This window comes from Drosophila willistoni (genome assembly GCF_018902025.1).
Source record: "Drosophila willistoni isolate 14030-0811.24 chromosome XR unlocalized genomic scaffold, UCI_dwil_1.1 Seg144, whole genome shotgun sequence".
Taxonomy (NCBI): Eukaryota; Metazoa; Arthropoda; class Insecta; order Diptera; family Drosophilidae; genus Drosophila; species Drosophila willistoni.
The window spans coordinates 7,747,300-7,869,334 of NW_025814057.1; the positions used below are offsets into that span (position 1 = coordinate 7,747,300).

Sequence of the window (122,035 nt, forward strand, 5' to 3'; positions counted from 1 at the left end):
TTTTTAACTACTTTTCTATATGTAAAGTGTTATAGACTAATTGGCAAAGCATTAAATTTTTCAGATTTAAATTTTAAAAATAGTTTGAAACCGAAGCTTATGGGTTTTTTTAACATAAACATTTATTTTTGTGTTAATTATATATTATTTTGCATTTCGAACGGCCTACATTTTATTGTTAAACATAAATTACAGCATTTTTTTTTTTTCAATTTACATAAACAAATTGCTTGCTTTTAGAGCGATTCAAGGTAAGGAATCTATTTATATAGCATACCAGTGGGGGCATTATTTAAAAGCGTTTTTAGATTCTTACAGTTCTGTTCGAATTTTCTCTTAAAGGCAATTCTTTGAGATAAAAATGTTAAAAATTTAAAAATTAATAAAACTTTTCATAAAATAAGTTTAGAAAATTTTATAACTTTCCCAAGAAATTTAACCAAATGATGGATGCAAATCTTTCTTGGGTTCCAATACCAAGTTCAAGAGATGAAAATAACACATTTTTCCTAATAAAACCTTGAATATTATGAAAAAATAACAAAGTCTCATCAATTCTCGGATCACATGTATGTAATATTATTATATTTTGAAATAGAATTGGTCAAGAGACAATGGTTTGGTTTTAAGCATGTCATATGAGATCATAATGTTTACCTTTTAGTTATGAACTTTGTACGGCGAATACGCCTGAAGTATTTATATTTCATTCAAGGAAGTCCAAGGTATTCACATTCACACCAAGGTGCCAAAAACTTTTTGGAAAAAAAGCAACACCCAACTACAATACTAGTGCAAAAAAAAAAAAAGAAGTAAAATCCGAAAAAAAAACCCAAAGTCAAAGCCCCCAACCGAAAAGATGTACACACAATAAGTTAAGGTTGTAGATTTTGTAGATCTGACAAGTCAGTCGCATATACATATGTATATATCTGGGGGACATATCAAGACAATGGATTACTACTTAGTAAAAGCTAGATGTGAAATAGATAACAAGTCACATTTCGTTGTCGTTGATTTTTTTTTAGAAGATGTAAAATTGTATGTACATAGAGAGCAACATTGCCGACATGGTGAGGAAGGTTATTTTTTTTTCTGTTTTATTTTTGGGGCGCCACAAATTAATTTGCACCTTTCGCCTCAGCAGATGGCAGAAAGCAGCAGCAGCAGCAGCAGCGGCGACCAGACCAGGTGAAAGTTGCATGCAAATAAACAACAACAAAAACTAAAATGAAACGAAAGAAAGAAAGAAAGAAAAAAAAACTGTTGGCTCTAACTGACTGACTGACTGACGAAAGTGCAACAGCATCCAAAATGCATTTTTGTGCAAAAAAGAGATTCGGTTCGCTCTCTTCTTTTGCAGCCAAATATTAGTGGGACGTATGTAGGTAGGTGGTTTTTGATGGTCGGTGGGTTGGGGGTGGAACAAACCTTAATTTCTTTTCAGTTTTCCCCTCCTTCGTTGCCATCTCTTTGACTATGTCATAATCTCTCTTTGCGGCGGCTTTTCCTCATTGCGGCCCGTTGCGCTTGAGGTAATTTTTTGTAATTGTAATTTGTCATTTATTTGCACTTCTCATTTGAGTGCTCCCTCTCCAAGAGTAGGAAGCGGAAATAATATGTTTAAAAAAAAGCAACAAACACTGGTGTTTGATTTGCTTTAAAACTCATTTTATGTGGCTTTTGTTATGATTTTACATTTCTTTCTTTGTTTTGTAATTAATTTTCAAACATTTTTGCAAATTTTAAATTTAAATTAACAACAGTTTTAAGTTTTCCGTTATGTATTTCACCTGTTAAGTTAGCAGCTGCTGACACTGTTAGTTAACAGCTTAATGTTATTGCACTCTCTTTTAAAATAAGGTCGCTCTCTCTAAAAATTGAGCACAAAACTATGCTACAAATTAGATTCTTGCCTGCATTTCGCTCAAAAGAGGAAAACTATTGAAAATTTATAATTATTTGTTTAAAATGCACATAACTTAAGATAATGTATTGAAATTTGAATTTTGAGATTTTCATTTCAAGATCTATTTAATACCATAGTGCAGAGTCTATACCAAGACATGCAAGAAAAATGTTAACTGGGTTAATTATTTTGGTTAACAAGAGAACGTTATCGATTAATTATTGGTTTATTCGAAATAACATTAAATAAACAACAATTAATAGAATTATTTAATTTTTGTGGTTTTTCATTTGCCATCATTAATTATTAATACAGAAATATTACAAATAATTAATGTTTTGGTGGCTTAATTGTGTGATGGGAAAAAATCGATACATTAAAACTGTTGTCAACATCGATAGATATTATCGATATAACGATGTTGTTTCCAGCACTATTTTGTAGCACAGAATAAAAAAACCAGCTAGCACAGTTTTTTATTCCAAATATACAAATATAGGCTAGCACAGATTGGAGGAAACCCGAATTAAAACAGAGAAGAGAATCGGAAGCAAAAGAGGAGGCGAAAACGTTTAACAACTATGTCAACGCTGGCTGGAGTAGCCGTTGAGGAGCTACAAGATGGTGACACTAGCAGTTTAGAACCGGGCGAAGTTGTTACCCCACCACGCAACACAAGCAGTCCAGCGGGAGCCAAGAAACTCCTTTCCAAGGATTTAATGAGCAGAACATTGCGCAAGCTAACAGCGGCCAGTACACAAATCGATGGCCATGAGAATGGTGATTGTGAGGGTGCAGGTGCAAGTGCGAGTGCGGGTGGGGAGGCAACAAAGGCGCACGATGGGGAGACTGGCAAGAGGGAGTCAGAGGTGACCGCAATTGATGAGGCGAAAGTCAGGAGTAAGCTGGAACTGGAGGTAATTAGACGAAAGGAGGAAAAATTATCTGCCCCAGCTGAAAACGGGATAAAGGATGAGAGTAATAATGATGGTAATGCCAATGATAATGATGTTGCCAAAGCTGAACAGCGCACTGCCCCACCAAATGATGATGACGAAGGTCTATACTCGGACACAGATTCCTCGGGAGATGAGCAGCAACAGCAGATGCTGCAGCAAAACGTCGAAGATGTTCAACAGGCCCGTAAGGAGAAGCAATTAGAGGCTGCTGCTGCCCAGGCACAGGCTCAAGTGCCACCGCAACCGTCGCCACATCCCTTTTTACGCTGCAGTCCAATGAGATTTCACAGTCGTCCGGTTTGTTTTGATTTCCCTCGAATGGGCTTTATGCCCAGAATGGTTATGCTCGGGCATAACCGACTCAGACCGCCCACATTCTTCAATGGGAATAGGTCACAGACTCCACAACGTATGGTCTCGCCCATGAAATCAAATTCCGGAAGCCCAGCCCTACCACCAGGTGCAAGTGGCAATAATGGTGGTGGAGCGGGAGTCGCTGGAGCTGTCGGTGGACCAGTCTACGGCCCGGTTTTGCCACCATCGATCGCTAAGAAACCTCAATCAGAGTTGGTGTAAGTTGAGAATTGCATTTCTAATCAGTTCTTCCATCAATCCATAAGGTTACTTTCTTTCCAGATGGACTTCTTGCCAGCCGCCTGTTTCGTATGTCTTTAATTTGGTTAATGGGTGTGGCAATCAGCAGCACAAGGACTGCAAGCATAAGGATTCTGCGAGCGAATGCAAGGATGACAAACAGCAGAAGCCAGCAAAATCAAGGGATCACAAGCGTGATTCGAAACGGGAGAGATCCAAGGACAGGAAAAGTCCAAGATCTAGCGATAGAAAGCGAGATCTCTTGAAGGAAAGGCAAAACGAACGCTCCAAGGAGAAGATCAAGGAATCCTCTACCAAGGATGATTTGCAAAAAGTGGAAAAGCCCAAAGACAAGTCTCGAGAGCAGCAGCAGCCCAAGGACAAATCCAAAGATGACAAATCTCGAATTGATACAAAAGAAAAGTCATCCCGAGCCCCGTCCAAGGACAAGGGCAGGGATGAACCTAGGGATAAAAGTCAGAGGGATGTGTCCAAAGAAAAGGTCAAGGACAAAATAAAAGATTCCTCATCAACAACAACAATAACATCTAAGCATCACTCCAAGGATAAATTAAAAACTGATACAAAAGAGCCAAGCAGAGATCTTTCCAAGGAATCGCATCGCGAATCCAGAGAACAGCCTAAAACCAAATCAAAGGAAACGCATCGGGAACGATCTCCCGAGCCAGCAAAAGACTCGAAATCTCGAGATCGCTCCAAAGATAAACCAAAAGAGCGTTCAAGGGAAAGAAAGGAACACGCGGATGAGCACAGGGACAAAGCCAGAGAACGTTCCAAAGAGGATAAGCACCGGGAACGGGAACGGGAAGAGACGCATAAAAAACGTTCACGTTCCCGGGAAGATAGAAAGGACAAACTCAAGAGGCGTAGCAGAAGTCGCAGCAAAACGCGACAACAAGCCGAGATTAAGGCTCGAACACCACCACCGCCGCCGGCAGCTACTCCTACACTTAATCCTACAGCTACTCCTCTAGTAACTCTAGCAGCTGAAATGCCACAAGAGTCGCCGGCGTTGGAAACACCAGCAACACCAACAGCGTCGTTTAAACCCTTTGACATATTCGCCGAATCCCCACCAAGACTGAATGCAATACGAAACGAAAGCAAAACTGCTGAATCACTACCACTACTAGCCACCGCCACATCCTCTCCTGCCAATACAACTACAAACCAAATGCAAATGCAACCGCAAACACAAGCTCCTCCCCCGCAGAAACCTCGAATCGTGGATCGTAGCACTACACCGCCATTGAATCGTCTACATACGACGCCCTTGCTCCGGGCCAGTGAGATTCATAGTCGTATCGATGCTCTATTGAATGACAATGATGATTTGCATTTAGAGGCCTTGCTGGCCGCCACCAAGGAGCAATTGCTCAAGAAGGAGAAGAAGTCAACAGATGGAGCGATACCGCCATCCGTCAAATTTCATGTGAATCCCTTCAAAAGGGAAGTAGTATTAAATAATGGTCAAAACGAATGGGATAGAGATACAGAGAAGAAGGAAAGGGATGGCACAACATCACGTTCATCAAGATCACGCATCAAAATCGAAAAGTGTCGCAGTCCATCGCCAGTATCCGCAACATTACCAATGCCAAGTAATATAAAGATTAAAATTGAACGAAATATGACGCCGCCACCCGTACCCATGCCACCAGTGGCCACTGTCGCTCCTGTGGTGGAGGAATCCAGTCCCGATACCGATGACTATATAGACAATTGGGAGAATGATGATTCCCTAATGATGATGCCTTCGGTACTAAATACTAAAACAGAGATTAATCAACCCCCGTCAGGGGCAATAAATTATCTAAACGGTGATTTAGCTGATGATGACTCGAATACCTTATGGAATGCTAAAAGTACTCCACCACCCAAGGCCAAACAAGGAGCAGGAGGAGGAGTAGATGAACCTGCCACACCCAATAATCTAAATATCAATGATATCTATGATAGATTCATGAATTCCATACAAGAGGGCAATAATACAACCACTGAGAGGGATAATGGAGAGAACGCGGATGATGATGATGAGGAAGACGACAATGCGGAAGACTCTTCAAGCGACTCCTCATCGACCTCAACCAGCAGTTCAACAAATAGCAGTAGCGAAAGTACATCTAGCTCTGATTCCGATGATTCTAGCGATGATAGCGAAGATGAGGAGATGGAAGATCATGTCCCAGCGGAGTCAACGGCTGCGACGTCAATATTAGATGAAGAAAAGATGCTGAAACAGGAAATTGAAAGCGATAAACTAACATCCTCGAATAACTCAAATATGCAAAAGAAGAATAATGTTAGCAAAGATTTGCGTAAGCTAAAAAATCTCGAAGATAATCTCGGACGCATACAAATGATGCGTGAGAATTATGATCCGGGAGATGATATATGCGAGGAGCTGCTGAAAATGGAATCTCTTTTTCAAATGCAACGAAATGCCATTATGGATAAATATCGTAAGCATGAGCAGGCATCATCGGCAGCATCTACAACGGCCACCAGTTCCAATCCAATGATCCAAGATGAGCAGCAGCAGCTGCCCGTCATAGAGCCACGACCACCGAGTCCGCCAGTAAATAGTATTTTTGATGCCAATCGTGAGGCCATCAAGTTGACAATTTCTCCATTGAAACTTACACGTAAGTCGGTCATTTTTGATAGAGATGATACGGACCAGCAGCAGCAGCAGCAACAACAACACCAACAGCAGAAAACAAACACGCCCACTAGGCCACCCAAAGAGATAGCTATAGTTAAGCCCACCATCTTGGAGACACGCAGCAAAGCGATGTCAACTGGATCACGAGGTGGATCAAAAAACTTTTCCTCCACCTCCAACTCCTCCTCCTCCGCTCGCCGGCAGCAAACGCCGCGCGATCGTACGCATTCCCGCTCTCGTTCCATATCCCGCCAACGTTCAAATCGCCGACGCGGCGGTACACCAAGTCCCAAACGCTGGCGACCCCCGTCACCGATTAATAGGCGTGGATCGTCACGTAGTCGGTATAGTAAAATACGACAACTGCCACGCAGCAGCCGTAGTCGTACCTTGAGTCGTAGTCGAACTAGGAGCCGGAGTCCTCACCGAAGAGCGAGACGTTCCAAACATCTCAGTGATGAGGGTAGACGTCGGAAACCCCTGTCGCCTTTAAGGCATAAGAATATGGGTCCACGATCACCGCCTCCACCCTCATCGCTATCATCATCATCCTCCCTCACACGACGTCGCTCGTATTCCCGTTCACGATCACCGTTGCCCTTCAAACCGCCGTCGCCGCCCATGCGACGCAGTTGGTCACGTTCACCACCCGGAGGAGTCGGCGGTGTGGGCAAGAGGCGTTTGACTAGATCACGTTCCCGCAGTCATTCCCGTTCCCGTACGCCAATGTCACCGCAACGACAATCGTTTGCCGATTATTTCGAAGAGAATCCCGGCTTGGAAGCAGCCGCTGCCTGCTATTATTATAATATGTATCATCAGGATCAGGATGGCAGCATGGCCACAATGGGTGACAACTATGGAGATGCTGGAGCCTATGCTGCTGCCTACATGGATGCCTCATCGTATACGAATATGGAGCAGGCCTATGCCCAATATACCGAATACAATGCCCAATATGATTATGGAATGGGCATGGGCATGGGCATGGAACCGAATGCTGCCCCCACGCCAGGTGTTTTGCGTGAATTGCCCAAAGCACCGATCAACCCGGTGGCCGTACAAAAGGGCAATGTCTTGGAAATTGTTCCCTCTGCCGGCTTGGATATACCACAAAGTGCTCCGATTGCTGAGATTACACCCAAACCGAGCACAGAGGAGCCCATCGAGGATAAGAGGTAAACTAACCATTAAATCAATTCGATCTCTTATATTTCAACTTTCTCTTCGTCTCTCTCTCTTTCTTTCATTCAGCAAACCGAAACGGAAACGCGTCAATTTTGTGGACAATGTTTTGCCCAATTATGAAAGTGAAAGCGAAGATCGTTCCATTGTGGAAAGGGCAGTGGAACGTGCCCTACATAAATATCGCGAGAAACGTTCAACAATGGCTGCCAAGCTGCAACGCATAAAGGATGAGCTATTGGCTCTACCGCCACCGCCTCCCCCACTGACACCGAAGCCACCGAATGTGGAGAAACCCGTGATGGTGCAAAAGAAACCGAAATTTCTTTATTTCCATTTCGATCCCCACAAGGGGGCCATCATTAAGGGACATACGCGAATGGTGCGACCTCCACCAGGAGTTGGTCATCATCATCTAATGCCACGATTCGATGCCAAGCGTTTTAGCATGCTAATGAAATCGGGCAATCTGCCGCCATTGCCGCCACATTTGCTTAGGCAACGTCCGCCTTGGTTGCCGCCACCGCATGCCGATGCCATGACCAAGGCATCCATCTTCAAGGAGTTCTTTAGCAAACATCCGCCACCACCTTTGCCCCACTATCAGAACATGTTGCGCACGCTACCAGGACGACCCATTGAGACGGTGGATTCGGTGGATACGGCAGCGGTGGCTGCTTCTTCTGTGGCTTCTGCAGCTGCTGCTGTTCCTCCTCCACTTGGTGTCTCTCAGCCCATACCTGTTCTCGGCGGTGGTCACAACAGCTTCATATTACCGATGACAGTTGGACCTGTGCCTGCCCCATTGCCGGTGCTACCAATTGCTATGGACATAGCGCCGCTCGCGTCGTTGTCATCATCATCCTCGTCATTATCATCATCAGCATCAGTTTTGACTCTGCCGTTCTTTACACCGCCGCCGTTGCCGCAGTTTACAGTGCAATCGGTGCCATCCATTAGAGAGATTATGCCAGTAGATATATTACAAAAGTTGGGTCCATTGCCCAAAACCCTTGATTTGGAGGAGCAACCAACAACTCCCATACAAGGCAATGCAGCAGATGAGCTGCCAACATCATCATCATCATCATCATCTTTGATAAACACAGATCTCAGCAAGGAGAAGCAGCTGGAATCAAATCCTACTGCTACTGCTGATCCTTCAGAGCAAGAGACACCACAGCAGACGCAGCCAGTGGTGGAGCAGCCACCGGCCCAACCCATGCTACTAGTGGAGACCCAATAAGTGCCCCACGTATCATCATTAGCCTGATCTACCCCCCGCGTCCCTGCTCAGTCTTTTAGTTGTAGGTTTAGTTTCAGTTTTTTTTTTTTCTTTTTGTTTATAGTTTTTAGAAATGGACTCCGTATTGATCTTAAGATTTCATCCCCTTATTACCATTCAAAGAACAAATTGCATTTATTGTTAACATATAACAAATTAATATGCTTTTTTCTACTTAGATTTTGTTTAAGCTTTACATTTTATATATATTTACTATATAAATTATATATATAAACTGATGCATTGATTTCTATGTTTGTTTCTTTCCCCTTACAAAAATTATAATTTGTTTTTTTTTTATTTTAGTCCCATTGATTTCTATAAGAAAATAAAAATGTATATAGAAAGTAATTTGTTTAAGTGAAACATCCTCTCTCCCTCTCCCTCTCTCTCTCTCTATATATATATATATATATATATATATATATGACACGAAAAAAGTATAGATTTAAATTAAATAAATAATAGTTAAATAAGTTTAAATTGAGAATACAACTAAAAACACACACAAACCCCCCAAAAAAAACACACAAACAAAAAACCTTTACGAATTATAGAAAAGTGAAAAGGGTTTCCGATTTACATTAAATATATATATATATTTATATAATTTTTTTTTTTTTTTTTTTGTAATGAATAATGCACACAATTTCCGCTTAGTCTAAGGTCAAGTGAGAAGACTTTAACTTTCTGTTTTGTTTAGTCAATTTATATGTAACCAAAAAAAAAAAAAAAAAATTAACAGACTTTGTTTAAAGTCGTAAAACTATAAATGAAGAAAATGTGTGAAAATTTGGCCCAAAATAGTTTCAATTTTTGTAACTCTCTCTCTCTCTCTCCCTCTCTCTCTTGTTCTGGGTCTACAGCTTTTTTGGATAGTATTATATTATAATTATTATTTAAATTTTATTTTTTTTTTTTGTTATATTTCTTAAATGTAATGAAGTAATAAAGTAACAAGACTTTTTTATGTTCCAATCACTGTAAATATTTACTGCAATCAATTAATTATTATGATTATTTTAAATTTGTTTATTATTTGTTATTTATTCTTTAAAAACTTCTACGCCTTAAGATCAAGGGAAAACATTTGGCTGGCAATGCCAAAGTGGCTGGATTCATTTGAATCTCTGTGAGATTTTTACCATCAACATCATAACGTCCCATAATATTGGTTAGCAATAGAAAGGCGTAAGCTCTTAACAAATTCTGGCCTATGCAGGTGCGTTTACCAATGCTGAAGGGCAAGAAATGTGGAATATTCTTTTTCAATTGCATTTCCTTAATGGTCTCTATGCCCGAATCGGAGCCGATGGAACACCGCTTGGTATTTGCCTCCTCTAGGAATCTCTTGGGCTCGAAATCCTCTGGTTTTGACCAATTCTCGGAACTTGTGTTCAGTTTATAATTATTGATGAAAACAATTGTGCCCTTGGGTACACCAAAACCAGCTATTAGGGCATCTTCTGTGGCCACATGCGGCACAATGGGTGACGATGAGTAGCGTAGAACCTCAAATATGGTGGCCATAATGTAGGGCATCTGTGACATATCCGATAATTGTATATTCCGCTGACCATTCGATGATATGGCATCGACTTCTTCTTGTATCTGCCTGGCAATAGATGGATTTTTGGCTATATAGCCAAGTGTTATCATCACCAGATTACCCACTGCCGAATGACCACCGAGAAAATCTTCAAGCATAAAGATTATGGTATTCCTAGAGACTTCACTATCTTCCCGTAGACTTCGGAGTAGGGCATCTGTAAAGTCGCCATCGTCATCTGTATCCAGATCTACATTCATCTCACGTCCAAGGATAATGCGTTCCAATATGATTTGTCTGATGGTCGTTGACCAGTTAACAATTTTCCTCAAATGTCCCTGATAGAATGGCTGTAGCCAGGGTAAAAAATCCAATGGATGTCCTTGATTGATTTCCCAAAAGATTTCATCAAAATACTTGACCATCAATTGAAAATCCTGATCATTGTAATCGAAACGCTGCGAGCACATATAAATCGAAAACATATTGGCACAGGCTTTCAATATCAAAGATTTCAAATCGATGGCTTGCTCCAGCCTTTGATCGAGTTCTTTGACCAGTTCATTCATCTCCTGGCAGCCGATATCCGATATTTTAATGAAATTCGAGGAGGATTCCCGTGGCGAACAATAACGGCGAGCCAAATTGCGTCGTTTCTGCTGGAGCTGGGACCAATCGCACAGGGCCAAGGAGTTGGCTCGATCGCCACCGAAAAGTTTATGATAACGCAAAAAATCCGGACGTCCGCTAATAAATCGTCCATTCTGATTCAGAACCTCACGTATCAAGTCCAAATTGTTGACCACCAGGCAACGGGTGTGACCCAATGTCAGGGAGTAAATGTCACCATACTCTCGAGTTAATTTGGTAAAACCTTCGAAGGGATTGTGTTGATAGTGTGACAATATATCCAAATTCCCTATTATTGGCCAGGGTTTGGGTCCTGGTGCCTGGTTATAGTGTTGCTTGCTTTGACGTATGGTAATTGAAACTTTCCTCTTGGCCCTATATAAGATGGTTATATACGAAGAGACGATTACCACGACAACACAGAAGAGTAACGTAGCGAGGAACATCTTTTCCATGGTTTGTCCTATACACAAGGATGTTTACTTAGCAACTGAATGGAATCATATCTTGCCACTTAACAAGTAATCTCGCATTAAGGAAACGCGAGACACAAAGACAAGAAAAATGCAATTACCTGCATATTACTTCATTTCCTACCTGCCATTCGAACGTGAATCATCTTGTATGTTACCAAGGACCTTAAATACACACCCATTCACCCATACAATCAAGGATCTTTTTTGTTGCACTCTTCCATTAAACTCAATGATATAGCTATTTGAGTGTAGATAATATTGGGACAAGAGCTCTTAATCTTATAAGAATATTGCAAATTCCCCTAAAGAAACTAGAAAGGGATAATATTTCGTCTAATTTATGTCCTTAGAGTGAAAGAAAGTGTATAAATAACAAATAATATATCTAAAGAAAAAAGTGAAAAGCAAAAAGAATATAGAAAATGAAAGTCTAAAAAGCAAAATCTAAAATATGGTTTAATGAAGACAAGAAAACCAAATTAAATCAGCAATCTTTTTTAAACTAGGAAAGGTAGCAGCAGCAGGACAAGCAGCAACCTTTGATTCCTCTTGAAAGGCATACCAGCGGCTGGCATGGCAAAAGCAGCAGCAGTCGAATAGCCAACAGCAACATAACCAACAGCAGCAACATCGTTATCATCAACAACATCATGATGTTGCCGAGAACGTACACCAGCAACAGTTGCTGTCACCAGAACACAATCAACATCATCATCAACACCAACAGCAACGGTAGGCCTCATATTCACGCTATAGCCATAACATCGACCAGGTTGCTGTCAGCTCAAGCTAATAAAATATTGCTAGCAACAACATTAGCAACACAAATTTAAAAAAGCAGCAGCAACAACACAAATCCCGGCAATTGCAAAGGTTGCCAAGCCACAGAACTATAGACTATAGCTATTTTTTGCTTATCAAATACGAGTTGCTTAATCATACGAAATTGCCGATGATCAAATGGAATGGAATCACAGCGTTCCAGTTCAAATCAGTGACCATTTCAACTGCTCTAAACGGCAACAATGGTGCATCGACAGCAACAACAGGACGTCCATTAACCCGATTAGGGTTTACACTTGGACTACGAAAGATAGTGAATAAAATATTCCGTCGAATGAGTTATTGTTAATCAAAATCGAATAAAAAATAGATAGACATATCGATTCCAACGAAAGGGATTCCAAAAACAAAACAGGTGATTCTTTTTTTGCAATCTTTTGAAAAGGTTTCGGCTAATTATAAATACACATTTTAAAAACAAAATGTGTCTCTGAAAAAAATCATTCAAAGTACAACAATTTCTATTTCGTTTGAGTTAAGTTTTTAATAGTCTTCAAAAATTGAAACAAAAAAGAATAAAGGGAAAACAAAAATATTTCATATATTAAATTTTTAATTTTTTCTGCATTTTTTTTGTTTGTTTTTTTTTTTTCTTTTTACTTTTTTACAATTCACGTTCTTTTCAGTGTCTTTTTTTTTTTTTGTTTTTGTTTTTTTGCCTTCATATCACATGCTTATTTATATGTATTATCTTTTACAATTCGGATTTTTTCCATTTACTATATACTAAATATAGAGAATAAAATGACAACAAGTTCTTCTAAAGAAGCGTTTAACATTAAAAAATAATTATTTTTGTTTTTTTAAACCTTTTAACTTATGAGAGATACGTATGTATATAATATATATATATATGTGTGTATATGTATGTATATCTTATATATTTGCTTGCCATATGTTTTGAGTTGATAATTCTATATGTTTATGTGAGAATCTTTCAAGTGAATTTTTCCTTTATTCATTTGAAGCGAAATTAAATACTTTTGAGTAACAAAATATGCCAATATTTTTCTCATGTGACTCACTTGGAAGATTCTCACACACATACATATTGTTAAATTCTTTAAGTTAACTGCTGCTGCAGCAATTACTCCTACTCCTCCTCATCGCTGTCCATGACAAAGAGTTTTTTACGAAGAAACGAAGTGTTATTTAATGATTTGGGTAATGATACATTATTCTGATCGACAAGTATATGATTAAAACTCCAAGATCGTAAATTTCGTGATGAATTCAAACTAAAATGATAAGGGAACAACGAAATTGTGTTAAATATTTTAATGATGAAAATATTTGGGGTTATATATTCACCTTTTGTCACGATGCTTGTGATTCAGGGGCGTTGAATTGATGGCAATGCCGGGTGAGCCTTGCGGTGATATATCGAATGCATCCTCTCTCGTTAGAAAATCTGATGTATAATAATCCCGATTTGCTATGGGCGTTGAGCCAACCAATTGCAATTCAATGTCTGGCACAGGCATAATGGGTGTGTTTGATAATTGATTATTGGTATTGGGATGGGGATTGGGATTGGCATTGCCATTACTGGGCGATGACGGGGGATAAGGAGTTGGTTTTAAACTGTCAGTCTGTTTTGAAGCCATTGGCAGCTTCAGGGGCTTATGAATATGTAGAATTTCCAAAAAATAGAATATATAACGATATGCCCAAATTTTCAAATTGCACATTTTTAGCCAGAAATATCGACTAGAACGACGAAAGCTTTTTGACTGCAAATAATAAAGTGGAAATTCCTGGTCAATGTTCTGCGATCTTGATCTCTCGACTTCATTTGCTCACCAAATAATTGAATGTCATTAGAGATTTCTCTCTCTGTTGCATTTGCTGCAGTCTGGGATGATTTAACAGCTCTTCCACTGTCGGCCTCTGCTGAGGATCGGGTGTCATCATGCTCTTAATAACCTGCTGGAGTTCCACAGAGATTTCTGCAAGAATTGAAGAAATTCTGAATGCAATTGCTCTTCTCCGTCCTCGCTTTTATGTATGACTTACTGTCTATAAACTCCTCGGGCAGGATGCCTTGACGTAGCTCATGCCATAGGGGGCCATTTGATGGCAAGTCCATGTAACAAGCCAATTCCAGCATGGCTATACCTAAACTAAATATATCTGCTGCCTTGGAGAATTGTCCCTGCAGTATCTCGGGTGCCATGTAACGTGAATCACCCTCGGTGGCATGATGACTGTTGGCCTTATCCACATCGATAACTAAACCGAAATCAGCCAATTTACATGTCTCCTCATCCTCGCCAATTAGTACATTGTCCAGCTTAATGTCCAAATGTATGAGATTGCGATCATGTAATGATTTGAGGCCACGCAATAAATCCAATAGAATATGCCAAATCCGCTCCTCAGCAATTTGATGCTGACACCGACATAGATACTGCTCCAGGCTCTCGCGGCATAATTCCATTTGCATGAAGAGGCGATCATATTGTTCCCAGGCTCGTATGAATCGTATGCAATTCTCGTGTCCCGAGAATTGTTCATACCGACGCACTTCCTCCAAGCGTTCCGATCGATATTGTTCGCCACGAAACAATTGCTTGGAGATTTTCACCGCATACATTTGGCCATCGGACCGATCTCGCACCTGAAACACTTCGCCAAATGAGCCTTCGCCCAGCTTGGCTAGACGTTCGAAACAGAGTTCGAAATGGCTGCTATTGCCAAAGGATGATGAGGAATTGGCATCGACATCTTCATTATTATTTGCGATTAGAGGCAGAGAGTGAGATGGGCTGGATGAGTTGGTTTCCCGAAACGAGATCGCATGGGCTAATTGTGAAGTGTTGTTAAAATTATATGGAGAGCCACCGCCTCCGCCTGGGCAGCCGCCACCGGTGCCGCTTCCCCCGCCGCCTACACCAGCAGCCGATGTGCCAGCAGTTAAGCTCAAGCCAACCGATGAGCTGCGATTTAAATTATTATTTTCACCCATTACATAGCTGCCACGTGCCTTGTACTTGGGTGGACGAAATCGGTTGCTATTTTCATGGCCATGAAACTGAAAGAAAACAAAGGATAACTATCTTTGTGTGTGCGTGCGTATGTTGGTGTGCCCGTATATGTGTGTGTGTGCGTGCGTGTAAACAGCGGCTTCAAACTTTGGCTGTTTGCATCATTTAAAAAAGCCACACCTACCTGTTTTTCCCGATGCTTTTTGTCATCTCTTAAATCTGGCACTGGTAGGCTGTGCATATCCATTAATTGAATTTCTTTCTTGGTTTTAACCAATTTAATTTTTTTTGCGGGTTTCCAAAGCGTTGCCAGATCGAACGATATGTGGACACTCAGTTTCACACAGTCGATAATATTTGCAAATAATCGATAATTATCAAAGCGTTGAGTTATCGATTGTACTTAATTAAAATAGTGGGTGGTAAATTAATAGGGGCGTATATGGCATATCAACAAACTTCTTAACTTACCTATATATTATTTTTATTAAACAAATGCATCGAAAATGGTTACCAGAAGCATAGACAGGTGAATATACATTTCTTACAATTTCTGGATCCCAAAAATGGTGAAATAATTTGCATATTGGCAATTGGCGGCAAATAAACTGCAAAATGGTTTTGTTATGCAACTTGGAAAAACTGTCGGCTGCGGCTTTTGTTTAAATTGCATTTGAATGAGCTACGGTTACATTGTATTTGTTGTTATTGACATACATACATATGTATATACTTGTCCCACTGCCGAGAAGATATCAAGGCCCATTGCCAGGTCAGAGATTGTGCCAAGGGTTGACCTTAAACTTGAACTTGCCATAGAAAGATAACTGTGATTGATAACTTTTCTCCTTCCCTCTCTCTCTCTCACTCCTTTTCTCTTTCTCTCTCTTTCTCATCTCTTTCAGCACCAACAAAGTGCCCACTTTTCATGTGATTCGTGAGGTTTACGACAGTTCAAATGCCCATGAAAGATTTGAGGCTGAGCTGGATAAGGCATTAGAGGCAAAAGTAGATTTCATAATCATAGAGCCTCCACGTCTAGGGGATGAGACAGGTAAGAAGACAGAGAGAATAATTAAAAGAGCGAGAGGATAAGGAGATAAAGTCGACTTTGATCCAACTCCTTGTTGTTGTTATTGCGATTTTCGTTGACAATTTGTTATCCATTTGTTGTAGGTCGTTGGATTTGGGTTGGCAATTGCCTACATAAGACTGCTGTGGCATCGGGCGCTGTCTCCTTGGTGGCCAGTTTACTGTGGCATGATCGTCCAGTGATTGCGGCCCCCGTGTGTGCCCTATCGCTCTTCTGCACCGGCCTATATACCGTCTCATGGAACTATGATCCCTGCTGTCAATATCAGGTGGAGAACAATGACAGCGTCTTGGAGAAATTACCTCTAACGGATGTCTCATCGCCTGTGATTCTGGGCTATAACCCAAATACAAAAACCAAATACTTACATCGTGGCTTCACCTTTCTATCGGCTGCACTTTGCGCCTGGCAAATTTGGCGTTCCTACAAGTAGTAGGAGCTAACGACCAGAAATATGAGATAGAAGAAGAAATATCCACAGCCCATTGCATTTGCTTTTTTTTTGTTTAATTGTTCAGGAATGTGCCACCCCCCCAATCCCCTTTCCACCTTTCTTTCCCATTCTCAACTCACAATCGTTTTGCGTCTGTTTATGTCTTTGATACATTTTTTTTTTAACTTGTCTCTATGGAATATGTTTAGAAAACGGAGTAAAGCAGACTAAACAAAATTTAGTAATGTGATCAGAAAATTCACTGTAAAAAATAATTAAGCAAGCAACAAAAAAAACTTAAATATTCTGTGTATAAATACAAGGTTAAAAAAAAAGGAAGAAAAGCAACCAACTAAAATAAAACATATAAATTATGATTGTTATTTAGAGATTAGCCAAGCGAAATAAAAAAGATGTGAATATACTGATATATATATATATATATATATAAATATACAAAAACAAAAAAAAACCAAAATAAAGTCCATAATTCTATTATGCAACCCCTAAAACAAACCAGGGCTGCAATTTTAACTTAAGTCCTAATTAGAATTCTCGAAACTCATCTGCCATATCATTAAAACGAGATTATTTTTAATAAATTTGGTATTTCAATAATAGATAAAACAACCAAAAACGAAAAACAAACAGTTAATTCTAAAATTTGACTTTAAAATGCAAATTTAGTCTTTAAAATTTTTACATTTTGAAAGTTTAATTCTATAAATTCAAAAAATAGCATGATTTAATATAATTTTTTTTTGTCTTTCGATATTAAACTCGGATTTCTTTTAACTTTTAGGGCAAAATTCTTTTCATTTCATTCAAAAGTTTTCCGCTAAAAATCATTTTGTAGAAAAACTTTTTGAATTTACATAATATGATATGAAGAAAAGCTTTTAAAAATCATTTTAACCAATTAAAATCTTTTATTATTCCAATAGAGATATTCTTGAACACTTCCGAGTATTTGAGGAAGTTTTCACAATTTGATACTCTTTTATTTTGTTGCTTTGTTTTTGTTTCGATAAGCTCTCGCCTATGATGAAAGCAAATGCCGCCTTGACTTGACTGTGTAATGTGACGCAGTTACTCATTTGGCATTTGCTCCATGCTCCATGGCTGCTCTTACTCTCTCTGGCCGACTCACTCTCACTCTCTAGTCCGAGTCGATCTGAATAATGCATTAATAGTATGCGGGAAGTGCTCAATGTGTTGTTCTCTCGTTAAAATCGGAATCAGAATTCAGTCGTTTCATAGATTTTGCGTGTAAAAGTAAAGAGCTCCGCATATCGATTAAATTGCAGCATTACACGAACACGAAAATGAAGCAGCCTTAACCAGTTAAAAGCTGTTGCCATAGAACTAGGACGCAGAGGGTCAGAAATTCACATGGAAACGGGCCAAAGAGTTATCACAGTGGGTAAGCCTCTGATTGATGCAGATAAGATATATACTAACATACATATATACAACAGATTCAAACTTTGACCACACGATGGTTTTTTTTTTTTGTTTAGCTAAAGCCTAATGCTGGCTTATCGTTCATTTTGTGTATTTGTTTATGGTTTTATCATAAAGTCTTCTAACATGTGACATTGTATTTTGCTCTATATATTCTATAGCTTCATGGCACAGCCACAATGGCAATGAGGAACAACAAATGGTGGAGGAGAAAGAGAAGTCGCAAGAGAAGGAAGAGGAATTGTTTATTGAAATCGGTTTGGCCAGTGAAGCTAATGAATCAACACCCCTATTAAGTAAACAAAGAGGAGCACAACGAACCACACTTCAACCCTCATCATCACCATCATCATCATCGCCAGGGAATTCATCCTCCATCTATATAGAAGAATGCCTGAATTGTCGCATTCTCGTATTCTTAAGCATGATCATAACTAGTCTGGGATTGGCCACATATTTACTTTGGAGACAATGTGAGTTTACTTTTTTCTAAAATCTCATATACGAAAGTCCAATCAATTCAATTGAAATAAAACTAAACAAGGAGAATAAGTGATTTCCTCTGATTACACAGCGAACGTGACTTTTGGTGTGTTTTGAGATATTTGTCATTGGAGTGGGAGGTTCGTTTTGATTTCTGAAAAGTCGATTGAGTCAATTTGATCGTCTATTTATAGGCATCACATTTTAAATAGCATTTAAGAGTTTAAGCTCCATCTCTCTTTCCCTTCTCAAAACAATAACCTTTGTTTGCATATCGTATTCGAAAACCTTATCCTATTTATTCTAATGCCTGATATTTTTATTATTTATATACAATTCAAAATTGAGTTTCCCAAGATTTGTCATCAGCTGACTTTATTGACAAAGATGCCAGTGCTAAAACTAGTTGAGAATTACAACCAAATAAAGCGTTTAGTTTCGTTTTCTAGCCACGCGTAAACCATTATATTTTTATTTTGTTTTCCTATTTGCAAAAAGTTGTAAAAATTTTTCTATAATCAAATGTTTAACAACTTTTAACCCTTTGATTGTTATCAGTTTTTGCTTTTAATTGATGTAAGCTGTGATTTAATATACAGTGAAACCTCGATATAACGAACTTCGTTATAACGAAAAACCCAATATAACGAATTTTTTGTTAAGTCCCTTGAAAGGACTAAGGTTTTACATTTCAGTACTTATAGCGAATCAATAGATATAACGAATAATTTTGCGATCCCCCTCAGATTCGTTATATCGAGGTTTCACTGTATACCTAAACTTATGAACTGATACTTACCTACAAAATTGCAATCTATTTGTATATAATTTGTGTTTTTTTTCGTTTTTTTTTTGGTTTAGCACATTTTCCCGACAAGGGTTATTCCCTTGAACTGATAGAGCATGATATTTGGAGTAATATTCCATTAAAAAGTCCAATTTTGTATGCCGATAATGTTAGAAATGTCTTCATAACCCACACAGCCAGCGAGGAGTGCTACGAGAATTGTATGGAACTACTTCACAGACTTCAAGTAAGTGCTTTTTAAATGAATTTATAATAGAAACAACTTGTGAGAGATATGTCAGACTATCTGAGAAAACACTTTTTGAATCTGAAGTTTTGGCCTACTTAATCAAGTTTAAGGAATCAGTTTTGCTTTTTTCTAATCTTTGATTCATCGATAAAGACTGAAAATTGGCATATGGGCCTTATTTTGAAAGTTTCAATGTTTATTGCCAATTGCAGTGCTGGAGGGCGGTGTGATCTTTAAGAGGCTGTAAATTTTGTGGATTTTTTATTGGTTTAGAGGTCGCTTAATCTGTCCCTGACTAATTCATGACTAATTCCAAACTGTATTCACAGAAGTTTCGTTTGGATGAGTTACCTTACAATTTCCTGATCACCAGCAATGGTCAGGCCTTCGAGGCTCGTGGCTGGCATTACGAAAGCAATTTTGCCCAACAAATACCCGAAGCTATATCTTTGGTGATAGCTTTGGTGGGTAATTTCACATCAATCTTACCCGATCGTTGTCAATTGCAGGCCATGGAGGCTTTGATAAGGGAATCCCATAAGCGTCATCGTCTACAAATGGCTTACAATCTGTTTGCCCTGAGGAACACCACCAGGCATACTCACGATGCGGAGAAATTGAGAGAGCAGATGGAGCTCTGGTCCAACTATAGAGGGGAATGGCTAATGAAATGAATGAAGAATCAAAAAATCAGCCCAAATTGCAAAAAAGTTATTCCTCTCGTTTATTGGTTTTTTTGTTTTTCTTTTGTGTATGATGACGTGAAAAAAAAATTAAGCGCAGGATTATATTTGAAAGCAAAAAAAAACAAAAAAACAAAAAACACTCCAATTAGGATGTGCCCACCGTAGAACAAAAAATGATAAGACAAGCGGAAAAAGCATAAAAGCGGACTAAAATAATTTCATGTAAATAGATAAATGTATGAAGATCGATCCTTCTCTGTCTGTGTCCAGCGCTCTAATCCTTTTGCTTTTTTTTATTTATTTATTTTTTTTTTTTTTTGTTTTGGGATACTCTAATCGAATTCCAATTTCCTAAAGCTGCCCTCAATCGATTCAATTTGTGATACGAAATTTGGTCCCGAACTTGATTTCTCGGAATTGAAACTGCTTCGCCGCTGTATGCCACGATCCGATAGCAATTGACTTTGATCCAGACCCAAGACCAAATCCCGTTTGGAGGCCAGTTCCTGTTTCCACAGTTCGATCATCTCACGCATGGGCATTGTGCCGCCCATTTCCAGAGGCAAACATTTGGCATCGACACTCTTCTGTAATTCCTTTTCGCTGGCATAGATAATGAGACGATTTTTCATTTTTGAACTGACACGATTTTTCACGAAATCAATTAACCACTTCAGTGTCGAGGGGACATTTATCAAATGGATCTCTTTATGTCGCAGCGGCAGACTCTGTTCGCCCCACTTGAAGATACGGGCAAATTCTGTGGGATTCCAATTGGTGACATGAGCGGTCGATACACCCGAAAAATCACCGACATGTGTCAAGCCTGTTATTTGGGTTTCCTGATCCTCCATCAGGCATTCGTAGGTCAAGAAATGTGCTTTGGCCTGATCGCAACTAGTATGCAATTTTGGATTCAATCCTTTGGCATTGATTATAACCACACGACGACCATGACGATCACGCTGTGGGGCAGCAAATATATAGCCCTGCTCAATGACATCGGCCAAACGGGGCTCCAGATAATCCAGTTTGGTGCTCATGTGTGGAAAGGTTCGACGTATGTTTAAATACTTGAGTAGCGTCTGCTCAGCCATCGGTACACTGAACTTCTTGGCGCGCAGAAAGCGCAACAGAAACGTATCATCACAGCGCACATTTTGTAGATCCTCATTCTTGATCACCCAATTTCGTAATTGTTCCAAGCTTTGCTCTCTGGTGCAACGATCCTCGCGTAGCTCGCGTTTGGCTATTTTCAATAGAGATTCGGACAATGGATTGGCTCCGCCTTCTTCGTCAACTACTTTGGTTTCCTTCATCGTGATCGGTTCGCTTGGATCTCTCTGTCTTGGGTTATTTTTTTTCTTCAAGTTTTTTCTTTTTATGGCTTAAATGGTGGCTGTCTATAAGTTGTTTTTTTTGTTTTGTGGTTAATCTGCAAAAGGGAGAGGCAAGAATGTGTGTGGTTAGACATGTAATTAGCTTTAAATTAGTTAAATAATTGAAATTTTTCATTCAAGTTTTGGTTTCTTTGGGATTTTTTGTGGTTTTACACGAACATTAATTACAAGTTTTAAATTGAAAAGAAATATATAATTTTCAAACTACTACAAAATCGACTCTTCTATTGAGAAATATATGCCAAAGAGATTGCTTCCAGTCATTTCATTTAAATTTTTAAGCCAAATTATATTTTAATTACATTAATTATACTTTTATGAATAAATTATTCGCTTAATCAAGTTGTTTTTCTTATTTGAGTTTTCAAAAACTTATTTTCAGTCTAATTTAAAGTGTAATAAATGTTGAATTTGATTCTAATGAGAATTTTAAGCATCACAAAATCAAAAAAGTTAACTTCGGATTACCTAAAGTTCATTAGAGCATTAAGTCTGAGGTACTATGTCAGAATACTATGACTATATACATATAAGTATTTGCACTAAATCGTAGCTTGAAAAGAAAATTTAATCAAAAATAGACGTAAAGTCGAACCCAAAGTAAAGTTCTATCTTATTTAACTGATTTGATGTCAAAAATATATATTTTAACTGAATTTAAAGGTTAAGGGAGTAGCCGTTTCTATTATTTTTTCCAGCATTGTATGCTATAATAGATCAGCACACAAAGAGAAGTCTTGCTGTCTTTTCACAGTGAATCTGTTAATGCTTTATAGCCAATTTCCCTAAGTTTTAGTTGTATTTTGATAAATGTTCTGTGTGCATCTGAAAGAATTTTAAATAGAGAGTTTTGTATTAAAAACTGAAAGACTTTTTAGCATAGAAACAAAAAGACAACATTGATGATATCATATAATTCAACTAAACTAAGAAAAGTGCTATATAAAAGTAACTAAATACTATTTACTGATATTTTGAGTTCAAAAATTGCACAGATCTATACTTTTAGGAAACTATAAAGTTTGTATGAGAGGTTCTAGAGATATTTTTAACGCTTAAGGTCACAATAAGTCTTCAAACTGAGACTTATTGTGACCTTAAGCGTTGAAAGTATCTCTAGAACATCCCATATAAACCACTTGATTTGCTAGAAGTCAAAGTAAAGGAGTCTACTACATGGTCAACATATTAATCACTGCTTAAAAGTTAAATAAAAAGTCATTATTAGTTAATTGGTGAGGCAATTATTTTAAAAATGAACATCTTCTCTGAAATTGAATCAAAGATTCCTTAGCAAAATCAATATGATTTGAGGCTAAAATGGTTTATGATTCTAGAGAATCGAAATTATCTGTTCTAACCTTTGTTTTTGTCTTAGAAAATCTTGCAGCCCATTGGAAGATGTTGACAAAATGTGTCACAATCTTTAGAAATCAACAATAATAATATGACTAATAAAAAACTAAAGGAACAGCACCCTAACATCTATTATTAGATGAGGTAAATTCATGTGACGTCTAAGCCACAAACAAGTGAAGTCTAAAAGTCACCAAAAGATGCAATGTAACAATTGATGGCTAAATATTGTCACACGTCTTAGAGGGGGGAAAATCCCTCAAAAAGCAAAATGCAAAAGTCATCGGAAAACATTTGCCGGATTCTTCTGCCAAAAAAAAAAAAACTTGTTCGATTTAAAAACATAAAGAAACCTTTTGTCACACAAACAAAAACCTAAATTAGTTCAAGGTCCAAGCAAGGTCCATCATAATCATCATCATCGACAGCTTCTTTGTAATTTGCAAATATTTGCTAATTAAAAACGCACAAACTAAAAAAAAAAAACCAAAGCGAAAAAAAATAAAACACACACAAAATGTAAATGAAATCAAAAGAAGAAAAAAAAAAAAAACTATATATCAAACAATGAAAAAAGATGTATAAATTATTTTTTCGCCTATGAACACACACACAACAATAGACAACAAGAGGGAGAGAGAGAGAGAGAGACACAGGGGTAAGCAACTTGGCAAATTAGTTCAAGTTCAAACCAAACCAAAAAAAAAAAGTTAGTTAAAGCGGGTCACAAGTTATAGATACAATAAGAGATAATTGATCGCCCGAAAAGTTTCAATGAATGAATGAAAAGAAAGAAAGAGTTCATTTGTTTGCGTTGACTTCTTCTTCTTGGTGTTTGCATAATCCATGGACAAGCTTAAACAAAGATATGAATTATATTACATATATTATATATATTTCGATCTTTCTTTCTTTTTGGCTTCCTTTTGATATGCCAGTTCCCAGCAGCATATGCAAATATTTTCGGGGTTTTTATTTGTATGTCTGGTGTCGTTTAATTGATTTATATTTATCCAAAAAAGATTTGCATTTTGTAAGTTGTTTTTGTTTTTTTTTTCTTTTTGATTTTCCATCAACTGAAAATGCGATTTCAAAATGTCAAATTAAGTAACTTGTTTCGCTCACTCTCCCTCTCTCTCTCTCTCTCTCTCTGTGTGTGTGTGTCTCTGTCTCTGTCTCTGTCTAAGTCTCCTAGAGGAGATTTCCCAACTTGTCTTGCAGTGACTTGAAGATTTTCTTTTTGATTTTGATTTCATTTGCGGTTTTTCATTAAAAAAAAAAAGAATACCAAAAAAAATTAAAGACACACTTCACTTCATTAATTTGTATTTGTTTTTCTTTTATCATTTTTTTTTGCACTCACTTAATATAGCTATTATTTGGATTTGATCCTTATTTATATATGTGTGTATATATTGTGACTATATATTGGTTTTAGGTTTTATGTCAGACAATCTTTCGTATCGACGTGTACTACGTCCAACTCACGCGAGGTCCGAACAACGAATGACGCTGTGTGGAGGCTTCGAACAATCCAAAACAACCAAAAAAGAGTTAACAAAAAAAAAAAACACAACACAAAAACAACAACAAGAAAATGTTAAAAGAAATTAACTGGATTATATAATGCCCACACACACACATACACACTCACTCAAACACACATATACACACACTCGATATAGTAGAGTCAGAGACGAATGCAATCTGATCGGTTGGTAAATTTTTTTTCTGCTGCTGCTGCTGCTGCATGGAGTGAACAAGTTTTTTTTTTCATTTTCGAAAACTCAAAAACCGAAAGTGCGACGCGCGTCGCAAATAGTACACAAACCTTTGGCAGCTTCAGACTGCCTACAAAAACGCCATCAAAGGTAGCCCCCAGACCACAGGAAACAGTAGGCATTCAGTAAGATGGAGTAGCCATCACTTTAAAGATCTCTGCTCGATAAGCTGGTGAGATCTTGTAACAGATATTGGCAACTTTTTCCTAAACAAATTTTAAAGATTTTAACCCCATTTTGAAAGTTTCTTTCTTTTAATAATCGAAGATCGAAGTAACTTTGATATAAATTTCAAGGGAAAATAACAATTATTATTATTTCTCTTCTATTTTCAAAGATTCTTGAGATGAGTTTATTTTTTGATTAATTTGAAATATTTTTGCTTGAAAAGAAGCTTTTGAAACTTGAAAATCAATTCATGATTCAAATTATTCTCCTTCTTTACTATTTCATTTATCTGAAAAGTTAAGGATGATTTTTGGAACTTCAACATTTTTAAAGATTTGAACGATACAAATTTTTCAAAAGGTTTAATTTACAATTAATCTTCATTATCTTTAAGGTTAAGAAACTAATTTCTAACTAACTAATTTCATGCATACTCTAGACATTACCCAAGACTTATTGCAATATGTTTATAGAAAATGTTATATATTTTTAAAGCCTAACACTAATCGGCGTCACCAAAGCTTAAAACTTTTTGACTTCATGAAACTTTTTCATCCATTACAACTATAGTACATTTTCTCTCAAATAACTAACCAACACTGATTTCACATCGGGGTCACCAAAGCTTAAAACTTGTTGACTTTATGGCATTCTGGAGTTGCCAATGAAACATTTTTCTTAGCAATGTACTGAACACTATACATATATTTCTTTAAATTTCCATTCAATACAAACTTTACATCGGGGTCACCAAATCTGGAATCATCATCAATCCAGCATTTCTTTTAAGTATTGTATTAGATGTAAATATAGATTTTAATGGCTAACCAACACTTTCCGCACATCGGAGTTACCACAAACTTAAAGTTTGGGATCTTCCATTTAATAATTTCTTTTATCCATGTAATTGAGTATTCACTGTACTCGTATTACAGCGGCTGTTGCTGCGGCTGCTGTTGCTGTGGCTGCTGGTTGGTTGGTTAGGCAATTCCTAAAAATTCAGTCAGTTGGCCAGTGGCGTCGGTAAATCAGGTTCGCTAGCGGTTTTATTTTTACTCATTTTCAACTTTTAACTCTTTTTTTTTTCTTTTCTTTGGTTCCCCCCCATTTTTTGTTGTTGTTGTGTGCGTTTTTTTTTTAATTTTTCGTTTTCTTCATCTTTCTCTATCTCACTCTCTTTAACTATTGTCTTTGTTAGTTGTTTTGCCATTTGCCTTTTCATGCCTATTTCACTTTTGAACATTAATGATTAGGCTCATTGAAAACATTGCTCATGGCGAATACTACCATACTACAGGGAGATGAAATTTGCATTTTCATGGCACAGGCATTCCGAGAGATTGAGATATAGCTGAAAACAACCTTGAAAATGCAATACCCACGATGCCAATGATGATGATGATGATGATGCCTATGCCGATGCCGATGCTGATGCTGATGATGGTGTCTAATGATCTTGTTTTTTATTTTGTTTATTTTATTTTTTTTGATGCACGAGCTCAAAACTTTTAAACAAAGTCATCGTTGAAAACATGAATTCGAAATTGAATTTTGATTTGTGAATTTTTTTCTTTTTCTTTTTTTGGGATGTTTAAACAATTGTGGAAACCCTCTGAGCTCATCGTTATGATAAAGGGGGAAATAGCGTTGGTTTTCATTGTTTATCTCATTTCAGGGACATTCGATATGCGATTGCCCAATCCACAGGGCGTAGGTATGCATTTTTCTTGCATTTAATTCAATGATCATTGGATCGATCAGTGGGCGCGATTGCGTTTATTGGGGTCTCTCTCTCTTTTTCTGACTCTGGGTTTGGGAACGGATGTGTTAAAATTTTGATTAGTCCAAAAAGTCATTTTGATTGCAGTCCCGGAGTGTGAGAAATTGATTGTCTTGGGCGTGTGTTTGTGATAATTATGTGGGCTGATCATGTTGTTGATGAGACAGTTTTTCAATGTCAATTGCTGATTAGTCCGAGGAAATGTTAATTGAGCTAACAAAAAAATTAGGCTAATAGAAGGCAGAAAAAAAAGAAGATCAGCTCAAGTTGTGCAAGGGAACGATTAAACTGTTGACTGAATGAAGACCCAAAATGCTAATTGGAAGGGTTATATAAGTTAATAAAGTACATCAATCAAAGTTAATATAACAAATTTTCAATAGTCTAGAAATAATACTTGACATGGTCTAAAAAGAAAGTTTTATTGGAAAACCAAAAGAAAGGATTCAAAAAGAAATAGGAAATTACATTTTAATATTTAAGTTTAGTTGAAACCATTTCTATTTGCTCTCAATTTAGTTAAAACCTTTTTGAAACATTAATGTCAAACTCAACTTGTTTTATCTTCAAATTCCAGTCGCCTTTGCTTTTATATCTGTTTTCCAACACTGTTCAAAGGATAAAATACTTACAAAAGTAAAGTATTTCAACTATAAACTATTGTTTCAGTCTATTGACTCTATGAATCGTTTTTTTTAACTTTAACTATAACTTGACTATGTTTTTATGCTTAAATTCCAAGGAATGCAGAGAATATTCTATATTAGATTTACTTTGCTTTGCAACACTGTGCAAACAATAACATATACAGGTATTTCAATTAGGAAAATATAAAATGAACTCCAAAGAAGATCAGGGAATGTAATCAGCTGCATAAATTTCTCAAATTTAAAAAAAAAAGAATAACCTGCTTAAAAGATTTTATTACAGTTCACTGGTTTTTGGATACTTTTCTAACGGAGATGAGAACATAAAGATGAGAACAATATTTATCAAAGTTAAAGACCTCAAATAAGTGAACTTTTGAAACTATTTCCAAATTATATGTTACTCTAAAATTGATATTCCTTTTTTTTAGGGGGGAGTGGCGGGGTATAATGTGCCTAGCCCAATCCTAAAGTTTAGTACAACCTTCATTTTGTTCAAGTCCCTGACCAGTTAAACTGGCTAACTGGCTGAATGACCTACTCAACAAGACCAAGATCCACATTTATTATTTTCAACATTTTATTTTAAAACATTTTCTTGTTGGTTTTTTGTTTCGTTTTCATTATTATTATATTACCATGTGCTGCTCGGTGTTTCGTTGAGTATGTGTAATAATGCTCACTCATTGTTGGCACGTTTTCTTTAAATATTTTTACACAGTTTGTTTTTTTTGTCTTTTTTCACTGGGGTATAACGAGTTTACATCTTTTTGGTGGTGGCGGTGATCATGATGGTGGAGGTAGTCATCGCAGTCGTCGTGGTCGACGTTGTCCAATTGCTCCACATCAGCTGATGATGGTAAGTTATAAAAAGAGAGATGCCGCTCCACACAATGCGAACAATAATAATTTTTAATAAACACATTACACAGAGCTGAGTTTGGTTTCTTTTTTCCCCCCCTTTTTTTTTTGCGCCAGACAAAACAATTGGCAACAAGTTTCAGTTAGCAGGTGGAGAGTGGAGGTGGAATTGGAGTTGGAGGAGGAGAAGAAGGCGCTGACGAAGCTGGGAATGCAGTTGCCGCTAAAGTTGGTGTTCAAATGGGAGTTGGAGAGGGGAAAAACCTTAATTTTATTTTCGAAATTCCATTACATGCTATCGTAGTTAGACACACTAGATTACTTTGTTGATTTTGTAAATACACTGTCCGACAGTTAGTTAGATCATTATATGTAAGTGTTTTACTTGTCGAAGGTCTGCTCTGGCTCGTAACCAGAAATGAGCTACCGCTACAAGAGCTCAAAGTTGAATAGCCAGTAAACAATTTATCCAAGAAGATCCCTTTAGATTTGTATCTATTCCTTATTTGAATTCATTGACCCAAAGTTACTTTAAGCGTTTTTTGGATTCAAACAGTTTTTAATGTTCCCAAATGATCCTCAATTTTGTTAAGCTATTACCTAATCCTAGATAGTCGATGTTTGTCCTAGATAGTCGATGTTTGACGACATAGGAAGACGCCATTTTCAGAGTTGACGTGTTTTCAACAAATTGATAAATCTAAAAGTCTTATTTCATATAATTTCATAAACGATTAAATCAACAAGTTAAAGGTATTTGAAAATTGAAAAAATTTTAAAGAACTTTCTTAAGTTGATAGAAGTTAGTCGAATACGAACAATGATCTGAACTTTCAAAAAAAAAAATCCATGACTTTCTAGAGTTAAACAAATTTTGTAATTTTTCAAACAGTTTTCTTTAAGAATTTGACAAAAATGAAGTTATAATAGGTACAAGTTTTTCTTTATTAAAGATACTAAATCGAAATAGGAAAGAGAAATCGTTATTCTTTACTTTATAATGACATTAAATAAATTATAATGTACACATAATCAAATTGAGGATACAATATAATAAACTTGATAAGAAAGAAGAAAAATTTTTAGCCTAGGAATATTAGAAAGTTTTGACCAATGAAATTACGTACTTATATGAACAATTGTTACGTATACGCCCCATTGGTAATAGAATATAAAGACATAAACAAGTCCTAGATATGAAGTCTAAATGAAATTTCTTGCAAATAATTAGTAAACAACTAAAAGAATCAACTGAACCATTTTCAAATATGACAAACGTTTTTGGTTTTCAAATTTTCAAGTTTTCCAACTCAAAACAAACCCAAGTGTTTTTTAGTTGAAATTTACAATCAAATTTCATTCTATTTATGCAAAAACTAGAACAAAACTTGTTCAAAATTTTGTGAAATTACAAAGTTCAATATAAAAATATACTAAGAGATATCTGAATGCAATATCTAAAGATTCATATGTTTATTTTTTTTTTTGTTGTACTCTTTTGAAGTAATTGAAGAATATATAGTTACGCTTCCAGAGGGAGAATATAATGAACAAGATGTCTTGATTACTAAAATCATTAAATAAATTAAATCATTATAGAAAATTGCATGTAGAAAGATATTAGATTTTTTTTTGTTTTACGAGTATCTTAACATCAAAGTAACATATGTATTTCCGCAACTAAATGATAATTCATAGAATGCCAATTTAAGGCGTTGGAGTAAACATAAAAGATTATATCATTTAAGGGCATAGAGCCCTAGGGCTTGTTCAATTAATCATGGTCTCCAGTCCCTCGTGTTGGTAACATTTTCTGTTTTAATATACATATACATAGTTGTAGTTGGTTTTTGTGCCATAATTAACAGCATATAGAAATACAGCTTATGGTAGCTTAATTATCATTACGAAAATGGCCAAACAACAAATTGGTATCATCTTTTTTTTTTCTTCTTCTCGTTTAAGCCCTAAAGCAAGAGTCGCACACGCACACCAAAATGTCTATTGACCCCACCGATCCAAAAATGGATAACCCTATGGACAAGTAAGATTTGGTTTCGGTGTTTTGTTTTTTTTTTTTTTTGCATATCATTTTGGGGATCCACATAGATACGAGTCGATAGAATGTAATTTATCATTGGGCAATCTCTTATATATGGTCATCCCTGTCGGTGGGCGTCAATAATAAACAGAAAACTATATATGTATATATATATATGTAATATAAATATGTATGGTAAATATTTACTTAATACGTAGAAAAATGAAAAATCAACGAAATCCGACCAACTAGTACTTACTTAGGTCTCTCTCTCTCTCTCTGTCTGTCTCCTCTTTCTGTCTATCTTTTTTATTTCGTTGTTGATTTTAGCTTTTTGTTTATTTCGCCAACAGTTGATTATAATTACACAAGATACAAGACAACAAAATGCCGTCGAACTGCACTCGAGCGATACCACCAACCAGCCAGCCAGCCAGCGATACACTCTCTTGTCATAAATACCATGGAAAATGTTTAAACTATAATTACACTTAAATTGTTCAGTTGTGTTCTTACCTCAAATTGATTTCGTTTTTTGTCTCTCAATTGGCTTTAAAATTTTGAATTTCCGTTACAAACACACACACACAAGAAAAAAACAAAATAAACAACCAAAACTCGCGTTACAAGCTGTCGAACAAACGTCTGCAATGTCTAAAGGTTTAAAGCAGAATCAAACAAAGCTTACATATTGTTGGCCAAAAACCAACATCATTATATCTATGATAGAGAGCGAGAGCGATAGAGAGAGAGAGACAGAGAGAGAGAGAGATAAACTCTATACTAATTGTTCAAAGAGTAAGCCATAAAGATGAAAAAAAATTTGTTTTTTTCATATATCATTAATATTTTGTTTCTTTCTTTTAAATAACAGAAACCAGTTTTTAAATTTACCGCCAAAGTTGTAACTAAGCTTTACTTATCATAGCTCTGTTAAGCTCGATCAGTGTTGAGTAATATGCTTAAGATTTGGATCAATCTTTAAGGATCACAACTTCTTTGTTTCGTTTCTCTTTCTGCTTATCCTTGCCTTGAATCTCTATCTTTGGATGTTTAGATATGAGAATTAGATTAGTAATATTTCTTGAGTATTTAATTAGAATTTGATCTAATTCGAAGTTAATCAAAACTGGGTGCTAGCTGTCTTGATGGTTAGTTGATGGAGGCGAAGTCTTTGCACTTATTAAGAAGGCGCCTAAGCGTATGCACTTAAAAAACAAATCGGCTGCAATTTGTTGGAATTCCCAACTAGTTATAGCCTTAAAAATATGTTCTCACCCTCACAACTCTGTAGTTTACTGATTTATGAATATGATAATACAATTTGCTTACCTTTTAAAAATCTTATATATTTGCAATAAACCCTCAAATGTCAAATTTAAGGGTAAAGACCAAAATGTTTTCATTAAATTTGATTTTTTCATACGCTCGATGGTTGATTTCTATAATTAAATCATCTTAATAATGTTAATTTTTATTATTTTTTTTAAATGTTTCGCTTTTTTTTTATTACACAAAGATAGTACATATAAACAATTACAAATAGCAAATGCATAATTGATTTATTATATAAACCTAGCTACTTAAACGATTAATATTACACCATCAGACATTTATATATAGGTATATATATTTCCATTTATATATATTTTAATAATCATATTTATGTTTTTCTTTTTCATTTTGCTGCTGTTGCATCAAATGCTTTTTTAATGAACTAACAAAATGCTCGAACCCAAAAAGTATGCTATGAAAATTGTTGCAAACAGCCATTGGTACTGCATACAGAATACATTATGCTATATATCAAATATTTATTTCAACATCAGGAGGGGAAAAAAATTTTTTAAATAAAATTAAAAAAAAAAAAAAAGAAACAGAAACAGAAATTGTAACATCCATTTCCTCCCCCATTACCCTTGCCCCACATACACATATATAATCTGTGTTATCCACCAACCATAGATAGATTTCTGTCTGCAGCTGCTACTCAAAATTGTACAATCCAACCAAAAAAAAAAAACAAAAAAAAATTGTATAATAATAATCACTGAAATGTCTGTTTGCATTCATACAAGTATCCTTTTTTTTTTGTTTGTTGGTGTGTGTGTGTGTGTATGTTTGTTTTTTATGAATTTTCATTAAAAAAAAAAGTTTGTTATATATGTGTATATATATATATTTGCACCTGGACGACAGGTTTGTTTTACTGTTATGTTGGTAGCCACGTCAACCGTCAGCACAGCCAATTACGCAAATTAAACAGATTGTTATCCAGCCCAGACATGGTCCACAGACCCAACCAGGCGAAGCTTAATTCAATCAACATGACATAATTATATAATTAATTAAGTACTCCCAGGTCCAAGCGCGGCCATCACACATTCAAATCGGCCATCATTTTACGAAAATCATTCAACGAGCCATACATTTCGAAATCTCCAGCACCGCCACCATTAGCACCACCACCAGCACCAGCACCACCGCTTGCACCACCACCACCATTACCATGGCCATAGGCTGCTGGTGTCCTTAGATGCGGTGGACGGGGTAAAGTAAGCGGCACTGGCAAAAGTTCTGGCATTACCGAATGATGGGTAATCAGAGCTTTCAATGAACTAAATTCCTTGGTAAAGCCCTGCAAAATGGTAGATTTTTGTTTTAAATTAGTTAGTTAATGAAACAATTTACTTTATTTATATAACCTTTATTTTGTAGCCCCTTTGTGTGCGCAATATCAAGTAATGGGCCACTCTGGGTGATGGTGGCGGCACTCTGAGCGATAGGGCAAAGCATCCTGGTTTCGTACTACTCTGACGTACGAGGAATGCACCCGGACTTTGTCGCGAAAGGACTTCTAGGGATATTTCACGTGGTATTCCCGCCTGGAACCAGGCAGCTCCTTTCAATTCTTGTTGTTCGGCTAAACTCAAGTTATCCAAACGTAAAGGTGAGCCACTGTTCGAGGCAAAGAGCTTGGGACTGGAGTTGGCTAAGGAGTAAAGTAAAGAAGATCAGAGTATTATCCAAAGTAAATCGATGTCCAATTACCACTGCATGTTTCCCTTAAATATTTCTTGCTGGCAGGCATTTCGGTTTGTAATCTCTGTGTGGCCGTTTCCAATGCCGTTAACGATTGACGGCATGAATCACCAAATTTGCTGGCAACATATTTATCCGGCTCACAGATGGCCTCGTTCACATAGCCATCGGAAATGGTTTGCGTGGAGCCGGCCGAATTGAGTGAAGAGGAGCAGGTATTATGCACCAAGGGACGGCTATCTTCGGTGCCCCGTAGCAGGCCAATGCCCATGGTGAGACGTTTTACCTGAGAATTGTGTAGAAAACCAGTTGCAAAATTTGCATGTTCTAGGCCAATTTCGAATTTCAAACCCCTCACCTCCCTCCCACGCCCAAAAATGAAACAAAACTTTTCTCTCAAATGCTATAATTGCAAATTTTCGTTCAGAAAGCATGAGCAGGAGCTGTGGCAGGTGCCGGCAGGGTTTGGGGATTTGTTTTGTGCTCCACCCTCAGGTATCTAACGAAAAACAACCTCAGCCAGACATCAAAAACACTTTAGTCCCCACCATAAACCACAACAAGCAGCCAACAGTACACCAGCCACGCCCATTTATCCATTTTCACCACCCCTCTACCCCCTACCCCCTGCCGCCACACACAAATTCGAGATTGATGTGTAAAATTTTTGGTTACCAATAAAATGTTAACCATGGCCGCCTCTGCCCCGCCCCCCTTTTAGTCTGTCTGCCTTTTGGCTTTTGTGGTGGCAAATTACTTTGAAGGAGAAACGAAAGTTTTTCTTTCTTTCAGTTTTTTTTTGTTTTTTTTGTTGGCTACTTTGTGTGTGTGTGTGTTTTTTTTTTGGCAGCTTTTTAGGCGCTTCCTTAAAGTGTTTTATTTTTTGGCCCGCATCCTTAGACTTATTGGGTTTTCTAATTAGCCAACCGAAGTGAGAGACGAAAGTTAAGTTGAATTTTTAAGTTATTTTTGCTAATTTATAATAATTATGTTGATTTTACCACAAGATGAAAGAGTTAGAGTGAAAGGAAATTGAATTTTTTGATGGGCCATAGACTAGCCTGAAGCTAACGCATTTTGGTTGTCTAATAGCAAAAAGTTAAAAGCAAATCCAGAATACATATTTATCTACAGTCGAAAATGAGTTCAATTACAAAGTAAACTAAATCGAAAACTCGAAAATCCAATTGAAAACTGTTTATGTAACGATAAATTGAAATTTTAAAGGGGTTTTTCAATTTATAAGCCCTGAAAAGCTATTTAAAATGTGTAAATCCTCAAGAATAATTGATTTTTAACTGTCAAAATTGATTGAAAATCAAGTTTTTTTTATATTTAGTAATAAAACTTTTGTTTTAGAATCTAACTAATAAACCAAATAAGACTTAAGCCAAGCTAAAGTGCATTAAAAAGACTATTGATAGAAGTTTCGGTTGTAATCTAATGTTGGAAAATAGTTTTCAAGAGATTCTAAAAGTCAATATTAAAAAAAAAACTGAAACTCAATTATCTATATATAAAACTAAAGAAAAGTTTTTGCTTCTTGAGAGAGAAAACCCACAAGTAAAAAGGAAAATATTGCACCACACTTAAATGGCCAAGACTTTAACAAGTTATGAAACTAACTTGTTTAACTTTTGCCTCAACTGCCAGAATGAAGTAATCGTTAGTTCGTTTACCAATTCGAATTAATTAAATTGGCCTCATTGCATTCATTTGTTCTATTCGATTCGATTCAGATTAAGTTTAAGACTTGTGCCCATTCTCAATCTTGGTCGGTGGATTGTCATTAAGTATGCAGCAATCACAGTTAAGGCAAAAGCAAAACGAGAATCAGAAGCAGAACCTAATGCCCCCATTATGCTAATGACATTGGAAAAGACTTCAAGCGAGGAGAAAAGAAAAAAAAAAAGTGGCACTACTTTGGATGGCACTTGCCAAGATGCTGTTCAACAACAAATTCTCCAACTGTGTACTTTGAAAGCGAAAAGCACAGGCATAAAAGAGGAATGCAACTGGCAAATGGAGGGGGCGGTTGCAGGAATGCACGGTAGAGAGAGGATAAAGGGTGAGAGAATCATAAGGTATAAGAGCACAATAGACGTGTTTAAGTTGAGAAGGGTAGAGCAGGGCAGCGAGGGAGATAGAGAGACAGAGAATCTCATCGTTGCTTTGCATTTATAGCTGGCGTTGTCTCTGGCATTTGATTTAGCAGAGCAAAAACTTTTGCCTACTTTCAGGCGCAGCACAAAACATACGCCTATGTGTGTGTGTGTGTTGTGTGTGTTGGGCGTCGCTGTAGGGCGACATAGGACTTTTGTCATGCGATTTATGTGTCAGTAAAGTCAGTAAGTTAACGGCATTTGCCTGCCAGTTTCACCCAGACATCATACAGCTATCTGCCTCTGTCTCCCTCTCTCACTCTATCTGTGTGTCGCTTTTATTGTGTTTGTGTTCGTGTGTGTGTGTGTGTGTGTATTTGGTGCACAGTCAGTTAGAGCCTGCAATTGGCGCGTGCCGAAGTGCCGTTAGTTTTGGCGCTGCAAAATTTGCATTTTGTGCAAATTAATTTAATGAACACTTTTCGGGTTTTCCTTGTTTTTTTGTGTGTCGTTTTTTGTTCTTTTTGTCAAGTGTTTGGTAAATTGCATTTGATTTTTCAAGTACTGCAATTGTGCAGCCAACTCTGGGCCACTCAACAAAATGTTCTTCAACTAGTCTCCCCTTTAAGTATGCTATGAAATTGACGTTTATTTTCGCTCTTTTTTTTTTTGGTTACCTCTACTTCTTTTGACGTTTATTTTCGCTCTTTTTTTTGTTACCTCTACTTCTTTTGTATCTTTCTGTCAAATTGCAATTTTTCCCAACGTTATTTTTTTCTTCTTTATCTTGCCTAAGCGATTTTTCTTGGCTATTAGCATTTCATTTTCGTCTTTGCTACTTCCCCCGCCATCGTCCGCAACGTTTGGAATATCATCAATGTAAGCAGATTTGTTGCATTGTGCAAAGTAATTTATGTACCAAGCAAAAATATAAAGTAGAAATAGAGAGACGAAGAAAATCCTGGCAACAATACAAAAAATGATTACTCCCCAGGCGGGGATTCTTTCACGGCCACTGTGTACTTCGCCTCGGACTCCTTAAGAATTGCATTTTGTTTTGGCTAATCGTTATTATTGCAGACTGCATGACAAAAGGCGATTCCGGGCAAAGATAAGATGATTTACTCTTTAACTTTCTTAAGAAATAAATATCCACTGTTAATAACTAGATAATTTTTTTCATTTCTAACGGCTAGACAAATTTCCAATTTTTAAATAGCCGCTAGATAATTTTAAACTTTCAACGGCTAGATTCAAACTTTTATCCGCTTTGCCTATGGCGATCGGTTTCCTCCTATTCAGACGGTCTGGCAGCCCTGTCATTTTTCGATAAGAAAAAAAATGCTTATCGAGTGGGAGGCAAAACGAAAAAGTACGCGAATTTCAAGTGCAGAAAAATACGCAAAATGTTGAAAATTTCGAGTGCAAAACAAAACAAAAACCAAGTGCATGATAAACAAGAATTTCAAGTGCAAAACAAAATAAAGTTTTACTGTCAAAGAAGCAAAAAAAATAAGCTTTTTCCAATCGGTATTTTTAACAGTCGCGGTAGTGTGAACGAGGGAGACAGGGAGACAGCCGTTATATCACATTGCTACCAAGAGAACTAAACGAGGCAAAACAAAAAAACCAACAAGTTGGATGCTGCTGCCCCTCTAAACAACAAGAATATGTATGTATGTATGTACCCACTAGCTAACAACAACAAGCCACAGCCTCTGAAAAAACAACAACAATAACAAATGTCTCCACTGCCTGTGCCGACAAATTATGACGCCAGCGTCAGCGTCAGCGTCGCTGTTAACGTAGGCGTTAAAAGAAAAGAAGAAAGTGCGAGTGTATGCGTGATCGCTGCTTGGCGCGTGCCGTTATATGTATGTATTTGCGTGTGTTTATTTGTGACTATGCAGAGAAGAGAGAGAGAGAGAGTAAGGTAAGTGAAATTCGAGTTTTCATTTTTTGAATTAGATGAGGAGTGTTGGTTAACGTTTACTTTTATTACTAAATATGAGCAAAGGGATTGTTGGCCTGGCATTATAATCTATCGAAACCGAATGATTCTCAAACTTATTCAATGTCTTTAAGTCAAATTTTTCCCCATTTTCCTTTTTGTGTACTTACCAATGGAGGTTTATCAACCAAACGACGACAATTATTCATTTCTGTGGGTGAATTATCCTCTTCGGAGCTGGGCGAGCGTGGCAAGTGCAGCTGCTGATTCTGTTGCTGCTGTTGATGATGATTGTGATGGTCGAGGTCCTCCTGTTGCCCGGTCTGGGCATGATGATGACTATGCAAGAGTTGCAGCTGTTCCACGTGATGATGCCGTCTAGTTGCAGTTGGCTGCACTTGCTGCGTCTGCTGCTGCTGCTGCTGGTACTGATGATGATGATGATGGTGATGGAAATAATGTGGAGCACTTGCTGTATTCGCCGAGGAGTCACTATACAACAAAAAGTAATTGCAAGAGAGCTTTGTTAGATGAATGAGTTTGGGCAAACTCACCTGAAATCTATTGCATTTGACTGAGTTGATGACTTTTCACTAGCTGTTTCAATTAGAGTTGTTTCGGCAGTTGGAAGGGTCGAACTGGTTGAGAATGTGGCCGTATTATGTTGCGGTTCAAGACGTAGGCGTATATCCTGCATGGCCATTAAATGCAAAACAAGGATGATCCAATAGTTTTTCTCCGACTTATTGTTGTTGTGGTTCCTGGTTTTGAATGGTGTGTTTTTGTTGAGCTTAAACCCTTTTCAGAGCATCTGGAAATAAAGAAGACAAGTCTTAGAGTCTTGAGTTCTTGAGTTGTTTAGGTGAATAAAGTTGTTGTCGTTGTTGTTGTGGTTCATGTTTTGCTTAGTGAAAAACTTCTGGTCACTTCTGTGCCGCAAGAGAACTTTAGCATTATGCTAATGCTTACTGATGATTTCTTGACTTACATACCATATTTCTTTTGCTCTTTGTGTGTGTGGGAAAACTTTTTGTTTAAAGCGGAAAACTTCTACCGTTCCCTCTTCCTACTCATTCCCTAGACACACTCTATATCGCTTTCTCACTCGCACTCTCTTTACATTTCCTCAAGCCTTGCATTTTCCTTACTTTCTTCTCACACACTTTTGAGTGTTTAAGGCTTTAAGCCTTTCCGTCTGGAGAAAAAGTTTTTTTGGCCCCTTAAGTTTTTTGCTTATTGAATTTCATGAATGACTCTCTATGAGAGAGTCTATATGTATGTGTGTGTGTGTGTGTGTGTGTGTGTGTGGCCTTGCCAGTAGTTTTTGCACTTATGAAAAACTTTTAATGCGATTTTAAGCCTTTTGCTATTAGTTGGCAAATTGTTTCGAAGATTTTCAACATATTAATTTTTAAAGCTTTTTGCCTTTGGTTTTCGAGTATCGTTTTGAGGTTTTTATGGTTTATTTTGTGTGTGAGTGTGTGTGTGTGTGTGTACTCGTTTGTGTTCCTTCCAAAGTGTTTGCTTAATTGAAAGGGAATTGGTTTTTGAAAAAGGAACTCTCAAATAGAAAAACTTGTTTAGCCATTTTCTCAAAACTTTCAATCTTTCGTTAATGATATATGTATATGAACCATATCTGGTCAATGGCCATTATTGAAGATGTTTTTATATTTAGGTTTACCTTTCTGCTCTATGCTTGAATTTGTCTTAACTTTTGAGATAAGTTTTACTGAGATTTAACTGGCAAGAATTTGGGTTAAGGTTGGTCGTTGTGAACTTTTTTTCTTTCTATGGCATCTGTGTGTGTGTGTGTGTGTGTGTGTGAAGGTTTCGTTCGCTGTGCTTCAGTTTGCAAGTTGCCACGTTTTCTTTTCTTTTGCTACCTAAATTCCTGAACAATGCCAGCCAAACAAAAGGATAACAAAACAAAGGAAATCAGCTTCAAGCCCAAAGGCAACTCGTTAGAAAAAGTGAGAGAACAAGAGTGTGTGTGAGAGAGATAGAGTGAGCGCAAAAAAAAAAGTGAAATAAAAGTTGTTGCTGCTACTGCAACTGCAGGCGTTGCCAGGACATGTTTTTGTTTAGCACGAACATTAATTTAAGACTCGGAGAAAACAAGAATGGAAAATAGGAGAATAGTTGTCACAAATGTGCTGACATTTGGCACTTTACATGTAAAATTCAAAACTGAAGGAGCCCAGCTGCCAGCCAGCCAGCCTGCATGCCTGCACTCGGGCGTGTCCTCCACATGTTAATTTAACTTGTCAAACAACAAAATGCAACCAGAGTATAATAAGGCACAAGGCACACAAGACAAGGCACAAGACAGAAGACAAGACAAATGACAAGGGCAACAACTCCATATATATACAAATATACTCACATACATACATATATATAGTACATAGTTACAACAACTTTGTTGTGGGAGTAAGAAAATTTGTCAAATTTCATAGTCAGCTTTTGGGCGTCTTATATACATATGTATGTATGCATAAAAATTAAGTTGAAATTGTTTCATTTCACACAGCAATAGCAACATTTTTGCACAAAATTAAGCAAAAGATTTGCAGAAAATCTTTCATTGTTGTAGAGAGTTAATTCCATTTTTGTCCTATCTAGATTTCATTTGCAGTCTCTAGTTAGTCTATACAATTGAAATTTACCTTTTGCTTATCCTGCCAACGTTGTCTGTTCAGACCATTTCAGGGCTGGATTTGTCTTAGTTCTAGAAATTAAATCTAACTTAAACACAAACTAACAAACTATTTGTTTGTGGTAAGAGAAATTTTGAAACAGTTTTTGGTTTAAGAAACTTCCTATTTGTTTATAGACGGGGATAACTAATGGATTATAACATATTGAGTATCACAACTTTTTGTTTTTAGACTAAGCTTGGAAATTTCCAAAGCAATTTCTTTTAATAATTTCTTCTTAAAACCCACCGGACTTTACCGTGGATTCGTCCTAGATTAAATGGAATAGAAATATTAGAAAACAGATTTTTCGAATAAAGTAAAGGTTGAACGAATATGAAGATAAAAGACCAGGTTTTGGCTGATTCTAATGCTCGTTTAATACATACATTGTATCTCGAAAAGAATAATCTTCATATTTAGTTTCTGTATGAAACACAAAAGTCCTTGATTAAACGATGGCCTTAAGCTCATTTTTGGCAATACTTTGGCTAAACCGTTCCTGGCACTTGACGCCAACTTTCCTTTATTATTTTTCTGTTGCTGCGTGAAACATATGACAAGCTCATATGGCCAGATCTCTTCCAAAGCCAGACGACAGTACACACACACTTACACATACATATACGCATTGCTATTGCTCCATTCTGCCTTGCCTTTGTCTGTGAACATTTGCTTGTTAGTTTATTGAAATTGATATTATGGTTATCCGCCAACGATATACCCAGAGACTCCTGTCAGCCATGAGCTTCTCATGCTCCTGGTTCCTTTATCCTTACCGCTATTGCGGCATTTTATTCACTACTATTATAGAGTGCGAGCGAAAGATATTTTGTGGAGGGGGAGAAGGGCATCCATCTATTTATTTTACCGGCCTTAAGGTTGAGACCTTAAGACTTTAAAGCGCTTATGTCAATCAATTGGAACTGCATTTACAGCAAACACATGCAACTTGTGTGTGTGTGTGCAACATGCAACATGCTTATAACAACAAAAACGAAAAAAAAAATTATAAAAAACGGATGTGGTTTGTCTGTCTGTCTGTTTGCCGCGGCAACAACAATAACACAAACAAAATGTCAACCAAAGTCTTTGAACTCTTTGGGTGGTCTTTTGGGCCAAGAGACTCTGATGGGAAATTGAAAGAGACTTTAAGCTAACGGTCTCTGATTGTATGTATTTGTAGGTGCGGTTCAGTTTGATGAGGTGGTGCGGTGTAAAGCGGAACGATGTGGCATGCTCTGTGAGGCATAAGTATGACAATATATTTAAAAGGCCGTTTTAACAATGGTAGAAACCGACAACAATAACAACAACACAAACAGCAACCCGGCAATAACATCGCCACCAACAACCGACGCCAACAATGAGGCTAAAAATGTCAACGCTTTTGAGAATGAAGACCAAAACGTGGCTAACAATGCGACACAAGAACAACTTGTGACTTGAAATTTATGTAGCCATCACTTGTTGGTTTAGCAGCCAAGACGAGAGAGAGAGAGGTAGAGAGAGAGAGAGAAAGAGCTTAAATAGGGAGGGAAAACCGATTTTCACATTGGTCGCCACCTTCCATTTTCTGTTCCGGCATCGGTGGAAAATTCAAGTTACAACAAAGTTTATGTAGCCTTCACTTTATTCCAAAAAGACAATGATGTGCAATGGGTGTAGAAAGTTATAGGAAATAAAAATGAGCAATCAATTGTCATATGGGAAAGAGAGGTCGATTTACATTTTACAGCTACTTGAAGGAAAAAACACGGTAATAAGCAGGTGCCCCCCCTTTTTGTTTTTAGAAAAGAAAGGCAATTCACGAAACACAAACCATTGAATGGACTTCCGAATCGAACCTTCACTTCAGAAAATTAAAAATTTGGTTAACTGTCCAAATAAAACGCCAAACAATGTCAGATAAAGGACGTTTTGTATACTTATTAAAGTAAATCTGATATAAGCGCAGGCTCTCTTACTAAAATCCTTAAAAATTAACTGCACAACTCACTTTGCCTATTTGACTAACGGATATGAAAAAAAATCCCTCACGTTGGAAGCCAGTTGCACCATTCTTTTAGCCAATATACTCTCAATTCCTAACTAAGGTATGAAGAATTTTTTTTAAAGCACGACAAAACAATTTAATTATGAATTATGCCAACAATTTTATTTGACATGTTTGCAGTTTGTTCTGTGCCAAACTAATTAAATGCAGCTCTGTGGGGTCGATTTGTTGTTATGTTGTGATGCGGTTTGCTGCTGTTATTTGTGTTGTTGTTGTTGTTACTGTTGGGTGCTATTTATGTGCTAATACCTAGCGTAATTACAAGAGAAATTCCAAGACATTACTCATACGTTGCGTGTGTCAATAGACACCGCCAAGACACGAGCAACAGCAGGAGCAGGTACTAGTCAAAGTAAAAAAGAGAATGGAATCGAGCAACAATGTTAGCTCCAGCTCCTTGTGGCGTCTTCTGTCTTTTGTCCGTTGTCGTCTGACGTCCACATTTGGTATGTGGCAACAAGAACAACAATCTCGACGCGTCTTTGTTACTTGTTGTTGTTGTTGTTGTCGCTGCTGCTGCTGCTGCAGCAATTGTACATTGACACCTACTGACTCTTGTCGCAAAAGGTTCTTATGCTCCTTATACCATTTATATATAGTAAAACATTATTGAAAGTCTTTTCGACTATTAAACTGCTACAGCGACATTTTCTATCTGGATTTAATATTAAAAATCACTCACTTTATTTAAAATTCGTCTTTTATTGAGGTCCTTGATGGTAAATTTAAAAAACTGATATCGGAATCATAATCTATCAACCATCTTTTGATATCAAAGTGACATTTTAAATACTTCACAGTAAAAATTGATTAATATAGCTGCCTCTTAAGGTCTTTTATTACCTTATTTTTTAAGAATTTGTTCGTATTTGAACTCTTAAAACTTGTTTGGCTTTGAGAAGGTATCAAGAAATATTCGAAAGAAGTCTATTTTAAGAGAAAGTTAACGAAGAGTTCCTATAGTAATGAAGTTTGTAGAGTTTTGTAGAATAAGAATAAGTCGACCCGTTGACTAGTTTTTGTTAACCGTGTTTTGTGTGGTTTCGTTTGGTTTCTTTTTTGCTGGTCGCAGGAAATTTATGTCGCTTAAAGTGCAACTCTTACAATGTGCGCTTGTAATTTGTTGTCAACCAACTTGGCCATGGCTATTTAATGATTGTGTCGTGCCAAATGCCACAGAAATGCGATGAAAGGAAAAACGAAGGAAAATTTTTTGTTTTAGTTTTTTGTCTTACACACAAAGCAAACTCGGCAACAAGTTGAATTTAAACGTAGAGAGAGAGAGAAAGAGATAGAGAGCGAGGGGGAATGGGGGATCAAAATGTTCATGCAAATGTCACATGCAATCATAAATGCATATCGACCAGCACCAACTTTAACCCCAAAAAGTGCCCCGACTGGCTACCCACCTAACCCCGCCCCCTTCGCCAAGCCAACCTTCTCCAGTTTGTGTGCGGTGCATGCAACTGTAATAATTTATACAAAATGTCTGCGGCTTTTGACTTTCCACTTGTCACCTGTCACCTGTGTTAACTTTTTGGTTACAGAATCTTTCTCCTGCTCCACAGCAATCCGACCCGACCCGACCCCCATCTTTCTACACCGCCCACCCCACCCCTATAGTGTGCGAATTCCTTGCGGCAGTTCAATAAAAGTTATGCGTCTGATGACACAGTTTTTTTTTAGGGCCTTGCAGCGGTAGCAGCAGCAGCTGTAGCATCATTTCTGAGGTTGCAGATTGAAAAAGTTTTTTTTGGGATTTCATTTTTGTGTTGTTCGCCTCGTTGACTGTGAAAATGAAATATATGTTTTTCCAGGCATTTCCGCATCATTTTCATTGCATCATCACCAGCAGCTGGCAAAAGCACTGAGCGGAAAAAGTTAAGAAAGCTGTCTCTTTGTCATCTGTGTTGGTTGTGGCATCAATAAGCACCTTGGGGGAAGGATGAAGATGTAGATGATGTTTTTGGGGTAAGAAAATGCAGCAGCTTAAGTTTTTCTTTCGGGGATTTCGTTACTTTTTGTTGTCAGAATAAGAGATATCGCATAGCAGATAGATTTGCTTTATAAAGTTGATAGAGACATTATATAGAACAAGATACAGCACAATTGTTGAATCGGGAGTAAAAGTTATTCAAAGAAGTACCTAAGCATAGTATCTACATAGAATACTTTGCCAAAGTAAATGGTAAGCAATTTGAAACTTTCGGATCAAATATTTGTTTAAATTATCAGTTCTTTAATCTAAAGGAGATCTGTAATCTTCTTTCTATTTTCTGAAAACTTGAAAAGGTTTTCAGTTCGGGTCAAAGGGTAGATACAAATTGTGTGATTGCTTTAAGTGCATGTTAGATAGAAATTGTTTGATTTAATTTCCATTCACTTCCATGATTACCATTAAATTATGTATTTAATCTTTCGATTGAATGAGTTAAGGAAATGCCCAAGGAAATGGCCACTTTCAAGGCGAACCGCCAATGGCCATGGCCAATGCCAATGGCGTTACCGACGTCGACATGCATTCCATTAATTAACAATTAGTGTGGGGCCATCAGAAAGATGAAAGAGTTTAAGAGAGAGAGAGAGAGAGGATGGATGGATGGAATCGGAATCGGTTGTATTTACCTATATACAGGATACAGAAGCTACTGACTAGGCACAATCAAACATGATAATGATGCGGCAACGCCCAGCTGAATTTTGTTGACCGTTAAGAACAAAGATCAGAGATGTGAATGTGGATGAGGATGAGGAGATGAGCGATTCAAGCTAATGTCAAGATGACAGCAGCGATGATGATGATGATGATGATTTGGATGTGGATGATGATAATGATGATGTGGATGATGGGAATGACGATGACGTTGCTTGATGACTTGTGTAATAAGTGGAAAGAATCTTGTCTAGAAACAATAACTTGTTGGCTCTGAACTTGAATTTATTTTTGCAGTTGCTGCGCAGTTGCTGTTGCATGTAGCATGCCACAAAGTCACTCCATCTCTCTCTCACTCGCTCTCTCCCGCTCTCTGTCTGAGCTAGATCGCTTGGCTGAGTTTGCCTGCTGGGATTCAGTTTGCATCGATTTTCTGTAGTTTCTGTGCGCCTGTTAACTTGGCCATGAAAACATTCAGAGATCTGGGAAATTTGTTGTGTGTGTGGAAAGAAAGAAAGACAAAAAAAAAAAAAAAAAGTGAAGTAAGTGGAAGACGGAGCCAGCCTCAGTCTCTACGTGTTTTTCTTGTTTTCTTTTTGCTTTGTGTTGTGATCTTCTCTCGCCATGGAAACTTGTTTTCCTTCTGGCCATATTTGTGCGTGGTGGCTCCATCGCTCAACCGCCCTGCTCTGCTCTGGCTCTGCACCTTGGTGGTAGTGGTGGTGGAGGTGGTGGCGGCATCTTAACCGCAAATCCTTTTCAGATATGAATTGAATTCATATATTATTTATGATCTGTTTATTTTTATTGCGCATGCCAGATGAAGACGATGATTATGATGATGATGACGATGATGTGGATGTGGATGTGGATGATGATGATACGGATGGTTGAGATGAGATGGAGTTTTGGGGTATGAGAAGCCTTCAAGCTGCCTCACTGTTATGCCTGTCAGAAATGGGAAAAACTTCTAATTGGAATTGCTAATCAAGTTCGGTGAACAGGAGGGAGGCAATTTTTCGAGGCTTTTGGGTAAGTGTTTTCTGTGGTCGCCGCTGCCTTTTGCAAACTTTTCGTACGGGTATAGAAGTGGGTTAAGTGAAAACACTTTTGGCTTGCAAAAGGTTTCAGGCATGAATAGTAGTAGCTCAAAAGTATCATTAAAATTAAGTACTAATTTGAAGTTGATATATGGGTACACATACACATATATGTATACATATGTATGTATTTATATAACCAGCAATTGTTGTTTATTTTAAAGTCGGTTTTCTATATGTTTGTTTGATCTATCAAATGTTTTAGAAAAGAAACTTTATAGGGTTGTTATTGAACATATAGTTTAAGATAATTCTGCGTTTAGAACGTTTTTCCAGTCATTAAAAATTGATTTTATATAGAAGATACAGTACTGGTAAAATTAGATTAGCTGATTAGTTCATTGCCAATATTTTGATATTTTGATTTTGTTATTATCAAACTTAATTAAGAATTTAAGCACAGTATATTTCCAAAAGAATATCTTTTCAGACTTGGGAAAATTTGTTGCCAATTATTTTGGAGTTTTTCTATTTTTAATGCCCCTACACAATCTGGGATCTTGGAATTGCCCCCACTTTATCAATGCCTTCTTCAAGTTGTCTGCTTGCTTTGCCACACTGCAAGTGTAGAGGGGGCTGTGGGTCGGGCTGTAGGATGATGAGAGGGGGAGGGGCAACTTTTAACTCTATTCTTAGCAGCCAATATCCAGTTCATGCAGCAAAGAGTTGCCCCACACGAAGTTTTCTTCTGCTTTTTGCGTTCGCCTGTCAACCTCAACCTGTTGTTGCTTCGCTCTGTTCGCAACACATGGCCTTAATAGTTGGCCAAGTATATAATACATACATATACACTATATACATTATATCTGGTGCTCTGTTGGTTATTACAATTATTATTGCCGTTGACATGCTGTTGGGACTGACACAGACATTCGAAAGGAAGGGGAAGCAATTGCCATAGACATGGCAATTTTTAAGCGGCAGCCATTCGCTTAGAGTTAGAGCTTCCTGCCGGCTATATTCCTCTCTCTGTGGTCAACTGGTGGCGCCTATTCCCTATATCTTGAGAGAGATTTCAAAGCAATTAGACCGACAAGTGATTGGTAAACCATTCAAAAGACTCTCATCGCATCGCATCTCAACTTGATCTTGATCAAGTCAAGTGACTGGAAAAGTGCTTTCTAATGGTGGCAGCAGCTAACAGCCAACACTTGAGCACTTTTCAAGTGTGGGAAGTAACGAAAAACTATTCTCATCATCATCCTCATCAAAAACGGAGATGAAAATATTTCATTAGTGGGGAGAAGAATTTTTCTGCTTTTTTTGTTTTAAGCGGAATGCAATTAAAATGCGACTAACTATGAGCGGATTATACACTATAATGAACGTACGCTATATACAAACATTTGTTCGTTTTTATACATACATATGTGCCACATACATATTCAGTTTTGGTACTTAGCATACCCCAGAGAGGGGGAGAGAGAGAGAGAGAGTGAAAGAGAAAGAGTGTGTGTGAGACAGAGAGAGAATAATAAAAGCGGAAGCTTGAAGTTAAACTGTTTAGCGGCGCACCAGGACCCAATACCCAGGAGCAGAGCATTGTAGCAATGGAGTCCCGAGGACTTTAATGATAATGAAGATTATGCGCCCCATTTGGATGGATGTGTTGGAGTTGTTATAATGAAATTGTAGCTCTTTGCTGATGTTGGCTTGTGGCTCTTCCCATTCCATTGCATTTCCATCCTCTCACTCTCTCTCTCTTTCCATCCTCCATCTCATCTCATCGCATCGCATCCTATACCATCCATCTGTCACTCCCTCCGCCCTCCGCCCCACATGACTTCAAGTGGCTCTTAACGGGAAACGCTTTCGCATTGCATGCGGATGATGGCAAGAATTTTTCTGTATTTTTTTCCATCATTTCTTTTTTTTTTTTTTTTGTTTTGCATATGGCAAGAAATGATGTAAACAAATTTCAAAGAAAACAATTTGGATAATTACATTATTTTGATGAAGAGTTACAGTTCCGGGGTAGAATGGAACGTACAGGGAGGGTAGGTATGTTTGTATGAGAAGGGCGGCGGGAGACGGGAGCAAGCTGCTACTCTGGTGGAATGATAATAAACTGAAACTGCGCCGCCACAGAGCCTGCCGCTAAGCCAGGCTAAGAGCTGTGTGGTCGCCCACTTATTTAGGGCATTTGGGGGAAGAGAATTGTTTTTTTGTTTTTCGCAAACTATGCAAATTTATATAATGCTAAAATAAACTTTAAATGTTATAATCGGTCTGTTTAAAGTTTAATTCGAGAGTGGATTTTAAATGAACAAATTGAGTAATTATATCTTTTGTGGAATAAAAGAAGGAAAGATCCTTGTATGGTTAGATTCGTGGAAGAAAAAGTTTAGCTAAACTCAAGCCTATGACAAACACAGTGAATACTCTTTTTTTAGAACAACCCATTGGGTAATTTAAAGCATCAGAAAAGAAACTTGGCCAACATTAAATGGGCTTCTCCATCGACATTTACATTTCGCAACATTTTCAGATAATCAATGATTACACCTGCCTACTGCAAAAATGTTTATAGTCACAAAAAGGAAAATCTAATCTTGAATCTCGAACTACCCATCCCCTCCCCCCCACCATGCTACTCTTTTCTCTTTGTTTCTTAACCCTCTAGCAAATATTCAATTATTATTATAAGCCGTTACCTGGTATAAGCCACGCCTACCATTCAAATTGATTTTGCCTCTACTTTTAACAAAAAAAAAAAAGAAAAGGAGAAAAAACGCTTAAGAAACATTGTGAAAATTGCCTAAACAATTTTCCACCCAAAAAAAAACATTTACATAATTTTCCAACAAACTCTTTTTGTGGTTTTTCTTTTGTTTATACCCTGCAAGCATTCTGTAGAAATTGGGGTATATCATCTCTGGTAATATGAAATACTTAATAGGGTATTGCCTAATTCGATTATTTAATTTTCTTGTTGAATTGTTGTTTTCTTTTTTCTCATTTTTATTTTGGTTACGCTCTTGTGATTTTAGTCAATGAATATGGTTAGCATTTCATTAAGTGGGCGGGGTTGCGGACTATTGCGGTTAGTGGTAAATATTTATATACTTGGCTTTTTTTCTTTCCCTTTCTTCTTCTTCATCATCGTCATCATCGTCATCATCATCATCATTATCATCGTTATTATTATCGTTTTTCTCATCTGGTTCTTTTCATCTTATCTGAAGCTCATAAACATGTCGATAAGGCCAAGCCAAGCCAGGCCAGGCCAGAGTTGGCTTTAAGTATTTGGTTTAAGTTTCCTACTCCTGCTGTGCTCTTGATTTGATGGCAATGATCATGGAATGACGACGACGACGACGATGATGTTGAACTCTTGGCTGCTTTGTTCTGCGGCTTTTGATTGTCTTTTAATTAAACGACATACAATAAAAAAAAAAAAAGGAAACAGAAAACAGAACAAAACGAGGGAACAGGTTTCATTAATTTCTCAATTCTCCCCCTCTTGAGCACCGAAAAAAAACAAACCATCGACTGCAATTCTTATTCATGTGTAATTTGAGTTCAATTTTCCCCCTATGTCTCTATCTCTCTCTCTCACGCTCACTCTGTTAGTTTTTTCTCTCTTTCTTACCTGTCAGTCAGTTTGCTTTATGGCTGTCAAATTTAGCTGCTTATCGGTTGAGTTTTATCTGCATCACAAACTGTCTGTCAACAAACAACTTTATATAAGAAGTTAATGCCGCGATGGTGGGGACGACTTCTCTTGAAATAGAAATTCATTTCCTCGATGGCTTATCTTATTAGAGCAAACATAAGAAAAAGAAGAAAAAACAATCCGACAAATCGGAGCAGGAGGGTAAAAGATATAAAAAAAACCTTTTTATTGAGTGCAGTTTGATAAAGTGGAGGTAAGCTGCAGTTGATAATGTTGAAATGAGCTGCTCAAATGGTTGCACAGCACTTCATCTCTATCGCTCCTAGAAAAATTCATCAAAAGAATTCCAAAAAAAAAACAAAAAAATCAACGAAAATTTAGGAAATATTCAGAGAAAGAGACAGAGCGCGAAAGACAAAAACTTTCTATAATGACTTAAAACGATATTTCTGTTAACTTTTTTCCAAAATTTTGCAGAGATCCAATATGCAACAAGATGCATTTACTTAGGGTTTCTTCTGTAAACTTTTAAGCTACATTTAGAACTAAATTGTTTCAAAAATGACCATAAATCGAAAATATAACAGCCTTTTGATTGTAAATGATTTCGATTTGTTTATACGGCCCTCAATGATAGTCATAAGAATTTCAATTGGCAATTAAATCAGACTACTGAAAATTGAAGAAGGTTTAAATTTATGTTAAAATTTCATTTCGACTTAATGTTGAATGTCAGAAATTTGATTTCCTTTCATTAGCATCTAGTAATATAATTACTAAAAAATAAGTGCTAAAAGAAATCTTAGTCATTGTGAAAACGAAGTTGATGCAATTTCAGTTTTTAGCACCTTGGCACTGTATTTTATATCTCTCGACTCTCATCTCTATTAGGTGAAGTTTCCACTCATTTAGCTTAATTCGCCCTGTCCAAATTGCTATTTATATGCATCGCCCTCGCTTTTAATTTAAGCTGCAAATCACGAGAGTCGAGGTCCTCCACGTTGCTCCCAACCATCCAGTCAGCCAGCCAGCCAGATAGACAGTAAGCCAGACAGACACAGTCCAGCTTCAGCTTCGGCAGTTCCCAGCAGTTCTGGGAGTGGAGTAGTGTCTCTAGTCTAAGCCAACAGTGGTGGTTGTGGTGGTGGTGGTGGGTACCCACTAGAGTCTGTTGGGCAATCACCAAACAAAATCAACAGGTGGCGCGCATATTTCAACATAAAGCCAGAGACCTGAAGCTGAACACCAAACGAAATATCAATAAAAATGCCATTTGTTAAGATTGCCTTATGCCACGAACCCAAAATGAGAACCACACATAGATAATTTAGCTTCCTACGTTCAAAAAACTGTTCCCTCCTCTCATCTCCTGCCCCACTCGTAATCTCTCCCTGGATGTCCCTCTTGTTTCTCCTTTATTTTTTTTTCTTTTCTTAATTTATTGGCCACACTTTGCCATGGCTTCGCTGCATTTAAAACGACAAGTGTTGCAAATAAAATGAAACGAAAAAAAATTAAAGCGTTGCAAATTAGAAGCTAAAAAAAAAAATAATAATAATAAACCAAGAGAAAAAATTAAATCGGCAACCAGCGGCGACGTCAACACTAGAGGGTCCACCAAAGAGTTGAAACTACAACAAAAACTTGTTTGCAACTGCAGCAGAAGTAAGAAAAAAAGCCAGAGATATCTAAAGTTAACTAAAGTCACACCATTGCATTGAATACCCTTTCTCAAGTATCGGCCTTGCAGATTTAAATATATTTTTGGTAATAAAATGTGACATTTTAGAAGAAAATCAAATATTAAATTTTGTTTTTGGGCAAGCAAAGTTCCCACATTTCCTTTGCCGATCCGACATTGGTCCTAACTATATAAACTAGTAACAGATCGTACCCATTCAAGCTACATTGAAGTATATATATTCAATACCTAATATTTAATATTTTTAATATTTTGTTTTTCAAAGCCCTTATGATTATAAAAATGTCCATAAAAAGTGGAAAACTTTTGCATTTTGGCCCTATGGCATAGAACAGTAACTCGTTCCTATAAATGATATATCAAAGAGTAATTTAAAGTGACTGATATACGTGTAAGATGAACTGATCGATGTAGACAAACAACAGAACCTATAAAAACGAATACATAAAGACCAGATATTTAGTCTAGACTCTAGACCTACATACTCTTTTTGTGTAAGAGTATTAGAAAAAAAATAACTATTTAAAAAAGCGCCGAGATTGCCAGGAGACCAGGCTTTGTTGTTGTTATTGCTGCTGCTGCTGCAGCAAGGTGACTTTGCTTCGGTCGCTTAATAAAGGCAACAAGGGCGACCAACTAGATGGGTGAGATTTGATGGCAAGGGGCAAGGCGCAACGGAATGGCTGGCACAAGGGGGTCAACATCAACGCCAAAGGCCAAAAAGTGTTGGCAATGCAAACAAATAAACAAACGAAACAAACAAAAAAACAGAGTAAGAGAAACGTAGTTGTTGTTGTTGTTGTTGCTGCTGCTGTTGTGGTTGCTATTGCTGCTGCCGTCGTGCACCTCAGCAACATGTGTAGATTTTGTTGCTGTTGTGCAAAAAAAAAAAAAAAAAAAAGAGACCAAAATGAAGACATGCTATTGCTCTGTTCTTGTTGCTGTTGCTGCTGCTGCTATTCCTATTGCCATTGCTGACTGGCAATGATGGACCGACCTTCTTTTGTAAATGCGCTACATAATTGCTACGACCAGAGCAAAGACAGAGCTAACGAGTTGCAGCAGTTCTCACTGACAGTTGAGAAATTAGAACGGTTTTTGTCTTTTACGAAAATCACATGCACGTGTTGCTTATAGCCAAGTGCGTTTTGCAGTTGCAAGTTGCCAGTTGCAGTTGAATGATTGGCGGTTTACGGTTTGTGTGAGTGTTCTGTATCTGTGTCTGTGTGTGTGTGTGTGCTTACCTGTGAGCTAAAGTTGCGTAAGGTCAGGCAATCATTTGAGATTTAACTTTAAGAATGTGGTCTTTTGAGCTAAACAGTTTTGTGTTGAATTTCTCCTCTTAAATATTTCAACATTGTTCCCTCATTAATAATGATTTAATACTAATTGCCGAACACTAATCAAAAGTGAATTCAATTTACATTAAATGTCTGTTCTTTTTTTTTTGTTTTTCGTTTTGTTTTAAAGTTTCTCTCCCTGAGTCAGCGGCTGTTTCCAGATGGGCCACTCCTGAGGCCGGAGATACAACAACAACAAACTAAAAAAGAAAAAACCAAAGAGTCGGCCTCTTAACTTAAGTTGAGTATTTTGCGTAGGTGGACATTGGCGCATGTTGCTGTTGCTGTAACGTGATTGCTGGTTGTTCGGTTTCTTGATTATTGCCAGGCATATATAGTAAATCTCAGTGTTTAAATCTCGTCGAATGGAACTTGTAAATTAAAACCCTAATGAGTCTGGAATGGGACATGAACATGCTGTGCAACACACACACACAGACAAAGAGAGAGAGAGAGAGAGAGACAGATAGAGACGGCAAAACTTGGAGTGTGATTTATGCTGTAAGGCTAGCACTTTAAGCAAATGCTTAAAGAACTAAAAGAGGAGAAAATTGAAAATAAAAAAAAGACCACAAGTTATAGCCAAATTCTTTTGGTTTGTACGTAACTCCTTTTCTCAGATGGCGTGTCAACTCACACGTTTTGTTACCCTAAGCAATTAGTTAAACTTTCAAGGAAATCCATATTAAAGAAATAAAAACGAAATCCCGCATTGCAGAACTCTCAACCGATTAGCCATAAAATGTGGCTAATTAATGCTATAAGAATTTTCTCACGCTTTTGAAAATGAAATCATGTTTTATGTTTGGTTTCCACCCGGTTCTGAGATCTCAGAAAAAAGTGTAATCACAAAGTTTCTTTCGAGAAAGAACTTCCTCAATTTAATTTGCATATGTTAAATCTAATTATGTTATAGTTTCATCTACCTTTTAAACATTAGCTATCCGGGGATCTTTTTTTCTTTTCAACCGAATTGCCTATTGCTAAAGTGGATGATTAGGTTTTGGTCTCTATAGAAAACCATTTAAAGGGTTCTAATACAAATTTAAAAGAAGGATAAGAATTAGATTTACGATCAGTTTGTTAACATTTATATCAATTATAAATATTTCAAGTAAAAACCTTTTAGTTTTCTTCTTTCATATTGTAGCGATTTCTACTATAATTCTATTAATTTATATACAAATCAAGAATTAGAAAAAAACAAGCGAATAAACAACAAAGTCGAATATCAAAACGAATCGTTCAATACCAAACTGAAAACTATAGCAATCAATGATAGATTATAGAAAAAGATATTTCGTTTCTTAATTTGCATAATTATCAGCTTAAGTGTTTGGCCACACGTGCGATTAGATTATAATCCAATTAAATGAGTTTACCCACCTTTTAGTTTAGTTTTGGTATTGAAATTTTTTTCGGCAGCTTACTTTTTTATAGTTTAATCCACAAAAGTAAATCGATTCTTGATAAACTTAATAAGCAACAGGTTGCCCAGTAGACACATTCAAACACAGACACACACACACTCACAAGGAGATCAAAACAAATTGAATGAAAAGGTCACACACTAGTTTGAATTAGCAAAAATTCGTTAAATATATTAACAATTTTTTGTTTATTTTAGAATTTGTCACAGCGCTTCATATGAAATTTTTTATATATACCGATAAATTTCAAAGACTTCACTTCACAATTTTAGACACAATAAAAGAATTTGCCCGACTCTCTTGCCATTAACTTTAACTGAATTGACTGAACTCTTCAGAACGTTCGCTTCCGCTGGCTTAACGCAAACGACTGAAAAAAAGTTCACATAAATTTTGATGCACATTCAATAGGCCCAACAGCAACAGCAGCAGCAATAGCAACGGCAGCAACAGCAACAGCAACAACATCAGGCAACAGCAGCAGCTGTAGCCCAAGACCAGAACCAGTTTCCCACATTCATTTCCATTCACATGGACAATGTTTCATGTGGAACCCATGTGGATATATTGTGGAGCTCAGTTCAGCTCTGCCTTCGTTCATTCCAGCATCCACAAAAGACCGATTTGGTTGGTTGGATGGTCGGTCGGTCGTTTGCTTGGTCTTCGTTTAGTTGCAACGACTTTTCGGGTTTTTTTCTTATCTTTTAAATGATAAGAGTTGCCTGCTTGCCTACCACCTGCCACTAGCCTTGCCTCGCTTTTACGTCCATTTCATAATACTTTAGTGCATGTAATTGATAATTTTGCTCCCCATATTATTTTCAATTAATTTTTGATGACTTTATTAGGGTCTGGTCGAGTCTTGTGCCAGAGTCTCTGAGTCTTGGTCTTGGCTAGTTATCGTAAATTGTTTTGGGGGGCGGCGTTTATGGCCTGACCATAAAATGGTAATTACTTGCAGTGAAAGGTATGGGCCAAAAAATGCTAAAAAACCAGGTACTCATCATCATCATCGGAGGTCAGGGGAAGATGCTTCAATTGTTTATCATTTTGCACTTAAAAACTACGATCTAAAGATTCATCTACAATTCCAGAATTAAAGAGATGAAATCTTTTCTACTTCTATCTGTTGAGTTGATTTCATTTAATTTTCAAAGTGCAATCTCTGGCCACAAAATTAATTAAAAATGCATTAAGAATGTTTTTTAGAATTCCACCAGCCAACCAACCCTTCTCGACAACTTGAACAACATTTCCCTAGAGAAAATGCCAATTGCAGAAAATACTCTTTCGAACAGAAGCAACAACAGCAAAGAAAACCCAAAGGCAGGCAACCAGCACCAGCAAATCTTTTCCACTTTTCCAACAAAACTCCAAAGTATTTACAAGCCGCCGTCATTTGCAGTTGCATCTAAAAATGTTTGGCATTTGGCAACAACACGCACCAATGAAAAAGTAGAAAATGCGTGGTATAACCCCCTTAGCCATCCGACCTTCTCCTTGAGAGGGGGGGAAAACTGTTTGGATTTCAAACGAGAGCTCATTTTTTTGCGTGAGTCGTTGCATTTCACAAAATGATTTGCCAAGGCGGTGGGTGAGCTCAGCAAACAGAATAACAGAGGGAGACATGAGGAAGGGCAATGTTTATTTTTTTTTTCGGGGGGCAGAAGTTTAAAATTGGCTGGCAGGAAATGCAAGGCGTTTAAAAACCAAAAAAAAAAAAAACAACATACTTTTTTTTCTGTGGCATATATGTGTAGTTTTTGTGCAGATTTTCCCGCTGTTAGTTGAACTTAGAGCCAAGGCAAGCATAACGCAACATATGCCCATGCCCATGCCCATGCCCATGCCCATGCTCATGCCGAGAGATGGCAGACGGCGTGACTTGGATGAGTTATCGTGGCGAGAGACCGACCACGCGTGAGTGTATCACAACTACACTGTAAGCAAAAAAAGGAACAAATGCAACAATGTCATGGAAAGATAAGAAAACTTTCAATACTCGACAAGTTTGTATAATTAAAGAGAAGAACTTGAAACCAATTATAATTGTAATCTTTTAAAAAAGATTATACGAATATTTTAGTATTTTGAGCTTTACAACGTTTTACCATAGCCACAAATTTAATTTAGAGTAGATAACTGATGTTAATGCTATGTTTTCGATCTTTAAAAATAATATTTCAATTATTGTTTAATTAGACGGGGTTGGGTGTGAAATTTTGCGAAAATTCGTTGCTTGTTAAAGAATGCAAAGGTAGCATCGGGTATTCGGTTAGATCATTCCATCTAAGGGCCGGAAAAGATAAGAATCTTAATATAAAGTATATAGAATAGTTATAGCGAATCCTTTTTTATATATTATTAAAAGGTTTGTCTTCTCATTCTCATATTAACTCATATTTCTTCAAGTGTAATTTTTATTGTTGATTATGAATGAATGAAAGTAGGATCTGGTCATATGTGGGTGTTTGTTTGCGTCCTATTCTTTGTATATACATATACATATACATATATAAAAGAAAAAAGGCAAAAGAACATATAAAAATGTTGTGCACTTTTCATTATTTATGACTTGGCCATATTAGAAGTTTGACTGATAAGCCATAAGAAAATAAGAAAACCCTTTGGACATGGTCATGACCAAAAGGAAGAGATAACAAGATTGAGAGTGAGTGTGAAAGGTAGACTAGCATCAAAAACCATGTATTCTAGGCGTCCATAGTTAAGTAACATCATCAGGCCATCAGAGAGGGCATCTTCAACTCAAAGATACAAATCCACGAAGTCTTTGTTCTTTCTATTTTTGCCAGAAGCCGAACTGCGAACCGAACCTATCGCCTAGATGTCTGTGGTTGTGTAGTTGTAGTTGCTGCAGCTGCCACGCGGTTTATAGTTGGTTCCACAGTTGGTTCTCTGCAGACGTTGCCACTGCCACTACCAGCTGCTTCTGCTGCTGCTACTACTGCCACTTGCTACTTGCTACTACATAACTGCTCTAACCACGTGCAAGTTGCTTCTGTGCGCCGCATCAGTTGGCAGCGTATTTTTTGTAGTCGCTGCGACGTCAGCAGAAATCATCATGGGAATATCCAACAAGATGGAAACGACATGTCATGTCAATGTCAAAGTTCCTTAGACTGACACGAAAAGAAGAAGACTAATTTAAAGAAAATTTAAGAATTTTATAAAGAACTATGAAGGAAAGATTTTTTGACAGCAAAAAGGGGTACAAAATAGTTGTTACATTGAGTCCTTAAAATTGATTTTGAAAAACCATCTTATTTGGTTTCAACTTTTACAGTGTACTAATCGAATTCTGAATTTTCACTATTATGGCTCATGCTATAAAAAGTCACATTTTATTTTTGTTATTTTTAGGATTGAAGATAAAGAAACTGTAGAAATATTTTGAAGAATTTCAAATAATGGAAAAAAGTAGTTTGCTCATGTAATTCATTAAAGCATGCAAATAATATTTTAATTAAAATATTCATTAAGCCGATAATACAAATGGATTTTCAATAAGTTGGAACAGATAAGCCAGCCTACCCACTAGATTCAACCCTATAAAAGTGGCGACTACTACACTCATTGCATCAGTAAGTCACGAAAACTGAAACGATGGCAAGTATTCTATTCTGTTTTCTGGCAAGTTTTCTTGTTCTTCCTGCACTGGAAGCTCATTCCAAATCTCTGGAAAGGATTACCAATGGTCAAGAGGCCAAAGAAGGGCAATTTCCTTACATTGTCGAGCTTCATATTGAAGCTAAAATACCTATTGAAAATGGTGTAATAAGAATTGTTACTTTATGTGGGGGCAGTATTATAGCGAATGATTGGATTCTAACTGCAGCACATTGCACGGAAAATGTCAATGAAAAAACACGTGTAATCATCTACTATGGATCGATTCAACATGGACAGGGCCAAGTTAAAGTCGAGGTCGGTCGAAGGAGTATCGTTGAACATCCCAAATATCGAAGGTTACCAACGAAAGAATTATTGAATGATATCGCATTGATACACACTAAATGGGTAGACTTCAATGATCGCATTCAAAAAATAGCTTTGCCAAAGGCCAATCAGCGTGGCGAGTCATTCGCCGGTCAATGGTCACAAGCCGCTGGCTGGGGAAATGTTAAGGATGGCTCCAATATAACTCCCGATCGATTGCAGTGGGTTAATTTAAAGATAATGGAAAATTCTGTGTGCCGTTCCTACTATCGTAATATCGATGAAATTCATTTGTGTGTGGAAACACCAGGACGAAAAGCTACTTGCGGTGGCGATTCTGGTGGCCCCCTTGTTCTTGATAACGAAAATATACTTGTTGGTGTGACTTCATTCGGCGTCATTACCTGTGAACAAGGCTATCCACAAGTTTTTGCTAGGGTCACTGAATACTTGGACTGGATACGTAAAGTTTCGAATGTGACTTCCTAATTAAATGTCTCTAATTCATGAAGTATAAATAAAATTCATAACAGTGTATACAGCATGCAAAAGGGCCTTTTTACTTACATTTTGGACTGTTTACTCATACTTGGATAATTAAAAATTCCATTGAAATGATCCATTTTTTAATTCAGAATAATGCTCAAAATAGTTTTGGATGATGGCGCTTTTAGCAAAAGGTTATTCAGGTTATTCACTTAGTGCCACCATCAGTGGTATTCACAATTAAGTCGAAATTTAATCAGTCTTTCAGTAGAGTACTTCAAAGAAACATTTATTTCATTCATGAGTTCAAGTGCCAGATATTACGTTCCTTAATCCATTTCGAATCAACACTAGCAAAATAAGGTTCGTATTCCTCTTACACTTTTGTTTGATGTTTTAATGATCAAACATGATCATAAATGATTTATGCTTCAGTTTAAGACAAAACCGTTTATACGCCCGTTTGACATATGAAGGACCATCATCATTTAGCATTGCATAAGTATCTTTTAGAGCGAAGAAAAAAAAAATCAGAGGAGGCACAAAAAAAAGGAAAATGAAAATGAGAAGGCCTTTTAAGACTTGCTCTCTTAAAAGCCATTTCAAATAACGCATTCCTTTCGCAATGGGCATTGGGCATTGGGGCGACCCATCATTCAACAGCCTATTGAGTGGGCGTGGCATTGTGGAGCTATTCCAGCATTTAAATTGCCCCCCTTATACCCAATTGCCATTTTGTCCAGTTTATGATGCATCAGCATAAGAGCGTGGATGAGGACATGGACATGAACGTGGTTGGGAATGACTCGAGAGAGAGAGAGATAGAGAAAGGGAGAAAAAAAGAGAGAGAGAGCGACCAAGTGCATCACAAGCAAATGCACTTTCCATTTGCCACGACTAATTTTATGGGCCTTTTTCAGTTCCCTCTTGCTCATTTTTAATGGCTCTGGCAGAGTGATTCCTCTCCACTCTTAACTCATAATTGCCATGCGACGTTGTCTTGGCCCATTATGACAGACAATTGGCAATGGACCAACAGTAACAGAAAAAAAAAACAGGGGAAAAAACCAATACCACAAGAAACTTTTGCCAAGTTTTCGTCAATGCGTGGAAATGAAGACAGCGAAATAAAAGAAGAAGAGAGAACAATTAAATGACAAAAGGCTAAATTTAATGACCAGACTGTCTACTACTGCTTCTCTTGGAGCCGCCCCCCCTCCACCCTTCCCCACTCACTTTTCCCTGCATCGTTCGTTGCCTTTTTTTTTTTTTTTTTTCTTAATGGCCAAATTATTGTCACTTTGAAGTTGGCGCCATTAAATCAGTCGGGCGCTTAAAGGCTAAACCCAAAATGACAATTAAATCGTCGACTGACAACCACAAACCAAACTCTCAGACCAGACCAGGCCAGGCCCAGGATAGAATCAGCATTCGCATCAGACAATTGAAAAGCGTAATATTTTTTAGGCCAATTTTATTATAGCGAAATTCTTAAAAATGTTTTTCTCTAAATATTGATGTGACATTTATGTCAAATTATTTGGCCAACACTTTTTGGCGTTGGCTTTTAAAGCCTTTAATTGACGAGAATCGATTTGTGAAATGTTGTTCGCCTCCTGGCACTGACTTTTTGCATGTATGTATATGTTTTGTGTGCGTGTATGTGTGTGTGTGTGTGTGTGTGTGTGTGTGTGTGTGTGTGTGTGTGTGTGTGTTAGTTAGTTTGTTTATTTTATGTTAGTGAGTTTGTTAGCTAACCAGTTTAAATAAATTTATTTCACACTAATTGGATTTTATGCTTAACAATTTCAATTAGCTTTTTAATTATGTTTTTGGTGTTGGCGAAAAATTATTAAATACCATTAATCAGTATAGGCTAATTTAGCCAGAAAATGCAGTTAAAGTTTATAAATAAATAAATGGAGAGAGAGAGAGAAAGAGAAAGATTAATAGTGTGACATTACACAAGGAGAACAGTTGGTTTAATTTTATTGTAAATATATTTTGATAGTTGATATTAAAGCAAATAAGTTTGGTCTTTAATACAATACAAATATAAATACAAATATTTAATTTAATACAAAGTTTTTAAGAAATCTCTTACATACTTTTTATGTAGGTATAACTATCAACTATCTAAAACATTTTTATTGAAAAGAATGTAGTAATTTATTAATTACGTTAAGTACTTTTATTTTCTTCAAGTGCATCTGCTAGGCATAATATAATGATTTCAACTTCCATATGTGTGTCTCTAGTGTCTTGTATCCTGTATCCAGGACAAGCGCCTACCTATGTACGTATATACATATGTACATACACACAAACTGTAATCATGATATAATCGCATAACCATTATTAAATCATATGCTTCGTCTAGCGCACAATTCATTTAAACATATTAAGCCACCCAAAAAAATACCAAAAAAAAGGTGGAGAGAGAGAGAGAGAGAGAAAAAAAGAAAACTCAGAAAAGGAAACAAGTCGAAATAAAAATCTCAACAACAACAGAGAAAAGGCTACATAAATGCTGTTAACATGGTAACAGAAGGATACCTTCACACGGATACGTATAAATACACACACACACACACACACACATGAGATTTTTAATTTGCGTATTTTAGTCACGTACAGGTAAATCTCAATTGAATCGAATGTGACACCGGATGTGAAAATTGTGCACATTTTCCAAGCATTTACCAAACAGAGAGGAGAATGCCCAGACAATGCCATAGAGATGGAGAAAATATATGGATAGAAAAGGAAAGAGAAATTCACAGCACGAGACATAAAGATCGCATCACTAAACATGCTGGAAATGGAAAACATGTCGTCAAATCTATCTTACAGATACATGAATGACGACTGACGACTGGCTCCATGATTGTGAGAATGGAATGAGATTGGGGAAAGGACCCATGGTCCGTTGCTTACGTTGCCATTACAACAGAAATCATTGGGTATCGACGAGGTAAACATTTTTTCCTCTTTTGCACCTGATTTTTATGAAGGGAATGTCCGAGATGGACAACGAGAGCAAGAAGGATCCATGGAGTGAGCGAGCGTGTGTGAGTGTGTGAATCGACGATGTTCGTTGAGTGTGAAATGTGAGTTGAGTAGGAAAAACACTTTGAGGCACGCACTTTAGCCATTTCCATTTCCCACTGCCCCCCACTAAACTCTTTTCTGACTCTTTCTCTCTCTCTCTTCCTATGTGTGTGTGTGTGTTTGTAAGTGTGTGTGTTGACCTAGGCAACAGAAAAAGGTGGCAAAATTGCCAGGATATAAACGTTTCGTTTGTGTTCACTTTTTGCTTTGATGTTGATGCCCAATGCCGATACCGATGCCGATGCCTTTGCAAATATTGACGCAACACATTAATGGCAATTCAAATTGCCCTGTGGATCTATATCGTAGCTCCCTCTCTCTCTTCGTGTGTGCGTGTGTGTGTGAATGGATTTTATCCTTTTGTGGCCATATTCCCATTGACCATCGAGTATTTAACTTCGGCATTCCAAATGTTTAGAGGGTTATCGAGCTGCTTGCTTAGTTTAGGTCTAAAACGGTATGGAAAAAAAATTAATCCTTAAGGTTTTGCACTTCAATTAGGAAACTTCTGATTCTTCACATTGATAGCTTTGATATTTAAGAGAAGAAAATGTTAGATATATGTACTCTAAATGTAGGGCCCTTAAATTGGGCGCTTAAATTCATGTGATATTATCGAAATTGTTACTGGATGCTTTGGGCTTTGGCAATATACAGCAGCAGCAGCAGCCGTCTCCAGCTCCATCTCCATCTGTTCAACACGTAATTACATTTTTATTTATTGAATTTTCGCCTGAAACAACAACAAGCAGTCAGCAGGAATTCAGGCAGGCCGACTAACCGTCCGTCGTCATCGTCTGAGCTACATAAACAACATCAACTTTTGGCCGAAAAACCAACGCAAAATTGTTTAGCGACAAATTGTCACAGGCGATGACAAGGAGAGGAAGCCCCAGGAACACAGAATCAGCTGCAGATGTAGACTCACTGGACGAACTGAACTGACGGACGGACCGACCGACCGACTGGCTGACTGATGGACGAACTGACATTGCTGACATGACGCGTTGTTGCCACGAAAATATTCCACAAAGTCAACAAGAGGAGCAGCAGCAGCAACAGCAAACCCAAAATGAGGTCAACCATGAAAATTGCACCAGCGGCAGCAATTTCTCATTTTGAGTTTTAGCGAGCAACAACACCAGCAACACCAACAACAACACAAAAAAGGCCAAAAAATTAACCAAAAAAAAAAACATGCAGTTGAAAAAAAGGAAGGAATTTTGCGATGCGGTTCACTGGCTGATGTTGTTATTGTTGCTGTTGTTGCTGCTTGTTCCTGCGGTTGATCGTTGCATGTTGCTCTCGTTGTTGTTGCTGTTGCTTTGGTGGCTGTTGCTGCTGGTGTCATGTCGTTCATCAGCGTAACAATTTTTATTGCTGTTTCGTACCGCAACTTTGTTGTCGATAAAATTTTAATTCGCATTGGCTTACATACTTTTTTATTTTGTTTTATGCGACTGGTTGTTGTTGTTGCATTTTTTTTTTTTTTTTTTGTATTTCTGGCTTATTTGAGCATTATCGATACAGTAGTTAAGACCGATGATTGCAGCAGATTGAAGAGATACAAACTTTTAAAAGCAATTTTTAGATTAAAGCATTGAATTTTTCATCGTTGCTTGTGTTTTTTTTTTTTTGTTTTTTAGCAAATTTTACTTAAAACAATTTTAAGTAAAAATTTACAAATTTCAAAGGCAAACATCCAAGAATTTAAAGACGATGACGAGGTTAAAGTCTGAACTTTTAAACGAATTTGAACAAAGTTGAGACAACTAATGAGAGAATTATATTTTCTCCTCCTTGTGAAATGATTTGATTTACCGTTAATAGATGATAAATAAGATTATTTGACTACAATAATTATTATTCTAATTATATAAGCATAAAAATTATTCGCTTTCTTTTTATTTTTATAGAGCATTTAAAATTCTCTTCAACTTCAATTGGCACTTTGTCTTGCCATTTCATTTTTGCATGCTTCCCTTTGATTTTCTCTCTTGTCGGTTTCACTGAGCCAAATTGATTTATAGCGTTCAAACATGGGTCCAGCGAACGAAAAAAAAAAACAGGAACAATATATATAAAATAAATATATATAGAAACTGCCAAAAACAAAAAAGAAACAAAGAATGAGAGGAAAAAAGGGAAGGCACAATCACGTAGCCAATTATAAACCACAACTAATTGGCCAGGCAAATGTTGCAAGAGGAAATTTACTTTTAATAATATGGTGAAAAATAAATTTTGTGCTAAATTGTCAACATTAACAGCAACATCAACAGTATCAAAGCAACAGCAACAACAACGTCAAAATGAAAAAAATAAACAACAACAATAATACAAGTATACATATAGCCAGTTGACTATAGACCACATTTATCATTTGGCTTGGTTGAAGTTGTTGTTGTTGCTGCTGCTGCTGCTGGTGCTGGTGTTGCTGGTGTTGGCTGCTACCGTTTTTGGTTTGCACGCTTTTGACCTGAACCTGAGCAATGCGCGTGCCAGCAACAACATCAGCAACTGAAACAATGGCAACACGAATCATTGCCAAGTTTAGATCTTATCTTTTGCTTAAAGCAGGTAAAAGTGTTGACTTTTTGCTTGAATGCAAAAAAAAAAAGAAAAACGAAAAGTAAAAAAAAGAGTTGTTCCTTTTTTCTTTTTGCTTCCGTTTTGAAATAATTGAAATTTCAAAATATTGTTTTTTTATATATTTTGTTTTGTTTTTTTTTTGGGTTTTGCTCTACACAAAAATACTTCATTAATTGATGCCCTTTCGCCAACGAAAAAACATTATACAAGACACGCCCTAAAAACATGTTGCAACTCACAAGTGCCACTTTGGGGCTGTCCTCATCCTTCCTACCTACTCTACCTCTCCCCGCCTCCGGTCCACCCCACCCCCATTCTATGGTGTCTTGTCTGTTGTCGTTGTTTAATGCGTTTTTAAAGTGCCTGCACTATACGCCCCATGGGCGTTGGAAATTTGTGCCGTTATTTGTTGGCAATTAGCTTGGCGAATGTCAGAAATGAACTCGGCCACACTTTGTCGCACACAGCTGTCATACAAAATGCAAATGTACAACTCACAAGCCTCTTGGAATCGGACAGCTTTTTGGCAGGCAAACTGCACAGATACATAAATCAGTTGTCACTCGCAATGTTTGTGCGTTTCATCATTAATTTTTGTCAATGCCCAATTAAAATATGAAATGTTTCACAATATATGACAGGCCCCAAAGAGACCAGAAAGTTTATTAGTGACTCTAAAACTAATGATTTCCGTCTTTCTAAGTAATTTACAGATTTACTGTCTCCAGCTTGATCAGTCATTAGAATTAAAGTAATGAGAGAACAAAGAGAGCTATATATTCTATATTTACCTTGTTGTAAACCTCTTATACTACTACAAGCAGGTATATAAGCATTCAAACTAAGCGTTAACTAAACTAATTTAGGCTTTATTTCTTAGTCGGCCAATTGCTTTGCCCAATGATCTGGAATTTTCACTTCAGAAATCTCTCCCAGATCTAACATAAAGACATCTCCATTTTTGCTGTTTTCAATGGCTTTTACCAGATTTCTGGCACAATCCTCAGCTGTTTGACGTCTTATTTTTGAGACTATGAAATGTATTGGGGTCTCGAAATCAAAAATTGTTTTGCTTGTCATGTCATCAAGAAGCGAAGTTTCAGTCAATCCTGGACAAATAGTAACAAAGGATACGCCAAAATGCTCCAAGTAGAAAGGGGCCTTAAATAAAGTGAGAACAACTTGATTAAAGGCAGAATCCTTCCACTAAAGATTAGGGACTTACAGCTAATGATCGTGTAAAACAGGTGACAGCAGCTTTACTTGCCGCACAAATCGGATAGAGAGGCTCCGGTTGTAGACCCACAACTGATGAAATGTTGACAATCATTCCACCCCGACCACCTTTAGATATGCTCATATAATCCAGAGCAATTAAGGTGCTATGAATAACACCCAACTGAAAGTGAATTAAATATATGATTTAAATATAGTTCAGATAATAATTTCGATTGCATACCAAATTAATTTCAATGGTCGGATTAATAAGTTGATCATTCAAACAGCCACTTCCATTGATAATAAGATCAAAGTATTCTAAACGTTGACTTGCCATCTTATAGGCAGCTTCTATATCACTTTTTTCTATTATATTCACTTTTTGATGAAAAATTTCAGTGCTAGGAAATGATTTTTGCCATTCTGCTAATATTTCATCATTCTCTGCCAAATCAAATATAGCAAGAGACTAAAAATACACGAATATTATATATTTGATTAGGTACATACATATATACTTATCATCACATCCGACTGACCTTTAATTGCTTTTCTAGTAGCTCTGAAATACATTTCTGACCTATGCCACCAAAACCACCGAAATAGATGACATTTTTATCAGTTAAGTTCATGTTGTTGGCTTCACATTCAATTCTTCACTGAACTCAGAACGATTAGGTTCAGTTTTAGATTACTTTACTTACCATATGCTTGATTCTCAACACTTTTTTAAATATATATGACTCTAATTGATTCCAAAACAAAGGCTTATATCTATAATTAAAGGCTCATGCAAAACCGTCAAGGACTAAGCCAAAAAAGTGGTCAACCTCACCTTTATTACTATGGGCCAATTACCCTTAATTATTAATATACATATACACTCAAATTAAAGTTTATAAATAAAAATAAATCATTTGAGTTTAATCATCAAATTGATGTACCCAATGATTAGGTATTTTCACTTCCGTAATAGTACCCAACTCTAGCATAAGGACATCACCATTTTTGCCCTCTTCAATGGCCTTTACTAAACTTCTGGCACACTCTTCAGCCTTTTGACGTTTTATTTTGGGGGCTATTTTATGCAATGGAGTCTCAAAATCGAAAATTGTTTTGCTAGACAAATCATCTAGAAGGCCAGTATCCGTCATGCCAGGACAAATTGTAATGAAAGATACACCAAATCGTTCATAATAGAAAGAAACCTGTAATTAAAATATATTTGTTATATATTTCCTTTACCAAATTTGATTAGTGAAGCTTACACCCAGGGAACGTGTGAAACAGGTGACAGCAGTTTTGCTTGCCGCATACACTGGAAATAGGGGAGATGGTTGCAGGCCGACAACTGATGAAATATTTACAATGAGTCCACCTCGACCTTTTTTCGACTTATCCATATATTCCAAGGCAGTCAATGTACTGTTAATGACACCCATCTAAAATTTAGTCAACATTGTTTACCAAACTTTATGTGCCGCGTAGTTAGTTAGTTAATTACCAAATTAATATCCACAGACAGCTCAATGAGGCGATCATTCATAATGCCACTTCCATTGACTATGACATCAAAGTAATCCAAACGTTGACTTGCTGCCTTGTAAGCAGCTTCTATATCAGATTTCTTGGTGACATCGACCTTCTGGTAAAAAATGTCCGTATTGGGAAATTTCTTTTGCCATTCGTCCAAGATTTTAGTATTCTCTGTCAAATCGAATATAGCTAAGGCCTGAAAGAAATTTAATTTTATGAACTTTGTTTGGCTATTGACTATGCGAAAACTGACCTTCAATTGTTTTTCGAGTAGCTGAGCTATACATTTTTGACCTATTCCACCAAAACCGCCGAAATAAATAACATTTTTTTCAACTAAATTCATCTTAATGCTGTCACGATCAATCGTCGACTGAATTGTCAAGACAAAGATTAAATTTGCTACAATTTTTAGCAGCCAGTTTTATTTTATTTTTACCAAATGTGTGCTTGAGTCTTATCATTTTGTTCTAGTTATGACTCTGACTGATTACCGGGGGGTCCAAGTCGAATCATTGGACTTTAGTGGCGTTCTATATACAAAGTCACAGCATCTGGTTCTTTTTCTTTTTGTTTGTGCTGTTTTATTGCTGTTATGAGATTAGTTTGTTGTTAAAATTATTCAAACAAAATACAATGTCAAAACAATTTTTTTCTTATATATGGTTATTTTTGATAACATCAACTTTGTATTAATAATTTAGATTGCACTTTTGCCAAGTCATTATATCTATACAAAATGTGCATGCGTCAACTGTAGAATAGAATTATCTCAATTAAGAGTTGTTCGAGAATACTTCTTTGGAAGTTTTAGACCTTGATAAGTTTGTTTTTTAAAAAAGAGCTAGATTATGTATACTTAAATGGCATTAATAAGAAAAGTCATAGATAAAAGAAATGTACATGGTAATGTCTCTCTCGATGAAAGTAGATTTTAAAATGTCTGTGTTAAGTTTTGTATTTAAGCCACATATATGTATGTATCTTGAGCTCTTAAAGTAACATTGAACTGCTTATTATTTGTGTCCTTTCCAATTTTCATTCATGTAATTAAAGACTCAATTTATTGACTAGTTTTTTTCTGCCTCCCTTATCTGTGTGTAAGATTAATCTAAGCTAGTTAGTTTAAGGAGAAAGCTTTAAGACTACATTCATTCATTCATTTATTCACTTGACTTAATTTTTGGAAATTTATTTCATTTGATTTTCACTTGACTCTCTGGTCCTGGGGCCAAGCCAAAAACTTCAATCAAGTAACACACAGTGAGTAAGCGTGCATGGGTGTGAGAGAGAGAAAGAGACAGAGCGACAACTTAATTGAATTTTCTCTTCAAGCTGTTCGCTAGAAAACTTTTGTGGCATTTCTCACAGCCCCCGCTCTTCCCTGCTCTTCTCCAAAGACATACCAATTCTATTGCCACAACCGCTTCCACTTGCTGCAGTAGTTGCAGTAGTTTCTAGTCACCGCAACATTTTACATATGCATTTTATTTTGTAGAATTTATATTCAAGTGTTGGAGCTAAACAATTATTGGCTGTCGTTCTATGAACTAGAAAATTTGCATATTTCATTCGAGTTTTTGCCTTTGACCAACAGTCTTTAGTCTCATGGCAATATGTCAGTGTAAATTTTGATGACTGACAGAGATTGTCTGGCTCCCTTTTTATAACCCGGCCCAGTCTCTGAACTCCCCCAGCTCGCCCGCTCTTTAGAATGTCAGAGACGTGCCATGGATGCATTGATTTTTGCATTTTCATTTGAAAAACAGAAAATCATATTTCAATTAAAGCCCGAAAATAGCCAACTGGTAATAATCGAAAAATGGATTACAAAAGGTTTACCCATTCCACGTTGCCAGATTGATTTTGATACAAATGAATGGAAACTGGGATAGAACAAATTTGGGGTTTGAGGTTTTTTGGGGGGGGGGCTGTCAGTGTTTTGAACGTTGGCAATTTGAAACAAAATTTTCGGCAATTTACCGAACGAGGCATACAAATTTGTTTGTTTTGCTTAAAGAGAAAAGCAAACCAGTAAAATTGCCCATATCACATTGGACCCATGTATTGACAGAAAACTGACAAAAAGGATTCCACCAAATGTGTCATGTTTGATAAAAAGTAAAATAGAAATAGTACAAAAACAGCAGGGTAATTGTGCGTTGACTATTATTTGTCTAACCGATGTTTGATTACACTTATCTTTGGCGAATTCAAAGCAGAGGGATAGGATGTAAATGAGATTCTTTCTTTTAGATGTTGTGGCACTTCAAAAACTGAGGAAAATGGTGCTTTATTCGTTTTAAAGATCTGAATAAAAATTTTAACTTTTTGAAAAGGACTATCATAGTCGAATATTAATCCATATACTAGTCCTAGAAGAAGTATCCTGGCAAAGTAAAATACCCGCCTATTTTGCAAGGGTATACAAAAAATGTGCGGGGGATGAGGTGAAAATATCGGCGAGGTGACACTGGTCGTGATGGAGGTGACTGCTGTAGGTGGTTGACGTTGGGTAGGAGATGAACCGCATGCTCTCTCGCCTGTCTGTCATGGGTTAATTTCGCATGCAAATAATGTCACGTGTTGTATTGCCATTTTGAATGGGAGAACTTGATTAAAATTCAATGCGACGTTAATTAAATTCTGTCAATGCAATTTACACGAACAATTTTTATACTCACTCTACGCTCCAGTTTCACACCTTCTCTTGATCACAGTTCTTTTTGATGATATGTTTGTTGCAAGTTGAGTGGGAAAAATGAAAAAGTGCGCAAATTTGTTGAGTACTCTTTAAGGCAGTATTTATCACTAGTTCATACAGTCTCTTAGAGTATCTCTCTTTTCTCTATTTTTGCTTTCGTCGCACCTACGACATCATTTTAGTTTAGTGGCTCACGTGGCGTATGAGCAATAAATTACAAGACTTGCTCTTGGAAAAAGTTTGTTATTGTTGTAAGGTTGAGTCTCTCTGTTCTCTACTGTTGAGACGGAATTCCGGTTGCATTGTGCCGCCGTTAAGTCTAGACAAAGCAATCATAAATAATTTCTGCATAAAGACGTAATAATTTGCCTTTCGCATCACCCTCACCTATCCCCTACCCCCATGACACTACTCTGCAATCTTCTACTCCTTCTCTGACTCTCACTCTGGCCAAATATTTTGTTATTAAATGAAATTGCAATGTTTGGCCGCTGACCACGATGAATGCAAAAGGTCTGCTTTCCGTTCCCGCAATTCCCGCTCGCCCCCTTGGGGCTTCAGGACGAACTACTCATTATGAGTGCAAGCGGTAGAAAAACATTTAAAGGGAGAGAAGGGCGGAAAAAAAAATAAGGAAAATGTTGACTTGCTTCTGCGTTTTCCACTCCTGTCTGGGAATTTCATTTTTGGGGCGGCTAACTTGTTAGAGGATGCATAGGGGTTGACTATTGGGAGAAGGGTAGATGGGAGAATGGAGCAGCAGCAGGTTTGGTCAGTCCTCGTTTCACTTTTGCGTGTTGTTAAACGTTTTTATGAATTGTTCTTGTTGGAGTTGTTGTTATGATGCGGTTACCACTTGTCCGGCTGGGGAAAACTAGCTACTCTGCCGTACTCTGAAGTTGTCCACGGATCTAAAGGGATGTTGTGCGTGTGTTTACATGTGTATACCCTAAACTTTCTAAGGTATATGAGAAGAGAAAGAAAAGAAACATAAATGATTAAGCTTTTTGCGGAATAAATCAGAAAGTCGTTGTTGTGCGTCTGATAATAATAAAGAGTATAGAGAAATCGTGGTAACATAAAGCTCTATGTTACGCTTGGGCCAACTTATTGTGCTTTCTTTCCCAGTGTGTGTGTCGGCCATTTAATGAAATTTTAAACATTTTTGTGTTCCAATAATGAAATGCTTAGGGTTTTGTTCAACCAATGACAATGGGGAATACACTCTCTCTCCCTCTCTTTCTCTCTCTTTCTTTTTCTCTGTCTCGCTTGCTTTCTCTAGCTGTCTCGTCCATCAATTTCCAATCAGCTTAAAGTCCTTCTTGAGAGTTTAAACTGTGTAATGGTTCTGTGTGCATGAATATTCTTGTACATGAATGACAAAAATTTGCCAGTACTTTTTTTTGTAAGAAGGTGCGATCCCAAAACTAGACAGACGAGAGACGGAGATGAGTGAACGGGAGGCGGCTGGAGAGAACTCGTTAAAAGTTGCCACTTTTCCCACGTCGAACTCAACTGGAAAAGTTTGCCATAAATAATGTCCTGGCCCTACGTCAATATTAACAAGCAACAACAAGGACGCCGCCGTCGACGGCGACAACGATGACTAAAAAACTTTCGAGCACTTCAATAAACAAAGTGACAACTTAGCCCTTACTTTATTCCCCCTCTTACCTCTCGTCCCAGCCCCACCACCTATCTGTTTCTATCGTTTTGCTTCTCTTTGCCATTTGGATTACCTGTAACAGTTTATTGATGTTGGCTTTTTAGCATTTTGAGCGGAGTGTAGGGTGGGGGAAGCCAGCAAGCGACAAGCGACATGAATAATAAAAATTTCGTGGCAAATGGAAAATGTCAAAATAATTTCTACTAAAAATGCCCGCCAGTTGTTGTTGTCGTTGTTGTTTTGGCTCCTGTGGTTGCTCCTTTACTTTGGTCTACCCGCAGGGCATTCGTCTTTCATATCCGGCTTTGAACTTCCGCCTCATGCCGCCCACCGAAAAATGAAGGGAAATTGATTTTTGGCTAGGCTAAAGACATTCAAAGAGACAGAGAGAGAGAGAGTGAGCCTGAGATTACAGGGTGGCCTAGGCGTCATGTTAATTAAGTGCTAGTTCTTCTTTTCTTCTTTAGTTTCACTTCTTTTTAAAGCCATGAAATATTAATCACCGCATTTCAAGTCAACTCAAGGACAGAGCCTAGTAACCTGAATAAACTGAAAGATGAGGCGAGAGAGAGAGAGACAGAGTGGGGCAGAGAGAGTGAGAGGGTAGATAGGTCGCTGAGCTGACATATGTGAGCAGAGTTAATTAACTGGTGTGCTAACTAGGCAAACTCACACACCCCCAACACACTCTACACCCACACCCACACACACACACATCCAAACACATTTCCTTTTGATAAGAGCTGAAAAATGTGACTTAATGAAGTGCAAAATATGCACAGATTTTCTATGGGTTATATACTATAAGTATACATATGAACACAATAAGGCAGAAAGAGATCGCTCACATAGAGATAAAGCTCGTTGTGGTTGTAATTTGAATTAAAGTCATGGTATATGTAAAATTTTTGTCTCTTTAATGTGGCAAAGTTAATCAATTTTATTGAACTTTTCACTATGGATGAGTCGAGGTTTTAAATATGAAATGTGAGAATAGTCAAAGCTTACAAAGGGGTTGGATGATGATGCCAAATTTGGTAGTTCGAAACGGTTAACCATCAGCCTTTATACTTTATTCCAATAGGTTTGTAAGTATAAATAGTTTTTTATGCCAAGTCCATTGCAAATCGAGCAGATACACTTGGATAACGTTTTAAAGATAAATATTAAATTATTCTTGCACAAGCTATATTTCTCAAACAAGTAATTAGATGAGGATATTTAGTAGATTGTTGATTACTTGTCTTTGCATTTTTATTAAAAATACAGTAAGCAAATATATAAAATTAAAGCATTTATTTAAAAATAGGTTAAATTTAAAAAAGAATCTACTAGGCAATATTTGCGTTGTGTTGTTGCTTTTGGTTTCCGTTTCCTGCCTGGCAGCAGCAACAACAACAACTAGTGAGGCATGGCCCAGAGCTAACCACGACCAGCAATTGTGACCCCTTTTTGGTTTCAACATTTAATATGTTCTTGGCTAAATGCCAACAGATACTGATTTTATTTCCTCCAACTCTTTTGCAGTACTCTTCTCTTCGTCATACACAGAGCCAGAGGCAGCAAAACAATTGAGTGCACTTTACGCTACTTTTGCTGCTTTTGCTTGTTGCATACTTTCAGGCACTGTTGCTGCTGCTGCTGCTGTTGTTGATGCCTCACGTAGCAAGGAGGCAAGCAAAAAGGCAGTAAGTCAGTCAGTTGGTCGCTAGCTCGCTCTCTCGTCTCCTGATCAGCTTAATAAGTTGCAGCTGCTGACACAATTTTCTGCTTCTTTCTGGCCAGTTGAGACTTCTTACATCATGCTTGGACCGAAGCTTTACGCCTCGTTGAACACTCAAGGAGTGGCACATAATTTCCTTCATTTATATGTACTCTGACGCTGACTCTGATGACTCCGCCCACTGCATCGTCACCATCGTTTCTTTGGTTTTTCACTGGTGCTTGCGAGATGCTTTTTCTCTCGTTGTCTACTGATTGCATTACTCAAGTTGAGGTCCTGTTGTAGCCCTGTTGTCAGTGATTGAATTTTTTTCCTTTTTGCTGGTCGATTGGTTGCATCAGCCCCCCCCCCCACACACACACACTCACACAAAGAGAGCGCAGAGCTTTAAGCGCATTAAAAAGGCAACCAAGTATGTGGCTGTGGCATGTGGCATGTATGTATGTGTGCAGGGGTTGTAAGCATGTGGATGTGGCATGTGGCATTGCGTGCTAATTAAAAGGCCCAACATTTATGCAATGCAACGACCACACACCCACACAAACACACATTCAGACATACATATAGAGAGACAGACATACACAGAAGAAGAGGCAACTCAACAAAAGGCGGCCGTCATGGCAACCGCCGCGTCCATACAATTGAAAGCCCTACTCGCCGCTCTGCCAGTCCGGTTCATCTGCTTTCTCTCTCGCTTACTCCCTTTTGGCAAATAAATCGCATATAAACAGCAGATAATCCAAGCCAACATCATGGCAAATGCCCATTCATTGAGTTGGTTTCGGTTCCTTTCCCTTTAACCTCTTTTACGTAATGCCCAGCCAGCAACTACAAGGATTCCTCCAGGAAACTTCACCTCCAACTCCCGAGAAATCCTGCCATCATTCTCATCCTCGTTGTCGTCATTATGGATGCAGTTCTCGCATAGTCAATACGATGAGTTTATTGATTTTCCTTCAATGTTTGTGTGTGTGTGAGTGTGTAGATACATGCATACATACATATGTACATATATGGACAGGTGGAAGTGAATCATTTCGGGAGCATGACTTTGCTTAGAATGCTTAGAAATGTATATATGTTTCTTTTTAAATTGGGCAAAGGGCTAGAATAAGTTTTAGTATCACGAAAATACTTCAAAATGCACAACATACGCCGATATCTATACTTATATGTATGTATGCATCTTCCAATGAAGTAGAAGTAAACAAATATTGTCCAAGGTTTTTTTGTTTGCTCAATAATATTTCATTTCATTCATAAAAATAAACCAGTTGAAAAAAAGGCAAGCAGGTTTAAAAAGAACAGTTATCGTTTTTCTTTAAATTGCAAATGCAAACTAACTTTTCATATGGCAAAAATGAAAAACTTTTGCAGAATACAACATGGCGTATACGTTATAATTTTCATAAACAATCTTCTGTACCAGATTTTCATGGGCTTCTCGCTTTCCAATTTTTTTTTAAAAAGTCTCGTAAATCTTTCGCTTAAAATACAACATTTTTCTCAATTTTTCCTATTCTTCAATGCTTTGAATATCTTTGAAAACCTTTTGCGGACATATTTTGTGTCGTTTATATTTATACGAAAAATTTTAGCAATTTCCTCTTCCGTGCTTTTAGTTTCTGCACTTCGTTAAAACTGTTGAAATATAAATCAATTGGCGAACCATGCACCAATTAAAAGTATTGAATTTCATATTTATTTCCGTTCAGTTTCATTGCTTTCAGTTTATAATTCATTCGTTAAGAATTCATATGTATTAATTGATGCCACATTTTCATCCGCACATCCAATGCTTGCCAATTTTTCCCATCATCCATTTATTTATTTAATTTTCTTTTTTTGGCATATTAATTATCCGTTTCCTGTTCTAAGAACTTTTTTGTTATATCCTTTGATATGCCAAATAAATCATACACAAACACACACACACAGGCACACATAACCCTTGACATCCTTTCGCCCCTTCACATATGCAACATATGGTGTCTAACTCTGTCTAAACTTTGAACTTTTAATTCTGTTAATTAATCGATATGTTCTCACTCTCACTCCATTTCTTTCATTCTTTGTGGGTGTCTTTTGTCCGTCTCCTGCTTCTTTTTTAGTCTTCTTTCGTTCGGTGTATGTGTGTGTGTGTGTGTGTGTGTGTATGTGATGGGTGTGTGTGGGCAGACAAACAATTAGAAAAGTGAGGCAAAGAAGCCGGGAGCCATCAAAGTTGCTGTGTTGAAGCACCACAAAAAGAGGCAACAACAGAGTCTCTCAATGGACTGGCTGGCTCTTTCCTTTGCCGCTGCCTCCTAGTTTGCTACAGAACGCGGGGTAATAACACATGGCATCGACCCCTAACCACCAGTTTTTCTATCTCCCTCTCCTCCTCTTTCTCTCTCTTTATGTTCATATGATTTACAGTTGCAAACACACACACATACACAGAGAAAAGCCGGCGGCAAAAGTTAAGAAATGAAATTTCAAGAAAATTGCACAAACAACAGGAAGCCAGCCGACAACTGGGGAATGAGCAAAAGAAAATATTGTAAAACTCTTGGCTATAAAGCACAAAATACACGATATATATCGGCAGTGTGGGCGGCAAAGGGGCTGGAGCGGCATTGCCGGTACAATGGGGAAGCAAAAAAAAAAAAAATTGTGAACAACACAAAAGTCGTTATCTTAATTACTTTTATAGCTTCGATTTGCGGCCAAAAGCAGAAACAGAAAACATGACAACTACAAACAGGATAGAGAACAAGAAGAGACAGCAAGAGAAAAAGACACTAAAAAGGGAGGAGGAAGAGCATAAGAAAGCCATCGCAAAATGCTTTTCTATTTTTTTTGCAGGCAAAAACCAATTTTAAGGACATTTTTGGCATGTTGCCTTTAAAAGATCTCTAAACTAAATGAAAATCCGTTTTAGGATATCGATTTATATCGTTACAGCAAATTGATTATAAGTTACCATGTTTTTTCCCATCCTAAAATTAAAAATATTTATTTTGAATACTTCGTATATGCCCAATTAGTCATTTTTTAATTTTGTTGTAAACAAATACCAAATGCAAACTTCAAACCATGAACTTATCGACATATTTCCTTTAATGAGACTTTGCTTCGATTAATTTCTTAAAGTAAAGATGGAATGAAAAGTAAAATTAGTCAAAAAAACTTTCCAAGTTACAATAAAAGGATTTTACGAAAAATTTGTATAAATCTGCAAACTTATTTATTCAGTATTTATTAATTTATTTGTTAAGCACACAAAATAGATATTAATGAACACACCACACGTAGTACCTACATATATACAGAGACTTTCGTTTTAATTTGAAAGCAATTAAATTGCTGTTGATTTTAAATGTTGAAACTGTGAAACATTTGCCAGTTACTCCACATAGCCTATCATCAGAGATATGAATATGAATAGATATGTGAATATGCATATAGGATGTAAATGTATGTATGTATCTAAGCAAAGTATTATGGCATCATTTGCATAATTGGAGAAAATGAAAATTACAGACACCACCAGACAGGTCCGGGCCAGTCTGTTCTGACTCGGCCATTCCATTGGATTTTCATTCCAGTTCCGTTCATGCTGTCAGCATTGAAAAGCTAAACAAACAGGGACCCACAACACGCAAAATGATATTCAAAAACAAGAAGCAGAGCACAATATAAAAAAAGGGTCGCCTGCCATCCTTCCTTTATACACAAGCACATTGAAAGGCACTTCATTAGCGAGTTATGCCTGCAATTGCAATTAGAGACAGCGAGTGACCGAGACGGAGGAGATATAGAGAATTTTATTAGAAAACTAAAGAACCAGCCATAAATAGAGAAATGAGAACGTTTAGCACTGAATTTGAGATCCTATTCTGGCCATTATTTTTTAATTCAACCGCCGGTGGCCATGGACGATTATAGACTATAATCGTTTCCGATTTATTCTCATTTGTGATAATATTCTCTTTGACATATTCCCATGCCATACCGCCCTGATCCACGAGCTTAAAGACCTCTTGGGAAACGCATATGGTCTAAGAGGCAAAGGGAATATAAACTCATTAGCTTTAAACCAATAATCTTTACTTACCCCCAGATCGATTAGTAACAGAATGAATACTAAAAGTTTTCTAGACATTTGGGCCAAAAAAAAATATTTTTTTAAATTTTGAAAAATAAATTTTATACCTGCTGTCCAGTATAGAAAAGCTAGCTATGATTTTCCATTACACAAAAAAAAGTTAGGATGTAGGATGAAAAATCTTCGATCTGATTTAATGAGCATCGACAGCGTTTTTAATTTATTGTCATGATTATAATTAAAACATTTTTCGCAGTGACCTCAATTGCATGTGTGTGTGTGTGTGTATTTATTTAATATTTATGCTGCCATTTTCAGTTATTGTATTTTCATTTCGTTGCATTTGTATAATGATGTAACGATGTGGATTATTAATACTGTCAGCAATTTCATTTATTTTGTAATTTGTTTGCAAATGTTTTTCTTACATTCTTCTGTGCTGCTCTCTGCTCCCTCCACCCCTACCCCAACCCCCTGCTTCGCTTCCACTCTTCGTCTCTGTACTCTGGTCGTTATGCTTAATGGCCTTTTGTTTTATCGTCCTGTCAATGTAGATTTTTTTTTTTGTGTTTTTGTTTTGCTGTTGTTGTTGTTCCTGTTTGGTTTCGGTATATTTATGGTTATATTTATTCACTTGACTGCCAATTGTCGTTTGTTGCTTGTTTGTTGCTTGTAAATTATTGTGTTTATTTTAATATTGCAAATAATAATATCGAATATCAATCAGAGGTCACACACACATTGTGTGAGTAGGGAAATCAGAGAATCAAAGAAGAGAAGAACAGAGGGTAATGTGAGTAATTTTACAGAATTATTAACTTTAAAGTTTTTGTGATTTATATCTCTGTGAAATATTTCAAAGAGAAATATTTATGCACATACAGATTTTGTTTCAACAGTTTGTCTACTCATGGGTAGATCTATTTACTGTTGGTTTAGTGATAGTGTTGATTTGAATTTTAAATTTGTCCACCTTTAAACTTAGTTATTGAATAACTTTTTACTATTTTTGAATTTTTTCAGTGATTGCAGATGCTGGAAACCTGAGTGAGTACTGCACAATTCCTTAAACCTTTTCATCTCAAACATTTTCTTCAGCTATTTCAAGAAAGTGTTCTTCAAAATTTTATTTCACAGCCTTTGATTCTTCTTTGAAAGTGATTGCTTGCTTTGATTTTAATATTTTTAATTGTTTTATTCAGAATAATTTCAATTCACGATTCCACTGTGAATTACGTTTTCGGTATGTCTGTTATTGTTGCATACTTTTGGGATAAGTATTTTAATTACTAACTGGAATTTGTAGAACATGCTTAGCATACTTTTATGCGCTACAACACGAAACCTGAAGCAGCACTCTGCTAGCAACATTTGTTGCTATACCCAACATGTTGCTAAACCTGCCCGCCTGCTCAATGGGGTTTTCAGTTTGAGTGCTTCTCACTCTGCGATGAAACCGCACTTGAAAAATTAATGAGTGCCACTCGAAACGCTAATCACATGTAAGTGAAGCGTTTCCCTCCTCCCTTCCTCCCTCCCACCTACCGAATACCCACCACCGACTACTTTAGGTTAAATCCGTTGATAACCACACCAGAGAGGTCAGGTGGAGGGAAGGGTTACCAATTTGATTTACGAGGGTTGCAATTGCCTTTTTTTCTGAATTTATTTATTTCTCACGTAAAATAGAAAAACTTATTTTATAATATGATACAAAAAAAAAAAAAAAAAAATATAGTTGACTTAAAGTAAATACTTAAAATTACTTAAACTGGCTCAACCTAATATATATATCACAAAATCTTAATTTATGTACATATATATGTGGATATATAATATGTGTATAATATATTTCACCTATCGTTCCCTTTGCAGTGCCGATAAAAGTTTGAATTTGAATTTTTTCCTTGTCTCCTCCTCATCTATTTTAAATTGGTTTCCTTTTTGTTGTTATCGCTTTTAAATTTCGAAATTCTTAGCCTGAAGACTTTTCAGTATGCCCAGCAATTGCAGCGACTCCAGCGGTTCAAAATCATCTGCATATCGTATGGCTGATGATTTGACTATATGTCGCTCTCGTGGCATATCCAGAATCATGGGCAATTGTTCGGCCATTACCGAATGATGTGTTATTAGTGCTTTGAGTGTGGTGAATTGTTTTTTGGCACCCTTTAGGCAAAACATTTGATTGCGTGTATTTTGGATGGCAAAGTTCTTGACCTTGCGATCTAAACGCAAACACAACTCAAAATGTCGGGGTGTACTACGTCTGAGTAGAAAACTACCGGGCTTGGCAGACATTAGATGCTCTTGAGCGGCCTTTGAACTAATACGTGGCTGATACCACGAGCACTCGAGTAATTCAGGCTCTTCGTCATCCTCATCGTCGGTATTGTTGTGATTGTAGCGAATTTTCGAACGTTTCTTGGTGGGTGTTGGACGACGTTTGCTTAAGCTGGTGTCATTTAAGAGCTGACAACAATCGGATATACCCGCATCGGTATCATCTTGATTTCCCTCATCATCCTCTTCGCGGCTGCTGTTCTCACTCGAATCACTAGGCTGGCTACTTTGCCAGCAATTAAGTGAGAGCAAGGACTTTTGCGGCGAACGTTTCGGCGAGGTTTGCGCTGACGATGATGATGTGGATGTTGAAGTTGAACTGCTGCTGCTACAACTGCAATCGGCATCTTGATCCTCCTGATCATCTTCCTCTAAATCAGCTTGATAGGAAGAGTCAAGCAGGTCTTGCTGTTAGCGAAAAGAATAAAACTATGTGTAAGAACAAATATATCTTTGAAATTAGAACGGCAAAAGAAAACTTACCTCATCATAGTCACTTGTCGGCTCTTCAGCATGAAGCTGATGTCTAGAGTCATCTTTTTGTGTAGAAGTTGCAAATAGTTTGCGTTGCAAAAAGTTCTTCATGCTATCATAAACCTTATGAGTGCGGCTCAGCTGTGCCTCTGCTGCTGCTGCTGCTGTTGTTGTTGCTGCTGGTGTTGTTGTTGCCACAGACAAAGTGGGAAACTCGAGTTTTTCCATCAGCGGCTGCTTTTTCTGGTATTCGCCATAAATGTCGGCATAGTCGGGACATTTGATGGCCTGTCTTAACTGGAAAAAGAATAGAAAAAAAAAAACAAAAACATGAATTGCTGTTTGTCGTTGTTGGTCAGCCAAAAATTTGTCTACATAAATCTCAACTGTCTCACTTGGTCTACCTGAGAGAAGTACATGGTTGGTCCTGAAAATCCATTATATATGTCACAGTCAAAGACCTTTGTGTTCTATACCCTTCATTCTATGGGTCATCTCTCTCCTAGTGCTCTACTTTTGTTCACTCTTTTGTTGCCACAATTTGCTTAACCTTGTTCTCTTTTTTTCCCTCCATTATTTGCTTTCGCCTAGTTGGCTTTTCTTTCTCTTTTTTCTCTCAAAACACAGTAACAAATTCAACAACTATGGTGACCCCGTATTATATTGTCCTTTTTCCTTTTTTGCTTTAAAGCGGTCTTTTTGATTATCTTCTTAAAAAGTTTTTCTAAATTTTTATTAATCTAAAAAAATATATAGCTAAGGACTTAAAAATTTCTCTTTCTATAGAATGACAAATGGATCAATGCTTCAATCGATCCTGGTTATGAATTTTAAAGTCCACGCCCCTTGGCAATCACTTGAGAGAGCCAGCAGTTGTCCCTGTTGTTTTCTATAAAGCATGGGTTACACCCCTTTTTGCCACCTTTTCATTTTTTGCATGACTGTGTGTATGTGTTGTTGTGTGTGCGTTGAAGTGTGCACACACTTCAGCACGCACACACGCATTCACAAAATAATGAGCATTCAATTGATGATGATTTTCGAGGAGGAAGTGGCTAGAAAGGACACGACAATGCTTCAATTCAGGTAGTCAGCGGGTATGCGCTTATGCAATTCAAATGAAATTCAATTGAATTGTATTGAATTGAATTGAATTGGTTTTGATTTGAAAATGCTTCTTGCTGCACACAATGAGTGGATAATGAGTGCATGTAAGCATAATAGATTTTCACTCTACAGTTTCATGGATTATACCAAACTCTAATATCATGGTTTATAAATCTACAGGTGATGAAAATTTATACTTGCCGCTTTGATTATTCTAAGCCAAATGTAAAAAACTATCCAACCAAGACCAACAAGTAAATCGTTTCGAGTGGAAGCAGTCATTCTTTGTGTTAACTATTTACAACTAAACAGCAAGTTCCTGTTTTGGTTTGAAATACTTCCGCCCCTCTAAATCAATTTGCATTTCCAATTTGAAAATGTTGTTTATGTGTTAAACATCGAAAAAAAAAACGAAAATACATAACAGAAAGGAAAATCAGAAAGATAATTCAAATTCAAACTAGACATGACCAGAAAAAGGTGGAGGTAGAGACAAGATGGCAAACTCTTTGATGTGGCCACACATAAATCCGATGAAAGCTCCACCAAACAAAACAAAGAAAAAGAAAAAAAAATACAAGAAACAGACAGTGTACAAACGAATAACCAAAAAAAAAGGCGGCGTGAAAATCTGTTTTTTATGCGGCTCAAATCAAACAACAGCGGCGAAACACTGGCGGAAAATGTCTGGAAAACAAGCATTTAATGGTTACAATTTTCCCTTCTCCTTTCCACACACAGTTCATGTTGCCTTGTTACATGATTTTTAATTTATGCAAAGAACTTAACAATAATGGGCGACCCCAAAAATAGACAAAGATAGCCAAAGAGAAGGGGTCAGGTTAAAGAAATCTATAAAAGATACATACAGTAGTGACCAAAAGGTGTTGGATCTCCCCTCTTCTCCCTTGGCTAAACCCCAAACCTGGTCTAGTATCTAGTATGTATCGTCTTTTTCTTTTGTGCGTGCTAATGCAATAATCATGGGTCTGATCCTGCCCTGCGGAAAGGTAACTCTAATTGATGATGAAGCATAGCTGAAGGCAACTTCCAACGCCGTCTCCCATTTCCATCATCTTTTGTTTGGGTTTTTCTCTGGTCCGAGGTGTTAGCATATTATTTTTTGGTATCACCGAAAAATGTGTTACAATAAAAATTGAAAACACTAAGAAAACACTGAAGAAGATAGTTTCCAGGTAAGCACGCAGACAACAGGCAGGCAGGCAAGCAGGCAGCCAGCCAGCCAGCTGGCTAAAAGTAACAAAAGGAAACCAAGAACTCTCTCTATCTCTCCTACCTAAACCTTCTTTTCATTCTTATAAAAACAGTTGTTAAATTTTCATTTATAAAGCATTTAGAGTGCAACATGAATTCAGACTGCGAAGGGATATAAACCTATATAGATAGATGGCCCAAAATGTGTTGCGCGGTGGGGGGAGAGGGAAGAAAAATTAGTTGAAGTACTTTTTTCGAACCTTTTATGTTGTTGTTGTTCTTGTTGTTTTCTGTGTGGGTCTTGATGAAATTATTGAAATGTTGTGTTGGGCCACTTGAATTATTCTTGCCATGTAACCCATCAAGTAGCAGTAGATAGACATCCAGACATATGCCAGAATTTTTTGGTAAAGCATTTTGTCTGTGCGTGCGTGTGTGTGTGTGTGTGTGTATCTGTATGTTGGGAAATTTAAGCAGCTGTTTAAGGACCCAGGCAAAACCCACCCACCCATCCATAACCCACGCTTATTGTCGATTATTACTGCTTGTTACCGCAAAAACCACTTTTGACTCACAAATTGGGCAATTGTCATACTCGATTTCTTTCCCTCTTTGCCACTTACTAACATATTTCCCTTACATATCTTTTATTTTTATGTTGGGCATATGCATTTTGCTGGTAGAACAACAAATTGTATATATATATGTTTCTGATCAGGCTGAAAATTAGTCTAGTCAGCAGGTCTAGGATTCTATCTAAAGAGTCTTGCCGAGTATTTTCTCTGATGATAATGAATATCCTACTTATATAGAGCATATTAACTTTGTCGGATTATAAAAATTCTCATTGACTTGTGCCGTTTTCCAGTTTGTATAACTTGTAAATTAGTTAAAATATTTGAAATATTTTTGGAATAGACATTTTAGCTTTTAGTTCCAGCTAATTTGACAGTTTTATTTTATGACAAAAACTGTGTTCAAATCGGCAGCTCGCTAGCTCGAAATAGCTAGATCTAGAGAAAGAGGGAAAGAGGGAGAGAGAGACACACACGTGTTAGTTCATTCTGAGGCTTTCAAAATGTCAGCCGGAATAGTTTATGACATTTTCCATGGCATGGCACGCGGCGGACTTTGTGTTAAACACATTTTTGTCTTGCAACAGATGAACAAATTTATGAACTTCTACAACCAAAAAAAAAAAAAAAAATAAAGACTCTTTCTTCTACAAAAAAGAAAAAAAAAAACAAAGTTTTACCTCATAAAATGATTTTAAGGTTGAAAACACACACAAAATCTGTTTTTCTTTTATAGTTTATTTCGGGTTAGTCTCGTTTTTTTTGGTAAAATTTTTATTGCAATTAGCTGGGAAAAATCCTTTTGTTTAGACACATGTGGCATGTGGCATTTAAAGTTTTTCCTACGCTTTTTTATGCGTTTGGAGGTTTTTTTTGTGGCATTTTTTATAGGTGTAAAAAATTGGGTCGCCATGCATCGCATCAAATTATTGAAATGTGAAAGGAATTGAGTTAAAATCGGAGGGGAACCAAAATGGTGGGAGGTGAAGGCTCCATAAACTATTTGATGAGTTTATTAAATGCAAATTAAAATTGTTATATTCAGCTTTTCTTTTAATTGCATTTTATGAGGGTAAATAAAATAAGATAAAAATGCTAGCGGGTGAGAGAATTCTAGAATTCCAATTGGTCAGTTGATAATTAAAATTCAACAATTTTATTTAGCTAAATATGGTATGGGAAATAATTTGGAAATGAGAAAAAATTTCATGGTTAGTTTAATGCTGTGTTCTATCATTCTTGCCAATGGGACAAGAAAAATGAGATTTTAAAGCAAACTTTAGATTTTCATTTTAATATTCTATATAATGAAAAGTACCCCCAAAGTTTTTCAGGCCACTCCCAGAATTTCTGTGGCTTTCATTTTCTATCTTTTCAATGCTCAGCATAAATCTCTCAGCACCTTTTACTTGTCATTGGGTCTTATCAATTCGTAAACGAAAATAGAATCGAACTACATATACTAAAGATATATAGCTTAGAGAATAAAAAGTCTGTTTACCAGTTCGTTTCGCTGACAAACGTTTTCAATTAGTCGCCGCGTCTGGGCAAAGATAAAAGGGCCAACATATCCAGGGTCATAGACAAAGTGCATGCACACACACACAACAGAACGCCAAAAAGGAGAAAAAAAACTAATAAAAATTCCCAACGATAGATAGATAGATAGACAAAGACACAGACAAAAAGAGAAAGAGAGCAAGCGAAACAAGCATATGTCGCTCTTAAGTTAGAGCATTTGTTAGATTAGAATCTGAAACAATTAAAGCAACAGATAAACACTTTTTTCCCTCATTCTAGTTGTTGTTTTTTTTTTTCGCTTGCCAAAGGAATCTTGCTTCAATTACATCTGCTTAATGGTTGATGCAATGCTCTGACGCCGACTGGGCGACGCCTTGTACTAAGTGGCATCATAATTCTCATTTAAAATGTTTGCCACCAGGCCAGGGGCAAGCGTATGCGAAGGGGGCAACTATTTAATTCTAAAATTAAATCAAAAAGCAATGAAGTGAAGCCTTTAAATTTTGTCTTACACTCAAAAAAAATGAAGAAAATTTGGACTTTATCTTCGATTAGAGATATGAGACATAGACTTAAGAATTTTAGGAAATTACTATTTTAGTCGCATAAAATTTTTTAAAGTTCGTAGCTTGTATCATAAGAAAGTCTAAGTTAGCTTCTGAAGAAAACGCAGTCAAAGAATTCCAAACTGATTTTACTAAGCGTTTTTAATAGTCAGTTGACAGTTCTTTGTTTATGATCTAGACTAAAACAAGATGGATCAATTGTAAATTTTGTCTTGATTTTTTTCAAGTGTAGATATTTTTGAATGCACTGTAAGAGAACTGAAGCAAGTTGCTTGTCGGTTGCTCCAATCTGCCCTCTAAGTGTGTGTGTGTGTGTGTGTGTGTTTGTGTGTTTAGCTTGTTGTTTCCCCATATGATCAAGGCCAATGTGATTAATGTTTATGTGCCTATAAGAAGCATGTTCTACATGTGTAGAGATAGTTTGCTTTTCATGGATTTCTAAGTGTTTTAATGTGCCCACAATTTGAAAAATGCATCTGAGATTTATGCAGCACTGCGCAAATTTCAAAAAAGAAAAGAAAAACTCCAAAACCAAAAACAAAAAATTGATGAGCATAATTAAATGGGGGGCTCGGTTGCTGATGATGGCCTCGTTGTTGGCATTTTGCATGTGCATTGTTGTAATTTATGCTGACTGCTGACGCGCTGGTAGTTGAGTAGACGGGTAGATGGGTAGCTGGGTATCTGAGACTGGCCCCCGTCGTTTGCATTTTAGAGTAAACAACAATTTCACTTATTTTCATGCCGTCTGCCCCATCATCATCATTGTTATTTTTACGCTCGACTCGATATAAAATTTGCTGCTTTTCTTTTTTTTTTTCCGCCTGCCGCATGCCACACGACGACATGATGAAAATGTAAAGCAAATATGCAAAATGTAATACAAAAAGAAAAAATATACGAAAAACGAAAAAAATAGACTAGAGCTTTCAACGGTACATTTTTTTTCGCAACAAGGGATCTTCCTATTACCCATTCCAATGCCTAGACAACAGGCAACAAATAGTTTCAGCTTTGGTTTTTGGTTTTGAGTCTAGCCTAGGGGGAGGGCAACATCGGGCTAGGCAAACATCATATAGTTTATCATCGCAGTTCGTTGTCCGTTTGCTTTTCATATGGCTTCCATCCAAAAAGGATTTGCTAGACAAGAGACAACGACGATAGCAAAAAAAGAAAAAGAAACAAATAGAAGGAATGAAAAAAAACCACACACTCGAGAAGGGACCTGGCACGACTAACGAGTTATGCTAGACCACAGAGTACATCGACGACAAAGCAGACTGACCAGAGAAAACATTGTAGAAGCTGCGACTATAACAATAAACCATATTTATGGTAGGTCTTTATGGTTATAACCCAAATAGGACCAGGACAGAATAAGGCGTATAGGACCTTAGTTTTTTAAGAACTATGTTACCTTTTCTGAAACAATGTGTTGATTATAAAGAATCCTTACTATCTCTTGCATACTTTTGGGGGAGTTGGCACATATTTCATAGATCACTCTTCCTGCAAAATAAAATGCCAAGTGATTCCTAGACAAACTAATATGCACTTTAATTGCCTAATACAAAGTACAGGGTATAAACAGTACATAGAAAAGTGTCTAGACCAGAAAGGTTTTAAGTGAGCGCGCAGAGTCAAAAACAAAAAGTTAAGAGGAAACAAAAATTGTTCCTTTTCTCAGTTTTGTTCATCAAATTCAAAAATAAGAAGAAACATTTTTCTTTTTGGGAAATTTTTTTTTTTTCTAGGTAATTCAATTCCCCCAGCTGTGATGGCGGACACACCTACTAGAGGCAATCCTTTTGGGATGAGAGAGGGAAACACCTAGCAAGCAAAACAACAACACAAAATTTCCATAGATCAAAAGCAGAAGAAGACTGAACAAAAGTCGAAAAAAAGTAGCATCATTCGTGCTATGTTTCGAGTAGTAGTATAGTGTTAGTAGATAAAGTGCCCTGGTCAATGGTTTTGGGTGTCAATTCTAGTGAAAAATGACAAGAGCAGAAAAATAGCAGCAGCAACAGCAGCAGCAGCATCCATCCAAACCATCTGAACAATGATGAAAAATGCCAGCAAGAGCAGCAGCATCCCACAACATCACTCAAAAAACAAGAAAAGATAAAAGAAATAGAGAGAAAAAAAAAGGCAAAAGGCAAAACGCAAAAACTGTCATTCAGTTTGAAATTACAAACCAAGCAAAGGAAACGAGAGGAGGGAAAATTCAACAAATATTTTGATAATTTTTTTTTTTTTGTTTCTTGTGAGAGTCAAAGTAAAATGAGATTTTCCTAGAGTTAAGCTCTAGCTTAAGAAATCTATGATATTCAGCTACCTGAATCTCAACTTATTTAGGTCTTAATTAAGTTATTTTGTCAAACTAATCAGCTTTACGGAATCAATTTGACAGAAATACGAATAGGGGAAGGGAGGGGAAAAAAGTATCATTAGCCAGACGTCGCCATCTGTTCAAATGGCGGGTGATAAAGGCTAGTTAGGGGTCACCCATTCACTCTCTCGTTTTCCTTATCGCTAATCAAATACAAATAACATATGTATGTCTCCAGCCCATTCCAGTTAACCAGCTTGATTTATCAATCAATCATTATCTCTCTCTAAATACAAACATATATACTTAAATCTGTATATGGAAACATATGTTTTCATAGCCCAGATTTGGGTATTTATTTTTTTGTGATTTCGTTTTTATGCAAATCATATTTATTTGATTATGTGATTTAGTGTTTGGCTGATTTACGTCGACAGGAGAGTTTATTATGCTTTGTCTGTCTGTCTGACACACTGTCCCTCTCACACACTAAATCCCCTACTCGTCTCCCTCTCACTCTCTCTATCGGTCCATAGTGTCTGACATAGTAAATCATTTTAATTGTTGTCGTTGGTGTTTGGTATTTCCCTGTTGCCCACTGGCCCGCCTCATATTTTCCATCCATGATCATAGAAAATAGTGCCCTTACTGTGTGTGTGTTTGAGTATGGGAGGGGGGGAAAAAAATTATGTAAATTCTACATACATCGATGAGTGTATATATACATAGATATACAATATGGTGTAGGTGGATTGTAAGTGGCTTACGTGTTAAGCTTCACAATATTGTGTCTAGATGAGTGTGACATTTTTATAGCTTTAAACATAGATATGCTAACAGAATTATGCATCCATTTCTTTCCTCTATCTACATATTATATAGGAATCTGTCATATACATATGGATGGAATTTATAAGATATATCTAAGATATTGTAATAGCTTTGAAATTTGAATTCATTTTAAGAATGTTAAAAGTTCTGACTAATCCAAAGAGTACCTAAGTTATTGCCCTTTTAGAAATTTTATAGAATATTTCGTCTACTTTCATAAACTATATTGAATACCTATTCATTCAACTTTCAAAGATATATAAATTGTTCTATATCATATAGAAATCCTATTTATTAAATCTATTTCGTAATTAGTAATGTATAAGATTTAAATCTAACTTTTTCTTCTTCTATTTTCATATATTTTAAAAAACTATTTTGAAATATACTTCTTATAGGACTACATACATAGACTTCCTTTACAGGAGAGATTGATATAGAAATAAAGTAAAACTCCTTAAATTGGAACTATAATATTGTATATGTTTAAATATATTTTATTTATTTACTTTCCAACTTAAAAGTTGTTCCATTCCTCAAAGAAAAGCCTCTATAAACAATCTGTTGGCTAAACTCAACTAGTTAGCCCTTACTATTCTATATATAGTATAAATATCTATTCAAGGGCATTGTGATCTTAACTTACCATCTTGTTTTTGTTCGGTGTATCCTTTTTGCGTTTGTTGACATTATCCGTGGCGCCAAAACGATTATATTGAAACAGACGACCCATTTTGTGTATATATTATTTCTTTTTTGGGGTTTGTTTACAGTATCTTTGTTTTCTAATTTATGTTCTATTTCACACACAAATACGCAAAAAAAAAAAACAACACGAGTGAGGGTAACGAAGGGAAAAGCCGATTTAGATGCAGTGTGGAACTCGTAATATCGGAAAACTTATTGCGTTGTTTTTTCGTTTTTAGTTGTTGTTGTTCGTTCCGTTTTCGAAAACTACTTGAAAATGTTTAATGAAACGGCGATTGGTTGTTTGGTTGCTTGGTCGGTCGGTCGGTCGGACGGTTGTACCAGGAGTACTGCGAGGCGATCAGTGCGACGTGCGCCGAGGGAATGATGGGCTACAACTGAATGCATTCGAAAAAATACAAGAGCTCGAGACGCAGACTAAGGCAGAGAAGAGCAGAGAGTGAGAGCAGAGCAGAGCAGAGCAGAGTGGCAGAGCGGCAGACGGCGACGTCAACCGGCGTTGTTCATGCATTTACCGCTAGTTCATTCTGTGTTGGTGAAATGAAGAAAAACTCACAACACACACACAAACACACACACACAAGAGACACGGGAAAATAGTAGGAAAAAAACCCACTCAAACAAAAAGCGAAATGAGAAAAATTACTACACTGAAACAAACAGGGAGATTCGAGGCAGGCAGAAAGCAGCAAGGCGAAAGGAGAAAGGAACAGCAAAATAAAGTTAAACAACTTCTGTTTCTGTTTTGGGCATACTCTGAATGAGTAACTGACTGCCTGACTGCCTGGCTGGCTGACTGACTGACTGACTGACTGAGTGAGTGACTGACTGAGCGGATGAGTGAGTGAACGAATGAGCGGTGGGTGGTTGAGTGAGTGGAGTGCCGTAAAATGTAGTATAGTCTTCTTAGTGGTGGTGGGGTGAAAGACGTTCAACAGGGGGTAGCTAGATTTCATATGCATATAGTAGAGAGTAGGCGGTAATTCTACCGGGTGAGTGAGTGAGTGAGTACGTCCAACTTCAACAAGTACCGTATGCGGGGTGAGTGGCGGTGGAGAATACGAAAACGGGAACCCATCCATCCATCCATCCATCCACCCGCTTGTTGGCCTGCCCTATGGCCGCTTGCGGCATTTCATTCATTTTGAACCTGAGTCCAAACTGAAATATTCTGACTTTTCATTTTTTATTTTTTTTTTTGCCGTATTGACGTTTTCTGTTTGAGTTCCTCTTTCTGTTCTCTGTGTCTGTGTGTTCTACATTTCGTTTGCTTCTTTGCCTCTCACCGAGGCGTCTCAGTACTGAATTGCACTACATTCCATACATACCACCCACTTGGACTTGCATAAAATCAACACAACAGCAGAAAAATGGAGAAACAAAAAGGAACGTCAACTTTTTTTCTCCTTCTTCCATGGGGAGCTAGAACGGAATGCTGAAGCTCTGCTGTGCTCGTAATTATCATTATCCTTGCGCTTTTCATTTTTTCCACTCCTTTGCCTCTCTGTCTCTTTTTTTATATGGCCAACTATGGCACTTTAATTGAAGTCAATCTCTTGCTCCCTCTTTCTCTCTCTCCCTCACACGCTCTCTATCTCTGTCACACGGTTTTTTATTTTCATTTTCAACACAGACTTTGTCCCGACGAGTTTTTTTAGTGGCTCAGTCGCCATTTTCATTGAGAATGATTATTTTGCAACTTATTAGCACCTCCGGAAAATTATGAGTTTCAGTTTCGGTATTCACAGCTTTTTGTTTACGAGCATCGTTTTTCATTTTGCCTCGTTAATACACTTTAAAAGGGGTATTCTGATTTTGAGGTGCATTAGAATACTAAAAGCATTATCAGTAGCTATCTGTTATCTACTATATTTCATACTCGACTATATACTCTTATATAATTGACTTTTCCTACCAAACATTATCAATGCCATAAAGAGATTTCGAAATTTCTTTCGATTCGAAACATTCATGTGCATTATATGCCAAAAATGTGACAAAAGTCAGGACAAAAAATCAGCTCATTGTTCATAAAGTGTTATCCTTTGAATGACATTGTTTAGTACCTTTAGGCAATATGAATATCTACGAACTAAGATCTAGCCTAAAATCCAAAAAGTAGTAGTTAGCCATAATTTATGAGCTAGAAAACCTGTGTCCTCCAAATTTTCGTTAAAAACTTCAGCATTTCTGGTCAACAAGATGAAATGGTTTTGAATTTAAATTCCATTTGGTGTAGGGTAAATACAAGTCGGCTTCGATTTGTTTCTCTCTCTCTCTCTCTCTCAATGTCGTAATTTTTGCGTTTTGTTATTTTTTAATTGAGTTACCTTTCACTCAGGTTGAAAAAGCAGGACCAGAGGTTGGCTGATTCGAGTGCTGAGGTTTGGTGCTTTTTTTTTTTAGCTTTTGTTGCTTAATTAGCAAGTTGAGAGGATAACAAAAAATAAAATAAAAAACGTAGGAAGGTAGCAGGAAAATGTTGCTTATGTTGAAATTAATTTAATTGAAACAGTTTTAGAGTGAGATTAACTTATGGAGGATAAAGAGTTTAACAACAGCTGCAATTGAAGAGTAAAGTACCAAAGGTATGAAAAGCAAAAAACCCTCTTCAACTTCATATATCATTTTAATAGCTCAACTAAAATCCCCGCTTAAGATTAGTTAAGCCCGGACTATGTTTCCTTCAGCTGTTGCCCAAGAACAACCAACAACAACTATTTGAAAGGGGAAAAATACGTATATATATATATATATATAATATTACCGATTTCAATCAGGGGGTGTAACCTTAGCCGCAACAAAAATTTAGCCACCCCCCTAAAGACTACAAATTTGCCGTTTTTTGTACATTTATTTTTTTCTTATGTGGGATTAATCAGTGCTAAAAGTTTCATTTAAGGGAAATATGCTTTTGTCAAAGAGAATCAGGGCCAAATCCTCGATTTATAATTAGATTATGACATTAATAAGTCGCTTTAACAAATGTTCAAATTTTACGCCCAACAACTGCTGAACAGTCAACCACCCTCACCCTCATCCTCGGCCTTGGCCGTCACCCTCTTCACCTTTTGGCCCGATACTCTCACCCCCATTGTGGAGTGATATTTTGGCAACAGTTGCCAAAAATTGAATTTAATATTGAGCGTATCCGAAAATGAATAGAGAGAGTGAGAGAGTGAGTAAGCATTTTCCTAAACACTTAAGAGGAGGGTTCCGTTTCGCATTCAGATTTCAATTGCACATATTCCAATATATATAAATCAATTGTCAACCCCTTGCATCAATATACTGACTTACTAAAGGGTATTTGAAGGTATTTTTGGTCCCGTAAAGCTAAATTGCATTGGCTTTTAGTTATATAGAGTTGGATCTTAGTTGAAAGAAAGCACAAGCAACTGGATGACCGATAAGAATGACTCGAAAACGTGGAAAAGAAAAGTTCTCTCGAAAGATATTGACAGTCTTTGGAGTTCCTTTAAGATGACTCTATATAGATTGACTGTGAATGTTGCAAGGGTATTGCAAATTCGTTGCACATTGAGTCTATTCATTCGCTTGACACTTTCTCATTAGATTAAAAGCTTTCTCTTACCTAACAATTTGTTTGCTGATTTGTTTGGCCATGACAAAGATATAAATTTTACGTTCTTTGCCAAAAAATGTGATGTGATGATTTTTCCTGCCAGCTGCTGGAACTTCCCACACATTTTCCCTGCACCGCCCCTACTCTATCTCTGGCTATTTCTGCTGTAACTAAAGTGCCCTTAATGTTTCTCAATTATTTGCAGTAATTTGCAATAATTCTAAATGCTTTTGTGGAGAACTACCCTAAAATTGTTTTTAATGGCCATTTGCACTTACATGAAGAAAACTGTTGACTGTTGACTGCAATATTTCTGGCCGCTCACCTCCACTTCACAGCAATACCAACCCCCCCACCACTACCACCCCCACCATGGTTTCTTCCTTCTACGGTTTGTAATGGCTTCATTCACATCGAAATCATTGACAGCAATAAATGGCCTGGCCCTCTCTCTCTTTTCGCTCTTGGCTCTGTATTCTCGTTCTGTTTGTTATTGTTGTTCATGTTTCGGGTTTGTTTAATTTATAGCCACAACGCGGTAAGAAAAATAAATTTTCATTTTATTTCGCTTGCCTTGACAAAGTTGACAAAGACAACACCAACAGCCACATAAAAGCCCAGAGACCCAGAAGAAAATGAGTGAAGAGCCATCATTATCATAGCCATGGGCGTAGTTTAAATAAAAATCAAAATTTACTTAATGTCAAGACAGGCAAACTGAGCAAAAAGAAACTAGTTTCTAAAACTAACCCAATTAGGCTAATGGAAAGTCATTAAAGTAGATTCTATCCCTCGGGCTACGCCACTTTTTACCATATACAACATACATACATACATATGCAATCCAAAACTCTCAGTTTGAAGTTTTTCCCACCAAAAAAAGTCGAGCATTTTCAGATGATAGAGAATCATTAGAGACACGCCGGGAGTGCTTCGAGTGTTAAAAACGTAGTTAAATGAATTCTTTTACAACAATTTGTTTAATAGAAAAATGCATAAAATACATAAGACACACATAAAAAGCCGAAAGGCGCGCAATGCTTCGATTTTCATTCATGCAAACAAAACTATTGCTTGGGCCTGCTGAGTTTTTGTCTCTACAACTTGATACTCTATAAAAATGGGATTCTATATAATTAATCAAAAGGTTTGTACCGCATAAAGAAGATAACATACTTGGTTCAAGTTGTAGAATTCAATGCAGATGTTTGGAGTAGTCGAGATGAATTCACTAAACTCAATAGTACAAATCATAATGTTTAGTCTAATCTATAGACCAGTTTTAGATGGCAGTTCCAGTTCTTAGAGTTCTTTAAGTTGATTTTTATTGAACCCAATTATACTTTTACAAGAGTATATAAACTTCTATGTGCCCTAACGAAATATCTTCTATTTAAACATATATCTCTTCGTTCAAGTGACTCTACTAGATGATCGGTGTTTTTTTCTTCTCCTTTTCTTTTTTGTTCTGTTTTGTTTTGTTTTGGGGGGTGGTCCTTTTACTGAGATAATCCTTTAATAAATATTTTTGAAAATTATGTGTGAAACCATTAAAATTGTACTTTAATTGTCGGCATTCTTCACCGATTTTCCATGTTTTCAATGTTTATTATGTTCTCACTCTTTCTACTATTTCTCTCTCTCTCTCTCTGTCTCTCTTGGTGTGTATGCGTTTGTGTGTTTTTGTTTTTATGACTGCGCCAGTCATTGGCGGCAAGTTGCATAAAAGATTTTTAATTGCAGTTCTTCTCTTCAACTCTCGAGAAATTTATGTATTTTCATGTTCCATTTTTATATGATTTTCCCTTTATGATTATATATATATATTTTTTCTTTTCTTTCTCTAAGCAAACCGCCTTAAATCATAAATCATTTTTAGTGAGAATGTTGTGGTATGGAGATGGAGTAGATTTTTGGGGGGTTAAAATTTGGTTTCTTGAATAATTTTCGTTGTTCTCTTTTTGATTTATCTTACGTGTTACAAGAAAGTTCGTTAAACATTTCAAAATGTTGAAATGGAAAATTAAAATCAAGAGCCGTGAGTTTAACTTGTCTAACTGATAATTTTTTATTTGACATGGATTTAAGTTTCCATCAAACTTTGGTTAACAAACGAACGAACAAACGAACAGAATATTGAAGTTTCTCGTTTAGTTATCAATAATTCATTTATCTTACAAATATTTTTCCCATCAAAATATTTTCCTTTTCTTTGGGGTGTGTGTGTGAGTGTGGGGGTAACGCCCCATTTTCTTCTATTTACTCCCCATTTTTTTCGGGCTTTTTTATTTCAAATGAATTTCTCACACACAATTTTTCCCCCTCTCAACTTGAACGCCCACATTAATAAGAAACAGAACTTTTCGAACAATGAAAATGATTTTTCCAGCAGAAGCAGCAGCAACAGCAGCATAAACAATTAGAATAAAACTCAACTTGAATAACTAATTTCCTGAATTACTAAAAAACAACCAACCAATAGAAGAAAAGAAGAGAAAGAAGAGAAGAGACCGAATTAGACGGGCATTAAATGTGAGGCAAATGCTGACTGCACTTCAAATGAGCATTTTGCCCTCTACTTAGTGCTTTGGGCTATGGCTATTTGTTAATGCATGATACATTTAATCGCTGGAAAAACGCTTGGAAACGTGACAAAATTTCCAGTTTCTGTGATAAGCAGAAAGTGTGACCCTGTTTTGAGAATTTGAAAATTTTATGCAACAACCAAAATAAAAAACACCAAAGAGCCACAACAAAACCAAAATTTTTATTTGGTTTTTTGGGATAAGGCTTGATAGGAAAAGTGCTTCGATATTAAGGATTCAAAGGCATCGACCAAATGACACTCTATAGCAGCTAAAAGTACTTTATTTTATTAACATATTCTGCTGAAAAAGAATATCTGGGCAAACCTTCATATTTCACAATGCAACGTGAAGGTCGTCTGACAATTTGGCATCGCTAATGACCATTTTACTAGCCTAGATAGACTCTAGAAACAGCCTTCAATATCTACATCATACAGCATATACCCCTTTTGAACCTTTTTGGGTATAGGGCATAATAAAAGCGGTCTTGAAATAGGAGAGAATTCGAAATGGTTACGCATCTTCGACTCGCATTTAGGTTCTCTTCTCCTCTCGTAGTTTTTTTTTTTTTTATTGTTATTTACGTTCCTACTTCAAAAAGACAAATAAATCGTAATTGGCGTACGAGGGTTTCGTTTGGTTTTTATATCTGTTCATGCTCATTAAAATGGAAAAGTGAAAAACGCGTAGCGTGAAAAAACCCCTAAAGGAAAATCATATCATATCGAGTACGAGTGTGTGAGTGTGTGTGTGTAGTGAGTAGTGTTATGGCCTGGCGTTTGCGGTTGGCCCCTTTTCCTGTTGTCGTTGTTGTTGTCGTCCGCACCGAGCGGAAGTATGAAAATTTTATCAGAAATTGTAAATCTAGTTGATAGTAAAACGATGATAGGCTCTCTTGCCGGCTACTGCATCTACACATATGTAGGTGCATAAGTTCTTTTGTTAGCCGAAAAAAAGATTTAAAGATATCAGAATAACAGAGACAAGAAGTGCGAACAGCTGCCAAAAAAAAAAAAGATGTGTCGAGGGTTATTTTTGAGATTTTGCGATTAGTTCTTCATGGTTGAAAACTTGAGAGAGTGAGACGAGAACAATGAATTTCTATTAGATGATAAATGGTTGAAAAAATGTATCTATAGACATATTTAAATGTCAAAAAGTTGTCAACATTATGATTTGAAAATAAAGGAAAAGAACATTAACCCAAAGTGCGAAACTAATTTCGTTTTTTAAATAAACTAAAAAGAGGGAGGAAAAGTTTCACAAGAGTTTGTATAGTAATAACTTTGGTTACAAATCGTTTCTGCTTAACACAACTGCAGAGGCATAAAAGTATTAACAATTTCAACCATGAAATATTAACTATAGAAATAAAACAACAATTTGTGTCCTGTCTTACGATAACTTCCCATTGAAATATCAACTAAACGAACTTCTTGTGAGTTCTTTACTAAATCTAATGCTTGAGTCAATATATTTAAGGCCACTTTGTTATATGGGTGACTAAGTATCAACCATATCGTATACACTTATAGTGAGAAAGATATGGAGAGAAACGGAGAGAAACGGAGTGGGCAAAAAAAATACCATTAGAAGACTATGAAATGATAACCTTGATAAATATTACTCGTTTCACTGTGAATGCTCTTTGCTTTCTGATGGTACCTTGAGGCAATGGTTTTTCTTATTTTCTTTGTTTTTTGTTTTACTAATGAACCGCGCCTTAGTGACCCATTTTTTGTTCTCCCTGATGAGCGGCATTAACTTACCCAGAATAAGAAAACCCCTCAAGATAAATGAACTACAAAAGATGCACACAAATCATATGAATGAGAGCTGCATAGGCCACCAAAAAACAAATGTGCCACAATTTTTCAACCATAAAAAAACGAAACGAAAAAGGATGCCAAGGATATGCTCCACAGGCAGAGAGAAAACGACACACACACACACACATCGTAACACACATGATTATTTTCTTATGGCGAAGGTGTCACAGGCAAGTGACATTGTCACACTTGCAGCTTTAACATACAGATAAAATATCTATATACATATATTCCGTAAACGAAATGAAGATGAGACTCTCGACCTCTCTCGAGGAAGAGAAAAAAAGGTGCAGAGGATATGTCGGCGCCTTGTACGTGTGAGTGTGAGTGTGTGTGTGTGTTAGTGTGTGGAAGACATGTGCATAGTGTAAGTATGTATAGACAGGACTTGTTATCCTTTACTTAGCAGACGGTTTTCCGTCGAAAACGAGGAAATTAATGGGCCCAGGTCGGTCCCAGCTGCCACACAGAGATGAAGAGATCAGGACATAGACGAAGGCGGTGAAGAAGTTTTTCCATTTGAATATTGAGTGAGTCAGAAATTTGATATTTTTTATAGAGAGTGCCAGAGTGTGGGGGTCGCAGAAGAGGGAGAAGGAAGTGGAGAGCTGTAATTTTCTTTTGTTTGTGGAAATTAATGAAATTTAGACATAGGAAAATATGTCCCGGAAAGGCAAAGCAAGCAAACAAAACCGTCCATCCTCTCCCTCTCTCTCTGTTTGATGTTTGTTTTCCCTACTTATATGAGGGTAATCAGTGAAAATTGAGTTATCCTTCAAAAAGGAACACATTACAACATTATGTTGATGGTAGGGAGATCTCATATATTCCCATCACAAGTTAGTGGACACAGTCTGGTCCAGCCCCAGTCCAGTCCAGTTCTGTTCGGACTGATGGAAAAGTTCATGAAGGGCCAAGAAAATGTTTGTCAAAGTTCATTTTCCTTTTTTATGTTCGTTGCTTTTGTGAATTTCTTTGCCGCAGTAGCCCCTCCCTCCATCTCTTCGTACCTCCCTCCCACACACATGTGTGCTCGCCCATACGCCTCCGCTTTTCATCTTTCAACACATGACCTAATCTTAATCTCTCTGTTCCATTCATTCTACTGCGACTAGGATGAAAATCCGCTTAATGCGATTTTCAAGTGTCAGTCCGAAGATTTCCGTTCTTCAAGGCGAAACGAACTGAAAAATCTGCAAAAATGTGAACAAAACGTGAACAAAAAAATTAGTTCGAGAGCCAAAAAAAAAAGGAAAAAAAAAGAAAATGTGAAAAGAAAAAATGCCTGAATGTCTGTGAGCGCCGCCGACATTGCCGCCACTAGGCTCAGTCTATTGTGATTTGAAGTATCCCAGAGCGAAAGATCCTTGGGAGAGAAGGACCCCTAGACAGCAGAATAGACAAAAGTGCATTTTCCTCTTGTGTTTCGTTTTTTTTTGGCAAGGCAGGGGAAATTTATAGACAACGTTGGACAGGGGCAGGCAGTTAATGAGGTTGCAATTGAAAACAAACGCAGAAATAATGAGTTTCCCTCTGTGAACCATGGCCAACAAAAAAAGGAAAAGCAAAAAGGACGCGACAAGAAGTCTATCAACCGCAACATGCACACACACACACACACTCACTCACATAATCAAAGTCAGCAGAACAAAGTCAATTTCAATGAGTAGTGAGCAGTAGGACAGCTGCATCCTTTGGGATCTACCTGTCCCATTCCTAGTTCTTGACAATGGCCAATTTAAACGCTGCCTGTCAGCAGGCATCCTTTTTGGCCAGTAGTAAATTAAAACCAAATACAATAACTACAAAATGCCTGTTTAATGAACATTCACTCAAAATTCCTTCCACCATACCTATGTATGTATGTGTGTATGCCTAATATTTTTATTTCTGCCTTTGGCTTTTAACTCAATTGTCAGGCAGCTGTCATAAGCAGTCAGCGATGAGTGAACGAGTGTATCTTTGAGATACACAAAAGCGCACCAATTAACCCTCGCCAAATGTGTGTGTGTGTGAGTGTGTGTGTGTGGGGTAGAGTGACTAGTGGCCGGGTTGCCAGTTCCCCTTGACTGACTGTAAAGTATTTCTGTTTATTTTGGTAATTCAATGCATCATCTCATCGCATTTGGGAACCCTTTCTAGTTGATGTCTTTTAAATGACAGCTCTGTCGCTCTCTCAGCTGACTCGCTCGGCCTGGCTAAGTAAATATTTTGTTTACTTCCGACTGTCTGCCACTCAGCCAGCCAGCCAGACAGACAGTCAATGGAGATGCGCCAAATAATAATCCTTCTTTAGATAATATCGTGAATCCTGGAATCGTTACAATCTCCTATATATGGTGACTATAATTATGATGTTCGACCCATTTGTAATTAACTATTGGTCCATTATCCTCAATGAATCTCTGTAGACTGTTGCTCCATTATTTCATTTTACACTTCATTTCATCTTGGGTTAATCACTAATTGCTAAAAGAAGTCTTGCAATTAGTCTGCACCTTTGAAAAAATTCTTAAGAGTAAAGAAAGCAAATAGAATTTAAGACCAGAATACAGGAGCTAAAATGAGTTTTATCCATAACTACTTTACTCTTTAGACTTACGTTGTTAAAGTCTTAAGTCGTGTCACGCTGCCATCTCTGGCCACACTTTTTACCCCTTTCACCACCCTATTTGACATTGTAAGAGGGACTTAAGCCTTCGTCTGGTTGGCTGGTAACTGTATCATCCTCATCCTTTAAAAGGTTGTGCGTCGTCTGTTGCACTTTGGTATTCTATTTGCATAACGGGCTAGCCCGCATCCATCAGTTATCGTTAGAGTTATCACAAACCCTCGTTTCTTTATCTATCTATCTACATATATACCCTGGGTTTGTCTGTTTATTTTGCTAGTTGGCGCCACTCTCAATTACTTTATTGACGACGTCCAGAACCATCAGAAACTGAGTCTGAGAGACTGTCAGTTTGTCGTCTTCGCCATAATTGTCAATGTGCATTTCAATTGCAAAAAAAAATGAAGAAAACACAGAAGAAGAAAGTTCATTCTTTTCGTCTTAGTGGATTGCACTTTTTCTTTGCATCTTTTTTCTTGTGTGATTTTGATTTTGATTCTGATGCAGTTTTTTCTCTGTTCTGATTTATGTCTCTTGCTGCTGTGATTGATGGCTCTGTCATTGAGAATTGTCCATGGAACGTAATCAAATTGGCTGAACTGTAAACAACAATACAACTCAAGTAGGAGAAAAGCAGCAGGCAAGTAGGAGGAGGGCGAATAGATATTTGAATGCAATTGAAACTGAGTTGAAAATGTCAAGAGAAATATGATTTACGAGATGCAATTGTGCCACAAGACAATGGAAAATCTTTTTTCTCCCAAAGTGCAGATTCATTTCCTTGAAAGAGCCACTCTCATATTGAAATGTGGCAAAGACAAATCAATCAGTACAAAAATCTCATAAAGATAATTACACACAATCGATAGATGTATTTATGTACATACATACATATACTTATATATATATACAATATTATATATAAGAAATAAGTTTACTTAACTATTGCCAGAGCATTAAAATCAAATCAACTGACTATAAATCATGATGAAATGGCAAAATCGTAAATTATGATTAAGGCTATTATCAAGCCAAAGTTACTATAGAAGTAGGCCTCCTTATCCAAGAGGCTTCTGTGTGGTTAGCCACAAGAAAGAAAAACCAAACCACAAAAGCAGAAGAAGAAAAAAAAAATACATACAACATACATACATATATGTATACCCCCAAAAATGTGTCACATAAATCATATCCTGTGTGTGTTTTCCTTTTTAGCTTCTGGCTACGCATCGAGGACAAATGTTGATGATGACAAAGCGCCATTAAAAGAACATTTACACATACAACAACGGTGCACGGCAAACACACTGGCGGCACCTACATGCCGGGCTAAGAGCAAAAAAAAAAAAAAAAAATAAGAAATCAATGCTTCACACTAAATCGAAGTTGAAATGCTCTTAAAACTGTAGAGGGTTTTTCAAAAATTATATTTGAAAGAGTTAAAAAGTTCTGCATTATTTGTTGATTAGTCAGATATTATCCATGCATTGTGGTTGAATTTGTTTGACGACTCTAAATTCTATCCTTGAACGTTTTAGGATGATTCGAAAGAGTTTTATACTTCAAAGAACTTCAAGTTTACCTATTAATAGCTACCCTTGCCTATTGAAGTTTAATGCTCTTTCATCCTAGACTTTCGCTACAGAAATGGACACAAAATAAAGTCGAATATATTTCATAAACCTTACTAGTTTGTTGTCATGAATATATAGTGTTCCATTGGTTGCCAACAAGAAATATGGCCATATATTCGTAAGAGTATAAAGAAAGGACATCGAGAATGCCATAAATCAAACGCGACACTTTGCTTATTATTTGCTGATTTTCCTCTTCTCTCTTGGATTTTTTTCAACGCACTGCTTATTGAACAGAAAAAGTTTGCCAAATCAAGATTTGTATCAGAAGAAGCGAAAGTTTTTTTTTGGCACATCTTTTCTCGTCGCTTTTTTTTGTACACCAACACCATTTCAATGCCCAGATGTGTAGATCAGCTATGGTCTGTGTATGCTGTGTGTGTGTCTGTGTGTGTGTGGTTGTGGGTGTCCTTTTGGTTAATTTAGCATCAAAGGATCCGCTGATGAGTTTCGAAAGAATCGCTTGGCTAACAATTAGAGATGCTATTAACGGGCGACGCCCTCGAAAGGCTCAGGATATGGGCAGGTATGCGAGTTTATCCTAGCTTCGCAGAAGAAGTGAATTATATATATGTATGTATGTAGGTACATACATACATAAATATATACGCTTCAATTACAATTTTCATAATTTCCCACATTGTGAAAATTTATGACTTTTCGAAGGCGGTTTCCAATGACTTCCGCTCCATTGGCTCAGCTGTCGGCGCTTTCTCGGTCTTGGCCTTAAGGGTATCCTTCTTTGGATGTCCTGCTGTTTGTATGCTCCGCTTACTTATTAATTGAAAGGTATTTAACTTGAATTATTAAATTGATTTTTGTGCTCCGTGGAGATGTTGATTCTGACATCAGTGCGAGGCCTAGGACTCCTCCTGTGACAGCTTTTGCTTTTAACTTTAATGGAAGCTTAGGCTTTCGAAAATTTAAAGCCAAAGTCCCATGGGAATAAAACCATTAGCCATAGTATGACTGTTTTTTGTTTTGTTTTGCTTCTTTTTTTTGGGATAAAACATAACATATGTCACATGATTTGCGTCACTCCACACTGAATGAGTCATCATCAATCAACTCGCTAAGAGGAATTCAGCAATTTCATGCTAGAAGGACAATTCGATGGACCGCCTCAGCTGCAAATTGCAAAATTAAACTGAACATAAACATAAACATAATTTCCTTTAGCACTTAAAATTATGAAATTATGCCCGCAGCTCGTCAACTTTCACACCCGAAATTGAAACTTTAGTTTGGGTATTCTTCCTTTTCGTTTTGTTTTTCCAACCCCTCGAGCAGATACACAAAAAAAAAAGTTTTTGTGTGTTGTGTTTCGTTTTGACGGTCGCTCGAGCGGTCGATCGGGCAGGCGCGTGCCAAAGAATGAAAACGTCATGTTTTCGAATGAAATTTTTGAATTATGATGTTGAAATGTTGACGCCGTCGTGGACATCATCTGCCGCATGGCATTAAATTAATTCAAAACGCTCTCAGGACACGCGCTTATAGGGCTTTTTGTTGTCTGATTGGCAAAAAAAAAAAAAAAAAATAGAAAAAACAGAATACAAGAATGGAAAATTGATGAAAGCCCTTTGATAAGAGGTAAAATAACAGTCATCCAACCATTGAGGTGAGTGTCTACCAAGGGTGTGTGTGTGTGTGTGTGTATACGGCAGTTGGCTACATGTTGCCAATGTCCTTTGGGATACTTGCGGCTTAGCGGAATACAGTAGTCGCATCATAACTGTGAGTGGGCGATATACATACGTTCTTTATATACACTTGGAGAAAACAAGAGCTAAGTCAGTATTTATCTCTCTTATACACTATACAAAGCTACTCAAAATTCTAAGAAAAGCCCATTGGACCTATAATATTGTTTTATGTAAGGCAAATATAAGAAGAAAGCAGCAAGTAATCGCAATATCATTGATGCTTCAAAGACTTATTTTAATATTAATCGAAAGGAAGGACTGTATCATTTAAAAACTATATGCATCGAAAGGAAGGACTCTATCATTTGAAAACTATATGCATATACATTTGTATGTTATATATTCAAAGAGTTTTCGAAACCAAATAAATCTATAGCTAAGCATCGATTAAAATATATCAGGATTTCCATTAAGATTTTCTATTTTCTCTTTTGAAGGGGATTCGTTGAAAGCATTTCTCTCAGTTCATCTATTTGCACTTTCAATTTCTATTCCCAATTTATTATTATTGCTCTTGCTGTTACTCCTGCTTTCCATTTCCTAAAAATTTTTTTTTTAGAATATAATTCCGTTTGCATGCCACATTAATGACAGTGAAATAAGCGTGTCTCTGACCAAACACCACTCACTCACCCAATACCAACTCCAACTCCACCACATCACACACCGTTCTTTTACCACTGCCCCTGAAAACCACTCTACCCACTCGTTTGGGTTTCAGTTTTGGGCCTGGGCCTGGGCCTGTCTGCATTTGTCGTTTACAAATTGGTTTTCGTGTTCAACTCGAATCTATTTTGCCCTGGCAATGCATAATCACAGGGAACAACTACTACTACTTCTGCCACCCATTCAAGGGGGAGGAACGTGATCTTTGCCATACTCTATTTTTATATATGTACATATTTATATATAGTATGACTATAGCTTGTTATGTTTAGTGATAAGGCACGTGGCCTCATTTATCAATCGCGACTAGTTGCAGTCGATGCGAGGAGCACAAAATATGCCAAAATACACAAATTGTAGACCAGAGTGCATGGAAAAGGTAGTACGACAAGGTATGGAAATACAAAACAGGGATGGGATGGGATGGGGGTAAGGAAGGGGGCACATACAAGGACCACTCAGGGGAGGGCACCGGGTTGCTATGTGTGCGTATGTACACTTCCTGTTGCTTGTGTTGGGGAGGAATCGAATGGTTCCAGCACTTGAGCTATAAATTTTTATTGAAGGAAACACGTAAGTTTGCCCAGGGTTTGCTGTAATTACAGTTATTATAATTTGTGTTGACTGTAGAAACAGAAATTGACAAAGAGTATGGGAGAGAAAGAGAGAGAGAGAGTGCAAGAGGGTGGGTGGTAGAGCTAGAGAATTCTCAATGGCGTGTGGTTGTCCACGTGTGTCTGCTTGTTTTTCACTTGGCTGGCTTCTACCCCTGCCCTGCCCTGAAAAAATACATTTTCTCCATCTCTTTTCCCATTCCCATCGAATCAAATTGTTGCCATAGCTGCAAATCTACTACTAATGATACCTTTTTGATAAGTACCAAGTACCGATATTTATCTAATGCTATAGAAGATTATGTCAACGCGCTGTCAAGGTAATATTTGATTCGGCCAAGCTTATTTATGCTCCAATTGCCCAAGCCTAATATGTACATACATATGTAGTTGCCAAGCGAATTTGATATCTTTTGATATCTTTTCAGCGACCTTTAAGTGCCCTTCGCGTTGGCCATTTGAATTACCTCCCACTTCCCTTAAAATCAGACACGCAACCACTTGAAATGAACATAATTAATCATCATCTAGAATCTAGTTGTCGTGAAGTAGTGTGTGCCTTTGCCCTAACCATGATGAGGCTTCTTTCTTGCTTTATTTAACTTACTATATACTCTGCGATACTTTTACTTCTTCTTCTTAATGGTTTTGTTCTTGTTCTTCTTGGTTGCCCCACTTGACAAAAGTAAATTCACAATTTGTCTCAAGTGCGGCTTTTGTCATTTTCATGCCACTCTACAATTGAAATTGCTCGATGTCGGTCATCATTATGTGGGGGGCCTCGACTCAACTTGACTGCATTTATCAACAAATAAGATCAGAGCTCGCCTTTATATATGTGTACATATATGTATAGAGAATAATTGTAGCGGGGGAGCATTTATTCATTCATTCAGCCAGTCAGTCAGATAGTCAACTCAATCCTCAGTTCAACTTTAGTCAACTGTCCCCCCATTTTAGTAGTGGGAGGTCGTCCATTTCATTTCATTTCATTCCATTTCGATTCGGTTCAGTTTGGTTCTGTCCACCATAGATGCATCATGATTTATGCCGCAGCAGGCCACTTAAAATTCTTAAACCCCACCATCTCTCCATCCCTCTACATACCTCAAACCCTCTTCTCATTGATGCCTACCGCCGCACATATACATAGAGTCCACAGAGTCCATCATAGGTCACAGTGGATCATGTTATGGCAAATTACTAATTTAAAAATAAAATATTAATATTTACTTGAATAATTGAAAAGCCAATTACAAGAGATTTGAAAGATTTCAAAGGTCAAAGTTATCGAATATACAGTGAAAGTAGCATCAATAGAAAAGTTACAGAGCAATAAAAAGATCGTTAGACTTGAAATCAAAATACAAACATATATACAAATTTTTAGATATCCGAACCTTTTATACTTCGATTTTCTCAGAACTTTTCTACAACCTACAATTTGGCAATATGCCCAACACCGATCTAAAAAGTTATGAGGTTAAGCCAAAAGTTTTCGAAATATGTGCCAATATGCTAACATAGTTTGTTGAAATTTCCAACGCTTTTGTGGCATCGAAAATGGCTAATAAGCGGTAGGAAATATCCTTGATATACAAAACGAAATGAAAATTCAGTTTCATTGGATGAATGGAAATAGTAGATTTATCTGGCAATTAGTTGGAAATTTTGTAATGTTCAAATGCATCATTAACTTTGAGCCCTCATATCTCTCTTTCTCTGTCTCTCCCTGTAAAGGGGAAATCGACCACAGTGCAATTCATTTTGTTATGCATTTATGCGCTTTTCGTCAATGGCCTCCTCCAATATGGGCGATGATTGACAGGAGCATTGCGGTAACTCGACATGGGGTACACTCGCTAGCTCGCTTGCTCGCTGGCTGGCTCACTCACTCAACGACTGGCTGGCTGGCTGGCTGACTGACTGTTCCCTACTAAATATGCCAGCAATGCGTATTTTGCATAACTAACTATGGCACTATGTGAACACCCTTCTGGGTTGGGTTTTTGGGATTGGGTTTGGGTTTGGGTTGCGCTCACAAAACGGTTCCAAATGGGTAGCCCGCTAATCCTCTGCGCGCTGCGCCTGTCATAAACATTGACATTGATGTTGATGTTGATGATGTTCTGAGAGAACTGACAAGTGGGTGTAATCGAGCAAGTTATACCAACTACCCTGCCTACAAATTTTCGTTACGCTCCACAAAACCGGACCCATTCACATTCAGCAAGAGGATTCATTCCGGCATTGTGCCCCCTTTTTTTTTACATTCCCTCTGTGTGTGTGTATGTGTGTGTGTGTTGAACGAATGTATTCGTCATTCGAAGAGACAGTTGACATTCATTTGAACCCGCTCGCTATCACACTGAATCCATGAGAGCAAACCCACGCGGGGTACCATTGGCAGCTCTCTCTTTCTGGGTTGTAACCACAGGGCAGGACAGGGCAGAGCATCACCAACAGGAGCAGCAGCAGCAGCAGCAGCAGCATCAACTGCGGCGCATGTCAATCATTAAACTGTCATTTTCAGTCGATTTAACTAGCATTAAAAATCATCCTACAATTGCCAGGATTTATGCACTCATAAATTTGGCTGACTGTGGGCCCTCAGAGTTTTTGCGCCCCCTTAAGCTGACCTAATTTTTTATGGTCTGCCAACTAATTTTTATTCATTTTCAGCAAGCCAAACAAGAAAATCTACCAAAAAAATATAAAAAAAGAACAAATCCCATAAACAAAATTATAGCAACGACTTTAAAATACCCCGTACTAAAATAATTGTTTATTCATTGTTAATATAAAAGTTTCTTAGAGAAGTTTCTTACCCTCTTTGATATCTGATATCAGCAAGTTACCGGAATCGTTAAAACTTTCATAAAATTGTGTTGCACCTTAAGTTCAATGGATTTCATAAAGTTGAAAACGGGATAAACAAGTCTACCCGAATTAGAGCCATGAACTATAACTGAAACTAGATTGATTCCAAGGATCAAAAAGGCGTTCCACACATATTAATGACTCTCTAAAACACTTTTTCACACAACATATAACAGGGTAGCGAAACTAAAGAGAGGGAGAGGGTAAAGAAGCTAAGGGAAGAGAAGTAAAAAATTTGCCAAACAATCTTTAATTTTCATTTTCATCTTGGACCAATCTCAACTTGCTCATTCAAAATAATTGTGGGTGAAGAGCAAAGAAAATTTTTTGTCGTCGCTTTGCTTTATTTGCCTAGCCAAGCAAAAAAAAAAAATGAAGCGAAGAAAATCTACAAGAAGAAAAAAAAAACGAAAATTATGGAAATTTATTAATCACATAAATTTAAAGCATAATGTGCGCTCGGCGTTTACCCCTCCACCCCCTCGGCATTGTTGGGGGCTGTTAATGTGTCCCATGTTGAGGGACGAGAGAGAAAGCAATGCTGCATAAAAATTGCTATAGGGGACGACCACCGAACCAACGTAAAGATGTGTCCTGACACGGTGAATGTTTCCTGTTACGTCTTTGCCGCCTTCTTTTTTTTCCGTTCATCTTGGGGACTTAAATAAACTTTGCGGCGTTTTTTTTTTTTTGATTTTGAAAACGGAAGACAAGAAGACAGGGAACGAAGTGGCTAGATGGGAAGCTCTAGGTAGGTCCAAGTGTAAGTGCTGATGCGTAAGCAAATATTTTTGTACAAAATTGTTTAAAAGTGATTTTTTGACAGGGCAGCCAGACAGGCAGGGAAAATTCAATTAACACAGATACATCTTTCGGTTTAGAAATGGGCTTAAAGAAAACTTATATATATACGAAAAATGAAAGTTTCAATACAGAAGGTAAAATCTTTCAATCGAATCGGATGCCGAAACTGTTTTACTTGTTTAACTAAACATCGCGAAGTTTCGCAGTATTTATGAGAGTGTGCCGAAATTACTTACCTAAGATCCCAGGCAAAGACTAACACTTTCTTTTATCATTTGCCAAAAATGACTAAATAATTTCTGTTTACTTTATTTTAATCAAGAAGAAAATTGTAGATACTTTTTAATAAAAATAAAAACAAGATATTTCGACCTGCAAGGGTATTTAAATATAATCCTCTGGGTTAATCCCAGCCTTCGTTGCTATTACAGGCATTTGTGGTGTCCTTTTGAAATGTTATTTTACCTGAGTTTTAACATGATAAGATATAATAATTAATTTAACCCAAAACATAAACTCTTTTTCTACTTGAGCGGTAATCAGGAGATTATTCTGCTAACACTTTATCACTTAGTTGTTTTTAGCACACTCTTTCTTCTGCCGTTTATCGCTTGCCCTTCTCTCTGTGTGTATGTACGTGTGTGTGTGTGTGTGTTTGTGCGTCTACCATTTAAAAAATTCAAAGGATTGGTTAAAACAAGCTCGAAAGCAAATCCCAACAAACTGCGAACATGTGTTGCACTTAACCAGAAAGGGTGAAAGCAGTTCCTGAAGTTGTGAGTGGAGTGACACCTACTCACTTGCAGCTGAAGCGAACGATAAGCCTTTGAAGGGCGCGCGCGTTCCCTAGAAAATGAAAATTTTGCCAGAAGCAGCAGCAGCAGCAGCAACAGCAGCACGTGTTGCTGGTCCAGGGAATAGAGGATGAGCTACTATTCTCCAACTGCCACCTACAACTTTTACTCCTTCTCCGACTTTTCTCTTCCTATTTACTGGGTGCTGACATTTAAAGTAGCTGCCAGCATTTTGAAGTGACAAAACTAAAGATAAGACTCAATCACGTGTGTAGCTGACAATCTACCCCGCTGAATGCCGCCCGCACCTGACCCCTACCGCCCCATTTTACTCCACCCTCTTGGTTTCTAGCAACAAAATAGAAAATCAATTTCGAAAAGCGCCATAGACACATGCAAGCAGTTTGCTTTGAATTTTATATGAGTGAGGAGAAGGAAGGAAACGCGAACGAACGCAGGAGGGACAACAGGGTGTTGTGTAGTGTGTGTGTGTGTGTGTGTGTGTGTGTGTGTGTGCTTGTAGTGCCGTGAGATGAGGATGAGGACCGACGGTGAGTGAAAACGAATGAAGAGTGACATGCAGACAGTGAACATGGGGACAAAGAAGGTGTCACTAACAGGATAAATGTGCAAAACAGCAACGGCAAAAAAAAAGAGCTGTCAGTGCAACTGGCGTAACTCTAGAGTACGAGTAGGAGTAGAAGGACCAAAAGAAAGGACAAGAAACAGCGTGGTAGCAGTAGAAGTTCCTTTTGGTTGGATTTTAGTCAGCTTGTTTATCACATGTCACTTGTATTCGTCGTGTGTCTGTCTGTCTGTCTGGATTGGCATTATATAGGAACTGCTGTTTGTCAAGCTAAATAAATCCCTCCACACATCCACATCGACACAACGACATCAGGAATAACAACAACAGGCAACAATTGCAACTCTCTCTCCCTCTCTTTCTCTCTCTGTGAAATGTAGCCACTTCTTGCTGTTGGCTTATTTCCTGACCATCAGCCTCCCCATCTCTTCATTCTTCCATCTCCATCACTATACCATTCCGTGACATCACCCAGATTCAGCTTCTTCTTAACGTCTTTATTTGCCTAAGTTGGGTAAATGTTGGGTAAATGCAGGCAGCCAGCAACCAACAGCAGCCGCTTGCTTAGCAAACAAAAAGCAAAACTAAACCAAACTAAAACCACAAAAAGATCTTAACAGAGTTGCCAGTGATAAGCTTACAGGTTTGCCGGTGCGGCCAAGGTGTATAAAATGTACACTGAAAGAAAAGGAAAAACGTATTAATACTAAATACTAACAACAAAATTGTGGTCTAAAAATGAATATTTTTGATTCTGTGAATCTTCAAAGTGATTCGTCTCTGTTAAACTTTCTAATGCATTGTGAACTTTTATGAACTATTTCAATGATTTGTTTACATTCCAGTGAATCTTTCCAGCGAGTCTTTCCAGCGATTTACAATAAAAATCCTTGCCGTTCATTTTCTTAATAAGGATTAATGCACTTTCGTTATTTGTATGCTCTTAATACACTGGTTTTGCTCAGTGTAAGCCATTTTCTTCAGTGTATATTCTTATTCTAAGCAACTCAGCTAAAGGCAAACATCACGCGTGTTTTTTTGGGGGGTAGAGAAATGTGTGTGCAGGTGAAACTGGCATTTCTCATTGTGGGTGTGCATGTGTATGAATATGTGTGAGTGTGTGTGTGTGTTGTCACTGCAAAAACAATGCACTCGAACGACCGACAACATCAACATGCATAAAATACATTTTCATTCGCATTTTATTTGTTTTAAGCTGCGAGTTTACACAAAGTCAACAAAGTGGCAGAGGACGCAACCAACATCAGGAGCAACAGCAACAGCAGCAGCAGCAGCAGCATCTTGCTGTCTCCTCCTCGGAGCGGTCGTATGTGTAGTATGTATGTGTGTTTGTGTTTGTGAATGAGCCGGATATGGCCACGGATATTGAAAGTTTTTCCTGGTATTCTTCGTGTATGCGTCTGAATCCGTGTCTCTCGCTCTGTGTGTGTGTGCGTGTGTTTGTGTCTGTGTGTACGTGTAAAAGTCATAAAACTGATATTGTTTTTAAACTGACAGCAGCTGGAAATTAAGTTCTTGACTTTTATGGTCCAAAAAGCAGTTCCAAAATTATTGATATGGCCTTAACGTAAGGTAAGGATAAATGTAATGCCATGGGGGTAAAAGAGAAAGAGGCCAAAGGCCAAGAACAGTTTCCGTTTTAACGATGTGTGACTTTAAATTGGAAATGAAATTTCCCAAAGCCTTAAAGCTGATTTAACATACTTTAAAATTTCATTTCGACTTCATACATATGTATGTACATATGTACTTGAAATAAAAGACTATTTATTTATGATTTAATTAGTAGCTACCCCTGCCAGGGAAAGCAAGGAAAAGTACTTCAAATTGAAGGGATATAATCTCTCTCTCTCTCTCTCGGTTTACAGCATTCTTTCTTTTGGAATGATTATATAATTTGATTTGGCATGACTTTGCATTCTTTACAAAAATTTCATTAACAAAAATTTGTCTACTAAAAGAAACAGAAGTTCCAGTGGGAGTAACCAATTCATCTCAATACTGAATGACTCAGCCGAATATTAATTTTTCGTCTGAGAGTCATTATCTTTCTGACAAATCGTACTTAACAGTTCATCAAAAGTGTATCTATGCCTCTTATAACATGGTGCTTAGCATTCCAGTGGCTCTTCATATCGTGTGGAGAAAAGCTGACTAGATAGATAAATAGAAAAATTTTTTGGCCATGGAAGGTGGGAGGGGCAAGTTGTAGTACTAACAATTTCAAAGAAACGTCAGAGAATGGAATATGTCAATTGATATGTCATCAGTGTATGGAGGATAACCATAATTATGAATTGGTTATTAATTTGAGACCATGACTAACTGACTGACTGACTGACAGAGAGACAGGCAGGCAGACAGACAGACATACATATGTCAGACACATGGACTAGAACTAGCGTGAGCACACACACACACACACACACACACACACGTTTTGCATTAGAAATGCTTTTATTTTTTTGAGAAATTGATGGAAAAAAAATTGAAACGAAGTCAGCATGTGGTTTGCGTCACAATGTCTGGTCATGAAGTTCCTATTTCGTGTCAAGCTGTGCGCCTGCGCCCAGCGCACTGGCTGGCTGGCCTAACTAATTCATTTGTTAAACGCCTTGCTTAGGAGTTATGTGACACATATGTAGTATGTATGTATGAATAGATGGTTAGATGGATGGATGGATGAATAGATGGAGTGCTGGGCCCAAACCAGGTGCCAGCAGCAGGAGTTCCTTTTATTCGGCTATCGGCTCTAGCTCTGGGCGTTACGACAAAACGCCCTTTTGCCTGACACTTCTAAGCGACGCGTGAATTCCTGGGGGTAATTACAATTTATGGTAACGGCGGAGTTTTTTTTTCTTTTCTCTTTTTCCTTTTCTTCTTCTTCTTATTCAACTTTTGTATGAATATGTGTGTGAAGTGGCTACCCGCAGTGCCATGTTTGTATTGCTTTTGAATTGTATTTCGATTGCGAAACAATGGCAACTCAAAGTGGCAGCACTTCAAGGCAATAGCAGCAGAGAGCCAACATGCATTTCTTTTCTCTTGCTAATGTTAGTTCTATTTGATTTCCAAGAACCAATAAGTAAGAAGCCAAACAACAAAAGTAAAAAGACTTTTGCACCTTTTCAAATTCGTTTTGGAAATGTTGTCAGAGAAAATGAAAATTTCTTCCCCTCCTTTTTTTTTGTTTTTGTCCATCATTTTTATGTGTAGTAACTATCGTTTAATAGCCACCCCGATTCAAATTCAGTTACATCATTCTCTCTTGCCATCCATGACCATGAGATGATGTTCATCATCGTCATCATCTGTTTTATGCGGGCGAGAAACAATTAAAAAGCATAAAAAAAAATTTGCTATGCTTCTCAAAGTAAAAGAAAAAATAATAAATCCTCCAATGTCAGAACACAACAAAGGCCGACTTTATAATACCCTTTGGCAAGTGTTATCCCTGTCACTTATTCTCTGTCTTCCTCTCTAGCAGCGCTTTCAACATGTCCGGATAATGTCTGTGTATGAATACTTTATCCATATATAGTTTGCCGACCTATTTCATTCACTTACCCTTACCCTGTGTGTTTGTATTTATTTTGTAGGGTATAAAGAAATGAAAATTATTCAATTAATACCATGGGAAATTTCATCTACATATACAACTCAATTAAGTCAGTTTTATAGAAATGGCTTTGCAGAGACGGCGGCAGGGGTCGAGAAGGCCTCATCAATTGAATTTCTCCGTTTGATCCTTGAAGCATATGTGGGTGGTCTTCCTCTTTTTTTTTTTTGATAAGCAATTTTCCAATTCGCCAACAATTTACATTTTAATAGAAAAGAAAAATCTACACAAAGGAACAAAAAAAAAAAATAAAACATACAGTCAAAAAAAATTGAGCAAATTGCCAAATATGAAAGCCGCTTTTAAGTAGGTGGGCTTGGCGGGGTGTGGGGTTGGGGCATGAGGGGCAAATTCAATATAAAAATTCAAATCATTCAATTATCTGTGGCTCAACGCGACGCTGCAAGGCGGCGAGGCGAGGCGACGGCGTGCGAAAAGGCACAAAAAGTTGAATCAATTTGGCAATTGAATTTTAGGCAAAAAAAAAAAAAAAATAACCGAATGGAAAATGGAATGTGCTGTGAGTGGGTGATGTTAAAAGAGAACGAGTAGGTGGACGGATGAGTTTGACTTAAATAAGTAAAATAAATGGCATTTATCATAAAAACAAAATCAAATTTCCGCTTTCCACCATAAAAGATACAACAAGGATGTTTTCGGTCAGAAATAAAAGAGGAATTGAGAACGAAGATGACAACGTTTCCTATATGAATAAGGAAAATGAGTAGCCAATGGGATGAAAATGTTCAACCAAGCATTTATTTTTCACTTCTCAAATGAAACTTGACTTAAAAAAGAGATTTAATAGCCATAGAGATATTTTAGCTAGTTGCTATAGACAATTTTGTATAAACAAAAACCCAAACCATACCAATTTAAAACTGACTTAATCAAAGACTAAGAAAAATGAATAGGGATTTACTTATATATCATGTTTCGTTTCAAGTGAATTTGATTCTCAATCGGATGAAAATAACCAAACCAGTAATCTTGCAACAGAACAGAATAATCGAATTAGTTGAAATATTTGATGATGTGAGAATAAATGGGTAAGGGGTTTTTCTCCAATTTACAATGTTTGTTTTTCAGCGTTTCGTTTTGCGCGCTTGAAAAGAGACCAAAAGTAAAGCTTTTTGCAATAAAATATGCACTGAACATTTCGTCCAAAAGTTTCCAATTTACAACCATCGAATAGCAACAAAAAAAAAAAAATTCACCGAGAACTGCCTGCTAAACAATGCGCTAAATAAACAATAAAATGGATTTTTGCAAATAAATCAAACTCCCAAAAGAAAATTGCATGTCATGTCAGGGCAGGGAAAATTGGGAATTTTTTATTAGCTTTTTTTTTTTGTTGCTTTGGATGGGGTGGTATGAAAGGTAAGCAAATTTTATTTTTTATTTAAAAACGATATGGTGTGGGCAGAGAGAAATGAGTGAAAGATAAAGCAAATCAACTGGCTGTTATTATGCTATAGAGTTACTTTCTCCTTGCTTCCTCTCTCTCTCTCTCTCGTCCCTCCTTTATGCTTCGATGACTTTGCCAAAGATGAGTTTTGAATTTCCCTTTGTGTAAGAGAAGCAAGCAGCTGGCTAACTGGAGTCCTAACTACATAATACACGCACTTGAAGATGCCGAAAGAGGCACAAGTTGAGAATATGTAAAGGTGTTTACCGCAAAAGTAGCAGAAATGTTGTGCTATGTTTGTGGGTGTGATGAGGGCAAGAGCAGGGTGTATCTGTATCTGTATCTAAATCTGCATCTCATGTCTTTATCCTATATTGTGTGTATACACATATACGTATGTATGTATGTATGTGTACATATCTGTTGCACAAACGCACACACATTAAAAGGCTCCGCTTAATGCGCTTGCATAAACAATGATAATACCCGAGTCAGGAGCTGCGGGGTTAGGTGTGCTTGGCTTGGTCTCGGGTTCGGGGCTTGGGTTCAATATGTATCTTTGCTCTATAAGCGGATTTGCCGCAGTTGCAGCCGACCGACAAGGACTTTTGCCCTGCTCATAATTAGATGAAACATCTCGTTACTACAACCAAGGACAAGGACTCAATGACACTCTTTCTCTCTCTTTGCCCCTGTATATTGCTCTGAGCATCTGTCAAATGAACAGGAACTTAAAAGGTTGCCCCTGGCAAAAATCAAAATACAATTTCATTAAATTTAAAGCAATTTGAGATGTGGAGAAAGAAAAAAAAAACGAAAGAATGAAACCTCTGGGGAAACAAATTACACAGAAACAAAAAAAAAAGCACACACAATGCGATACGATAGGATAAATATATATATATATATATATATAGGTATAGGAAAAAGGCATGAAGAAAATCAAGTTGTCACGACAACACACATGATACCCAACTCCCTGTTGTAGTGAATAGAATCGGGGAGGTGAGTCGTTTTAGACAACCACCAGTTGCATTTGGACGCGATGCCTCTGGTAAACAACAAAACTCATGGGAAATTCGTGAATTTCACGAATAATTCCAACGCCTGCGCATTGGCCCGTAGCCATTAGGACGAACTTGCACATCGTGGCCAAAATGCCTTAACATGCCGTTCAGCATAAACAGTTCCTTGCGCGCTTTCATCAGCAAAGGTTCAGGGTCCTTTCTGCTAACCAACTTGTTAGATATATTCAAACAGGCCAATTGACGAAATTATTCGAATGACAAAAGTAACTCAAAATTCAGAAAATCAAAACAAAACCTGCTAAAAACCAAAAATATAATCTATCGACTCGTTGTTGTTCTAAATTTGATTTTTTTTTCGTGTTTCTTGGTGGACAAATAGAAAAACAGTGCGAAAATTTTCAGAGTTTTAAAATTCTCATCTGTGCGTGTTTGTGTAAATTTTTGAACATTAAAAAGTCAAAGTTTACTAAGCCATACATTAAATAAAAATAAAATTTAAGGTATGTAAATATTTGTAGAAAATGTTCAGTTATTTGGCCAATTTTATGGCTGTTATTGGCCTAATTTGGCGGCGTCGCAACACAAAAAGGGCGGCAGGGAACACAACTAAATTTTTGAGAACTTTAACTGCATCGAAATGCATTGCGAAAAAGTTTTTTAGCAATTCCTTCTTTTTTTTTCGTTTTTTTGTTAATTTTATCCATTCATTTTTGTTTTTTATTTCTTAGTTCTCTGTTACTTTTGTTTGTTCAACTTTTTGAGGCAGCTTTGGGAACGAGACGAACTTCAACTTCCTGTTAAGCTGTCAACATGTTTTGAGCGAAGTGTTACAGCTCGTTTAAGAGTTTAAATACTTTTCCAAAAAAGTTTCCAAAACACAAGAAAAATAAAATATTAAAAGTGGCGGAAAAAGGCATTAAACGAGAGTTATCCTTAGGGCAAAAAGAAGTTTTCGAAGTGCTCAAAAAAATGAACATATCCGTTTTTATTTACCTTTTTAATAATCTAGGGTCATCCAATTGTTTTTAATTAAAAAATATTTTCATTCTTTGTAACTACAGTTATCCAATTGGCATTTCTCCAATTTGAAAAGTGTTTGACTTAGTTAGAAATTTGTAGCATAATTCTAGGAGGCCGAAATTTATCTGCCATAAGTTGAGTTGAGGTAGTGTTGAATGAAATAAATAATATTCGAGTTGAAATACCAATGAATAAGATAAGAAATATTTAGAAGGCACTTACTTTACTTAAGGATGAATTTTTGACATTTTTTTCACCTATCGTTACCTATCGCTTTTCACATTGAAAAGTATTTCATATAATTTAGAATCTGGTAAATCTTAGTATCCATTTTTATTTAAATTGAAAAAATCTGTGTTTTCAAATGAATCTATGTTTTCAAAATTAAAATTTATGTTAACGTAAATTCAATACAACATTTAAATATTTAAAGTAGGCGAAAACTTTGTGAAGCATTATTTTATTGGAGATATTAGTAACAAAACTGTGTTTATATTTGTTTCATATTAAAAAGTAACTAATAGTTTGTGTATAAAAGACAGAAGAACTTTCAGCTTTACAAAGTATTTATATATAGTCTTGATCAGCATTTTAAAAGTCACATCATCAACCATTTATGTATACAGATAGATAAAAAGGTTGTTATTCAATAGTTTTAGTTTAGTTTAGTTTTTATAGTTTTTTTCGTCTCATTACCAAACTTTTAAGAAATTACGCTATGGATTTTGATTCACTTTTTGCAAATTTAATCCATAAAATCCATGAATCTTTTTCTACATAGATGTGCAGTCTTTTAATGATTATAATACATCAAGGGAAATTTTTTAAGAAGAAGTAAATTAGATTTTGAAGATTAACTAAATTGACAAACTTGCTAAAGGTTGTTACTTCAAAAAAAATCTTTAAATTTTTTACAGCAGTTGGTTTTTATGGTTTTTGGTGTTTCATATTATTTTTTTTTTTTTTGTTTTGTGTAAAGCAGCAAAGTAAAAGAAAAACTAATGCATCAAAAAAACGCTAGCGGTTAGTGGCAGCTTTCGCTCATCCTTGAAAACCAGCACCAAGTCAAGGCAAACTGTTGTCGTTGTCGTCGTCCTTGTTTTCGTCCTCGTCCTCGTCATCTTTGTCGTCGACGAGGAGAAAATGTCAAGCATGGTTTTTGTAGCCGCAGTCCACACTTCCGCGGCGGCGACAGGTGCTGCCTGTCAGCTGCATAAAAACCACCAAGTCAGACCAGTTGCCACCTCCGCCGCCGCTGCTGCTCGGTGTGCTCCGCCTCTGCTCATCCTTCTCATTTTGCCAAGTGTCAAGTTAATCAGCAGGCGACAGATTTTCCTCATTTTTGTTTTGCCGGTTCCTGGTTGTCTTTTTTTTTCTCTTTCTTTTTCTTTTTTTTTTTTATTTTGCGTGAGAGAGAAAACCACGAAAAAATTTCATGCCCGCCGCGAGAAAAGTTTTCATTTTCAACGCTTCGTAGCATGAAAAGCGTTAATAAGGTATAAAACAAAAGAGGACTAGGGGAAGAGAGCAAAGGAAATGTAACAAAAAGGAAAGAGTGCAAAGAGGAAAAACAAAATCTGCCTCATAAAAATGGCTTAGATGTTTGTTTAAGTTGCATTTTGCTACTTCTACTTCTTCCGCTTCGGTTGTCTTTTATTTGCCAAAAAAAAAAGAAACGAAACGGCAACAACGAGGACGAAGTTGAGGAGGCTGGAGTAAGGGACTAAAGAAAAGAGGTTGCTCTTGGCAATGACTTTGGCTCTGGCTTTTGAGTAGCTCTAAAGATAACAACAACAGCAGCAGCAAGAGTTTGCAGAGCCATAGGCGAAATATAAGAAGAATTAGGATCTAGGAGAAGCGGTGTGGAGTTGGTTAGATAGGTGCATGAGGTGGTGTGTATAGCATCAGAGGTAACTCACTCTGCTCTTTAAATGAAAATCTCAAATTGAAGCTCTTAAGTAAGCGGCTTCAGTTCGTCACACACACACTTACATAATATAAGTGTGTATATATGTGTGTGTGTGTGTGCTATAATTCACACTCCTACAGCGAAACGCTTTTAAGAGTTGCCTGCTTGTGTCTTTGTATCCCTAACAAAAAGGGGGTATATCAGTTTCAGATAGATGATTGCACATTTCTACCTATGAAACTAATCCTACATACCTATATGTTAACCAATCTGAATTCGATTTTTGCTTGAAAAGTGCTAATTTTTCTTATCATTTAATTTACTTTTCTGAACAGATGATGTGGCTGGATGCCAAATTCCAAATGCCTATAAAGTGTTTTAATTTATCACAATAAGAGTGGAGAGTAGACAAAAATTGTTATCTTAAATCTTTATTATTATAATATATTAAAAAACGCTATCAATATTTAATAGAAAGGAAAAACTTTCCATGACTTATCTCAAGTATTTTCTAAATGAACTTCCAAGTTTGGTCGATATCTAATAATTTATATGGAAACACTATTTATTCTACAGTCAAAATAAAAATCCTTTCTACAAATGATTTTGCTGAATAGATATAGGGTATTAAAAAGATCAACAAACAGCTCCGTTTAGTTAGTTAGTACCAAGTGTGTTTGTGTGAGATGGCGTGCCCACCATTCTAGAGTTTCCTTCACCTGCCCACCTGCTGACTGTGCTGGGCTGGGTTTGGCTGGGCTTGGCTGGTCTGGTCTGGGGTTCTGGAAGAGTGTTCGTTCGCATCGTTGACATTTTCATTCATCGTCTTGGCAACCGTAATTAAAATCGTTTTAATTTACTTTTGCCCCCACGCCAACGTTGCCCCTTCCTACCCACAAAGCGTTCACATACTAACTTACCCTCTCACACACACACACACACACACACGTGGAGGCAGGCGCGAGAACAGAAAGTGTAGCATACTTATCAGAGCGAGCTGCCTGGTTTATGTTTATCGACTTTTGTTTAGTCGTCGCCTGCCTCCTGCTTGTTGTTTGTGCTGTTGTTGTTCTTGTTGTTGCCGTTATTATTTCAGTTGCTTTTTTTGCCTCGAAGGCTTCTGCCGCTGCTGCTGCCTCTTCTTCTTTCTACTTTGCTCATTATGTGGGCGTGCAAATTGCTGCATATTCATTTACCGTTATCTCTCTTCTCTGGTCTTGTCAAGTATAAAAACAGACACAAACACACGCACACTCACACACACACACACACATTTACTTGTAGAAACACATATATTTTACTACAACAACAGCTGCTGATGTCGTCAGATGCCTCTCTCGTCCTTCTTTGCGCCCCCAACGCCCCGCTTAGCTTAATAACATAAACTTCTTTTCTGTTGGTTCACTCAGAGTCAAAATAGAGCCAAGTCGAGTTAATGAAGAATTTCCATGACGATGTATCCATTCATTTTGATATCATTCCACCATTACCTCCAGCTCTATTTTGCCGGCCAACAGCAACAGCAGCAGCAGCAGCAGCAGCAAAATCCCAAGCATCAACAGCAAAAGCACCTGTTTCAGATCATTATGTTGTCGTTGCTGTTGCCTTTACCTTTGCCTTTGCCCTTCCCTTTTGCCTTGTTGTTGCCAAAGCAACATCCACATTCACATCGAGTCGAGTCGACTCAAGTCTCAAAGCCGTATTAATTTTGCTCATAAAATGATTGCCGATAAGATTTGATCTTTCGTTTGCTCAGATTCAACTTAGCCATGGCACCAATGGGACTGATATATGTATGGGTTAGGGTGGCCTTGCGAACTTTTGACTGCCTTTTGAAGTTGGCTGAAACCTGAAAAGGGAATTGTTGTAATGAATGAATGAATTGTGCACTTGCAGGCACAAGCATTTACCAAAACGGCACAATATGCACTGCAACAAAAAATGGGAGAAATCATTTAATGAAACGTCAAATATAATCGTTTGAAACATCCAGCAAATTACTTTTTCCCAGTGTATCAGAATAAAACTCATCAAATAACTAACATGAAAATATAAAAGTCCAAGATTATATTTGAGTATTTTCAAACAAAAAATTGATTCGACTAGAGCCATTGCAAAAGGATTGTTAGAAGGATTCTCTTGGTTAAAAGTAAACGAAAGCCAGCTTTATCGTCTCTCTAACAGTGTTCTACCTTTTTAGGCATTATAATGAAAATTTCTGTTAACTGTGAATCATTTGGCGCATAGCCTAAGCCGCTTAAAATTGCCTGAATATTGTTGGTTGGAGGCGGTGGGGGTATATAGACCAGAAAATCCTCATCTATGCTGAGGGATATCAAAACACTACACATCACTTCACATGCACAAGGGACAAATGTTGCCTAAAATTATCTCTCACTCGCACTGTGTGTACGTGTGCGTGTGTGTGAGTAAGGCATGCAAATGTTGCTGGCAACACGCAGCATCCTTGCACACAAACACACATACAGACGCACACGCACACGTAGATACATTGTACATAAACGAAATGTTTCATTGTGTGTAAGATACACCCACACAGGGAAAATATTTGATACCAGGCGAACAGCGTTAAATAGCAGCAGCCAAAATGGCAAACAGCAGCAAACCAAAATGGGTAGACACGCATTTCACATACACATACACACACACACACATACACCCACACACGAATACAGATATATGTATATGTGTACGAAAACAGACAAAATCAAGACACTTTTTGTTGTTGCTGTTACGCGAACAAACGCGTTGAATGGAGGGCAAACAAAAATGAACTGAGATAGAGCGAGAAGACCAGAAAGAGTGACGGAGACAGAGAGAAAGCGACTGAGAGAGAGAGGCAGGCATGAAGGCAGACATTGAAACTGTTTTTTTTTTCTTTTAGCCTTTGTGCCATGGAATCGCACGCCCATAAAATCTAGCAGGACTAACCAGACTGAGCTGCAGCAAGAGGGCAGTGAAGAGGCTGAGAGAAGGGCCGGGTTGTTAATTTTTTGCAACTTTTTGGCGCGTCATAATAAAGTTGGCAGCATTTTTATGTCTTTAAACAACAAAAATAACCAGAGGATGAAAAAAAAAAAAAAACGAACGAACGAGCGAACCTAAAAGTAGGCAAAACAATTAGAAATTTTCTTTGTAGTAGAAAGCTGATAAATGGGAACAAAAGCCACATCATATTAAAAGCAGCTGTCACCCCCACCGTCTCTGTCTCTCTCTCTTGCTCTTGCTTTCTGCTTCTCGTCCTTTCAGACAATGTAATGAATGACAGTCTCAGGCAACTTCTTCTCCGGTTTTTCTTCATTTTTGTTTTCTTATTTTTTTTTGTTTTTAGCTCAGCGTGTCAAATAACTGGGCCATAGAGACCTAACTGACTGAAAAGGGGCTTGCTTGATGAAAGAAGGAGAGTGAGCGAGAGAGAGAGACGTATATAATGTGGGTAATGGAGGGAGGGGGTGGGTGGGGTCGCCTCATATGCCTTTGCCCTGCCCTGCCCTGCCTAAGCTTTGGCCATAAAACAAATGAGCCTTTTGCTCAACAACAAGAGTTTGTCATTTGTTTTGCTAGCTGCCTGAAAGTATGCAGCAATATTTTTTAAAGCATTGGCACTACAAAAATACGTTAAGGCTAAACAAGAAAAAACGAAAAATTTCGTTGATTATGAATACAAAAACAAAACGAAAGAAAAAAAAAACAATGTAAAGACTATAAAGGGTAGAAGAGCAGCCATAAAATGAACCAACAGCAACAGCAGCAACAAAAATTGTAACACAAAGTAAATGAAGAGAATGTAAAGAAAAAAAAAAAAATAACAGAAAACTTCGAGCCGGTTGGTCGGTCGGTCCTCCCAACTGCAATGAACGCCATGTTCTTTGGGGTTTTTCTTTTTATGGTCACCTTAATTAATGCATACCTCAAACATTTAAACAAAAGAA

General features: G+C 37.1%; 11 protein-coding genes across 15 annotated transcripts; 4 read left to right on the forward strand and 7 right to left on the reverse strand.

Moving 5' to 3' along the window:
* The first annotated feature begins 2,329 nt into the window (after positions 1-2,329).
* Positions 2,330-8,914, forward strand: LOC6639390 (serine/arginine repetitive matrix protein 2). The gene is made up of 3 exons (XM_002061966.4): positions 2,330-3,440; positions 3,505-7,326; positions 7,403-8,914. Exons 1-3 carry the CDS (start codon positions 2,491-2,493, stop codon positions 8,577-8,579), a joined length of 5,949 nt encoding a protein of 1,982 aa, XP_002062002.1. The 5' UTR covers positions 2,330-2,490; the 3' UTR covers positions 8,580-8,914.
* A 727-nt stretch (positions 8,915-9,641) lies between these two features.
* LOC6639389 (cytochrome P450 307a1) lies at positions 9,642-11,285 on the reverse strand. The gene has a single exon (XM_002061965.2). The coding sequence runs from the start codon at positions 11,250-11,252 to the stop codon at positions 9,672-9,674; it is 1,581 nt and encodes a 526-aa protein (XP_002062001.1). The 5' UTR covers positions 11,253-11,285; the 3' UTR covers positions 9,642-9,671.
* Positions 11,286-12,949: 1,664 nt separating this feature from the next.
* LOC6639388 (membrane-associated tyrosine- and threonine-specific cdc2-inhibitory kinase) lies at positions 12,950-15,437 on the reverse strand. The gene is made up of 5 exons (XM_023180764.2): positions 15,288-15,437; positions 14,133-15,150; positions 13,920-14,065; positions 13,428-13,849; positions 12,950-13,354 (listed from the first exon to the last, which is right to left on the reverse strand). The coding sequence occupies exons 1-5, from the start codon at positions 15,348-15,350 to the stop codon at positions 13,210-13,212; spliced, it is 1,794 nt and encodes a 597-aa protein (XP_023036532.1). The 5' UTR covers positions 15,351-15,437; the 3' UTR covers positions 12,950-13,209.
* Positions 15,438-15,525: 88 nt separating this feature from the next.
* Positions 15,526-17,231, forward strand: LOC6639387 (transmembrane protein 11 homolog, mitochondrial). Its single transcript, XM_002061963.4, has 3 exons — positions 15,526-15,632; positions 16,009-16,157; positions 16,280-17,231. The coding sequence occupies exons 1-3, from the start codon at positions 15,610-15,612 to the stop codon at positions 16,627-16,629; spliced, it is 522 nt and encodes a 173-aa protein (XP_002061999.1). The 5' UTR covers positions 15,526-15,609; the 3' UTR covers positions 16,630-17,231.
* A 653-nt stretch (positions 17,232-17,884) lies between these two features.
* Positions 17,885-30,959, forward strand: LOC6638763 (peptidoglycan-recognition protein LD). 5 transcript variants are annotated; one of them, XR_006954707.1, is made up of 5 exons: positions 17,891-18,052; positions 18,255-18,566; positions 19,438-19,610; positions 30,258-30,336; positions 30,687-30,959. XR_006954707.1 is itself a non-coding variant. In XM_023181658.2 (4 exons), the coding sequence occupies exons 1-4, from the start codon at positions 18,022-18,024 to the stop codon at positions 30,789-30,791; spliced, it is 621 nt and encodes a 206-aa protein (XP_023037426.1). In that variant the 5' UTR covers positions 17,885-18,021; the 3' UTR covers positions 30,792-30,959. The 5 variants fall into 5 exon arrangements, 4 of the variants coding, with proteins under 4 accessions (XP_023037426.1, XP_023037425.1, XP_002061998.1 ...); XM_023181658.2 differs by lacking the exon at positions 30,258-30,336 and having other exon boundaries at positions 17,885-18,052; XM_023181657.2 differs by lacking the exons at positions 30,258-30,336; positions 30,687-30,959 and adding an exon at positions 19,943-20,390 and having other exon boundaries at positions 17,888-18,048.
* LOC6638762 (alpha-tocopherol transfer protein-like) lies at positions 20,398-21,807 on the reverse strand. Its single transcript, XM_023181655.2, has one exon. The coding sequence runs from the start codon at positions 21,616-21,618 to the stop codon at positions 20,632-20,634; it is 987 nt and encodes a 328-aa protein (XP_023037423.1). The 5' UTR covers positions 21,619-21,807; the 3' UTR covers positions 20,398-20,631.
* A 1,536-nt stretch (positions 30,960-32,495) lies between the features above and the next one.
* Positions 32,496-53,999, reverse strand: LOC6638761 (protein sprint). The gene is made up of 6 exons (XM_023181653.2): positions 53,981-53,999; positions 37,983-38,239; positions 37,599-37,920; positions 33,385-33,661; positions 33,039-33,325; positions 32,496-32,971 (listed from the first exon to the last, which is right to left on the reverse strand). Exons 2-6 carry the CDS (start codon positions 38,129-38,131, stop codon positions 32,711-32,713), a joined length of 1,296 nt encoding a protein of 431 aa, XP_023037421.1. The 5' UTR covers positions 38,132-38,239; positions 53,981-53,999; the 3' UTR covers positions 32,496-32,710.
* A 3,634-nt stretch (positions 54,000-57,633) lies between these two features.
* On the forward strand, positions 57,634-58,525 carry LOC26529761 (serine protease 3). Its single transcript, XM_015179181.3, has one exon. It carries the CDS (start codon positions 57,649-57,651, stop codon positions 58,468-58,470), a length of 822 nt encoding a protein of 273 aa, XP_015034667.1. The 5' UTR covers positions 57,634-57,648; the 3' UTR covers positions 58,471-58,525.
* A 6,511-nt stretch (positions 58,526-65,036) lies between these two features.
* LOC6638760 (alcohol dehydrogenase 1) lies at positions 65,037-66,020 on the reverse strand. The gene is made up of 4 exons (XM_002061959.2): positions 65,928-66,020; positions 65,630-65,857; positions 65,396-65,569; positions 65,037-65,331 (listed from the first exon to the last, which is right to left on the reverse strand). The coding sequence occupies exons 1-4, from the start codon at positions 66,018-66,020 to the stop codon at positions 65,047-65,049; spliced, it is 780 nt and encodes a 259-aa protein (XP_002061995.1). The 3' UTR covers positions 65,037-65,046.
* A 291-nt stretch (positions 66,021-66,311) lies between these two features.
* Positions 66,312-67,270, reverse strand: LOC6638801 (alcohol dehydrogenase 1). The gene is made up of 4 exons (XM_002061958.1): positions 67,178-67,270; positions 66,893-67,120; positions 66,657-66,830; positions 66,312-66,596 (listed from the first exon to the last, which is right to left on the reverse strand). The coding sequence occupies exons 1-4, from the start codon at positions 67,268-67,270 to the stop codon at positions 66,312-66,314; spliced, it is 780 nt and encodes a 259-aa protein (XP_002061994.1).
* Positions 67,271-78,848: 11,578 nt separating this feature from the next.
* LOC6638800 (uncharacterized G-patch domain protein DDB_G0278987) lies at positions 78,849-89,165 on the reverse strand. Its single transcript, XM_023181654.2, has 3 exons — positions 88,718-89,165; positions 79,934-80,221; positions 78,849-79,858 (listed from the first exon to the last, which is right to left on the reverse strand). The coding sequence occupies exons 1-3, from the start codon at positions 88,802-88,804 to the stop codon at positions 79,067-79,069; spliced, it is 1,167 nt and encodes a 388-aa protein (XP_023037422.1). The 5' UTR covers positions 88,805-89,165; the 3' UTR covers positions 78,849-79,066.
* Between the last annotated feature and the right edge of the window lie 32,870 nt (positions 89,166-122,035).

Excerpts from the sequence above, each read along its gene's own strand:
- LOC6639390 (XM_002061966.4), top strand. The coding sequence starts at position 2,491 with ATGTCAACGCTGGCTGGAGTAGCCGTTGAGGAGCTACAAGATGGTGAC. Across the intron at positions 3,441-3,504 it reads AAACCTCAATCAGAGTTGGT|ATGGACTTCTTGCCAGCCGC; the intron begins GTAAGTTGAGAA and ends CTTTCTTTCCAG. Across the intron at positions 7,327-7,402 it reads GAGCCCATCGAGGATAAGAG|CAAACCGAAACGGAAACGCG; the intron begins GTAAACTAACCA and ends TCTTTCATTCAG.
- LOC6639389 (XM_002061965.2), bottom strand. The coding sequence starts at position 11,252 with ATGGAAAAGATGTTCCTCGCTACGTTACTCTTCTGTGTTGTCGTGGTA.
- LOC6639388 (XM_023180764.2), bottom strand. The coding sequence starts at position 15,350 with ATGGATATGCACAGCCTACCAGTGCCAGATTTAAGAGATGACAAAAAG. Across the intron at positions 14,066-14,132 it reads GCCCGAGGAGTTTATAGACA|AAATCTCTGTGGAACTCCAG; the intron begins GTAAGTCATACA and ends CAATTCTTGCAG. Across the intron at positions 13,850-13,919 it reads TAATGACATTCAATTATTTG|TCAAAAAGCTTTCGTCGTTC; the intron begins GTGAGCAAATGA and ends TATTATTTGCAG.
- LOC6639387 (XM_002061963.4), top strand. The coding sequence starts at position 15,610 with ATGGTTACCAGAAGCATAGACAG. Across the intron at positions 15,633-16,008 it reads GTTACCAGAAGCATAGACAG|CACCAACAAAGTGCCCACTT; the intron begins GTGAATATACAT and ends CATCTCTTTCAG. Across the intron at positions 16,158-16,279 it reads ACGTCTAGGGGATGAGACAG|GTCGTTGGATTTGGGTTGGC; the intron begins GTAAGAAGACAG and ends CATTTGTTGTAG.
- LOC6638763 (XM_002061962.4), top strand. The coding sequence starts at position 18,022 with ATGGAAACGGGCCAAAGAGTTATCACAGTGG. Across the intron at positions 18,053-18,254 it reads CCAAAGAGTTATCACAGTGG|CTTCATGGCACAGCCACAAT; the intron begins GTAAGCCTCTGA and ends TATATTCTATAG. Across the intron at positions 18,567-19,437 it reads ATATTTACTTTGGAGACAAT|CACATTTTCCCGACAAGGGT; the intron begins GTGAGTTTACTT and ends TTTTTGGTTTAG.
- LOC6638762 (XM_023181655.2), bottom strand. The coding sequence starts at position 21,618 with ATGAAGGAAACCAAAGTAGTTGACGAAGAAGGCGGAGCCAATCCATTG.
- LOC6638761 (XM_023181653.2), bottom strand. The coding sequence starts at position 38,131 with ATGGCCATGCAGGATATACGCCTACGTCTTGAACCGCAACATAATACG. Across the intron at positions 33,662-37,598 it reads TGGTTGATAAACCTCCATTG|GTAAAACGTCTCACCATGGG; the intron begins GTAAGTACACAA and ends CACAATTCTCAG. Across the intron at positions 33,326-33,384 it reads TTTAAGGGAAACATGCAGTG|CCAACTCCAGTCCCAAGCTC; the intron begins GTAATTGGACAT and ends TTTACTCCTTAG.
- LOC26529761 (XM_015179181.3), top strand. The coding sequence starts at position 57,649 with ATGGCAAGTATTCTATTCTGTTTTCTGGCAAGTTTTCTTGTTCTTCCT.
- LOC6638760 (XM_002061959.2), bottom strand. The coding sequence starts at position 66,020 with ATGAACTTAACTGATAAAAATGTCATCTATTTCGGTGGTTTTGGTGGC. Across the intron at positions 65,858-65,927 it reads TACTAGAAAAGCAATTAAAG|TCTCTTGCTATATTTGATTT; the intron begins GTCAGTCGGATG and ends GTGTATTTTTAG. Across the intron at positions 65,332-65,395 it reads GTTTTACACGATCATTAGCT|GCCCCTTTCTACTTGGAGCA; the intron begins GTAAGTCCCTAA and ends ACTTTATTTAAG.
- LOC6638801 (XM_002061958.1), bottom strand. The coding sequence starts at position 67,270 with ATGAATTTAGTTGAAAAAAATGTTATTTATTTCGGCGGTTTTGGTGGA. Across the intron at positions 67,121-67,177 it reads TACTCGAAAAACAATTGAAG|GCCTTAGCTATATTCGATTT; the intron begins GTCAGTTTTCGC and ends AATTTCTTTCAG. Across the intron at positions 66,597-66,656 it reads GTTTCACACGTTCCCTGGGT|GTTTCTTTCTATTATGAACG; the intron begins GTAAGCTTCACT and ends TTTTAATTACAG.
- LOC6638800 (XM_023181654.2), bottom strand. The coding sequence starts at position 88,804 with ATGGGTCGTCTGTTTCAATATAATCGTTTTGGCGCCACGGATAATGTC. Across the intron at positions 80,222-88,717 it reads CACCGAACAAAAACAAGATG|TTAAGACAGGCCATCAAATG; the intron begins GTAAGTTAAGAT and ends TTCTTTTTCCAG. Across the intron at positions 79,859-79,933 it reads CGACAAGTGACTATGATGAG|CAAGACCTGCTTGACTCTTC; the intron begins GTAAGTTTTCTT and ends TTTCGCTAACAG.